This window comes from Bidens hawaiensis, unplaced genomic scaffold (assembly GCF_021521415.1).
Source record: "Bidens hawaiensis isolate Kalapana, Puna unplaced genomic scaffold, B.hawaiensis_p1.1 tig00009618_1, whole genome shotgun sequence".
In the NCBI taxonomy this organism is placed as follows: domain Eukaryota; kingdom Viridiplantae; phylum Streptophyta; class Magnoliopsida; order Asterales; family Asteraceae; genus Bidens; species Bidens hawaiensis.
In genome coordinates, this window is record NW_027491719.1 from 236,452 (window position 1) to 380,630 (window position 144,179).

Below are 144,179 nucleotides of genomic sequence, written 5' to 3' on the forward strand. Positions count from 1 at the left end.
AGGCAAAATATGTGTGTCTTTGTCTTCTCGCGAGTCACTAATAGGTCTGTTAAATGAAAACAAAAGCCTATCAATCTATGTTAGCCCCACATATGGAAAACAAAATCGACTAAAACTAATGAAATAGAAGCCCATAGTAGAACATAAATGCCTAGTCCTTATATTCCAAAACAAAAAACATGGGCCCTGAAAGCCCACAATTTCAATAGAACAACTAGGCCGGGCTTGGCTAGCTTTAGTGGTTTTTTTTTTAAATTATGTTTTTATAGGGTAAATTAAGGTATTAATCACTGTGGTTTCACTTTTTTGACTATTGGGATTTATTCCAACTTTGTAAAACTGTAAAAGGAGCTCATATTAGGCTTATACCATTTACACAAATATAGATATATTAGGCTCATATTCCAACTTTGTAAAATAAAATATATTGCTTGACCCTTGGTTGTTTCAGGACGTTGATTGTTTGTATAACCAAACCTTTTAACCACTACATTGGACAAGTCAGTAGCCTTGAATTAAATTTCATATTATATATCTAAATTATGATATTATTCACTATTAGTAAGCAAACCTAAAAACTATATGAAACACGATTCAATAAAAATAAGATTTGAAACGGTAAAACAATACAACTTGAATCTTTTCAAAAAAAGAAAAGAAAAGTTTATGTAATAGTAACCAAGTTTTTTTTTTAGTTTTATATGAAGTACTTTTTTTTGTTGTCCCTTTAAAGTCGATTAATTTTCATCTGATATAATTTATTTATAGATGTCTAGTAATTTTTTTAAGATCAAGTAAGGAAAATGAAACATATACGAATCTTTGTTAATAATATTGAAATTTATTTCTATTGAAACACTTAATACTACTTACTATTGTTTGTCAAACCGTAATAAACCGATAAACAAGTTTTAATCAACAATTACGTTCATCATTATACAACAAGCTTTAACTTTATATCCAAATAACCATATGTAGTAAAAACCCCAATAGAGATCAATTAGTTTGTAACAAAATACATGAAATACATAATCATTAAGGTAATGATTAATTGGTTATAAACAAACTTCAAATTCAAGTGATATAAACCAACTAAAAACGTGTAAAACTTGCAAACACAATATTCGAACGAAACCAAGTCACCGCGTATTGTTAAGATCATTATAAGGTATGATTCATGCAAAATACATGTTAATTATGGGTGGTGGTTAGAGCAAAACCGTGACAAACGTTTCAGATTATTATCACCCAAAGTGTGACAAGCATTGTGTGAGCCACAAACTAATATAGTATGCACATTCATATGACTAATAACCCTGAGTTTTTCTTTTAACCTCATATTTGTATAAAGTTTATTAAAAACATTAATATACATTTTTTTCAAATGACATGTAGTAACATAAATATACAATTTTACATCCTTAGAGATAGACGCGGACTTTTAAATTTAATGGGAAAGAAACGGTTTAACATAGGATTGTTAAAGGTTCAGATCAATCGTTTTAAAAACTTTTGAGCTGAACCGCTAAATAAGGTTAAGGAAAATTGCTTAGCCGAACACACAAATTTTGACTGTTTAGCATTTTGATTTTGATGCTCCAGAGGTTTTAGACAAAAACATGCTTTCTTTTTTAACAAAAAAGCATAACTTTATGTTAAAGTTTTTTTTTTAAAAAACAACATAAGGATCGCTTATTAATAATAAAAAATACGTTATACTTCTAATGATGATGATGATAAATGTTAAACAAGCCGTTCGGTTTATACGGCCCGTGTCAAATTCCAAATTGTAGCTTGTCATATTTAGGATGACAATAACTTGTTTTTCAGTTTAATTTGATAACAAGTTAACAATAGAAGTAATGCATTCCACTTACTAAATTCATCACATGCAAAATTCATGTTATTTTGGTATATTTTGATTTTGATGTCTTTCTATAATTATAAGTTGCCGTCTCTTAGATCTTAAAAATCAGTCCTTTTCTAAACAATAACGTGTGTACAATCTAAGATCTATCTTCTATTCAAATACACTTTTTTTAAATGGGAAATTTCTTTTAATTTTTGTCGTTTGTGGGATTGAACCCAACACATCTCAAACTCAAGGTGTTAAAGGAATTTGCTTTGTCAATAGAACACAAATCCTAATGGATTCATAATACACTTGATGTATCTTTATGACACTTTAATAAAAATACATCAATTACATGACATTTTCTTGAAACTTTTGTGAGAGAGATGATTTATATTAATTTTTAACATATATAATTATATCATATGCATTATAATAAATATAATTGCTAGTTTTTGTTCTACATGATTTAAGGAATGAGTAAGTGAACAAGGTAAAGTAACTAGCTAATCTTCACTAGTCGCCACAAACGTAAATATAGCGCATAAATCTATTTTAATTTTTAACACATTTTATTTTTTAAAATGACTAATCTTAATATTTTATGGTGAAACCATTTTGGTTATAACTTATTTTCCCTAAACTAAAATTTTACATTATTAAAACAGCTTATTTTGACCTAAAACTTTTTTCGTAATTAGTTCGACTCAAACACGGTTTGATCTGAAATTGTTTTTTACCCAAGCTTAGGCTGACGGAACCTATTTTGACCCATTACCCGACAACACATGTTTAGTCAAGTGCATATGTATAATTTACCAGAACATGCATCTTAGTGTCTTACGATTGAATAATTTTTATTATTATTTTTATTTTGTTGTTTTGATTTGATATTTTGAATACTTATAGTTTCACATTTTTTCCCCTTTGTTTATGTTCAACCTCTTATGTTTTTCATTTTCTACACCTTTAAATAAAAAAAAAGTTTTTTTTTTTACTTATAATGGTGGATATCTTGTTTTACTAAAGTCTTGATTTTGTCTTCAAACAACCATTTTAAGCAGAATTTAAAACCAAAATATGAAAAAGTGTTTAGCTCAATGGAATAAACAATCATCAAGATAATGATTATAGAAAACGTTTTCAACCTCAATTGTATAAACCAAAGGTACTTAAAGATCAATGCTATACGTTTCATCTTTTGATAGCAAAAGTGAGTTAGAACTTAGAAGTTGTGACACAATGTCACGTGATAAGATAAGAAAATCGAAAAACGAGTAACCTAAAAAAAGAATAAATGATTTAATCATACGTTACCTACTATTATCCCTTTCACTTGTCACGCAACAAGGATGCTTTTATGTGCACACACCCTCTCTCACATCAGATTTCACGTATAAATACATTCATTTTTCATCGTCTTTCATGAGATCCAACTTCAAGCTTCACATTCCATAAAACGACCAGGAGGCGGCTTTAGGGTTTCTCAAGAAACCCGTTTATATAAAGCCATCTCCGCCTCCACCACCTATACCCCTATCTATTCATATACATATTTATATCCATATTTTAAAAATGGTGCTTATTGATACACATCACCCATTGGCTTTGGTTTTTGGTATCATAGGTAACACCCTACTACATATTCTTGCTCTTCTTATTTATTTTTTTTACTTCAATAATAAAAATTAGTTTTAAATGCATGACCAACCTTCCTAAGGGAAACAATATGTGTGAGAGCACATTATCAAATAGTTTATTAAAACCATGAAATGAATGATTAAGTTATATAAAATTTTAGTGTTTTGTTTAATTCTCACAAGCTAATGGTGTTTTATACTTTTATACTTTTATTAATTATTGTGGAATGTTATGTTATGATGGTGTAGGTAATTTGGTGTCAATTGGTGTTTACTTAGCTCCAATGTAAGTCAACTACATAAAGTTTGTTAGATTTTATTACTAGTTTTAGAAATTTATTAATCTTTTGTTAAATTTAGTATTGTAGACCGACGTTTATTGCGATACGCAATAATAAATCGACGATGGGATTCCAGTCATTGCCATATGTGGTGGCTCTATTTAGCGCGTCGTTGTGGTTTTACTATTCGTTAATCAAAGGAGGCGATACGTTCTTTCTCACCACTATTAATGCGTTTGGGTCTGTCACTGAAATGGTATATATAATCATTCTCATCAAGTATGCTACACCAAAGGCCAAGGCATGTTGCGTACACATGAATTCATATCGCGTACAAATTTCTAAATTTTATAAATAAATAACGCGCTAAGTGTTGTTATATATATATATAGAAGCATGTGTTCATAACTCTGAGTGCGACAATTGCATTGTGCCTAGCGATCTCTCTTGGGTCGTTTTTCATGTTGCATGATTCGACACGAGCTACAGTTGTTGGGTGGATTTGTGTTGGTGTTTCCGTTTGTGTTTTTGCGGCTCCGCTTACAGTTGTGGTAAGTACACACTATATTTGCTACCTTGTTTCTTCATATCATACCATAAAAATAATTAAATGTAAGTATAAGATTAATTTATTAAATTTTCTTTTTACGGTTTAATATTACAGTATCGAGTTGTGAAAACTAAAAGTGTCGAGTTCATGCCATTCCCGTTGTCATGTCTACTCACGCTATGCGCAATGACATGGTTCGCGTATGGAGTGTTCACCAAGGACAAATGTGTTACGGTATAGTCACATTTTATTTTTTGTACTTACTTTAAAAGTTGTCACTAGTCATATTTATTTTTATTAATAGTCATAAAGGATTAACTTTTGTGACAAATATACTTATTGTAGGTGCCAAATGTGGTTGGGTTTGTATTGGGACTAATTCAAATTGCATTATATCAATATTACAAACAAAAAAGCAAGGTGTTAACTGTTTGTGAAATAAAACTCCCGGAACATATTATAAACATAAAGGGATCGAACTCGGAAGTATATCCAGTGGACTCCAGCCGAAGCAGTGGTAGTGAGGTGGAAGAGGAGGAAGAAATAAAGAATAAGACGACGGAGGATGGTGGTGGAGAGGTTGTGGGACAATATAAAGGGGCGGTGATGGCAGCGGCGATGGTGAATGATGACCCTTGTGGGGTGGAAGTGGTTAATGTGAAGCCTATCCTTATTATGTGTGCAGCTTAAGTTGATTATTAAGTTAATATATGGTGGTTATTAATATTTCATATGTGTTATCTATTATGTATCCATGTTGTTCATTGGGTCCAAATTTTATATCTTGTTATAAATTGCTATTTTATATCTAGCATTAATTTTCTACTTTCTTTATACAATTAAACACAAAACCATGAACTTCAAAAACTAGAAAGTGATTAGCCTACAACTTTATTATGAAGGATTAATTTTTACTGGTTTCGTTATGATTTAGACTGATACTAACTACAACTAGTATATGGTGTCAAAACAAGTATATACTCATGTCAAGTAGTATGACGCGTTAGAAGTTAGAAATCCGATATCACTAAAAACTTGAAGAAGGTTACTTAAGTTTTAAGTAAGTATTGTCACACTAATTGTAACAAGTTAAATTTAAAAGACTACCAAAAGAAAAGTAATGTAAAGGAGGTTACACTATGATCACTAACCATTCCACATGTTATGTATGATTAATGTTAACTGGTCCGTCCTGAATCATGATACGACCAATATGGTGTCAAAATAAGTATATACTCGTGACGTTGTTGTACCTCATTAGAACTATAATATTACAATAAAAAGTAAAAAAAAAATACTTTTTAAAAGTATGATCACACTATTTGTAACTACAAAGCTACCAAAAGGAAAGTAATGTGCAGTAGATTACACTATGATTAGTAATCATTCCACATTAATATGATCTTCTATCTAATGATTAACATCTAATCATAATAATGTATATAATCACTTTTAACAATAGTAAGCTCATCACCTAGACTTTTAACCATAAGTTAGGAATACCCATGTAAATTGTGTGAATGGTTTTTAGAGCTTACAAAAATTAAACTTTTGAATTTCTGATTTTTTTCTATTTTAAATTTCTTCGTTATTATAATAAAACTCTTAAAACACCACACACATAGTACATATGTTAATATAATGTAGGCCAAGTACAGACAACATATGTTTTTCAGCACAAAACCGAGAGCTGAGCTCTAGGTGGGCCATTTATGGTAGCAGATTTGATGATACGGGATGAACCGGAAGCCGGTTCAAGAATATTTTTGAAAAATTTGGTGATGATGTGTTTATTAATTACCGAGTCAACTGATATACTCATGTACCTAAAGATGAACGAATGATTGTCGTTCTAAAATATGCCAATAAATACGTAGTTGTTGAAAAGCAGTTTATTAGTCTTCTTATGGGTTGTCTCTTTACTCTACGATTAATAATCTATTTACTCGATGCGAATTAAATTTGATGAGGCTTAGTAATCAAAGTTATGATGTTAAAAAGGTCGTGTTCGTGGGTTGGTGGATATAACATGACCCGAACCTGAACTGAACCCGAAAATTTGACACGAACCCCAACCCAAAAGTCGTGTAAGACATGTGAACTGAACACGATCCGCATATTCATGGGTTGACCCGAACCCAAAATGGTCTAACCAAAAAAATTTTAGTTTTTTTTATTGCTTTCAGATATTTATACTTTAAGTTAACATTTTGTACCAGACTCAAACCCGTAAATTTTGTGTCGGGTTTTCGTGCCGCGTTAAAATTTTACACCCCTACAACTCTACAAGGAATATGGCTAGTGAGTTATACGGTTTGAAAGTTTTTAAAGAAGTATGTCTAGTGAGTTATATACTTATATGATTTGAAAGTTTTAAATAATATATGTTGTAAATTTTGGTTGGTTCTCTTCTAGTATCCTTAAATAATCCAGGGACATAGTTTGTTCCACCTATGCTCGACCAAACACACACAACCTCCTCCTTAATCGGACCAAAAAACATAGTCCATTAACCTCGTACGTACAAAACATAGTCCCTCTTTCCCATTTTGATTCATTCATTCATATTCCTAAATCCATAACATTCATTCCCACAACATCAAATTGTTTCATGGAGAAAACTAGTAGCATCAAAGCCGAAGACTGCGACGATGATGTTCCCGACAAACTCGAAGATCTTGATCTTAATCCTGACCAAATATCGGCCGCCATCGACACTTTCATCGAAGATATATCCACCATCGACGACAAATCAACCTCACCGCAACTTCCAGAAACCGTGGCCACATTCGTTAAATTCATCGAGTCGAAAATAAAAACGTACAATAACATTCAATCCGGTACAAGGTTCGCTAGTATAACCGAAGATGATGAATTTTTTATTAATTCTATTAAGCGTTTATCTAAGCTCAAAAACGGCGTTGTTTAACACGATTAATCAAATACTCCAACTAGCCATTGTGTTGATTGAAGACGAATTTCGTGCTATTTTAGAAGATTCAAATACTCCTTCCGACACAATAACGAAAGGGGCCGAACCTGAAACGTATAACCAGGATGAGTTTCCTGGTTATTCAAAAGAAAATGTGATCTTAATGAATAAAATCGTTGCGGTTATGATACCAACGGGGTATGAACACGAATGTTGTCAAGCGTATAGTGAGGCACGGAGAGATGAATTGAATGATCAAATTAAGAGGTTTGAGTTTGATAAAGTGAGTATGGAAGATGTTAGGAAGTCGAAATGGGTGTCGTTAGAGCCCATATAACACGATGGGTCAAGTTAGCGAACCATTGTTCGCACGTGCTTTTCGTAGCTGAAAGAGAGCTAGGGGAAACTATATTTTCCGAACATCTCTCGGTTTTCACGGGCGTATTCATTAACCTAATTCGCACGATCACCACTTCGCTTCTTGAATTCCCTACCACAGTTGCGGTAGAGAATCCGAAGGCAAAAAGGTTATTTAAATTCCTTGATATCTACGAATCGATACGTGATCTTAACGTTGCGGTCGGGTACGAAAAGCTAGAAGAATATTCTAATCTAAAATCCGAGATTTCGATTGTTAGAGACACTATCGGGGAGGTGGCGGTATACATGTTCAATGATTTAAAGCGGACTATTAACAACGACACTAACAAGTCACAGGTCCAAGGGGGTGCAGTGCACCCCCTAACGCGCTATGTTATGAATTACATAAAATGCGCGTTTGATGATTACATAAACACATTGGAATATATTTTTCGACAACATGATAAACTCGAAAGCGAGCCTCCATCGAGCACGGAAAACTCATCTTTGTCAAAACAATTGTTGGATATGATTGATCTACTAGATGCTAACCTACAAACAAGATCAACATACTACCAAGACACCTCATTACGCTACATATTTCTGATGAATAACAATCGGTAATGTAATTTGGGTAAAGCTTTAGATTACAAAAGGAGATAAGTTAGATTTTAATAATCCAAACTATGAACTTTGAGCGATACTAATTCTTCCTGAAATGTGACAATTGATAGTTCTGACTTTCACTTTCACTGTTAAAGGAACTTTGGTTATCCCTAATGAACGCTTGATTGATTTCTATGTCAACTAGAACGTTTTAAATTGATTTGAAATGACATAAACGAAAGTTAGAGATAAACAAAGTTACTTTTACACTGCATTCTTGAGTTTTTTATTAAGGATTTAGAAAAAAAAAAGATAAGAAATTTGTTCAAGGACTGCCCTTGGACACGAAAATGAAATTAATAAGTGTCATTGGTCATATTGTCTTATGGATTAACATTGGCCAATTAATCATATTTTGAATTATTAAAATTCAATTTGCCTAAAAAGAATGTAACTATATTAATTCAACAGATAATTTTGCTAACTATATAGATTGTTTATCTAACAGGTTTATATTACAACTAGTGAAAGAAACAAACGAGATGAAACAACTGATCGGAGAACTCTGGTGTCGTCGAAAGTCATCCGACGTTAGAAACTACCACAAGAGTTATCAACGGGAAACGTGGACGAAGCTATTACAATGGCTAGCACAAGAAGGCATTCAAGTGAACGGGAAACCAAATAGACGAGTACTGAAAGAAAGATTTAAGAATTTCAACGCAATGTTTGATGACATACACAAGACGCAAAGCACATGGATCGTGAGCGACCAACAATTGTTGTCCGAGATGAGGGTGTCGATAAATGCAGTGGTTAGTCCCGCGTATAGATCATTCATTGGCCGATATAAATCGGTGTTCGAAGGGAGTAAGAGCATTGATAAGTACATAAAGCATCAACCTGAGGATATTGAGTCAATGATCGAGTCTTTGTTTGAAGGTAATTTACAAATTTATTTTATTGTTTTAGAAGTTTTTCAAATAAGGTAAAATCTAAAACAACTATTTTTATCTATTTGGCCAACAAAGTTGTTTTTGTGATTTTTCCTTAAAATAATCTGATTGGATTATTTCATCAACTATTATCCAATATTTTTTTACTTTAAAAAATTTATAAACTTAAAAAGTTAGAAACAATTAGATAAATATTTTATGTGAGATTTTGAAATTTAACTATAATACAACAAACATGGCACATTGCTTTACAAAACTGATTTAAGTGTCAAAAATTGAGGCAAAATATTCAAATTTTTATGTGACTTTTGAGATCTCTATTTAAAACTAGTTATGTTTTGAACATCACTCTATACACATAATCTAGTATTTTTATTTAATTGATCGTTTATTTTAAACGACATACTGTCTACTCCTAAATGCACTTGTAGGTTTGAACCGTCCATTTATAGGATAGAGTGAAGACCTATAAACTATCTATATACACGCATTTTGTAGGGTTTGAACTCTCCATTTATAGGATAGAGTGACTTTATCACCACACCACGCTAATCCCTTTGAACTATGACTTGTCTTTCTTTGTTATATCGTTTAACTTACGCACCATAAAACACAACTTAAACCGACATTGAATGCTTGAATATTAATAGTTTTAAGTGTTTTATTTACAAGGTACGGAGAAGGTTGAGACTCAAATGAAAGCCATACAAGCTCTATCAACTGTGAAGCAAACAACAGGAGCCTTCAAGAATCTATTGAAAACATATAAAAATGTTGGACTTATGTAAATATGGTGATAGTTTTAGTGTTGTAATTTCATTGTTTAGTTAGAAGTGAAATTTTGTTTGTTACATGTTTTTTGCCCGTTTAAAGTTGTATATGTACGATGTAGCAAGATGTGAACACACGAAATCCATTCAAATTCTGATTTTCACTCCTTTATTAATTCCATTAATACAGAAAATATTAATCGAACCAGAAAATTGAACAAAAGTTCGACACTTTTATTAAACTCGCAAAAAAACACACACACGAAAAGGAACCATCAATTAAACACCCTAATTGTTTTGAAGTGTAGAATCTGTTTGTTGGTTTTCCTATATTGTTTTTGTTTTTGGTTTGGTGGTTGTTTTGGTGTTCGTGTTTGTATTTCTTTTAGCATCTTGCTAGTTTTAATATAGCTCTTGTTTGTTGATCGTGAAAAAAAATTAAACACCCTAATTAACCTAAACAAAAACATAAACATACTATAATACTAATTCCTATTTTCTAGACAAAAAAATTAAACACCCTAATTAACCTAGACAAAAACATAAACATACTATAATACTAATTCCTATTTTCTAGACAAAAACTTAACCAACTTAAACACAAACTTAGTTGAAATTACATTTTTAATCCCTCAACTTCTTTTTAACTTTATTTTAGGACTAAAATTTCAATATAACTTTGGGTGGGTGATAATTTAAATTACTTTAAACTAAAACTTTTGAATCATTTTTTTTACTACAACGGGAGTTAGGGGTGTTCATAGTTAGATTTGAAATCGTGGCTAATAAATCGATTCACCGGTCAGTTTTCTTTATACAGTTTTGGATGGTTGGTTTAGAAATTTTCAAACCGTATGACCAGGTTGGGTTGGTTTCGACCAAAAGCCAGTCGTATACCACCGGACCGGACCGTAAGTTTATCTCTAAAATGAAAGCTAGTAACAGTCTTCCACCCTACACCTAGTTTATATATTGTAAAATTAAGACAAAGAGAAAACTATTTTAGAAAGAAAAAAAGTTGTTATCAAAAGTTAATGATAAAATGTATAATTTCGTATTTTTCTATAATTTAAAATACCTAGATTTTGAATTTGCTTTGTTTTCTAAATCTATTGAGATGGCCCTCATACCAAATTTATGTTTGGTCACTCAGGGTTTTAGTACAAGTGCGGCACCAGTCTACCAATAATTGTGACTGCTATGTACAAGACAAGCTTTATATTCCTAAATCCAATTTTCCACATCTCATTACATATTCTATAAAATATTTTATGTTGTTACCATGATTTTGTTGTGAGGTTTCAGGATCAATTCTAAGCATCACTCACTTGGTGTGGGACATACAATGATCTACCTCTCTCTCGTATGTAAGACCGGTAGGGCACTTAATAAAGTAACTGTATAGATTAAGACCACAAGAGTTTACCGGTCTCACAAGTCACTAGGTTACGACTTTAAGTTTGTTTGATTTTCTCTTATGCCCACTAATCGAAAATGATCACTAATGTTTAGATGATCGTTTTAACAATCCTAATCTTAATTCAAATTCATGTATTTGTGTATATATAAAGGGGTGTCATTTGTATATCAGTATATGTAAGGTTAGAGAAAGCAGATACATGAAACATCTATTGCGAGATGGTTGTATGATGAAACCTATTGTGAGTTCTATATGTAAGGAAACTAGGCTCTGAAATTGCTCAAGTCGAATGTGTTCAACACTACTACATGCTTAGCTATGATATGGATTACTGGAGAACAAATGAACTATCCACCGTTTTCCTTGACTCGTTGTTGCCTTTGAGAAGGTGGATCTTGTATCTAAAACTCAATCTAGGTACACAAGGTTGGATAAGATGGATTATTGTTTGAGCATAGGCCTAATGGTTTGGTTTGAGGTGACCAATGTTTGGTAGATTCCTAATTAGTTTGAGGTGACCAATGTTTGGTAGATTACTAATTCAAAAAGAAGAGAAAATTGCTACATATTAATGTGTCATACACATATGGAATTAACAATTTGTAATCCAGTTTAAGAAGGATTAGGTCTTCAATTACAAAGATAAAAACCTAATTGTGATATACATAAACTTCTACAAGCTAAACAAAGACTGAAAAACCTAATATTAATATAAATGATAAACAAATGTTAATCTAAGAATTATCCTGGTCAATTAGGTTTAAGTAGAAACTTGAATAACCGGGTTCATATCACATGGGCTTTCGTTTTAATTTATTTTAGATTGAAAACTTATTTGGACTTATGTATTGAATAAGTATGCTAAGTAATTGGTCCTCATACATCGTATTTCTTATTATATCAATAAAAGTAAAGTAACTGAAGTAACGTTGTATTAAGAGCTCAACTTAGGCCTTGTATGGGAAGCTCGTTTTGGACGAGCCGAGCTTAAGCTCTCCTAACTCAAAATGAGCTGAGCTCAAGCTTAGTCGAGCTCAAGCTCGACTCGTTTACACCACTAAAACAAAATATGGACATGTCCAAAGCATGTGTTCTCACCTTCCAATTGTTTTAATTCAGAAAATAAAAGAACTAATGAAAGAGAGAAACAAATATTTACACTTTTTCTATTACCAAACCGCAACTTAATTAACTTATATATTTTGCACATGAAAAAAAATATTTATAAAATTGTTTGTTAACTTTTTATTTATTTATTTATTATTTTATCTCTCACTCAATAACTTGAAAAACATTTTTAATATTATAACACAAAAAGATTTAGGTATGAGAATAATTCATGAACATGATCCCGTGCATAGCTTAGTTGGAGATTTAGGTATGAGAATAATGTTATGATATTTTTGTCCAATATATATTAAAGTTCAATACAATAAGGTTGGTTTTCATTAAAATCAATTAACAATACATAGAGTATCTTGTTTTTAAAATTAATAATATTGAGATGTATATATTCTTGATGCAGATGACAAGTAATTAAATACTTTCGATAGATATAGATACGTATTGAAACATGTATATATTGAACGCATCAATGTTATGTTCGTACAATAAATGATGAACCGATGATTTGATATCGAACTTATTGAAGAATAGAGTATGCAACCTGACTTAAGAGGGTTTTCATACAGTTGTAAGTTTTCACCTTGATAGTGTTTGTAGGTGAGTCAGAGATTGAACGTCAAAATCAATATGAAAGGTTGGCATCTCATCTAAAAGATGTTCACTCAGGTATTGGGGATAGTTCCAGACGTTGTTAAAAAAAAAAAAAACCATTTAAGATTGTCATCATCATACACTCTATGTTTTTCTTCGAAGCTTATCTATACAGCTAGGTTTTCATCATCATACACTATTTTTTTCTTCGAAGCTCATCTCCGCAACTAGGTTTTTGTATTTTTAATACAGTATTAAGGGTTTTTCAAAAGCTAAAAAAAGCATAACCTAAATTATATAATATATTGTTCCCCCTAATGGTAACCAACTTTTAGAGAGATCAAGGCCCTTCAAAGTCTTCAAGTTTTAATCACAGCCGTCTGAAGTCGTAAAATTTCTTCTAGAAATAGCAGTTGAGGGCAGTTCCACACTCTCTCTCCTTAAATCATTCAGTTCGTGAACGGTTTCTTACTCTCCCGTAACTTCGAACTCAGCAACAACAATCCTAGCTATATTTCTCATGATAGTTTCATCATAATAAAGCCATAATGTGCTACTTTGTTGGTGGAAGAGCTCTAATATGTCTTCTTATTTATGTCATGCAGAATTTTTGGATGCTGAGAACAACTCACTTGCGTTGTGTAAGTGCATAATTATAATAGGAACATTATTAGACATATTAAAAAAATTTACTTTATAGGTCATGTTTATAGAATTTACTTTATGGGTGTAAAGATTTTCAGTGATACTTGTCATCTTCTTCATATAACTCCTGAGCAAGTGAAAAATAATTGTTTAAATTCCTTTCTGTCCGTTATATTTATGGTGGCGATGATTTTAAAATTAATAAATTGAATTTGAACGTGCAGATATGAAGGTGCGGTTAATAGATTTGTAAGTGAGATTAATGCAGTAGCCATTTATCAATGATCAACCCACATTACACATCAAGTAACATAAGTTGTAAGTCATTTCTTTATTGATGAGATTACTTTATAATTTAGTCTACTAATTTTACTTTTAATGTCTTTGTTGCAGTTGACTAAATATTTACTTTTTCATTAAGTTCACTAAAAATATCAATTAAACCAATTTAGAGGTCAATTAGGTACCACTTCGGTTTTGCTTATGCCGACTCTGAAATGTTCTCTTTTTATTTTAAAGCGTTGTCACATACGAAGCTTATACAATGATAAAATTGCATTCGATCTATTCAATATATTTTTCAAAGTTAATTTAATTAAATGTGAAATAACTCGCATTAAACCCCCAATTTTAAAAGTTCTTTCGATAGAAAAAAAAGTAAAAAAAAGAAAGAAAAAAAAAAGTATGACACTGTTGTTTTATGAGCTTTGTAGCTTTACATGTAAATCTACACAGCCATATAACATATTCATGGACATGATGAAGGCAGAGAACCTGTTTAGTAGACAAGAAGATGTGTGAATCCTCAATTATTCTAACACAGGTTTGTAAGTTTATTATTTTCTAGATGTTAATTCATCCATTTACTTACAAATATGTTTGTTATATAAAGGCTCAAAACAAGTTAAATTAAAGTATTAATGAAAAGAAAACAATTGAAAAATATCATCTTTACTGTATGATATATGATACAGATAGACAATGAGTGCTAAAACATCAAAGGAGCAAGAAGGCATCTTTACTGGATGGATCTCGATGTGTGAATTGGATCTGTACAAATGGTGGTCGGTCAAAACAAGCTAGGGTGAACCATGGATGATGTGCAAACAAGAAGGCGTCTGAATCCCAGCCGCTTCCGTGCTGCGACGTGTGGGTTGATTGTTATATATCATGTTTGTATATAATATGTCTGATCTGATGTTATTTTCTGTTCACTTATTGTTTAAAATCAGTTCATGTAAATGTGACTGCATATAAATGTGTAATGTTTTTTTTCTATGCAATTATTGTTTAAAATTTGTTCGTGTTCAACATAGTTTTTTTTTTGTTTTTTTGTATTGTTACATCGGAAAGACTTTTGTTCATACAATCATAACTGTATCATTATAACAATAAATGCCCGTCCACCGGACGGGTATAAAACTAGTTATCTAAGACATGTATTCACTTGTCATCATACTCAGAGCTAAACCAAGAAACATCATCAACATCACAAATGTGCTTATTAATTTGATTGCTTATTAATACTTGTAGAAAAATTTAGAAAATTTTATGTAACTATTGTTAATAAAATTATTATTAAGTAGGCTTGTGATTACGTTGAAGCGTGCTTCACAACATAGTCGAAGTGGTGTGATTGAAACGAAAGCGCATTGGTAAGCATATAACCCAAGATGCTTGGTAAGCATATATAGTTGCGCTTTAGTTTCAACTTCGTCACACATGTAGTAGATGGGTTGCTTATGTTTTGGAGCTTCATTTAAGGGATGAAAGGAAAGAAAAGGAGAGATGGAAAAAAAAATTGTTGTGTTTCTGAGTTTTATTTAAATGAGAAAAAAAAAGAAAAAAATTAAATGGGTGTTCCCGATTCCCGAGTTTCATTAAAGGAAAAAAATGAGAGAAAATCAAGATTAAAATAAGAGAATTTGTTTACTTTCAAACTGAAAAGCTTTGAAAGGAAATAAAAGTAGACAGAAAGAGGAGATGACAAAATAAAGGGGAAAACCTTCTTTCTTTCTATTTTTTTATCATAAATAAACACGAGAACACAACTTCAATTGTTCTAAAAGAAACTTCAAGTTTGTGCTAACATGCAAACACAAAAGCAAAACCAAAGTTACGGGGCTCGCATAATCAATTTTTGTTATGAATTGTAATTTTTCCAAAAGCAGTTTCTCATCTTTAAACTAAACTGAGTTTAGAATCGCTCGTCTTCGAAGATGGTTTTAGAAGCTTTGAATGCTATTCACATTTTCACCATAATTCAACATTTGTGCATTGTGGAAAAAAGTCGTTAGGTTTATATGGAAGTTTGTATTGCGAACTTCTACCAGTAAAGGTACAACAAAACGACAAGTTTAATCAATTGTAACTGTAAATCAAATATGATATATTTAATTCGTACAATTAGTGCAATTGATTGATTGAATAATTTTGTTTTGATGTAATTATAAAACTAAGGTACCAATCTTAGTTGAGTAGCACTCGAAGAACCACCCACATACCGGGATAACCTATGAATTTGTTACAAACAAACCAAATCATTTCAAGAATTTTAACACTTATTTCATCTTTAATTTTTTATTCATTTGGTATCTAGGATGGTACAACGAGTTGTTCTATTGTTAACCCTTGGAACAGTTTCTTGAGCATATCAAAATTGGTTTAGATTATCTGTTTAAAGCCATTAACATTTAAGACTCAACAAAACACCTTCATTTGGGTTCGTTCAATCTTAGCAACTAAAGATACAGTTGCTAATACTGGTTTTAAACCTCTTATCAGTTAAATATGTGTTTCATGTATTAATTACTATAATTTGTTCAGTAAAAGACATTGTACTATTTATTTCTTCACAAATGGAATATATATTTTACATAATAATAAAAAAGATGCTCATTTTCCATAAATACATTGGTCTAGCCCTCTACCAAACCCCAAACATCATAATTCTACATAGGTATATTACTAAAACTAACTAGACACTAGAAAAGCACTAACATGTCAAAATTACATACCCTTTACATAATTCAAGTTTACAACACCTAAAAATTAATAACCATAGATGATCTATACCCTATAACACAATATACAACAATTATAACAAATACAAAGTCTTATAACATGAGACATCAATTATAACAAATACAAAGTCTGATAGGGTAGAGAATTAATGTTTGTGAAATTAAAACATTTGTATTCATACAAATGCGTTGTTTTCATCACCCGACCAATCATCAAACCAGTTTGGTGGCCGGACTTGCCCATGCTTTAAAAATGCGCGACGTCATAAACCGTTTAAAAACTAAACAATTTAACAACCGGTCTAATTGTTAGCCTGCCCTAGGAGTGAGCATGAACCAGGTCTTACCCGTTGGACCCACCAAACCCAAATCAATCATACCTGCTTGGAGTATAATAGGGACGCTTGACTCAATTCCAGAGTCCTACAATGACCAAGAAGTTAGGCCTGAGTCTAAAAGAATGGGTTAGAAACTGCATAAATCAGTTCCAATATTAACAAACAGTTATAAGCACCCCTAGATCCGCCTAGGACCCGAACCAGGTATTTATAATATTGTCGTTTCCCACCTTCCCGTGTATAACCGGATTCGTGTCCGTTTTGACGGTCAAGGCGCGCTTGATCACCCCTATCGTACCCGAACTGGAACCGAACCGAAATCGATTCCACCTCTACCCTGTCTAAAACCCAACCCGATTATTAACTTTGTTGATCAAAACTGGTTGGTGCACTTCCAAACCGGTTCGAAAAACCCATCTCTATGTCCAATCTAGTTCCGAAAACATACCGAACTCACCACACAACTTAACCAATACCAGCTCCTCAAATAAACCTTAACCGAACCTAGAACTAACCAAAACCGGTTCCACCTCTACCCAATCAAAAACCCGTCCCCACCCAGATCTTAAAAAAACTCCGGTTCTACGCCCCTAAATTGGTTCGTAAACATACCGAACTAACCACACAACTTAATCGAGACCAGCTCCTCAAATAAACCTTACCCGAACCTAGAACTAACCGAAACTGGTTCCACCTCTACCCGGTTCTTAAAAAAACTCGGGTTCTGCACCTTTAAATTGGTTCGAAAACATACCGAACTCCCCACACAACTTAACCGAGAGCCCGAGACCACTTCGGTTGACCACCCAGGTCCGATCACGTAACCCCAACCCAAATAAAATCCCCCAAATTTGTTGATTGGGTCTTCTTCTCACTACCACCCAACCCCAATACTCTCTCGCTCTGTGCTTACTACACACACATAATACTCTCTCGATATCGATTCAATTCAATTCAATTCAATTCAATTCAATTACAAGCCCTAATATTCACATCAAATCAAATCTCTCGATTTCGATTCAATTCACCTTTCATTTCACTCTCCGATGGCTGACGGCAGCAAGCTTCATCTCTCCTCCTCTGGCGATCTCGATTCATGGACTCCGAAAGGTTTAATTTCATTTCATTTTATTCCTTTTTTAATTTCATATTAATTAGTTAATTAGTTAGTTAATCGATTGATTAATTAATCGATTGAGTGATTGATTGATTGATTACGATTTGGTTCGTGTTACGGCTACGGCTAGGGTTTACGGAGTTTGAATCTGTTAGCTGTTAGGTTAGTGTTTACTGATTCGTGTTTTGTTGTTGAATTGATGATCTGTGGTGAACTGATGATTATGAGTTTGATTGTTTGACGTTTTTAGTGAATCTGATGTCATTGCTGATGCTATTGTACGTGTATGTGTATGTGTGTGTTTTGGATGTGTAATATTGTTTTTTGAATTTGTTTTTTATCGATTGCTCACTCTTCGGTTTGTGTTAGGTTAGGTTTTACTTTTGTTTAGATGTAGGCAATTTTCGCATTGATTTGTGTTTATTACGGATTTAATTATTTGACGTTTTTGTGTTGAACTGCTAATTACGAGTTTAATTATTTTAGGTTTTTGCGTGAATCTGTAATATCGTTTTTTTTGAATTTGATTTTCATTGATTGCTCACTCTTCGGTTCGTGTTCGGTTGTGTTAGGTTAGGGTTTATGGTATGTACGTGTTAAACTGTGTGTATTAACTTTTTTTTATGACTGTAGGCTACTGTGGCATTGATTTGTGCTAATTATGGATTTAATTATTTGACGTTTTAGTGTGAATCTGATGTTACTATTGTAGATGCGATTGTACGTGTAACATTCTTTTTTTATTTGTTTTCATTGATTACTCTTTGGTTCGTGTTAAGTTTGTGTATGTTAGACCGTGTTTGTTTGTTTTTATATGACTGCAGGCTATTGTGGCATTGATTTGTGCTTTATTGTGAATTCATTTCTTTGTCGTTTTCTGTGAGTTTGATGTTATTGTAGATGCGATTGTACATGTAACTAACAACACGACACATACGCGTTGTAAATCTTTAATGGATCTTTTTCATAATTTATCTCACTTATATTATCTGATAAGGTACATATCACCGGTATATCAGTAGCCGGAGGTATTTGCTTTAACAACTGTAGGCTATTGTTGCATTGATCTGTGCTATTTATGAATTTAATTATTTGACGTTTTGTGCGAATCTGACGTTATTGTAGATGTGATTGTACATGTAATTAATAAACCGATGCTCATGTATGTGTGTTGTAAATCTGTAACGGATCTCATTTATTATCTTAATAGAAAAACCTTGACTGTGTATTTTTACTCTTTTATTTACTCATATCTCACTTATATTATCTGATAAGGTACTTATCACCGGTATACTAGTAGTTGGAGGTATGCTTTGGCAACTGCAGGCTATTGTCGCATTGATTTGTGCTAGTTATGAATTCGTTCATTTGCCTTTTTTATAATTAGAAGGATAATGCATTTTGTGAATCTGTATGGAATTTTAGTTCATTTTTGTATCGTTGCGTGGCTATTTGTTAGGGAATTGATGTCACAAGGCACAGTTTTTGTTATTGAAGTTTAGCTACATTGATACGAAACTGTTTTATTCAACTTAAACATCTTGCTGCTGTGAATAATGCTTGTTAACTTATAATTGCTTGTTTAGAGCCTGAGACTCGTGTAAAGAGAGATGATAAAAAGGATTTTTTTATGGATTGAATGGGTTTGTAATCATGTTTTGTTTTCTCTAACCTCTGTTTTAATGTTATTTAGCTGAAGTTTTAATGAGATTTTCATATAAGTTGTTCTTCTAAATTATTTACTTGATAGTTGATACACATTGACCACTTATATGCTCATATTGTTTTTTTAATCTTGTAATGATTTGATCATTTTTGATAGTGGAAACTGCAGGTGGGAATGACCGGGATAAGATGCTGGGTTTACTAGATGATTCCAAAGGTGGGGTTTGTACGTGGTTTGTAGTGTTACAGTTTTTGCTTATCTAAGTAATGGTTTGGAAGTGGCTTTTTTCTTTATGTAGCGCCATCTTCTTTGTATAGATTTTTTGAGCTTTTATGACTTTTGTGCTTTATGCCTGATTTTTTAAAGATCATGCAGGTCTGGATAGCAGCATCCCCCTGTCTCCTCAGTGGCTGTATGCTAAACCAAATGAGAGTAAGATGGTAAGTTAGTGGATAATAGTTAATAATATCTTCTTCAAAAGATTTTGATTTTCTTATAGATATATATATTTTTTAATATTATCACAGGAAATGCGTGCACCAAGTTCTCTCTCTCTTGGAATTTCTGCTGATTCGAATGTGAAGGACCGGCGTCCAGATGTCACTGATGACAAAAAAGATTGGAGGAAAGTTGCAAATGAAACTGAAAATTCGCGCCGTTGGCGGGAAGAAGAAAGAGAAACAGGCTTACTTGGCAGAAGAGACCGCCGGAAAACTGACAACCGCCGTGTTGATGGCGGTAGAGACACCACTGATACTAGGGCTCCACCTACCAATGAGAGGTGGCATGATGCTGGTACCCGTAATCCTAACCATGAAGCCAGGCGTGATAGCAAATGGTCATCTAGGTGGGGCCCAGATGAAAAAGACAAAGAAGCTCGGGTTGAAAAGAAGACAGATGTTGAAAAAAAAGATAATCATGGTGAAATACAAACACATTCAAGTACTGTAAGATTGACATCTGAGAGAGATCCTGACTCTCGTGATAAATGGAGGCCGCGCCACAGGCTGGAGGCGGCGAATTCTACTGCACCGGGTTCTTTCCGGGCTGCATCAGGGTTTGGGCTGGAGAAAGGACGGTCTGATGGTCCAACCACGGGTTTCACGGTTGGTCGTGGCAGGTCTAGTGGACCACTTGCAAGGCCTTCATCTGCAGGGTCTACAGAAACCAATGATAGCGTTCCTGGAAAGGCGGTTACTTCATCTGGTCTGTTTTTCTATCCAAGGGGAAAGCTTCTTGACATATATCGTACGCAGAAACTTGACCCGTGTTTTATTAACACGCCTGACAACATTGAGCAAGTATCTCCTATAACAGAAGTAACTGTTGTTGAACCACTTGCTTTTGTTGCACCGGATAAGGATGAGGAGGTATGCTAAGCAGCTAAAGTATCCTCACAGTTTTGTTACAGCCTTAATTATTATTGTTATTATATTTATTTATCTCATGTATTTTGTCACAGGCTATTCTTGGTGACATATGGAAGGGGATTATTACCAACAGCGAGGTGTCCTACAATTCAGTTTCTAAGGCCAGTGAACCTGAGAATATTGCAGGTAAATAAAGATTAATCTTAATGACAAGTGAGAAAACATTTGTATTTAAAGATTAGTTTTTGTATATTGAAGTTCAAGTTTTTTTTGTTGTTGTATTAAGATGCTGATATTTTCTCATCGGTGGAAGAATTGGATGATTTAAAGAAAATGATTAATCAAGCAGAAGCTGAGAGTACTCTGCATTTTAATGTTCCTAAAACTAACTTAACAGATGGTGAGTTTCAGAGCTTTTTATTTTCAGGTATTCACTAATTATCACTTGTTAGCAGATTATTAAAAAATGACTTTGCACCTTGTTTCAGTGGAGCAAAGAATTCCAGAAATGGAATCATATGAAGGGAATATAACAAGGTCAAAGAGTGGATTTGTACTCAGCAATCACAAAGATACTTTTGATTCTAAAGTTGCCGATTCAGCCTTTGTGAAGCATCAGCTGTTTGATGATGTCATCGGTAACGAGCTGTCTGACAATTCAAACTCGCTCTTTGCCATGCCAGCATCTTCCGAGCAATACTGGGCTGGAAATATGCAGCAGCCTGTAAGGGGTAGCATAAACAAACATTTGGCTAGTGGTGTACCAACCGAGGAGTTAAGTTTAATTTATTGTGACCCACAAGGTGAGATTCAGGGTCCGTTTCTTGGGGTCGACATCATTTCTTGGTTTGAACAAGGGTTCTTTGGGGCAGAATTACCCGTTCGTGTGGTAGATGCACCTGAAGGAACTCCGTTTGAAGAATTAGGAGACGTTATGCCACATCTAAAAGCTACACACAGCTACACCACTGATGCTGACATGGCGGTGCCTGCTGTTTCTGAAATGGGTGCTTTAAACGAAGATCCTCGTTGGCAGTTAAATGGTAATAATGGGTTATCTGCAAAATCATATTCCGAAGGCCAACGCTTCCATGATGAAGGTTAGATTAAATGCCTCACTTTGGTTATAAGTTAATTATGTATTATTAGTTACTCATTATATTCTTTCATTTCAGAAATTGTGTTTCCAGGAAAGCCGGAAAGCTATGTGAAAAACACTGTTCCTACTGACCTAACAGAACCTGGTGTACCAAGCCAGAATGATAATAAGATGCACCCGTTCGGGTTATTGTGGTCTGAGCTTGAAGGGTCAAGTTTAAGAAAAGAACCGCCATCTAAAATACCATTTAGTGGCGGCATTCAGCAGCAGCAGCAACATATGAACCCTGTCGGTGATGTAGCTGATTACAGAAGGAATACACTTTCTGAAAGTAACTTATATCAAGATGCCATGTCAGCATCCAACATGAATCAAGAAGCTAATCACTTTGGTTTAGCAGAGAAACTTAGGTCTCAACACATCCAGCAGCAGTTACTTCAACAGCATAATCTTTTATCTTCTTCTCATTTGAAAGAACAACGGTTTTCCGGTCAAGATATTGACCACTTTTTGGCACTTCAGTTGCAGCAACAACAGCAACAGCAACAACAGCAGCAACTACAGCAACAACAACTGCAACAGCAACTGCAACAACAAAGGCAGATTCAGCTTCAACAACAAATGTTACTGAAAGAGCAACAGTCTAGACAGCAAATGCTGCTTGAACAACTGGTTCAAAACCAGAGGTCACGAACCGATGTTCCGAGGTCTCACAACGTCCTCGATCAAATGCTTCTGAAGCAGCAAATATTAAGTGAAATGCAACAACGTGAGCATTTGATGCAAGCGAATTACGGTCATCAAGGTCAAACAAATGATCTCATGGAGATGATGATGCGTGCTAAACATGGACACGTCTCATCTTTAGAACAGCAGCTGCTTCAACGCGAGCAGTTGAGACAGCTGGCGTTGAGGCAGAGGGCTGAATTGGAAGAAGAAAGACAACTTGGCTCTGACTGGTTTCACCGAGTCAACTCACCTGGACTTGGTTCTTCAGATTTGAGTCAGCTTGAACGAAACCTCTCGATGCAGGAACGAATTCAGCACGGGCTTTACGAACCGAACCCATTACCATTTGAACGGTCGTTGTCAATGCCAGGTGGCGGTCCGGGAATCAATCTTGATGTAGCGGGCCGGTTCTCTTCGACTCCTCACTCCCATCAATCCAACAATTCATTAAATCCTAATAATTTCCGGTCCTCACATTTGGATGCGATGGAAGGACAAATGTCAAACGAGTGGATGGAATCAAGGATTCAACAGTTACATATTAATGAAAAACAGAAACGAGAAATGGAAGTAAGAAGCTCAGAGGAACAAAGCCAATGGATGTCAAGTGGGACCAGTGACGACTCTTCAAAAAGACTGCTTATGGAACTGCTACACCAGAAGCCATCCAATCAACCCATTGACTCTTTAGATATTAACAGTGGACCGAACCATCACCCGTTTGGTGTTGGATCTTACGGCTCGAGTCTTGGTTCAACCATTGATGACACAATAGCTGGCTTTAAAGCCCATGAAGAGATCCCGGGCCAGTTAGCGGAGACTCAAGAAGGTATGATGACTCAGCAGGGTGGCGGACCTTCTGATTCGTTTTCAGTAGACGTTAAAGATCGGTAAGGAAAATTAACTCCATATAGTAGCTGCATTTAATCTTAAAACCTTTTTTTTTAATTCAGAATGTGTATTTTTTTACTTCGTTTTGCAGGGTGACAGGCGGTCCATCTAGAAGGCCCGAAAATATTTTGTTGAAACGCCCTCCGGTCCCGCGTGCAGCCTCTTCACATGAAGGGTTATCTGAGCTGGCATCGAATTCAGACATTAGAGGGAGGAGTATTCCTATTAATATCCCTCCTGAAGGTATGCATATGTTATATATATTCCGCTAAATTTTATAACATTATCTGTTTGTTAAAATATCGAATTTGAATGTTAGGTGGGAGACGGGAAGTGGTCGGGAATGTGGTAACTCAAGCGAATGAGCATACTACAGGTGGCAAGAAGGATGTTCGGTTTAGGAGAACGTCATCTTTAAGCGATGCTGACGTGTCGGAGACGGCGTCGTTTAGTGACATGCTTAAAAGCAATGCTAAGAAGGTAGATAGTAACGCTGCTGCTGCTGCTGCGGCTGCGGCTTTAGAAAGTGCAGATGGACAAGGGGGTAAAGCGGGAAAGAAAAAAGGTAAAAAAGGGAGGCAAATCGATCCAGCGCTCTTAGGGTTTAAAGTTACGAGCAATCGGATAATGATGGGTGAGATCCAACGTATAGAAGATTGACCGGTGAATTCGTGTTGAGTTTCTTGATTTGTTCTTTTATTTGAAGAGTTTTTGTAGCCTCATATTTCATCCAAAGTTTTTGATGCTGGTATGGTATGGTATGGTATGGTATGGTATGGTAAGGGTTAGGATTATTGCATAGAGTTTGCCTGTAAAGCATTGTACAGACCTCTTTTATTTTAAGATTTTATATGTAGCTAAGTTGAAAATATGTCACCCTGTCTTTTTTTTATCTTTTAATAAATCACATACGTGATCGTATATTTAAGCGGCGTTTGGGTGAGCTTTTAAATATCGCTTATTTGATGTTTGAAAAGCAAACACACTTTTGAAAAGCTACATTTTGAAGCTTTTGGAGGTGGTTTGCGAAACGCCAATTGCTTTTCAAATATTAAATAAGCAAATAGACAAGTTTGAAAAGCTCACCCATACACGAAACACCCAGTTAAAAAACAATGGCCTTGGAAGTTAGAACCATACATGGTAGATAAAAAATGGCTACATATATTGGTTTGGTTTTTCAAGTAATTATTTTGACAATCTATTTGATAACAGGTCTGGTTATAAAGACATTGATTAAAGCTATTTTACATACATGTATAGGTATCTATTTCATTTCAAATATAAAAGAAAATGCTTATTTCAAACTCCTTTTGGATCTGTTATTATTTTTCACCAAAAGTTCAGATTCATAAGAGTGGCTTTTAATGATTTTAAGGATGCCATGTGCCACTAGGGCTATCCAAATGACTTCTTGGAATCAGTATGTTTACAAAATGAGCTAACTCGGTTCGAATTGTTTACAAAGACGAGTTTGGTTCGGCTTGTTTATAAACCATTAAAGGGTAGAACCTTCATTCTATCATAAGAGAGACACACTACTGTTTTTTTTGATCGGCCAACAAACTTTTATCAAAAAGGAACCAACTAGCGAGAGGCTAGCCACTCCAATACAACCGCCAAGTCACCAAGTGGAGCAAAGAACAATAAAACAAATCAAATCCCCCAACCCCCAAAACACCCCCCCCCCCCCAATTACAACCGAAATCTTCAACAATCATTACAATCGAAATCTACATCAATCCTCTCATGAAATTCACTTTGACTTGCCCCATTTTTGATCCAAAGTAAGCTTAGCACTTTTATCTCTTCAATGAAATTCGACACTAGGATCGAGTCCCCGAGTGAACTAACGCATTCCTCTTCTTACATCAAGTTGCATTAGGCAAATTGCGTAAAAAACTTTTGCTCTATCCTTTGGGGGGCAAGGCACTATTTTGCCACGACTAGGGGGAACTAATCTCACGACTAGGCGTAACTAATCTCATAGCTAGTGACTCGGACCGGCTTGGATGCCCGTTCACTAGAAGATCAAGAACATGCCTCAATCTCTTGGAAAACAAAAAAACAAACTGTTGTATCTCGTTCTTCCGCGGAAGCGGAATATTGGTCCATGGCTTCCACGGTTAGTGAGATTTTGTGGATGAGATGGCTTCTTAAGGAGCTTGACGTTCCCTTAAATGGGTCGGCCCCATTGTTTTGTGACAACCAAGCGACTAGACATATCAATAACAATCATGTTTTCCATGAATCAACTAAGCATGTTGAAATGGATTGTTACTTCATTCAAGAAAGAGTCGAGTCTCACGAAATTCAGCCTTTACGTATTGAAACCAGAATGCAGATCGCGGACCTGCTAACTAAAAGCTTGAGCACACCACAACTAAAATTTTTGCTTAACAAGTTGGGCGTTAGGAACCTTCATAAATAAATTAAATCATAAATAATTATATGGCGAGTAATAAACTTGTGAAGTGTGAATAAATATTCTGGAGTAAATGAGTTTTGGAAAATCATGAATGATTAAAATAGGGACTTATGTGCCAATTCTGAAACTTAAGCAAAATATACAAGGGTCAAATTCTATCAAAGTTTGAATCCTATATGTAATACGAGTGTATGTAGGATTCCACCATGAGGTGTGCCTCAACGAAGCAAAGGGTACATAAGCGGAACCGGTCTGCAGTCTAGGAAATTTTTTTCTATGGACTCGAGATTTTTCGGTGCTTGGTTTTTTCCTTGTGTGAAAGTTTTCGGACCTGAATGGGTTGGGTCGGTCATTCGGCCAAATTAAAATAATGAATATCACTATCATAACAAAACTGCATCGTTAACATTCAATAAAATACAAAGTCATATTAATAAAAAAGAAAAAAGTCAGTCGACCGTTGATGTATGGCTAAAGTCCAGCAGGTGAGGGCTGAGGGGGTGAGGCAATGGTTGAAGCCTTAAGGCGAACCGGCGAAGGCGATGAGATGAGGCGAAGGTCATACTCGTTTGGTCGATAGAAACATAAATTGGTAGAAACAGAAATTGATCGGTCGTTGTATTTGTTTTTTTATTTAATTTTTATTTAGGTATTATGTTTAAGAATGTTAATCGGGTTAGGCTTATTGGCACATTTTATGAATATTTTGGGCTTTTTTTAGTAATCAATATATGAGTTATATTATTGGCCTATTTATAATGTTTGTTACTAAAGATATTTAGAATTTGTTGTTAGGATTAAACGCACACACGAAACTGAACACACACACGAAAGCAGTAAACGAACACGAGGATTTAACGTAGTTCGGTCTAAACTGACCTACGTCCACGGGTGGCAACTAGGTATATCTTTATTGAGTGACCGAATATTACAAGTACATAATGTTGTTTATATAGAGACTGAACTAGGGTTAGTAAATTATTATGCAAGAAATCTAAACCGGGCCGGGCTTGGGCCCAACCGCCCACACCCGTCTCCTCTTTTGACTTCATATAATAAACCGGGCCAACAAGGCCTACGAACCCAACAATCTCCCACTCGGAGGCCTTGAGTACTCTCGTCTGCACTCCTGATTGTACTTCTGTAATCTGAACATTAAACTTCTTCTAGTTGCCACCGCCTTCTAATCAATTAACCTGAAGGCCCGTTGAAGCTCCCCGGAGCTCCAACACGTCAGTCATAGCTGAAACTGCCCCTGAACCGTTCTCTGTCCCTACCGGCTCCCACTGTAACGAACTACCGGATCCTGAGATAACCTGAGAACAAACACTCTCCATATTCAGCAAGTAATTCATTGGAGAGACTTTTACAGCTGGAATACTGGTTTTCTTAATCCACTGTCGACCTGGAACTGTAACTGAAACACGACCTGTGCTCCCACTGTCACGATGTCCCCCAACTGATTTAACCTTCCTAGCTCGTTCATCCTGAATCTTCACTTTGGCTCTGGGTTTGTTACTTGCAAAACGAACCTTCTTCTGCCCACGAGATTCTGTGAACCGGATTTTGTCTTTCACCAAAACTGGATCCACTCCTTTCGATGACATATCGACCATATACAACGAACCCATTTTCTTGCCACGAGCAACAACGAGATTCCCTTTGACTACTTTCCACTACCCATTCCCGAACTTAACATCATGCCCTTGGTCATCCAACTGCCCAACTGATATCAAACGTTTCTTCAAACTTGGAATAACCCTCACGTCTTTCAAAGTCCAAGAAGTACCGGCTGAAGTTATCAAATCAACGTCTCCCATACCCGTAACCTCTAAAATATCATCATTCGCTAGTCGAACCTTTCCAAAATCCCCAAATTTAAGATTCTTCATCGTTTCACTACAGTGAGTGGCATGAAACGATGCACCAGAATCCATCACCCAAGCATCAACGCTACTCTCAACACTACAAACCAAAGCCTCATCACTACTGACCCCGTCATCTGTGTCGTCTTCTGTAACGTTCACCTCTTTCTTACCATTCGGACACTGATTCCTGAAGTGTCCTTTCTCTTTACAACCCCAACATTCAATATCCTTACGAGTCTTAGACTGGCTCCTCTTCCTGCTCCCACTGCCTCGCTGTTTTCCCCTACCTCTACCTTCTGTGACTAGCATATTGCCTGATGATTCACCTGAACTTCTGCGTCTTGAATCTTCTCCCAGAATCAGATCTCGAATCCCATCGAAAGTAATATTTGTAGACGAACTACAAACTGCAGTCACTGTTTGCGACCAACTGTCGGGCAAAGAGGATAATAACAAGAGGCCTTGAACTTCATCATCAAACTTAATGTCAACTGACACTAAGCGAGACAAGATCGAATTAAGATTATTGATATGAGTTGTAACTGACCCACCCTCTTTCATTCTTGTTGTCACTAGCTCTCGGATAAGATAGACTTTATTCGCTGCCGAAGGCTTTTCATACATGTTGGATAGCGCCTCCATCATACCACGTGCTGTGGTTTCTTTCATGATGTTAAACGCCACATCTTCCGACAACGACAAAGTAATACAAGCCATAGCTTTCTTGTCTAACTTCTTCCAATCTGCTTCTGACATCTTTTCTGGTTTTTCATCCTCAAGCACTACATCCAAGTCTTTCTGACAAAGTAGTGCCTCAATCTGCATCTTCCACCAACCGAACTTCTGTCCGTCAAGCTTCTGTATCGAAAACTTTCCGTCTTCTGCCATAACAATGACTAAAACGAAAAACTGGATAAAAAACAGAGACAGACACAGCAACACGAACCTGAACTTAACGACTGTTCTACTGAACTCTGTTAAAAAATCAACCTATTTTAAACGTGCAGCGGAATAACGAACTAAAAATCAGAAAACTGAAACTTTAAACTGAAATGATAAAACCTGACAAACTCGGTTGGTACTGGTTCTAAGTTTCTTTAACGCTTCTTCTGACTTAACAACTGTTCTTCAAAAATAGGATCTTGATTCGCTCGTTCTTGACTCGACCTTTGCTTAAATGGATCTCGGGCCCAACAAAATAAACAAGCTAGATCTACTAGCCCAAAATTGATGGTCCAAAGCTTAAAAAAATGAATTCTTGGTTTGGGATTTTGATCACGTGCTTCTCTACAAAAGAAAAAAATAATTCCCAAAGCCTTTACCCACAAAATTCACTCTCTTCTTCTGCTCAAATAATTACCGAAATCAAATCGGAACTCCTCAACCTTCTTCTTCTAAACTAACACCCTGACCATACTATCACAACAAGTTCTAATCTTCTTTGGTCAGTGATTGAACTGCCGAAAACGAACTGATCGACGGCGTGAATAACTACGGTGGTTACTGGTGGTGTATGGCGGTGGACTGAACCCTAGTCGCGATCGTCGGGCTGGGTTTAGTGGCGGCGAAACAGCGGCGACGTATACCCTAACGACAATCGAAAAAACCGTAGGCGGCGGCGGAACCCTAGCGCAGTAGGGTGGCGGCGGCTGGATGGTTTGGCGGCGACTCGGCTGGTTCAACGTGTTCTTCGCGTGATCTGAACCTAAGCTCTAGATACCGCTTGTTAGGATTAAACGCACACACGAAACTGAACACACACACGAAAGCAGTAAACGAACACGAGGATTTAACGTGGTTCGGTCTAAACTGACCTACGTCCACGGGTGGCAACTAGGTATATCTTTATTGAGTGACCGAATATTACAAGTACATAATGTTGTTTATATAGAGACTGAACTAGGGTTAGTAAATTATTATGCAAGAAATCTAAACCGGGCCGGGCTTGGGCCCGACCGCCCACACCCGTCTCCTCTTTTGACTTCATATAATAAACCGGGCCAACAAGGCCTACGAACCCAACATTTGTTAGATAAGTTTAATATTGATACCTTACTCAGATGCTCTACTCATCAATCTTGCCTCCTACTCCATATAACACAAATTCTTAACTATTCACATGCATGGTTACATTTAATCATGATATGAAAGACCAGAACGTTAGCTAGGTCTATTATAAGGTACACAATGCTAAGTCAAGAGTTGTTTTCAATGTTTAATCAGTGCTAATAAATCAATAAATTTGAGGTGACCATACAATTAAAATTTCTTTGGACACTGAGTGATCTTTAATCACAAATGTCTTACATAATTTGCTGTCTTCCCAAGACTCTGAGCAATATTTTGGTGTTTCCATTGAATCAACTGATTTACTTTTCCTAGGAACAAGTCCTACTTTTGGATTGGAGAAGCTATGAAACCGAAATGTAAGAAGCGTGTATGTAGGATTCCACCATGAGGTGTGCCTCAATGAACTAAAGGGTACATAACCAACCACTGGACATTCCTTATAAAATTCTGGATTTTCATCAAACTCTTGCCGGTGATCAAGTTGAGAATCCATGGACATCACCTCCTGCTTAATAATTATGTGACAGTACCCAAACTTCCAGAAATCATCAGCACATAATAAAAATCCACCAAAGTCATTATACCAATTGTGTGGAAGTTGCAATGTGATCGTTTTCAATTCTTTATAAGGATCTGATAGAAGTGAACGTGGAAGCACAACACTCATAAAGCGATCTTCTACTGCATTTCTCTGCCACATATACATTTACATTATGATCTAGGAACTCTAAAATTGTTACATATTCTAATTTATAGAAGGCTTAAAATAAAAAAAAAAACAAGATAAGAGTTACACCCGAATCATAGAATGTAGTACTCCCTCAACACCAATCAACTTATTCATTCTTCGAAGAGAAACTTTCCATAACCAATTACAATTTGATAAATCTCTTACACTTTGAAGCGACTCACAACGTTCTGCTATGAGAATAGCTATGCTTGATGGGAGATCTGGAAGTTCAACAAGATTTGGGCAGCATGACAAGTTGAGGAACTTGAGACATGAAAGTTGGGAGAAGCTGAAATGTAATCGTGAAAATTTGTTACAACTTAGGTCTAGTACTTGTAGGTTCAACAACCTACTCATATCAGATGGCATGTCTCCATCTCCCACATTGCAGAAACTAAGTTCCAACTTTCTTGAAAAACATGGAAATTGAGGAAGCTTTGGGCTCTCAAACAAAGAAAGCTCTTCTAAACAGCATTCTTCATTGAAAAAATCCCATGCCAATTTCTCAAGTTGATTACAACCAGAGTGCTTAAGATATTTCAAACTCTTCAAGAGACGGAAGTTGCCCTCTATCCTTTTTAGTTTGTTACAACTTCTTAAATCAAAAGAAACAAGGTTGGTACAAAATTGTCCAACTGAAGCTGGGATTAATTCTAAACCTGTTTCATCCAAATGAAGGTTTACCAAGCTATCCATATTCGTTTGTATATCCGGAAAATTTTGAAGTCGACAACACCCGGAAAGGTTGAGAGTCTCAAGTTTTTTCATCCATATGATGGGCGGAAACATTTTAAGTTTGGTACACGCAGTCATGTCCACCAAAACAAGCCTTTCATGATATCCAACTGAGGGATGAATCCCTTCTAACCTTGTACAACTATTTAAAATCAATCTTTCCAGATGTGGAAGGCCCTTAAAATCTGGTGTCCTCATTAGGCCCCTTGACTGCCCGAGATCAAGAATTTTTAAGTTTGGTAGAAGCTGTTGTAAGAGAAATACGTAAAATTAAGTCAAACAAATCAGTATATTTATTAATTTGATATTTATTCAACCATCTGGCGTAACAGTCGAGTGATTTAGATTTCGGCCTTAACAGATCATGAGATTATTTACAATTCACGAATGTTTCTCAATGGAAGTGAAAGTTAATCGTTTTCATAACTGAAAAGTAACTCAGAATTGGAAAAATTAGATTTGTGGTGGATATACACATTAGAAATATTTCAATTGAAAAGTTGCAGAAAACAAGTATATTTTCATAGAACTGTTTCATGCCCAATTCGCAAACTTAATTTGTTGCACATGGATCATTAGGCGCCATGAACTTTATATACATGTTAAGAAATATATCTTATTTTTTTTAGCTGAAAACAATGTTAACATAATTAATGACAAGCTGCCTTTGTTGCAAAAAGAGATTTAATAAATGAAAAGTTGAAAAGAAGTTTACTGGTGGTCATGAATCGTTTGAATCAAGAGTCTCTCTATCTCCTAAAATAGAGAAAAGGTTTGTTATTATCTCACCTTACCCAAACCATGGATACATTTGTTTGTATTGAAAATTAGTATTCCCGGTTTTATTACAATGACTTTGGGAAACATGAAAAATTGTACCTTATACCCTTCCCAGAGTTGTTTCAGATTACTAGATCTCAAGATTAGACAACCAAGCTTTATTGGCTGAAAATTTGATGGGAATATTGAAGATGCAGGATACCCCCACCATTTAATCCATCGAAGTTTCTTCAAGTTTCCAATGACATCAAGAAGAGGTTGATGGTTATCATAATTTGACACATAAGGCCGAAAAATTATCGGCTCATAAAAAACATAATCCGGCAAAGCTAATACTTCAGTTTCCTGTGTTAATTTAACCAACGAGGGGAACAAACCAAAATTTGTGTCAATATTACTAAAGACAAGCGCCATTTGATACACGTATATAAAATACATTTTTGTAAAATAAATTGACCATTACCGGTGTAGCTGCTCCCATAGCACATAAGGTTATGACATCTTCTCTCTTCCAAATTCTACTATGTTTTTCAAAATCATCAAGGTGTTCACCTTTAACAATATAGGGAGCCATTTCTTATATCAAGTCATGCATTTCAAATATTCCATTTGAAACTTTTATGAGAGACTTCTGTGCCAACACCTTTAACCCTATACAAGTGTGAAAATTGCAAGCATTAAGCACCAACATTGCCTTATCTAACTCCACTCTCCTATAGAAACATGCAATATCTAAGAATAACTCTTTCTCATCATGTTTGAGCCCATCATAACTTATTTTGAGTCTTTCCATCACTTGAACACCTGGGATGCATTTTAGCTTGGCTAAGGTACTCTTCCACTCTTCATTATCTTTGTCGTATAGGAAACAACCTAGAATTTCAAGTGCTAATGGGAGACCACCAGCATAAGAAACTATATCATGTGAAAGAATCTCATAATCTTCTACAGGTTTATCTTTTCGATATGCATGTCTACTAAAGAGCATGATAGCTTCATCATCTGATAACAAACTCACTTCTAATATCGTGTCAGCCCGTCGGGTTAGTAAATGCTCATCCCTGGTTGTGATTATTATCCGACTCCCTTCACCAAACCAATCATTTGAGCCCGCTAACGCATCTATTTGTTTAGGATTATCAACATCATCAAGAACAACTAAAACCCTTTTGTTACATAAACTTCGTCTTATCATGTTCTTTCCTTCTATCTCACCCCCTAAAGGCACATCTTTTTTCAAAACAATTGATAACATATTTGCTTGCAACTTTTTCAACCCATGCTTGCTTGATTCCTCACGAATATTTTCAAGAAGACAACAAGCTTCAAATTGGTGAGAGAATTCCATATACGCAGCAGATGCGAGAGTAGTCTTACCCCCACCCCCAACCCCCCATATTCCAACCATGCGCACACCACTTGACCCAATATCCAACTTTGATTTTAAATCGTGCAAGCGTATCTCTATTCCAATGAGGTCTTCATTCATGTTTGGAACTAGTTGAGGTAGCCAAGCAGAAATTTTTTCAACAATGTCCTTAATGCATTTTGCTTCATGGCTGCACAACGGGTACAAACGGATATATATATATATATACATATATAGGGGTGAGATCTAGAGAGATCTCTTTTTAAAGAGAGAACTAGAGAACTAGTAAAGAATTATTTTTAACTATTTTTAAAAAAATATTTTCTGATTTCTTTTTCTTTCCTCCTTAAGATGATATGGTTCCTAAAAAAAAAACAACTTGTCGGTGTAGTACTGTAGTGCATATGTGCACTAATGCCTATTACATATATACAATAGTGTTTTATTGCATATAATACAAAACAATTGCATTATCCAATACATACTATTGAATATATGCAAATACAACACTAATAATTGTATGCAAAACACATTATCGCATATATGTAATACAACACTGATGCACATATGCACTATATCGATTTTTTTTAATTTTTGTAAATAATATAACACTATTGCAAATATACAATACAAACAACTATATATATGCTATTCAACACTATTTAAAATATCAAAATGCACACTATTGCACATATGTATTATAAAAAAAGTCGGTGTATTGCATATATGCATTACTCGTTAATTTTTTTTATTTTTAATTTTTTTTAATTTTTATATTTTTTTGTGGTGAAGAATAACAACATATAAGAAGGATGAAAGAAAAAAATTTTAAAAATATTTCTTTTAATTAAATTAAAAATATTTCATTATTAGTTATTTAGTTCTCTCCATAAATGAAGTTCTCTCATGATCCTCTCCCTATATATATATATATATTATATAAAGAATATTAATCATATGAAACTAAAAGCCAGTACCATGTAACAAAACATATGCCAGTAAGAATCATGTGAATAACGATTCAAAGCAAGGGTTAAGGAACTCATTGTTGAGATTTGACTATGGGTCGACTTAGCATAAGAATTTGTTTCGACTTTTGACATGTTCAAATTTTAAAGATTTGAGAAAAAGACTGGTAGGCGCTAGTGGTATAGTTGTATTTTAATTAACAATGTGTCTTGTAATGTCGCTCAAGCTGACCAGACCCTACTTGAAACCTGTATAACCAAATATAATCCGGTTCGGGTATCGATTACTTTTGCAAATTTAAAATACCCTATTAACCCAAAACCTGAAAAGATACTCGAACAACACCCCTTGCATCTGTGTAGGAATGATCATTTGTAGCTGATTTGTGTATGGATTCAGTGGCGGCTCAACCATTTTGGTGGCCCAAAGCGAATAAAAAATTTGAGGCCTTTTACAAAAATAAAAAAAATTGGTATTGTAATTTTCATTTGTTTTATTCATTCTACTTCACATTTAATAAAATAAATAAGTTAAATATAAAAACGATTCATTTTCATTTTTCTAGATTTGTTTCTTAAAAGAAACTAACCAAAATATAAATTTATTGAAACACGACATTAAGGTAACCTTATTGGACGGTATTTAAAAACATCTTGTACACAACATCATACTTAGGCATTTTCAACATAGGCATTTACAATTATAATGTTCATATATCATCTTAGTTTTGAGAGAAATAGACATTGCATTTTAGCTTCTAGAGTCGAAACATTTTTTTATTACAATTGAAAACTATTATGTATGCTTTAGTTATTACAATAATTGTTATCAAAAATTGACTTGAAATTCTATATAATCCTTTAGTTTGAAAGAAAAACAACAATTGCAATTGAAACACAAGAAAATATTGAATCTCTTTAATTTTGGATTACATGAACTACTATTTCTACCCCTCATGGTAAGATAAAAAAATAAAAGAAAATGAAAATTTTTATAGTGGAGATGGGATTCGATAGTAGGTCCTCCACAACACAAGTATGGAATTTTACCACTGAACTAGAGAAGCGAAATTTAGTATCATATTTAAATTATATTTTTATATTAACGATAAAGATAGATATTTTAAAAATTGAGGCCTCAAAAACTTGGAGGCCCAAAGCCCCTTGGCCTTCTTCTACATACGGGCCGGCCCTAATGGATTTATAGCTGATAATTGTGTATAAATTTATAGCAGATTTGTGTATGAATGACCAGTTATTCTAAAACGGCGTATATGTATCGTATAAAATTTTAGTAAGGAAAGAAATACATGTAATTTTGATTTAAATTGGGTATATTCGAAAATTAATCAAGTTTGTAGGATATATACAAAACTCCTTTTGGAAAATCAAGTTTGTAGGGATATATACAAAACTCCTTTTGGAAAATCAAGTTTGTAGGGATATATACAAAACTCCTTTTGGAATATAAATTAAAAGAAATTAAACAAAATAAAACTGTTTTTCTTCGAAATGTTAAAAAATTATTTAACATGCTTTATTTTTTCACGAACCTCTTGAATTTAATATTTGCTTAGCACAAAAAACTTAACTCAAACCGATCCACTTAGATGCACACTAACACCTCTAATTACAAGTATAATCGAGCTATAGAAAGCAAACACATTAAATATGAAACACGTTGAAAATAAAAGAAGAAATTACCCGTTTGCAAAGTTCTTAGTAACCCATCCAGAAAGGTTGCTTGCCTCTACAAGAGCTTTTCTCCATGATTCAATTTTGTGCTTATTGTCACATTCATGTTTGGTAAATGCTTTTCCATATTTCCCATTTTGTTTTCTCACATCTGATGGATCGACGCCATAAAATACAGGCATAACAACTTGCCCTCTCTGGTCCATGCACTCAACTATATGTGCAAGCTCATCCAAGCACCAAGATGAATCCGCATAGTTTTCAGAGAATACGATAACCGCAATCCGTGATTCTTGGATAGCCTTCAGGAGGGCTGGGCCAATTGACTCACCCCGAGCAAGTGTTTCGTCATCCTTGTATGTGTGAATTCCTTGTTGTACAAGAGCTGTGTAGAGATGATCTACAAAGCCCTTACGGGTGTCTTCTCCTCTGAAACTTATAAACACCTCATGATTCCATGACTGAGAATTAGAGGTAGGAAGAAGTGCGAAGAGGATGATGAAGATGCCATTGATCTGTGTATTAATTTTCTTTGTATGAAAGCGCGCAATCAGTGGAAATCAGGTCCAAAAAGAAAGATGTTGTATTGAGAAGATGAGATGTGTTTAAATAATGCTAGAGTTGTTAGTGCTGTTTTGTTGCATCTTCTTTTTGTTTATTATAAAAAGAAGGATTAAGAGTGGCATGAAGATTAAACTATTACTAATTATGAATTTAATCATTTAGCTGAAATAATTGAGGCTCAAAAGAGACTGCAGCCTTTCACATTGCATTCCTTTATCTTTCTTTGTGTTTCGTGAGCCAGCTATCACAAAAAAATATACGAAGCTCGGTTTATTTATATATATATATTGTTGTTTCTGTATTCTTATTTTATATTTTTAAAGTTCATTCATTAAAGAGTAGTGTTTACATCGAAATAGAAGACAAAGGAGCATAAAAAAACTTAAAGAGAATGAAAAAGGAAAATAAGTATAATTTTCGAAGTAAATGCGAAGGAAATTGCCTAACTTTATTCCTCCACAATCAAGAGAAAACTATATAAAGTTCACTTTAAAACTTTTATTTTCTATTAAGAATGATATCATCGATGTGGCATTCCAAAGTATGATCAACTTCAAAATTAATTTAGATCATTCACACTGGGAACTAGAATCATAAAGTATCAAATATGATTATCAACAGGCTGGGGACAAATTTGTGGACCGGTGATCAAATGACTGTCAACGAATGATAATAAAAAAAGAATTTCAAGAAACATGATGTAATATATATCTGGGGAAAGGTGAAATTATAGGTAGTCAAATGATGATTCAGACCTTGTTATTATATATGAATGATCAAACTTGTGATTCACCGGCTGCATGATTAGTTTAGTTTAGTTTAATCATTAGTAGCTTATAAATGTTATAAATGATATTTAGAATTTGATAGATACGTTTAATTATTAGTAGCTTATAAATATTAAATTCTAACAAGATTCATTCAAATAGGCAGTATGCAAGTATGAGAAATTGGTAGGTCATGTAAGGTACCGAATTGTTGCTTAAACATTTTAATCAAACTTATGATGCCACGCTCTACATAATATCGCAAAAAAAAAAGTGATTGTTTTCCATTGAGGCATTTAATGGAACACTTTGATGTGCATGAAACTATAAACAGATCAAAACCAAGTGTCGGACCAGAAATACATACGTTTAATATTCGAGAATCTAATCAATAGATAAAATCTGCAGTATGTAAGCATATTAAAAAGTGAATATCAATCGATCAGCGAACAATGTGAAATTGCTAACGTTAAAATCGTAGAAGCCTTGCATAATGAAGTTCAGATCTTCATCGCAAGCTAATCAATTTAGATGCAGAGATTCACGAGAGACATTGATTCGCAGTTTCAGGCTAACTCTAATAAACAACACAAATCTGAATGCTTTCTATTAATCTATAGTTGCAGATGGTGAAATTAAATTTAGGGGTGATCAGCATTTGGTTCACCAAAACCGAAAACCTGCATTCTGTTTTTGCAAAATCATTCACCGAAACCGATAACCGAACGTTCAGTTAATTTGATTACTTTGTCAGTTTTGGGTTCAGTTCAGTTATTTTCAGTTAATAATCAAAACAAAACTTCGGCTAAAATTTTTTCGCTTTGAAGTACATAAAATGGAGTAATAAAACATGAAATAAATGACAAGGAGGTATAATTTCGCTTAACTAAGGGAATTAAAAAAAAAAAGAAAACGATTTTCGGTTCGGTTAACAGTTTGGTTTGGTTTTGTCGGTTTTCATTTTGGTTTCGGTTGTTATTCACCCCTATAACTAATTATCAATTTTTAAAGTATAAGTTATATGAATAGGAAGCTGAGAGTACTCTACATGTTAGTGGTTCTAAATGAACTAATAGCTTGAGCACACTGCAACTAAAATTTTGCTCAACAAGTTGGGCGTTAGGAACCTTCATAAATAATTATATGCTGAGTAATAAACTCGTGAAGTATGAATAAATGATTTGAAGTAAATGAGTTTTGGATAATCAGAAATGATTAATTTGAGGGCCAATTCTGAAAGATATCCATAATATCTATCTGAAAGTTACACAAAATATACAACGGTCAAATTCTATCAAGATTCATTCAAACAAGCATATGCAAGTATGATAAATTTGGTAGGTAAAGGTACCAAATTATTGCTTAAACATTTTAATTACAACAAACCATACCTTTAAATGAACCAGAAATACATACTTTTGATTTGAGAATGCATAATCGAATATCAATCAATTAGCAAATCAGAAATTAAAGTGTTAACTTGAAACTTATTCAGAGAACAACGTGAATACCATGAATACCAAGTCAAAAGACAAGAACATTATTAGGTCTGTTATGAGCTACACATGAATACCAAGTCAAAAGTTGTTTTCGCTGCAATTAAAAAAAATACACAATTTCAGGTGACCATTCAATCTTAATTTTAAAGGGCTTTGAAGCGTCTTCGATATTAAATGTCTTTTTAATCCCAGTCTCGTCCCAACACTCTGAGTAGTCTATTGCTCTTTCCTTTGATTTACTTTTCCTAGGAACAAGTCCTACTTTTAGATTATCCAAGCCATGAAACTGAAATGTGATATGAGTGTATGTAGTGTTCCACCATGAGGTGTGCCTCAATGAACCAAAGGGTACATATCCCACCACCTGTGGCCAATCCATATAAGATTCTGGATACTTTTTATACTCTTCCCAGTGATCGTGATCAGGTTGAGAATCCATGGACAACATCTCCTGCTTAATAACCATGCTACACCCATACATGTTGCAATCATCAGCAGATAATAAAAATCCACTAAAGTCATTATACCAATTTTGTGGAAGTTGCAATGTGATCATCGTGATTATTTCTCTACAAGAATCTGGCGGATACACACATGGATGTACTATACTCAGAAAGCGATCTTCAAGTGCATGATTCTGCATTTGAATTATGAGGAACACTATTATTATTACATTTTATAATGCGTATAAGGCTTCAATTCAAGAACAAGATAGGAGTTATACCTGAAGCATAGAATGTAGTATCTCAACACCAATTAACTTATTCTTATTGTCTCTCTCTAGGGAGACTTTCCATAACCATTTAAAAATTGATAAATCTCCTACACTTTGAAGTGAGTTACAATATTCTGCTATAAGAATAGCTATGCTTGACGGGAGATCCGGCAGTTCTACAAGGCTCTCACAGAATTACAACTTGAGGAACTTGAGACACGGGATTTTGGAGAGGCTGGAATGTAATCGTGAAAACCGGTTATGACTTAAGTCTAATATTTGTAGGTTTATTAATCCACTCATATCAGATGGCATGTCTCCATCTCCCAATTTGCAGTAACTAATATCCAACTTTCTTAAATAACGTGGAAATTGAGGAAGTTTCCGGGTCATTGTTAAAGAAAGCTCTTCTAAACGACATTCCTCGTCAAAAAGATCCCCTGCCGATTTCTCAAGTCGCAATCCATAGAACTTTAGATATTTCAAACGTTTTAAGAGATGGAAGTTGCCCTCTATCCATTTTAGTTTGGAACATTTTCTTAAATCAAAATGTACAAGGTTGGTACAAAATTGCCCAACCGAAGGTGGGACTACTTTTATACTAGTTCCATCAAAATGAAGGTTTTCCAAGCTATCCATTATCGTTTGTATATACGGAAACTTTTTAAGTTGACGACACTCAGAGAGCACAAGAGTCTCCAATTTTTTCATGTGTATGATGGGTGGAAACGATTTAAGTTTCAGACAACCTTTCGTATTCACCCAAACAAGCCTTTCGTGATATCCAATCGATGGATGAATCTCTTTTAACTGAACACATTTCTCTAAGTTCAATCTTTCAAGACATGGAAGGCCTTTAAAATCTGGTGTCCTCCTTAGGTGGCTTGAATCATAGAGATCAAGAATTTTTAAACTTGGTAGACTCTGTTGTAAGACAAATACGTAAAAGTCAAATAGGGATATTTATTCATAGGCCTGTATGCGCATAATTCGGCAACAGTACACGTGTAACGCGCCATCGAACCCGTAATCAGTGCTGGTACGCACATAACCCGATGCTGGTACACACACAACCCAATGCGTATAACCCAACGTCGGTACATGTGTAACTCAACATCGAATGCTTAATTAGCGGCACTACGTGCTCAATATGACACCAAATGCGTAACCGACCACCGATACACACGTAACCCGAAATCAGATGTGTTATTGATAGAGGTTAATTTCGAGATAACCAATCTCCTAATTAAAATTGCAAAGAACACAAGATTTGGAACAATTTTCTTCTCTAATTTTTCAATGCAAAATTACAACTTAAATAGAAAATGATGCATGATAATGTAAACATGGGATCCTAAACTTATGCAAGAAATATGGAAGGTGGAGTAGTGGTGGGACCACTCTCTAACTACATGCATGCAAATAGAACGTGGGAAAGCAAATAACAACTTTGAATACTTCCAACTTCTTATTCAATTGTTTTGTTGATTGGGTCATTAACTGGATGAACTTCTGAGTTATTAATGGGCTGGATCGGCGTATTCGGGTTAACAGATAACTGGGTCGTATCAGTTACCCGTGCCGGTATGCACATAACCTGGAATCGGACGTGTAACCAATACTAGAAAACATGTAATCGATGATTGAGTATTGAACACGCATAACCGACACATGTTATGACTTTTGTTAAATTTCTAATCTTCCACATCTTTTCACAAACACTAAATTCTTGACACGCTTAATCGACGATTGAACACACGCTAGCAAGATAAACATTTTTGTTGCCCGTATCAAAACTGAGGCTCGAACCAGACATCTATAAACTTATACACTTCTTAATGATCTAAACCTACTGCAAATGAAATTAGAAGTAAGTGATTCACCCTTTGAAAAGAAAAAATAAACCGACCCAAACCAAAACAACATTTATTTTAATTGACCAGTTCTGACTCGTGACCCAAACCCGCCTGACTTGACCCGTTTAATGGTCCTATTTAAAACTTAAAAATGAGATTAGATTTACAAATGCAAGAGAAAGAAACAAATAGGAAAAAGTTAACTACAAAATATATAACGTATTGGAATATAAATAAAAAATAGAATTACGAACCTCGCACCCTTTCCATAGTTGTTTTAGTTGGCTTGTTTCTGGCAGGAGTGAAGATGCTGGATAGTGTTTCCAATCAATTCATCGAAGTTTCTTCATGTTTGCAATAACATCAGGAAGATGTTGATGGTTGGGAAGCCAAATGGCCAACTGAAAAGAACGATCTCGCAAAGCTAATACTTCTGTTTCCTGTGTTAATTTATAAAGGGAACCACATTTTGTTAAAAACACTATAGACAAATGTCAATAGAAACACATATACAAAATAATTTTTTTGTAAAGTTAATCTAACCATTGACGGTGCAGCTGCCTTCATAGCACATAACTTATCAATATCATCCATCTTCCAGATTCTACTATGTTTTTCAGGATTATCATGGTGTTCCCCTCTAACAATGTAGTGAGCCATTTCTTCTACCAAGTCATGCATATCAAATACTTCATTTGAAACTTTTATAAGAGACTTTTGTGCCAACACTTTTATCCCTATATGGGGCTGAAAATTGCAAGTATGAAGCACCGACATTGCCTCATCTATCTTCACTCTCCTAAAGAAACATGCGATATCTAAGAATAACAGTTTCTCGTCAGGTTCAAGTCCATCATAACTAATTTCGAGTCTCTTTGTAACCTTAGGATATGGGATGTGTTTTAACTTGGCCAAGACACTTCTCCACTCATCCTTGTCTTTGTCGTATAGAAAAGAACATAAAATTTCCAGTGCTAATGGGAGCCCACCAGCATAAGAAACTACATCTTGTGAAAGCTTCTCATAATCTTCTACAAGTTTATCTTTTCCATATGCATGTTTACTGAAGAGCTTGATGGCCTCTTCATGTGATAACAAACTCACTTCATATATCATGTCGGCTTTGCGGGTTAGCAAATGCTCATCCCTGGTTGTGATTATTATCCGACTACCCTCACCGAACCAATCATGTGAACCTGCTAACGCCTCTAGTTGCTTGCGTTCATTAACATCATCGAGAACAACTAAAACACGTTTGCAACCTAACTTTCTTTTTATCATGCTTATTCCTTCCGTCTCACTCCCTATCACCTCAGTTGTTTTCGTAACTAGAGATAGTAACTTTTCTTGCAACTTAGTCATACCAATTTTGCTTGATTCCTCACGAATATTTTCAATAAGACAGCAAGCTTCGAATTGGTGAGAGATTTCCATATACGCAGCAGATGCAAGAGTAGTCTTACCCCCGCCCCCAACCCCCCATATTCCAACGATACACACACCACCGGACCCAATTTTTAACTTTGATTTTAAATCTTGCAAGCGAGTCTCTAGTCCAATGAAGTCTTTACTAACATTTGTAATTAGGGGAGACAATCTATTGGAAATTGTAGCAACAATGTCCTTAATGCATGATGCTTCATGCCTGCATAATCGATACATAAGGAAATACATATTATATAACGAATAATCATATGTTTGCTTGATAACTATTTATGTCTATTTCATAATATGAAAGCTAAAAGCCAGCACGAACGGGTTTCTCATGATTAAGTTATTGGAAGCAGGCATGCTTGGTAATTTTTTCAAAGTTACACCAAAGTAACAATATATAAGTCGTTATAAAATGTGTGAATCAAGATTTAAAGCAGGGGTTAAGGTAACTAATGGCTGAGACTTGAGTGTGTTTACTTTACATTGTGTGCAAACATAAAATAACGAATTAACACGAACCTCATTCACAGTCACAGACTCACATCTACGTAGGAATGATCAGTGGGTGATAATAAGCACAAACCCGAAAGATATGCCCAAACAACCCTCATGGTTGTACATGACTAGGATGAGCCTCACTAACAATCACATCTGGTGAACATTTTTTTCATTTACTCCAAATCTCATATATATAATTAATGCGTTACGTAACTAGTTAAATTTGATTACGAGACTTACAAACTAAATATTCATTTAACGCTTTTTATTTTTACCTCAGCCTTTTGAATTTGAAATTTGACTAACCGGAGAAAAGTAACTCAAAGTCTCAAACTGATCTATTTATACACAAATAAGTTGATATTGAATTACAAGTATAATCGAGTTATAGAAAGCAACATATCTATCAAGTACACAAGGTTTTTTCTTTGAGAAAAAGTAAAAGAAAATTACCCGTTTGCAAAATCCTTAGAGACCCATCCAGAAAGGTTTCCGGCCTTTACCAAAGCATTTCTCCACGAGTCAACTTTGTGCTTATTGTCACGCTCATGTTTGGTAAATGCTTCTCCATATTTCTCATTTTGTTTTCTCACATCCGATGGGTCGACGTCGTAAAATACAGGCATAACGATTTGCTCTTTGTTTTCCATGCACTCTACAATATGTGCAAGCTCATCCAAGCACCAAGATGAGTCTGCATAGTTTTTAGAGAACACAATAACTGCAATCCGTGATTCTTGGATTGCCTTGAAGAGTGTTGGACCGATTGTCGCACCTCGAGGAAATGTTTGGTCATCCTTGTACGTCTGGATTCCTTGTTGCACAAGAGCTGTGTAGAGATGATCCACAAAGCCCTTACGGGTGTCTTCTCCTCTAAAACTTATAAACACCTCATAATTCCATGAATGAGAATTAGAGGCGGAATTGAAGTTAGAAGTTGACGATGAAGACGCCATTGATCCGTGGATCGAATTCGTTTGGATTTAGTATAAAAGCAAGCAATGGAAATCAGATCTAAAAAGAGAGAGATTGTTTTGAGTATAACTGAGATCTGTCATTGATCTGTGTAAGTGTGTATTATATATTTGTTACATTTTATTTTCTTATATTAAAAAATAATGATTAACAGGGCATGATGATTAAAGTATTACTAATTATTTATATATTATTGTTGACCTTGAGGAAGAGTCCCCATAATACCCATTGTCTACCAACTAATTTATCAAGTATAGCTCAAACAATTGAGGGTCAGACAAGAGACTGCAACCTTCCACGTTTTATCAGGCGAAGCTCGTTTAATATTATATTTTTTTTGTTTGTATTTCTTGAATCATCTTTTTTGTTTGTATGAAATTCCCACCTTACTTTCAATGAACAAGCACTCTTCATCATCACGTATGTTTAACCTTATAATTTATATAAATTTACAGTTATTATTTTCAGTTTGTGAGCTTAAATCTAATTTTGTATTAGGTTCGTAGTTTGTTTTGATGTTTCATAGATTTTATAAAATTGATTGCCTATACTCAATTTGACCCACTTAGTTAATGTTACTCTTGTATGTATTTTTGTTGTCATTCTTTTCTTTATGGTCAATAGGCAACATTTCACTTTAAAATATTTTTATACTTGTTCAAATGGTGCCATGTATTATTCTTTGCGTGACATGAATTTAAAGATAGAATTTGTGATCTAGTTTCTTGAATCTTCAATTTTAGGGCTAAGATATATAAAAGTAATGTTATAAAATTGAATGTTAGGACTAATTTATAATTTGTGACCTGGCTATTTAAACTTGCATGAATAATGATTATATATTTTGTTATGATATTGTATTTTATTAAGTTTTCATCGTTCAGGCCCGACCCGAACTGTTCCAACCGGAAAATTTTAACGTTTGGCCGTGAAAACTTGTACATCGAAAAAAATGGGACCCTATTGGATAAAATCTTGGATCCGCCGCCACTGGATCAGCCACCAAGTGATTACCAACCTCAATTCTACACGTAACTGCCACCAGACACAAAACAGTCATCATGTCCATAGCACCATAGCGGTAGAAGCTCGACAGAAAAGGATGTTGTGTTGACGGCAGATGATTCCACCTTCTTTCTTAAAATGTAAGAATCTTAATTGTCACTTTTAGATATTGCATGCTTAAGGCGGACCGTAACTAGAATTTTCGGGGTGTAGTTGCTTAGGGCGGACCATAACTATATGATTTCTATTTTCTCCAAACATTATTATAAACGGTAAAATCTTCTAAGAACTAGTGGTATACTCTAACACCCAATATAAACTAGGATGATATAACATGTTAAATATGTATTAAACAATTCCCTACTTGTGTTAAATTTGTTAAAAAGGGCCATGGAGGTTAAAAGGCAGGGAGCAATATGTATTAGTTAGAAATTAATAGGAGTGAGATAGAGTTAAATGAATTAAACCATTTTCTATGGGTGAGATGGAGTGATAGAGAGAAAGATGAGTGATGTAGTGTTTATGTGGAGTCAAGAGAGATTAGAGTACACCCATGACCTACATTTTATATATCATTGTGACCCGTTTCTTGTGTTCGACAACATTCCGTGGTTTCAACAATAAGCAACAATCTAGACAACAACAGGTTCAAAAATAGAGGTGACGTACAGATGTTGTGAGGTCACATGGCGTCCTCGATCAAATGCTTTTGAAGCAACAATATTAAGTGAAATGCAACAACATGAGCATTTGATGCAAGCGAATTACGGACACAAATGATCTCATGGAGATGATGATGTGTGCTAAACACGGACACGTCTCATCTTTAGAACACCAATTTCTTAACGCAAGCAGTTGTGACAACTGGTGTCGAGGCATAGAGGGCTAAAATGGAAGAAGAAAGACGAATTGGTTCCGACTCCTCACACTCATCAATCCAACAAAAAAACATAAAATTTATGTACAATGACCCATTTATATAAATACATATTTTTAAATTTCTACAAATACATAAACATATATATTTACCTGACAATTTTAATAATTACGCTCGTGTGGTACACGAATCGGTAACCTAGTTATACTTAATAGGCTATACCTATTTGAATCAATGTGAACCAGATATACCTCCCTGTATATTCAATAATTAAAATTTAAAAATCTCATCAAATAGATCAGTTACTTCATCAACTACATCATCAACTACAACTTCAGCTCTATCAATTGCAACTTCAACTCTATGACAAACTTATCCAGCGCTAGGGTACATAACGTATCGGAAATTGTATCAACGATGTCCTTGATGCATTTTCCTTCATGCCTGCACAATCGATACACAAGGACATACTATGTAAACCATAACCATATGTTTGCCTAATGACTATTTATGTCTAATACATTCAATATGAAAAGCTAAAAGCCACCACCCCCGGGTTTCATTTGATCAAGTTATTAGGGGAAGCCAGGTTTAATTTACAATGTGTATTGTAATGGAACTCGGTCTGACCGAACCACAACTGAAACCCGAATAACCAAAATGTATTTTGATTCTGAAGGTATCATAATACATTTTGGTATCAGCTACTTTTGCTAGCATAAAATACCTGATTAATTACCCACTCACACTCATTTAAACAATTATATGTAAATAAGTTTGATATTGACACCTTTAGTTACAACTTACAAGTATAATCGAGATATTGAAAGCAAACATATTGAATATAAAACAAATATCTGGAAATCAAGAGAAGAAAATTACCCGCTCGCAAAGTTATTAGAGACCCATCCAGAAAGGTTGCCGGCCTTTGCCAGAGCTTTTCTCCATGATTCAACTTTGTGCTTATTCCCACGCTCATGTTTGGCAAGTGCCTCTCCATATATCCCATTTTGTTTTCTAACATCTGATGGATCAACGTCATAAAATATGGGCATAACGATTTGCCTTTTGTATTCCCTGCACTCTAGAATATGTGCAAGCTCGCCCAAACACCAAGATGAATCAGCATAGTTTTTAGAGAATACAATAACTGCAATCCGTGATTTTTGGATAGCCTTAAGAAGAGCTGGACCGATTGTCTCACCCGAGCAAGTTTTACATCATCCTTGTACGTGTCGATTCCTTCTCGTACAAGTGCCTCATAGAGATGATCCACAAAGCCTTTACGGGTGTCTTCACCTCTAAAACTTATAAACACATCATGTTCCCATGATTGAGAGGACAATGAAGATGCCATTAATTTGTGTATTGTATTTGCTTTAGTTGGTATAAAAGCAAGCAATGGAAATGAGATCCAAAAAGAGAGAATGGAGGTTTTGAGTGGTTGAGACGTGAATTGGTCTGTATTATATATTCCATCAAGTCAAGAAAAAGTCAATACAACGTAAACTTCATAATACCTTCAAATAATTTAAAGTCGTCGGTTTTTTTTTTTATTATTATTTATTTAATTTTTTTCCTAGAAAAACGAGGTCAAAAGAGGCTGAAAAATTCCGACCTGGACTCCCCGCCAGGAATATGATCCGGATGTCCCGGGTTCGATTCCTGATTCCGACCGGATTTTCCCGAGCAAAAAAACCTGTCGTGCCTTCGGCGCGGGGTGAACCAACTGGGTTTTACCGGCCAAGCCAAACTCGGATGCCAGCGTGGATCTCGATTATGTCAACATAGTCTGGCCCGAGTGGGGGTGGCGAGACTCCTCCTCCTGTTAGACCGAGGAGTGTGATATATCTTAACTGCGAAAGTCACCGTTCGAAAAAAAAGGCTGCAAAATTCACATTAAATTTCATTGTCATTTGTCTTTGTTTAGGGTCGGACTTATAGTTACAATAGGTAGTATACCCCCTAACCCCCCCCCACCCCCCAAACCAACACACACCCCAAATATAAGGGCCACTATTTATAAACAAAGTTTGTTTGTTTGTTTTCTTTTCTTTTTTTGAGATTATGCATATATTAATTGTATTTGTTGTGTTTAACCAAAATGTAATTGATTTTTAGAGAGGTAACTAGTAAGAAGCCCATTTTGTTTTATTATGGATGCAAGTTCGAATCTTGTAGGTGTTTTAGTTCTTTAGCTTTTTTTTATTCCACTTAATTATATTTTCTTAAGTCATTTGTAGCCTAATAATTTAGTTATAATCAACTTTTTGTGAAATTGAATAATATATAACTTTGAATATATAGTTTATATTAGATATAGGCAAATAAACCGGTTAACCGACCCGACCCAAAAACCGAACCGGTTTGAAACCGATTATGTAAAAACCGGTTTGGAACTGATTGAAACCGTCGGTTTGAAACCGGTTTGTATTTTTCTCCATCAAAACCGGTTAAATGAACCCAAACCGGGCAAAACCGATCAAAACACGAACCGAAGGCGATCAAAACCCGAACAAAAACCGATCGTAACATGGTAAGAAACCAGTTTCAACCCCAACCGAAACCGATCATAAACCGATTTTGACTTTTGTTGACCAACCGAATCGGTTTTAACCCAAACTGATTGAGTTTTAAACCAGTTTATGCACCTCTGGTTGATATACATGATGAAGATTGTATTAATTAACTTATTATACCTATAAACATTAAATGAGCTTGTTTAGCAATTAAACTACATTAAAGTAGTATTAAAAGGCCAATCAAGTACCAACACCTACAAAAAAAATTAGATAGGGGCCTCATATTTCACTTTATATTAGGTCTTCAAAATAGTTAAAATACTTAGGCCGGCCTGTCTTTATATATATATATATAATATATATATATATAAACGAAAACATAAAAATCCTACGTGTCGCGATGTGATCGCTCCTCCTTTTTTGGAGTCACTAGATTTGCTTGATTTTTAAATGGAGGCTTCTCATGCATTTGACCCGAATTCACGGGTATGAGTCTTATCAAACCCAGATATTTATTAAACGGGTTATAACATTTCATTAAATTAAAAACTAATTTCGCCAAATATTTGATATGAAAATCCAATAAAGTAGGGATATACTAAAAATTAATATATGATTTATTTAAATATATATATATATATTATTTATAATTAAAATATAAATTTAGAGTAAAAAATAAACGGGTCTTGGGTCTCATCAAACCCATATAGCTTTTAAACCGGGTTATAACATCTCATTTATTTGTGAAACAATTTATCATCAAACCATAAGTATATTATTAACTTTCATACAATAAAAAATAATAAAAATTCAAAAAATAAATAAATATTAGAAACAAATATTATAAAACAACCCCGTAATATGGGGGATAAAAACTAGTATATATATATATATATATATATATATATATATATTGATAATAAGAATAATTCTAGAAGAAACGCGTCGAAGAAATTATTCAATTAGGGACGTGTGTGTGAGTGTGTGTTGACTTTGGGTGACCCAGTCCACCTCTTACATTTCTAATTAAATTTCTGTATTATCAGTAGGGGTGTTCAAGACATCCGAAATCCGAATCGAAACTGAAACCCAAATAATCCGATCCGAATTCTTATTCGGATATTCGGATCGGATCAATCCGAATATCCGAATAACTAATTCGGATTCGGAACGGATTCGGATATGAAATTTAAAAAATTCGGATTATTCGGATATCCGTTTAATCCGAATACAAAAACATGTTTTTAGTGATAATTTCCGCTTTGGTATATTTATTAGACTATTATTTGAAATTTAAACTTTAAATTTGTGTTAAGAGTAATTTGTATTTTTTTCGATTTTTATGTTTATTGTGATTCTAAACTATTAAATGTTATGAACAGAAAAAAAGAAAATTTTTTTTAGGTTTATTTCGGATTATTCGGATAATTTCGGGTTATTCGGATATTCTCCGAATCCGATCCGAATTGAATTTGGGTAGATTTTGGATCGGATAGGAATATTTCTAATTCGGATCGGATCGGATCGGATTTCGGATAGAGTCCAAAAATTTTCAAATCCGAATAACCCGAACCGAATAACCCGAATAATCCGTTATCCGATCCGACGAACACCCCTAATTATCAGTTTCCTTTTATTCAAACTTAACTTTTTTTAAATGACGACTTTCTCGTATTTAGGCTATCGTACACTCCAAATTTGGAGGACCCTGATGCCCCACTCTGGTCAGACTATGCTGTCTTAACAGGACCCACGTTGGCTTCAAAGTTTGGCTTGAGCGTTCCCAGGAAACCATACATCCGACTGTCACTTGACAGTCGTTATGCCACCACAAGAGCATAATTCTATTCTCTGGTGTAACACACGGTGGGATGAAAATCCGAGTGGGCTCAAGGTTCAAACTGACAACCATTGCACAAGGCTTAGATCAAATCTTTTATTGCCAATATCCAACCAAATATGATACAAGTGGGATTCAAACGTGAGTCTCCACTTGAGAACCCAAGCCTCCCACCTTTAAACCACAAGTGGGGGATTTTATTCAAACTTAATTAGTTTTTTTTCCTTTTCAAGTAACCTTCTTAAAACAATTTCTATAGAATTTTCAATTTGAAACAACAAAAAATTGTAAGGCAACTAACCCGCCTAACACACCGCTTTTGGGCAGAAGCGACGAGGGCATCAACATATGTAATCGACAGAGTACCGCAGTAAGGTCTCAAGCATGTATCTTCACATATATGAGAAGCTGCTCACGACCACAACGAATGTAATTCAAATTTCGAGTGCCTGGATGTGTTAGCTGGTAATGTGTCCACTGAAAAGCTGCATATGCACATAGCAACCCTCCTTATTATCTATCAAAGATAATAATCAATATAGTTACACGATTCATGGCTAGTCAAAGATGAAGATATTATATTCATAAGTTATGCCTTGCATATAGTTGTAATTTAATGCATTCCTAGAATAATTTCAGCGGATGGTGAAAGTCATAGAAAAGCGGTTCAACCGGTCCGATTTTTAAGTCGGACTGGTGAACCGGTTTGGACCGGTCCGGTCAGGTCTCAACAACATTTCCATCACCCCTAAACTATTCGGTGTTGTTTTGTTAAAATAAACAGAGGATTAAGACTTTATATATGAAGATTAAAATATTACTAATTATTGACCACTTTCTAAAAACATTAAAAAATTATAAATAATGAACAATTTTCCTTCAAATTAACTCATGAACAGTAACTTTTTTTCTCTACTCCTGTCACAACCACTAAAAAATGAAGAATCACATTCACATAATTTATAGAGAATAAATTATGTTTCTCCAAATTTACAACCACCTCTAAAAGATGAAGAATCACATTCACATAATTTAGAGGACGGATTGTGAATGCTCTTATGACTGTTAAACGGTCATGGGGTAGTAGTTGGTTTTGTATTAGAGAGTATATATGTAATTATTCTTTAAACTAACAAAAAGTAATTGAAGTTGAGGGACTAATCATCATTATCATCATCATCATCGTACTCAGTAAATCAATGTTTTGAAACCCGGACCGACCTGCTGTTCAACTGGTCGGACCGGGACCCAGTAGTAAAGCTAGTCTGGCATAATATAACCGTTTACCAACAACCCTGTCGGGTTTATCAGTTTACGGTCTGACTAGAACCGGCGGACTGCTGGCTGAACCGATCAAACCTTTTTCAATAAATTAAAAAACAAGTGACGCAGACAAGATTCGAACCTAAGCATGCAACGAGATGAAAGTCTTAAGACATAGCACACAAACCATCCAACTTGGCTGTCTTCATGTCTATAAGAAAAATTTGAGGGCATAGATCACTCAATTCAAGAAAAGTTTGAGGGCACAGATCACTCAATTTAAGAATCAGACCTGCATTGTGCTCCGCCCATATAGAACAAAACAGAGGCACAAATCATATTTTTTTAACAAAAAGGAAATAAAGTCGCATGGATTGAAAGGTGTTAAAAAAAAGTCAATCAAGCCCCGGATCACCTGGACCACTACACCCTCTGGGGCTTGGTTGAGGGGCTTGATCCAGGGCCATGTCATCACTTACGTGTCGGGTTTTAATTGGATCACTTGGGGCTCACTGAGCCCCATACCTTTAGCCTTATGCTGAATGCGACTTTTGAATCGTCCTGATAAAGAATTTTGGAGTGTTACTTGAAAGGGTTGACTAAACATACCATCTTTCCTATTTCGTAATTTTTCATTGTAAGGTGGTACCACCATACAAAACATAAACTTCAAGAAACTTTTTTGTCTTTTTTTTTTTGTGTGAGAACTCAACTTGTTTATGCTTATGATAATATATGTCGATTCCTAATTTCACAAATAGATTTCGAGCCAATCTCCCCCTTGTGAAGCGGATCATGAGTCCCCTTGTCCAGAGGGACCTCGTGGCATACAACCGAAACGACTTCCACTAGATAGCCGCCTCTTTCTCTGTCGGGTCCCCGATTTCAGCTGGATCTTACTCAAATCATGTCATAACTCACACAAATAGATGTGTCGACAAGGGAGTTAATGACGGGTTGCTATATTTAGAAAGATCACCGTTTGTTAAAGGCGGAATCAATAACAAACATACGGGTTGCTAAATCAATATTCAAATGTAACCAACACGAACAAGATTCACTCAAAAGATTTCCATTTATATAATATTCATCATACAAATTGGATAATCGATTTAGGGTTTCTTGAAGGAAGGTTTTTTCCGTACTCAGACAGCCGTCACACACAATATTCTTTCTTAATTAATGTGTCTGGCTTACTCGCTGTGTCTCTCTTACTCGCTGTCCTCAGGTGTGCCCTAATTTTTCCTTTTATAGGCCTGACACCCTTGGACAACTGTCATTCCTTCTAGAAAGCCTAAATACAATGTACATATTCAAATTACATATTCAAAATAATCTAAGTGTAAAACAAGTCTTCCGGGTAGGCTTTGCAATAATATTTAGTTTCCGAGTAGACTCTGTACTCTGCCTTCCTTCAGCACTTGGTAACATAGAAGTGTGCTCGGAATCAGTTTCCGGGTAGACTTTACTTTCGGGTAGACTTCAGTCTTCTTGGTTTTGCTAAACTTTGCCCGACAAATCCTTATGAGCAACCTTGTTCTTCAATGGTCCATTTCAACTCTTTGCTATAAAATAACTTATTAGCAAAGTGTACTCGGGAGTACTGTTCCTTGCTTGAGTTGAACCTTGCCCGATGATACTTAGAGATATATCATTAAAACATCAAGCTTGTTTGGACCACTATTATTAATGAATACCTTGCCCGGTCTTCCAATCACTTGGCTTCATGGACTTGGTTAGCCAAAAGCTTACTCGGGAGAGAACTTTACTTGGCTATGAAGAACAGACTTGCTTGATAAAGTGAACCTTGCCCGGATTTACATAAACTAGTGAACCTTTCCCGGTAATGCACTAATTTGCAAACCCTGCTCGGATATCCACTAAAGAAGACTACTTGAAGATAACCTTGCTCGATAGACAAAATATCGTACTCGGCCAAGTAAAAGCTTGCTCGAAGGTCTAAGGTGTGCCCGGTTCCATACTTAGCGAATTCTGAGGAGGTTGAGAAGATTCCAATCTTCCATATATCTCATTTTGGTCAAATATTTGACTCAACAATCTCCCCCTAGATTGGAACACCTCAGCTGACCAAAAACATTTCTAAGGTTACATACACTTAGTCAAAATACATATCAAATTAAAGTCAAATTACATAATCAAAACAAAGACAATTACATATTCAAAAGCTGTCCGAAGACATTACAAGACAAAGCCTAATCTAGGAATCTTGTCTCTTCCTTGCATTGCAGGCGGCTTGTCTTCTGTTCACTATTTCTGATGCAGCTTTCATCTTAAAGATATTAAGAATTCGGTAGTGAGTATGACTTTCTGGTGTAACCAAATCCCTTATATCCATTAGATCTTCATTATGCAGATAAGTCAAATCTTCATCCTTCTTGATTATCCCCAGTATTTTTCCATCAGAGTTTCTCAGCAAGTAATGGTCATTATTTTCTTTGTATTCAACTTCTGTAATAACGCCATTTCGTTGTACTGTGTAGTTGGGGCGTGTCATTCTTCTTTCCAGACTTATGCATGTGTTCAAATTTGACAATGGATTCTCATCTCTGACATTCATCATATAGTCTCTTTCAGCAATGTCCATTCTCTTCAGCTTTCCAGTCCTCTTTGACTTGTGAAGTTGGATTGTTCTCCAGCTTCTCTTTTCTTTTATAAACTTGAATCCTTTGTCAGCTTCTTCTTTCAAAATCTTTGACAGATCATTCATCTGCCTTCCAGCCATCCTGTTTCTGTTTCTGTAATCATACAAATTCAGAGTGGCCATCCTTTCCAGTTGCTCTTGAGTGTACTCATAGAAATCACTCCTCACAACTATCTCTCTTAATTTCCTGCTTTCCATAATCACTTTAAGCATTCACAAACATAATCATAGTAAAGTTCTCTTGGAAGATCCACATTTGACTGTGGTCTTGTTGTTCTTTGTTGTGCAGAACTACTTGATTCACCTCTTCCTCCTCTTGGATATCTTCTTGAGATTGGAGGCCTAAAGGGAATAGACTTCTTTGGTTTTCCATGCCTTAAGTTGAAAACTTTAATGTAGATTGCCTCTACCATTTCTGTTGGAAGGTTGGCAAGTTCAACAATGTTTTCTCCTTGTTCTTTAAGAGAGAGCAACATTTTTGCCATGCCAGGAGTGTTTGCCAATCCAGCAGGTATAAACCTTCCATCTGCATAGTATATGGGGTTTTCACCTTCCCTTAGAGCTTTCTCCCATTCAGCCTTTTGGAGATAGAAAAGGTTTTTCAAATCCTCCTTTTCCAAGTCATCAAAAGAGGGTTCATCCATTCCCCTTTGATTAATCATTATGTTCCTCAGAATGTTGATCATCTCTTCATTCTCCCAGGGAACAAATGGTTCATTTTCAGGTTCAGGCTTCACTTCTTGAGGGATTGGGATTTCATCTGTTCTTACTTGTTCTTTCGTCTTCTCCCTCAAAGTCTGAATTCTTCTTTTCTTAGCCTGAGGTTCATCAGATGGTTCAGATTGTTTGGTAGAGCTCTCAGTTTGGACCCTCTTCAGTTTTTCTTTTCTTTTCAGTTTATTGTACTGGTCCAACACTGATTCTCTAGATAGGTTCTCAACAATTTCTGGCTTCAAACCTTTTTCCAACAAATATCCACACATGCCTCCATACTTTTTCTTCAAAGCTTCAATCTTCTCCAGTTTCTCATTTTCCCTTACACACTTTTCAATCACTTTTTTTCTTTCACTGTTATACAGATCTTGAAGCTGGTCAAAGTTGAAATGAGACAAATCTTTCTCCGAATAATTGTGCCTTCTGAGATATTCTCTGAATTTTTGGCTGTCTCTGTTCTTTTGTTCCATCTTTTTCTTGAAACCATCCCTCTCCTTGTCAAGTCTCTTTTGCAACTGATCATCATCAAGATCAGCCAAAGTTTCAAAACTTATGCCATACCTCTTCAACTTTACAACCAATGGATGATTTCTCTTAGCTTCTCTCATACTTAACTCAATATTGGCTCTTTTCTCATTAGTCATTTCAACTTGTGGAGATTCAATATTGACCGCTTTACTTCCTTTCCCTTGATCATCATTGTTTTCATCAGAATTATCAGTTTCATCATCCTCTTCAGTTGATACATTAACTGCATCTATCTTTGGTTCATCTGAGGGTGGATGATCTGGATTCTGTTCAGTTCTAACAGGGACATCAGGAACACCTTGAACCCTTTCACCTGGTTGCAAGGTTTGTAGTAGGACTGCTCTGATAGGACTAGCATCTTCATCTGGAGTTTCAACAAAGTACTTATTCTTGTCATCCCACTTACCACTCTTAGCATATCTTTCATGCTCAGTCTGCTCAGATGCCCTCTTTCTTCTCATGTAGGTCTTAGCAAACCTATTGACTTTCTCAGCAAATTCTTCATGTAGTTTTGAAAGTCTTTCTCTTTTCTGTTGAAGTGTTTCATGAGGTTCAGTTACATTCACTCTTTCTGACCAGCTGTCAGTTGGGTTCTTCTTCAAGTCTTCTCTCAACTGCTCAGCCCATTTCTTGGCAGCCATTGAAGCAATGGACTCACCAATTTCTTCTTCAATCATTACATCAGTAATCAAATTGGCAGGTTCAGCAGTTTCTGAGGACTTTCTTTCTTGTTGATTCTGGGATTGAAACATGCTGACCACCATAGCTAAGGCATTGTCAGCTTCCTTAGCTCTTTTCATCATAATCAGTGTTTCAATTGCTTCTTGATCAGCCACATCATCAATGATTTCTTTTGCAATATTGGCTTGTTTGATCAAGGCTTCCTGCTCTGCCATTTCTTCTGGAGTCATGGTTTGGGCCAGTATCTCCCTATCCCTTGTCTCTCTTAAAATGTTCTCATGTTCTTTTAAGGCAGCAGCAGCAATCTCATCATCTTTAAACAATACATCTTTTTTCTGGATATGCCTTAACAGGCTCTTCTTCACTGACTTTTGTTTTACCCTTCTCAATTCTCCTCCTCACATCCTCTTCATCTTCAGACTGTACATAGTCATATATTTCTTTTTCAAGTGCTTCTATCTCAGGGTCATACTCTACCCTCTTGGAGCTTTCTGGTTGTTCAATTTGAGAGATAGGCTCCTCAGTAGCAGTATTCCCTTCATTCATCACTTCAGTCTCTACTCCAGTTTGAGTGTTAATTAAGACATCAGTAGCTATATCAGTAGCAGCTACATTCTCCTCAACATTTGTCTTTTCAATCCTATCCTCTGTCTCAACATTTTCTTCATGCCTTTCCACATATGCAATTTCATCATTATAATCATAGTCTTGTTCTTCCACATCTGATCTATCACCTTCATACTCCTCATCCTCAATCCTCCTCTCCTCACTACTCTCCTCTCCATCATCATAATCAATCATAATCAATTTCAAACTGTCTGCAGTCTCTACAACTGTTACAGTTTCAGTTTCAACATCTACACCAGAGACAATTGGCATACTATCATTCTCCCCATGTTTTGGGGCAGCTGAGGTCTTTTCAACCTCCTGCTCCAGGGCTTGAATTTTCAAATTTGCTTGTACCAACTTCTCTATCAACATCACATTCTCCTCTTTCACCTCCTCATTCCTTCTCTTCAGTTCAGCATTTTCTTTTAACAGGGTCAACAGGTTAGTGTCAGTGGGTGGTGTTGTAGGTGGTGATGTAGAAAAGTGTTCATATTTAGGCTGTTCTGGATTTGTGGTGTGGGTTTGAAATATGGATAGTGGTGATGATTGTGTATGAGGTGGACTTGGGATGAATGGATCTGAGTGAATTGGGCTAGATGTTGGTGGTGTTTGTGGTGTTGGTGATACATGTGTTGATGTTTCAGGTTGGCTTATGGTTAGGGTTTAGGGTAGGGATTGAGTGGTTTGATGTGGTGGAGTTTGTGGTGGTGATGGTATAATGGGTTGGTTAATGTGTGGTGGTGATTGTGGTGGTGTTGGAATAGGTTGTTCTGGTTGCTCAAGTTGCTCCCCCTGATTAGGTGCATCAACATCCATAGCTACTCCAGCTCCTCCTTCATCTCCATCAATATTATCTTCTTCAACATCAGAACCATCATCATCACTCTCAACATCATCTCCTCCTTCCTCCTCTGAGCTTAACTCAGGCACTGGCATTACATTCAAGTCATGGTTCAACAACCATGGCAAGATCTCAAATGGAACTTCAGAATTGAATCTATTGGCAACACCCGGATTCTTAATTCTCTTGTATGTGTCAGGTTTCTGCAGTAGGTGTGTAATTCCCATAGTGGGTAGATCTTGTAATTCACTGTTAAAGATTATCTGCAGGAACCTTGGATATTGTAAGAACCTGTCCTTCTCTTCCTTCTTCAAGTTTGCTACTAGTCCTTTAAATATCATCTTTGAAAAATTGAAGGGTAGATCATACATAATCCCAACAGTAGCATTTGCTAAATCATGACTCATCAAAGTCCATGATCCTTTTCTTGGAGCAAACCCCTGTATCACATGGTGAATGAGGAATCTATACAGCATCGGAAACATCCCCTTTTGAAACTGCCCATCATGTACAGTTCCCTGATAACCCATCGTCTCTTCAAATATTCTCATCAGGTGAGTTGTATTGAAGTTTATTGGGTTATGATCATCATCATTCAACCGCAAACATCTTCTGATCATTCTTTCAGTCACATGTATCTCATGGCCAGCAACAGAGGCTTCAATTCTTCGGCCATTTATGTCATCCACAAGTGTTGCAGATCTCAAGAAATCAAGTGAATGATTTCTATAGATGACAGGACTTTCAGTGAAAGCAAAACTGACATTTGATCGAACCATCCATGTAATCATTCTTGCCACCGGCTCATTGTCAGGTGTGACTTGTAAAAGTGCACACACATTGTGTTTCTTTTCAAAGAAGTACTTGGGTTGTTCTTCTTTTGCCATATCTGAACATCACAGTCAAACATATTCAAAGTGAAATTAGTCATAAAGTTCAGTACTTTAAGTAATTTCAAGGTATAAAATGAAGAAGAAAGAGAGAAAATCATCAAGGACCTGTTCTTCGACAAGTTTATAACCTAAACACATAAACAAGATATTAGTAATCAAATACATAATCAAAGCCCATTATAGTCTAATCGTGATCGGAAAACACATTATTAATGCTTACCGAGTCGGAATTAGAGGGCTGATTCAAGTTAGGGTTTGGATTAATAATGAATGCGATAGGTCGGTTTGGGTTTCTTTGTGAGTAAGCAATTGCAGTGGAAGGAGATAGAGGGAAATGTAATGTTGAAAATTTTTCCTAACTCCCTCTTATATGCCTTTTGAAAGTGGGTTTTAAATGTTTTTTGTCGTTTAGTCAGTTATTAGCTGTCAAACAATAACATTATCCACTTGATATTTTAAATCATTTTTAAAAACATATAACTTTTTATCATTTTAGGCTTATCAAACCTTACTCGGAAAAGTGAACCTTTGTAAAGTCTACTCGGTATACTTCCACTTACACAAAGCTTACCCGATAAATATTAAACCTTGCTTGATAACCTTTTATCATTTTAGTTTTATAAGGTTTACCCGATCCCTTGTTACTCACAAACATTGCTCGGTCAGGCTAGGTAATTTAAAGTCAAGACACTATGAAGAAAGCTTACCCGAAATACCAGATTTCTTGAGAACTTAATCACAAGACAATTAATCAAGTATAAAAGATCAAATAAACATCCTTTCTAGGAATCAATTAAGATACCCATTTAAATTTCTCAACTTTAAATTAAAAGCTTAATCTAGCATAAACCCTATCAGAATAAGAATCATATTCAATCAAACATAATAAAAGCATATTCAATCAAGCATACTTGAAAACATAGTGTGCCCGAGCAACCTTCACAATGTTAGTGTGCCCGAACAACCTTCTTATACAAAGTATACCCGAATAATCTTCCTAGAGTACAAAGTGTGCCTGGAAAGAACTTCTAGCAGACAGTGTACTCGAAAAGTCAAATTTTGAAAATTACCAAGTATATAAGGGGAACAAAAGTGTACCTGAAATATAAAGTGTGCTCGGAAAACAAAGTTTGCCCGAAAACACTTGTAATTTCAAAGAAAACATATTCACACATAAAGCTTACTCGGTGTACTCAAGGAGTTCACAAAGTTTGCTTGGAATAATAATCAGCATATAAAAATGCAAAGCTTGCTCGAAACAATAATTTCTTGTTAAAAGCTAGCTAAAACACATAATCATCTCAAGACTTCAAGCTTGCTCGGGAAAACTCGTACAATGGTGTACCTTACCCGAAAAGTGTAAACACTTCAAAGCATGCCCGAACATCATAAACTTAGCCCAAACATGACTAAGCTTACCCGGAAAGGTTAAAAACATTAAACCTTACCCGAAAATACATATTCAACATATTCAACTGTTTTATGCCCGGAAAGGTAATAAAACATCAAACCTTACCCGAACATACATATTCAACCTATTTAAGGCAAAATGCAACACTTTTTGCTTTAAAACACTTGTCAGAACAAAATTTTTCTTTAGAGATCATAGTTTAAGAGCAAATGGTGCATTTAGAGATCAAATTTCAGTTGTATTTCACTTCAAAACAGTTTGTACTATTTTCTAAAAAGATCTCAAGAATGGGATCATATTGACTAAGTAACTTTCTCAATACTTCATGGTCAGCTTTATTATGACAGTATAGACAGGTTAACAGTATGTATGAACTTAATATGACTATCATTTCTTTGGTGATATGATTAAGGTTCAATTAGAGCATAATTCAATAATGGTCAACACTGTTCTATGATGCCTCATATCTCTTCTCAAATCTTATTTGGCTTTCCCCAGATCACCCCAATTTGACTCCAACCTCCTGTATTTGGTCAAAAATTGTTTTTATATGACATAACTTATTGGATCTTTTTGTATTTTTGATTTTCAAACATATGTAGAGGTTGAACGTTGGACTTACTGTTAAATAACATGCCTTTCATTCAAGATGAGACAGATTTGTCACCATCTTTGTAGTTCTTAGTTGTAACCCTCTTGTTTGATAAAATATTTAAAACACTTATCAACTTTTGGTTGATTTATTCATTCTTCCCCTTGTTTTTGACATTTTCTCAAATTTTCTTGAAGCATGTTCTTTGTCATATTTAAAGATGTTTCATTTTTTTGGGTTGACCAAATAACAACAGGCTTGTGTATGACTGGGTAATCACTTTTCTGCCTATCATTTGGAGAGATTTATCTTGAGACATGCAACGACACTATGTATCTCCATATATAGATTAGCATATTCATTATGTTTATATCACCTTAGAGTTTACACATCATTAGAAGGCAACCATACTTGTTAATTACTGTACTAAGTTCCCTTTTAGCCTATAAATCCATATGATTGGCTAAGTAGTCAATGTACTATCATTTCCCAATATAAGTTCAGTTTAGTATTCAATCACCCCAATGTCTCTTAATTGGCAGGTAAATGGCTATCCTGTTTGACCACAAGTGGCCAACAGGACCAAACATACATGTGAATATATGTCCTTTCAAAGTCAGAGCTATTGACATAGTTTTAAGTGAAAGAATAAGAAACAAGTTATTATTGCCCCAAATGCATTAAGTTTTCAGGTCAATGGCTATCCTTTGAATCTGTAGAGATTTAAGGACCAAACATGCACAAGTGCATGTCCTTCCAACTGGGCAAATGACATAATTTTCAGCAAAAACAACTACTTGAGACTTTTCTTTAAAAATCCTTCTTTTAAGCTTCTCAAAAGCTTGAACTGAATAATCTTATCATATCTCAGCACCATTAACAACATGCTCATGTTTTGATTCAAAATAAAGTATTTATGCAAAATTTAAAAAAAATTCATTTTATCACTTAATTTTGACATAAAACACATTTTGACATAAACAGTTGTAGCACATATTCAAATCTTAATCAAACATAATATCATCAAGACATGTAGACAGCACTAACATTCAATGTCTATCATATCTTAATAACATCAGAAGATCAGATAAAACACATATTCAACCAATTAAGCAGTGATGTCAGATAAGCATTTTAACAGGTAATTCATAACAGGACTACTCATCTTAACATCACAAACACACATTTAACTGATAAACATGCAAACATATTAATCAAATCAATCATGTCATTCTTTGCACACATAATCAGTCAAATCACATAACAGTCAACATATTCAGTAACATACTCAGAATCATACTCAAGCATATTCACATAACATTTAATTTGTGAAACCTCTAAATTAAGTAATCAGTTAGCACAAAATAATCAGATCTGAAAATAGATTGTTCAGATGACATTTTGAGAAATCAAAAATCAGTTTCTTTGTAAAAACAGAGTTTCAAAATAATCAGATCTGAAAACAGATTTTTCAGATCTGATGTGATTAGAACAAGTTTTAAATATAAAGATTAAAGCTTTAATTGAAATAAGGAAGAGAAAACACCGGTAGATTGTAGATCTGGAAGAAAAATGAAAAACAGAGCTGCTGACGTCACAAATCAATGGAACAGTGGTATGCTTACGTCATCTTTCTTTAAATCTTCAATCAGCAACAAGAATCTTTCCAAAATAGCGGTAACAAGCTCTGATACCACTTGTCAGGTCCCCGATTTCAGCTGGATCTTACTCAAATCATGTCATAACTCACACAAATAGATGTGTCGACAAGGGAGTTAATGACGGGTTGCTATATTTAGAAAGATCACCGTTTGTTAAAGGCGGAATCAATAACAAACATACGGTTGCTAAATCAATATTCAAATTTAACCAACACGAACAAGATTCACTCAAAATATTTTCATTTATATAATATTCATCATACAAATTGGATAATCGATTTAGGGTTTCTTGAAGGAAGGTTTTTTCCGTACTCAGACAGCCGTCACACACAATATTCTTTCTTAATTAATGTGTCTGGCTTACTCGCTGTGTCTCTCTTACTCGCTGTCCTCAGGTGTGCCCTAATTATTCCTTTTATAGGCCTGACACCCTTGGACAACTGTCATTCCTTCTAGAAAGCCTAAATACAATGTACATATTCAAATTACATATTCAAAATAATCTAAGTGTAAAACAAGTCTTCCGGGTAGGCTTTGCAATAATATTTAGTTTCCGAGTAGACCCTGTACTCTGCCTTCCTTCAGCACTTGGTAACATAGAAGTGTGCTCAGAATTAGTTTCCGGGTAGACTTTACTTGAAGAGTATTTTACCAAGTAAAATACTCACCGGGTAGACTTCAGTCTTCTTGGTTTTGCCAAACTTTGCCCGACAAATCCTTACGAGCAACCTTGTTCTTCAATGGTCCATTTCAACTCTTTGCTATAAAATAACTTATTAGCAAAGTGTACTCGGGAGTACTGTTCCTTGCTTGAGTTGAACCTTGCCCGATGATACTTAGAGATATATCATCAAAACATCAAGCTTGTTCGGACCACTATTATTAATGAATACTTTGCCCGGTCTTCCAATCACTTGGCTTCATGGACTTGGTTAGACAAAAGCTTACTCGAGAGAGAACTTTACTTGGCTATGAAGAACAGACTTGCTTGATAAAGTGAACCTTGCCCGGATTTACATAAACTAGTGAACCTTGCCCGGTAATGCACTAAATTGCAAACCCTGCTCGGATATCCACTAAAGAAGACTACTTGAAGATAACCTTGACCGATAGACAAAATATCGTACTCGGCCAAGTAAAAGCTTGCTCGAAGGTCTAAGGTGTGCCCGGTTCCATACTTAGCGAATTCTGAAGAGGTTGAGAAGATTCCAATCTTCCATATATCTCATTTTGTTCAAATCTTTGACTCAACAATCTCCCCCTAGGTTAGGTACGGTACCGATATTTCCCGAAGTTTGGACAAAATACCGGTACAAAACTGATACCGGTACCGAACCAAACATTTTGGTACTGACACTGGTACCATCTATTTGGGATTTTCGGGACCGGTACTGTTCGGTACCGGTACCATCCCTAGCTCATCCCTACTCAAATGATAGGTGTAACAAGTAAAGAAAGAGGGAGATGGACTTGAATAATTAACACAAATATTTACAAATAATTTTAAAATAGAAAAAAACTATTTGACAAAACTTAATAAAATGTTAGCTAACAAGAATAGGCCATTGAGTTAAAGTCTCATACGATATATTTAGATAACACATTATCTATTAAACCTTTATATTATTTTTTCTTTTTTTGGACTAATAATCCAAGGAGAAAAACTAGAAAAAATGGACAAAGAAATGTTATTTGTACCATATTAAAAATGAAAAGTTTCAGCTTAAATTCACATAAATGATTGACATGTTATTCAGTTACTCTACTCATCAATCTTGCATCCTCTAGTAGTCTAATTAACGAACCTTTACAGCATATACATAATATAGTATTGATGGACGACAACCAACGGAGAAAATGAACAAAAAATCGGCTTTATAATATTGTTTCAAATTGTACTACAAGTGGCTAGCATTGGTGATCTATTCTACCTTTTGTGGGCATATATAGAACTGAAACAATATACAATAATAGTAATTGGTTATGTACCAAGTCAAAAGATGTTTTCAATGCTTAATCAAAGCATAAAAACCTTATTTAAATGAATGCCGCCATACAATCTTAATTTCTGAGGACTTTGAAGCATCTATGATCTGAAATGTCTTTCCAAATCCACCCTCTTCTTCCCAACACTTTGAGTAGTCTATAGATCTTTCCTTTGATTTACTTTTCCTAGGAACAAGTCCCACTTTAGGTCTTTTCATCCATCCTAAATGTAATATGGGTGGATGTAAGATTCCACCACGAGGTGTTCCTCAATGAACCAAACGGTACATAACCCACCACCTCTGAGCAATTTATATAAGATTCTGGATTTTTATCAATCTTCTCCTGGTGAGCAGGTAGAGAATCCGCAGACAACATCTCCTGCTTAATAACTATGCTACACCCACCACTGAATTTGTCAGCGCATAATAAAAAATCCATTAAGGTCACTAAACCAATTGTGTGGAAGTTGCAATGTGATCGTCATGAATTCTCCACAAGATTCAAAAAGACGTACACATGGAAGTATTGTACTCATAAAACGATCTTCAACTGCATTTCTCTGCAACATATACATTTTAATTATGAGGATAACTATTATTACATTATAATTCACATAAGGCTTAGATAAGAGTTGTACCTGAAGCATAGAATGTAGTACTCTCACAACACCAATCAAGTCATTCTGATGCTTTCTTAAAAGAGAGACTTTCCATAACCATTTACAATTTGATAAATCTCCTACACTTTTCAGTGACTCACACCATTTCGCTCTAAGAATTTCTATGCTTGATGGGAGATCTGACAGTTCTACAAGGTTCTCACAGCATGACAAGTCGAGGAACTTGAGACTTTGGATTTGGGAGAGGCTGTAATGTAATTGTGAAAATTTATTATGACTTAGGTCTAGTACTTGTAGGTTTGATAACCCACTCATATCAGATGGGATGTCTCCATCTCTCAAACTACAGTTCCTTAGTTTCAGTTGTCTTAGAAAACGTGGAAATTGAAGAAGCTTCGGGATCATAGATAAAGAAAGCTCTTCCATACAACATTCTTCGTCAAAAAAATCCCTTGCTAATTTCTCAAGCTGATAACAACAAGAGTGCTTAAGCTTTTTCAAACGTTTTAAGAGACGGAAGTAGCCCTCTATCCTTTTTAGCTTCTCACAGTTACATAAATCAAAAGTAACAAGGTTGGTACAAAATTGTCCAACTGAAGATGGGATAATTTCTATATTACTACGTTGCAAATCAAGGTTTACCAAGCTATCCATGATCGTTTGGATATCTGGAAACATATGAAGTTCAAAGCACGAAGATATGTCAAGCGTCTCCAATTTTTTCATCCGTATGATGGGAGGAAACGTTTTAAGTTTTACACATCTGTACATGTTCACGAAAACTAGCCTTTCATGATATCCAATTGATGGATGAATCTCTTCTAAGCTATCACAATACTTTAAAATCAATCTTTCAAGACGTGGAAGGCCCTTAAAATCTGGTGTCCTCATTAGGTCAGCTGAATACCCGAGATCAAGTATTTTTAAGTTTGGTAGAAGCTGTTGTAAGACAAATACATAAAATTAAGTTAAACTAATCAATATATATATTTATTAGTTTAATAAAAATGATTTTGTGAAACAATAAAATTTGCATACCTTATACCCTTCCCAAAGTTGTTTTAGATTGCTATTTCCCAACATCACACAACCAAGCTTTGTTGGCTAAAAATTTGATGGAAATGAAGATGCCGGATACTTGTACCATTCAATCCTTCGAAGTTTCTTCATATTTCCAATGACGTCAAGAAGACGTTGATGGTTGTCATAATTTGACTCAGAAGCCAAAAATTTGTCTTCTCATGAGGAACATAATTTAGGAGAGCTAATACTTCAGTTTCCTATGTTAATTTTATCAATGAAGGGAACAAACCAAATTGTGTTAGTATTACTAAAGAAAAATGTGGTGAGAGACACATATATATAAAATTTGTTTTTGCACACTCAATTTAACAATTACCGGTGCAGCTGCCCCCATAGCACATAAGTTGACTATAGCTTCCTCCTCCCAAATTCTACTATGCTTTTCAGGATCATCAGGGTGTTCCCCTCTAACAATGTAGTAGGCCATTTCTACTACCAAGTCATGCATGTCAAATCTTCCTTCATAAACTTTAATAAGAGACTTTTCTGCCAACACCTTTACCCCTATACCAGGGTAAAAGCTAAACGCGTCAAACACCATCATTGCCTTATCTATTGGAGACCTCCTAAAAAACACGCAATGTCTAAGAATAACTCCCTCTCGTCGTGTTTAAGCCCATCAAAACTTATTTTGAGTCTTTCCATCACTTCTGCATCTGGGATGCATTTTAACTTGGCCAAGGCATACTGCCACTCATCTTTGTCTTTGTCAAATAGAGAAGAACCTAGAATTTCAAGTGCTAATGGGAGCTTACTGGCATAAGACACTACTTCTTGTGAGAGTGTCTTAAAATCTTCTACAGGTTCATCTTTCTGAAATGCATGTCTACTGAAGAGCTTGAGAGCCTCATCATCTGATAACAAACTAACTTCATATATCGTGGCTTTTTTAGGGGTTAGCAGATGCTCATCCCTGGTAGTGATTATTATCCGGCTGCCCTCACCGAACCAATCATGTGATCCTGCTAACGCTTCTAGTTGCTTACGATCATTAACATCATCTTATACAACTAAAACGCTTTTGTGACATAAACTTATTTTTATCATGCTCTTTCCTTCTATCTCACTGCCTACAGACACATGTTTTTTCAAAAGATATGATAACATATTTGCTTGAAACTTTTTCAACCCATGCTTGCTTGATTCCTCACGAATATTTTCAAGAAGACATGATGCTTCAAATTGGTGAGAGATTTCCATATATGCAGCAGATGCTAGAGTAGTCTTACCGCCACCCCCATCACCCCATATTCCAATCATGCGCACACCACCTGACCCAATTTCTAACTTTGGTTTCAGTTCTTGCAAGCGCGACTCAATTCCAACGAGGTCCTTATTTAAATTTGTAATTAGGGGAGACAACCTCTTGAAAATTGTAGCAACAATGTCCTCAATGCATTTTGCTTTGTTCCTGCAAAATCAATACATAAGGAAATATATATTATATAAAAATAATAATCATATGTTTTGCTAATGACTATGTATGTCTTATTCATTTAACATATCAATACATTCCTTGGAGCCTGAAAATATACCAGAACAATTGTTATAGTTGCATCGATGTAGGAATGAATGAATGATCTGTTATTTAAAAAAAGGTATATCGAGATAATAACCCTGAATTTACTTTCTGTTTTCGCTCTTTTCAAATAACATTTCAATATGTGGGGTTAGAAATTACAAAAATAGACCTTTTATAACATATAAAAATCAATAATTAGTTTACATAAATTGTTTAACATTTGTTATTCTTCAATATAAGTGTGGTTTAGTATGAGATTTATTTAATTTCAAGAAAATAATTAATTAGAAAAAGGAGCTAGAAGTCAAATTAAAATACTGAAATAATATAATATGACATAATTTGGCGTGTCCGTACAGTGAGATAACTTAACTATGAAAGTCATCGATAAAAAGAAACTGCAATCTTGAATTTGGAAATGTATTATGTTAAGATTTTAGTTGCAACAACAAAAGAATAGAAAGCCAGGAGAGAGAGCAAACTTCTTAATTTATTCATAACATGGAAATGAATAGTACAAAGCAATAAAAGGACATACAATTAGCATTACACGGAAACTACAGAGTAGCTAGCATGCTAGATATAAATATCATAAGATAATATCACACAAGAGTAGCTTTCTTAGTATGCTAGATTGAAAAACAATTTTTTTATTCAATAACCCCGGATCTTATAAAATGTGTTACATAAATAGTTAAACCTGATTATGAGAGTTTAAAGCTAAAGTTTTATTTATTTTAAATAGAACAGTTTTATGAGTTCTTACATCAGCGTTTTGAATTTGATTATTTGATATTATGAAATAACATAACTCAAACCGACCTAATTACACAAAAATATACCAAGTATGCAAGGTTTCTTTTGAAAAAAAAAGAGAGAGAAAGAGAAATAAATTACCCATTTGCGAAATCCTTAGGGACCCATCCAGAAAGGTTGCTCGCCTCTACAAGAGCTTTTCTCCATGATTCAGTTTTGTGCTTATTGTCACATTCATGTTTGGTAAATGCTTCTCCGTATTTCCTCTTTTGTTTTCTCAGATCCGAGGGATCGGCGTCATAAAATACGGGCATAACAATTTGCCCTCTCTTGTCCATGCATTCTATAATATATCCAAGCTCATCCAAGCACCAAGATGAGTCTGCATAATTTTCAGAGAATACTATAACTGCAATCCGTGATTCTTGGATAGTCTTGAAGAGAGCTGGACCAATTGACTCGCCCTGAGGAAGTGCTTCATCATCCTTGTACGTTTGGATTCCTCGTTGTTCAAGAGCCGCGTAGAGATGACCCACAAAGCCCTTACGGGTGTCTTCACCTCTAAAACTTAGAAAGACCTCATGATTCCATGATTGAGAAACAGAGGCAGAATTGAAGTGAGAAGAGGATGATGACGATGCCATTGATCTTTACTGAATTGGTTTGGAGTTAGTGTAAAATCAAGCCCTGAATAGAGGTGGTTTTGAGTAGCTGAGATGTGTCATTGATCTTCGAATAATGTTAAAGTCGTCGGCGATATTTTATTTCAAGTTGTTTTCTTTTATTAAGACGGCATGAAGATTAAAATAAAGCTAATTATTGTTGATCCAGAGGGATGGAGTCTCTATCATACCTGCTGTCTTAACAACTATTTTATCATGTAGTAGATTAAAAGATTACTAGTGGAAAATAATTAGTATAACAAATTAACAAAAGAATGCAAGAGAAAAGTATATGAAGCTCACTTTTAAAGTTTTATATTCTATTAACAATCATATTATCATTGTGACATTCCAAAGTATAAAATCATGATCGCCTTCATAATTAACAAAAAAAATCAGTAACTAGTATAAAAGCAAGCGGCGGCAATCAGATACAAAAAAGCGTATATAACAAATTAACAAAAGAATCCAGGGTTTGTTAACTGTTACCTGGACGGACGGTGGCACAATGGCGAAGATGTCAAACGTTATAGTGTTTTGGGACAAATCTGGGGGTGGTCAACTGACAGCTGGTTGATGGATGATTAAAGCATGAACAAAAGAAGTGGCGTGTCGCTTAAGGAGTGGAACGCGAGTCATCTTGGGGAATCGAAGGTCAGGCGACCTGACTCAAGCAGGGTGACCCAGTCAACGTACTTTAATTGTATCAGAGAACAACGTGAACACAACTGATTAAAATCCATCCTAATCAATTCAAGAGAAAGTTGCAGAATTGTTTTAGCTGATTGAGTTAAAATTAGTTTAGAAACACATGAAATATATGAAGGAAGATATACATAAAGTGAAGGTATAAAACATGAAATAAATCAAATACTATATCACTACTAGAAAACAGTTCGTGTTCCTACAAATTTCCTATAACAAGTAGTTTCAACCAATTTCAAAACAAAAAAACTAGCCCTAGTTTTGCTACAATATTGCAATAAAATAGTGACATTACTATTTACAAGCATGTGTTTTTCCAACACAACTTTTATTTGTTGGAAAATTGTTAGAAAGTGAAATTTCCAACAAAATCAGTCGTAGCAAAATGTTTCTTTTCTAGTAGTGCTAGTATAGTCTAGTATACATACGTGAAATGTACGTAGGTATAATATCGGCTAACCAAGGGCACACAAAAAAAATCGATAACTGATTTTTGGTTAATTTTGTTGTCATTTCTATGCTTTACGGTTAACTGAAGGTACACGAAAAATCCGATTTTCAGTTAATTCGGTTTTCGATTAATTTTGTTTCGGTTTTGTCAGTTTTCAGTTGACGGTTAGGATATTGAATACAAAATGCATTGTTAAGGTCGAAGAGTGGATTTATACTTCGCAATCACGAAGACACTTTTGATTATAAAGTTACTGATTCAGCCTAGTGAAGCATTAGCTGTTTAATGATAATCGTTTACGAGCTAAATATAAAATATTTGAGAGGTTTCCCCGATCCAAGATAAGTCACATGCATGAAACTTCATAATACTTTCATTAATTCAAGTTTCTTTTATTTAAACTTAGAGGATTAAGACGATAGGAAGATTAAATTACTATCAGTTCTTATTTATATATAATTTATTGTTGATGTCCCATCACACTTACAGTCTACCAAGGATGTTATCATGTGGATGGAGTAAATGAGCGTCAAACGAGGGACTCCTTCATCTCTCTTTGTATTTTATATCATATATTTTAGTTCTTATTTTTCGATTATACTTTAACGAGCAGGGGCAAAAAGTTTACATGATGCTGATACTAAAAAGTGAAAACATGGCATGTCAAGTGATCTATAAGCAATTACACCAAAAAAGAACATAATTTAACAACGAAAACGACACGATCTTATTATTAATCAAGAAACGAATGATCTAGAAATAGATAAAGCTCGGTAAACAATCTTTAAGCAGTTACTGATGCTGATGCTGGAAAGTGAAAACATGACATGTCAAGTGATCCTTGTAGAACTAAATTAACTTGACTTGGTCTAGAACTATATATGCAAATAAATCTGAATATAGTATTCGAAGAATAATGTTTAACTTAAACCATTTGCACAAGAATTAGTTTCCTCCAAGATGAATGACCCATTTAGATAGATTTTTAATGAGGCCAGTTATTTGAATTTGAACGAAGCCTTGATTTCTACGTTTCCTGGGTACAGCTGTGACCACCCATGTGGCTGCAGGTTATCAACAGACTGGGGACAAATGTAGGGCTGGTCACTGCCACCGAGGCATTTCATCAAACACCTAGTGTGCATGAAACTACAAAACTTTGTTAAAAACAATCACAAAAAACAAAAAAGTAATTACAGTTACAGCGTTAGCGAATTAATTCCGGACCCGCTACAAATTGGTAATCGGGGTTGTGTAATTAATCAAGTTTTTGAGTTTAGTTTTTCTTAATATATATTTGGGAGTTATCCAATTCATGTGCTTGTTAATCAATTCGGGACACGATATAGCCTGTAAATAGATGATTGTGTGAAAAATAGTGACATTTGCAGAAAGTCTGATAAGATAATTCAAACAACTGACTCGCGCAAAAAAAAGACTAAATGTTTTTGGTCGTTACAAATGAGTCGTTTATGGTGGTTACAATAATACATGAAACAAAGGAACATTTTATCTAGCAAAAAAAAGTAGTCACAATATGAAGCCAAAGGCAAATTTGATATGCCAAACTTACTGCTTCATCTATACATTAGGACATTTCAGTGCTTAATAACATTTTAAAACCACCTCAGTGTTGACACCATTTGATCGTAATTTTTGAGGACTTCCAATCGTTTGTGATCTTAAATTCCCAACTAGATGTGTATTCTTCCCAACTCTCTAAGCAATCCTTTGGATCACCTAATTTACTTTTCCTAGGTACAAGTCCTACTTTAGGATTACACATGCCATCAATCTCAAGTGAAATGTTAATAGTGCAAGTAGGATTCAACCATGGGATGTGCCTCAATAAGCTAAAGGGTACATAACACACGCATGTGTCTTCATTGGATTCAGGATTTCTATCAAACTCCTCCCAGTGATCATGATGAGGTTGGGATTCCATGGATATCTCCTGCTTAATAACTATTCTACACACCCACGAGTGCCACTCAACACCACGTAATAAAATTCCACTGAAGTCGCTATACCGGTTGTGTGGAAGTTGCAATGCGATTAATGTAGTTGTATCACTATCACCAATTGTAGGTGATCGTAGCTCTGGGCTTGGAAGTGTGACAGCCAAAAAGCGATCTTCGACATCCTTTCTCTGCCAAAATTTCTTATATATTATAATGAACTCTTATTAATTACTATTTTTATTTTATTATTATATATATTTTATATGCCAAAAAAATATTGAAATTGAAGAGCAAAAAAAATGTTAAACCTGAAGCATGGAATGTGGTACCCTTTGGCTACCAGCCAAGTTATTCCTACAGCCCCGTAGTAAGACCATCCACAACCATTTATAATTTGATAAATCTCCTAATCTTTGAAGCGAATGACAATGATTTGCTTTGAGAATAGTTATGCTTGATGGGAGATCCGGCAATTCTAGAAGGTTATTACAGTTTGACAAGGCGAGGAACTTGAGACAAGGGATTTGCGAGAGGCTAGAATGTAATCGTGTAAAATTGTTAAAACTCAGGTCCAGTATTTGTAGGTTTAATAACCCGCTCATATCAGATGGGATGTCTCCATCTCCCAAACTGCAACAACGAAGACTCAGCTTTCTTATAAAACGTGGAAATTGAGGAAGCTTTGGACTCGCCAAGGTGTTTTGATAAAAACATTGTAAGTAGATACGATTAATAAGATTCTTGGATGATGTTGATTTTTGACGCGTGATAGCTAAAGAAAGCTCCTCTAAACAGCATTCCCCGTCAAAAAAATCCCCTGCAAATTTCTCAAGTTGATCACAACCTTCGAGCTTAAGAAATTTCAAACGTTTTAAGAGACGGAAGTTGCCCTCTATCCTTCTTAGCATCTCACAGTTCCTTAAATCAAAAGTGATAAGGTTGGTACAAAATTGTCCAACTGAAGGTGGGATTATTTCTATATCAGTACGCTCCAAATGAAGGTTTACCAAGCTATCCATGTTCGTTTGGATATCAGGAAACTTATGAAGCCTATGGCAGTAGGAGAGCTCAAGAGTCTCCAGTTTTTTCATGTATATAATGGGCGGAAAAGTTTTAAGTACTTTGCATCCCCTCATGTTCACAGAAACAAGTCTTTTATGATATCCAATTGATGGATGAATCTCTTTTAATTGTATACAGTCCTCTAAAATCAGTGTTTCAAGACACGAAAGACCATGGAAATTCGGTGTTGTCGTTAGGAGGAAGGAGCAACGGAGATCAAGAATTTTCAAGTTCGGTAAATTCTGTTTTGAGACAAGAATAGAAAAGTCAAATACTTTGTTCCCCATTACGGCCAGATTAGATGGGAGCTGAATTTTAAAGGGTGCTGCTAAACGTACCCCCTCACATCCATTTTTACTAAACATACCCCTACCTCAAGTTTTACATTAATACAATTTAGACATTTTTGTGGTTTCTTTTGTCATTTTGTTATCTTTTATTATTATTATTATTATTATTATTATAAAAGCATTTTTTTTTCTATTTATCTTTTTATGTATATTTAAAAGCCTTTAATAAAAACATATTTTTTCTTACTTAGAAAAATGTTTTTTTTTTCTTATCTAAAAAACTTGTTTAAAAAAACGTTTTTTTTCTATACTTGTTTTAATCTTTTTGGAGAGCTTTTTTTTTCATTAAGAGATAGTTTACATTCTTTTATAAAAAGTCATATTATTTTTTATAAATAAAAAAGATTAAATACAATTCAACTTGATAAAAAAATTTAGCTATTTTCTCATGTAACATTTATCTCATGTATCCAAACATAATAAAAAAAATCAAATTGTTTTTAATACATTTTATAAAAAAAATAAAAAAACTAGCTAGAGAAAACATACAAAACTTTTTAATACATGTAAAAAAAATAAAAAAACTTTTAATAAGATCTTAATTAAAGAAATCAGATAATAATATCAATAACAAAAATATATAAAAACTGTAAAACAAAAATAAAAACTTAATAGTTTTTTATTTGATATTTTGAGAGAATTATAAAATAAAATGAGAGGGACTAACATGTCAATTACAAATGTTAAGGAGAAATGAAAGTTCAGAGGGTGTATGGATAGCAATAGAGAGGGGTACGTTTAGTCCGACCAATTTTAAACTATTGAATAAATTGTACTATTTATGTAGCATATGTTACAACCCTTTATAACAAGCTACAAATTGCACATTGTAACTTTGAAGGTGTAACATCCTTAATTTGATAGGGAAAACGACTAAAATAGCCTATTTTATCAAGCAAATTCCTTGACTAATATCTATTTATACGTGGCCTTCATATCTTTATGCTTGAATTTATTAAATTAGTAATAATAAAAAATAAAAAATCCAAATAATCGAAACAATATTTTATTTTTAGTGAAAAAATTTAAGGGCTAATGGTAGTAACCCATACATTCGGTATATCGTAAAATTAAATAAGATACATTATCAGCTTTTGTCATAATATCATATTATAAAAGAACTTAATTTCATACTATATGATATATTAAATATATTTACTTCTCAAAATATTATCAAATTAAAATTCATTGCTTGTAATCCCGGTTATCATATAATGTTCATTTTTATAATTTGTGAAACAACAAGAACCATGTACCTTACGCCCTTTCCAGAGTTGTGTTTGCTGACCCCTAATCAATATTAGACACCCAAGCTTGGTTGGATGAAAATTTGTTGGAAATGAAGATGCTGGAAACCCTTCCCAATAAATCCACCGAAGTTTCTTCATGCTTGCAACAACGTAAGGAAGGTGTGGATGACTTACATAACTTGGCAATGGATAATTCCTCAATTTTTGCAAACGGAAATAATTATCCTTAATTGAACCAAAATGTGGAAGACTTGGATGGCTGACATAACTTGGTAAAGCTAATACTTCAATATGGTTATTTTCCTGTGTTAATTAATCAAGGGAACCATGGTTATGTCACTATTCAAACACCACAATTAGATCGATGAACATATAAACTATATTGTGCAAAGCTAGATAGCTTACTTAACGTACCAGTAATGTTTCAGTGTTCACATAACAAAACTCAACAATATCTCTCTCTTGCCAAATTCTGCTGTGTTTTTCAGGACTATTAGGGTGTTCTCCTTTAACAATGTAGTGGGCCATTTCTTCTACCAGGTCATGCATGTCAAATCTTCCATTAGAAACTTTAATTAGAGACTTTTGTTTCAACACCTTTACCCCTATGACCGGGTGAAAACTACAAACTTCGAGCACCCTCATTGCTCGGTCTATCTCCCATCTCCTAAAGAAACATGCAATATCTAAGAACAACTCTTTCTCATCATTTTCAAGTCCATCATAGCTTATTTTCAGTCTCTCCATTACCTTAACATTTGGGATGTGTTTTAACTTGGCCAAGGCACTAACCCACTCATCCTTGTCTTTGTCATATAGGAAAGAACCAATAATTTCAAGTGCTAATGGGAGCCCACCAGCGTAAGAAACTGCTTCTTGTGAAAGCCTCTCATAATCTTCTACGGGTTTATCATTCCGATATGCATGCCTATTGAAGAGTGTGATAGCCTCGTCATGTGACAACAAACTCACTGCATATATCTTGTCTGTGTGGCGGGTAAGCAAATGCTTATCTCTGGTTGTGATTATTATCCGGCTGCCCTCACCAAACCAATCGTGGGATCCAGCTAACGCTTCTAGTTGCTTAAGGTCATCAACATCATCAAGAACAACTAAAACCCTTTTATGACATAACCTTCTTTTTATCATTGTTTTTCCTTCTATCACACTCTCTACCCTCTCCTCATATATCGAAACACGTGAAAGAACTTTTTCTTGCAACCTTTTTAAACCATGCTTGCTTGATTCCTCACGAATATTTTCAAGAAGATAGGAAGCTTCGAATTGGTGTGAGATATCCATATACGCAGCTGATGCGAGAGTAGTCTTACCGCCGCCCCCAACCCCCCATATCCCAATCATGAGCACACCATGTGACCCAATTTCCAGCATTGATTTCAATTCCTGCAAGCGAGTCTCTATTCCAATGAGGTCGTTATTACCATTTTTAATCAGGGGATACAACCTACTGGAAATTGTAGCAACAATGTCCTTAATACATTTTGCTTCGTGCCTGCACAATCGATGCATAAAGAAATATATATTAGACAAATTAAGAATAATCGTATGTTTGCCTAGTGACTATTTTTGTAATTTATTCAACCACGTGCACGATTTTCAACTCATTTAACCCTTTTTTATTTTTATCTCCTCATTTCGAATTTGATTGTTTGATTAACAGGAAAATATAACTCAAACTAACTCCTATATGCGAAAATTAGTTGAAATTTACACTTCTAATATTTACAGCACAAGCAAGTTATAGTAAGCAAATAAATTAACTAATAAAATTTATGGTTTTTTTTAAGAATAAAGATTAAAATTACCCGTTTGCAAAGTCCTTAAGAACCCATCCAGAAAGGTTGCTTGCATCTACAAGAGCTTTTTTCCATGATTCAATTTTGTGCTTGTGGTCACTTTCATGTTTGATGAATGCTTCCTCATATTTCCTATTTTGTTTTCTCACATCCGAGGGATCGACGTCATAAAATATGGGCATAACGATTTGCCCTCTCTTTTCCTTGCACTCTATAATACATGAAAGCTCATCCAAACACCAAGATGAGTCTGCATAGTTTTTAGAGAATACAATAACTGCAATACGTGATTCTTGGATAGCCTTCCGAAGGGCTAGACCTATTGACTCACCCCGAACAAGTGTTTCATCATCCTTATACGTTTGGATTCCTTGTTGCACAAGTGCTTCATAGAGATTATCCACAAAGCCCTTGCGGGTGTCTTCACCTCTAAAACTTAGAAACACCTCATGATTCCATGATTGAGAAACAAAGGCAGGAATTATTTGAGAAGAGGACGATGAAGATGCCATTGATCCGTCAATTAAATTTGTTTGACTAGATCGAATTAGTATAGTGGAAATCACCAAAAGAGAGATAGTTTTAAGTAGTTGATATGTGTCTGTGGGTAGGTGTGTGTATATATATATATATATATATATATATATATAAGACTCGGTCTAATGCGGAGGTTGGACTTTGGAGGGGTGGCATGTCCATCACACTTAACAATTTTATCACAAAAAATTAAGGATGAAATTAACTTAGGCTCATTGATCTTTCTTTGATTTTGTTGACCGGCTATTTTATCATCAAATTCTTATTTTACGAACTTAATACGAATATCGATAAGTATAAAAATCGTGTTCTGATTGTACAATTCAATCTTCTAATTCAATACAATTAACGTCTCTTATTATTATTGAAGTTTCGTGACTTCGTCGTAATCACACTTATTGCCTTCCTACCACTATCTTATCACGTACCAATTATTTGCTTTGAAAAGTAAATGCGAAGAACATTGCGTAACTAGTAAGCTAAACATTAAGAAGAAGATTTCAACATTTTACACCGGATTCCTTGATCATTCTTTCTTTCTCATTTTTCTTGGTCCACAAGGATATTTATGGTTCTGTGTAGCTGAATAGATGTGTCATAGACTCATTCTACATCAAATGCATATTAAATCATTGAAAAATACTTGCAACTAATCAAAATACAATATCATTAACTTTCTTTGTGAAGGCTTATGACGCGTCTTAATTTTGGGTTGAAATCTGCAAATGTCTAATCAAAATACAAATTTATTAACTTTCACACACACAGGGATACCGGATAAGATCATGAACACTAAATATTTTGCGACAAAATTGCTTTTTCTTTTCTAAATCTATTTTCAAGTTATTCTAAAAATAGGGACAAAAATAAAAATAAAAATAAAAAGAAGGATTTCTATTTTCTAGCAAAAAAAACTCTAAAAAATATAATAAAGAATTAATAAAAAAATCACAACACAAAATTTAATAAAAAAATGAAAAATGTAAAAACGCAAAAATGTTTCCACCGTCTTACTTGTTCTTAAAAAATGAAAAAAAACTCGAAAAAGACACAATGTTGAGGGAAAAAAATATAATTGTGTCTTTCTATTTATCACTATATTTTGTGTTTATATTTTTGTCATTGATTGTGTCGTTTTTCTTTGATATTGTTTTTTTTGATATTGTGTTATATTATTTGACATTGTGTTATATTTTGTTCGGCATTGTGTTATATTTTGCGACCTATTATGTCTCTTTGGATTTATCATTGTGTTATTTGTTCATTTTCGGCATTGTATCTTTTTTTCTCGACACTGTGTCTTTTCATCATTTTTTTTTGAACGAGAATGACAGGGGAAACATTTTGGTTTTTAAATTATTTTCGTTTATTATTTATATTTTGAGTTATATTTTTTTAATTATTTTTTTTGATTTTTTTTGTTAAGGGGTTTCTATGTGGCCGCAAATCTTTCTCACACTTCTCATTTTTGTCTCCCTTTGTATTTTAACTTTACCCTTCCGCTTCTATTAATAATTTATTTTATATTTTTAAATTTTATAAAGACTTGCAGATCATGTGTATACGAAAAGCTATCAAACTAAGTTGTCAATATTTTATATTTGTATATTGGTTATCTACACATATGTATAAGTTAGGGAAAATTACCTAAATAGCCCTTTTGAAGAGAGAGAAAAGTATAACTAGCCCGTGAGATTTCATTTTCCAAAAATAGCCCACCAAATCCAACTTTCACGTGACATTTTGACATTCCCCGTGAGTTTTCGTGGACCAATCAAGATCTGCCATGTGTCATGCATTCCCACATACCACGCAAGTTTTCATCCCAAATCCGACTGAAACTTTACTTTTCACATCAAATCTAACATGATGAAAACCAACTTTAACGTGATGTTTCAGGCTGTTTCCGTCTCCAACGTGAGTTTTCAAAAAAGATGGTTTTTAAAGTTTTTGAAATTCATCTCCAAAGATGAATTTCATTTGAATTTTGTCTTTTAAAAAAAATCATATTCATCATCTTCTTCATCCAACCCCAAGCATTTCATCCGCCCCCTAATGCTACCGGACACCACCACCACCCACCACCATGAAACTTGAACTGAACCATGTTCCACCGCCGCTACCACCGCCACCACCACCGCCATTAACAACAATAACATGGATGTCTGTGGTGGCGGTGGCGGTGACGGTGACCGGAATAATCACCTTCATCATTAGTTAATGGCGGTCACCTTCATCATTCTTCCGGTCACCTTTATCATTATTCCGGTCACCGTTGCCGCCACCGTCCGATTCTATTTATTCAATTTCGACTTGAATTAAATGTTATATATCTAAAAATAACTCATGGATGGATTCATACGGGAGTGGGAGAAGAAGAACATGGTTGTTGCTGAATTGTTCATTATCTCTTGGATGGATTTCATAGGAATATTTATTATCTCATGAATGGATTCATATGAATGTTCATAGAAAAAACATAAGGACATTCCTATGAAATTTATCTTATCAGTTGAATTGTAATCAAAATTTGTCTCTGAAGTTGAAATTCATTTGAAATTTGTCTTTGAAGATGAATTTCAAAAAAACTTTAAAAACCATAAATTTGAAAACTCAAGTTGCCAATAAAAACAGTTTGAAACATCACGTTAAAGTTGATTTTTTTCAAGTTTTATTTGATGTGAAAAGTAACGTTTTAGATGGATTTGAGATGAAAACTTGCGTGGTAGGTGGGAATGCATGACACATGGCAGATCTTGATTAGTCCACGAAAACTCACGAAAAATATATCAAAATGTCACGTGAAAGTTGAATTTGGTGGGCTATTTTTGGAAAATGAAATCTCACGGGCTAGTTATGCTTTTCTCTCTCTTTAAAAGGGCTATTTAGGTAATTCTCCAAGTTATATATAATTGTCTCTCTATGTATTAATAAATTAATGAGGCCAGTTATTTGAATTTGAACGAAGCCTTGATTTCTACGTTTCCTGGGTACAGCTGTGACCACCCATGTGGCTGCAGGTTATCAACAGACTGGGGACAAATGTAGGGCTGGTCACTGCCACCGAGGCATTTCATCAAACACCTAGTGTGCATGAAACTACAAAACTTTGTTAAAAACAATCACAAAAAACAAAAAAGTAATTACAGTTACAGCGTTAGCGAATTAATTCCGGACCCGCTACAAATTGGTAATCGGGGTTGTGTAATTAATCAAGTTTTTGAGTTTAGTTTTTCTTAATATATATTTGGGAGTTATCCAATTCATGTGCTTGTTAATCAATTCGGGACACGATATAGCCTGTAAATAGATGATTGTGTGAAAAATAGTGACATTTGCAGAAAGTCTGATAAGATAATTCAAACAACTGACTCGCGCAAAAAAAAGACTAAATGTTTTTGGTCGTTACAAATGAGTCGTTTATGGTGGTTACAATAATACATGAAACAAAGGAACATTTTATCTAGCAAAAAAAAGTAGTCACAATATGAAGCCAAAGGCAAATTTGATATGCCAAACTTACTGCTTCATCTATACATTAGGACATTTCAGTGCTTAATAACATTTTAAAACCACCTCAGTGTTGACACCATTTGATCGTAATTTTTGAGGACTTCCAATCGTTTGTGATCTTAAATTCCCAACTAGATGTGTATTCTTCCCAACTCTCTAAGCAATCCTTTGGATCACCTAATTTACTTTTCCTAGGTACAAGTCCTACTTTAGGATTACACATGCCATCAATCTCAAGTGAAATGTTAATAGTGCAAGTAGGATTCAACCATGGGATGTGCCTCAATAAGCTAAAGGGTACATAACACACGCATGTGTCTTCATTGGATTCAGGATTTCTATCAAACTCCTCCCAGTGATCATGATGAGGTTGGGATTCCATGGATATCTCCTGCTTAATAACTATTCTACACACCCACGAGTGCCACTCAACACCACGTAATAAAATTCCACTGAAGTCGCTATACCGGTTGTGCGGAAGTTGCAATGCGATTAATGTAGTTGTATCACTATCACCAATTGTAGGTGATCGTAGCTCTGGGCTTGGAAGTGTGACAGCCAAAAAGCGATCTTCGACATCCTTTCTCTGCCAAAATTTCTTATATATTATAATGAACTCTTATTAATTACTATTTTTATTTTATTATTATATATATTTTATATGCCAAAAAAATATTGAAATTGAAGAGCAAAAAAAATGTTAAACCTGAAGCATGGAATGTGGTACCCTTTGGCTACCAGCCAAGTTATTCCTACAGCCCCGTAGTAAGACCATCCACAACCATTTATAATTTGATAAATCTCCTAATCTTTGAAGCGAATGACAATGATTTGCTTTGAGAATAGTTATGCTTGATGGGAGATCCGGCAATTCTAGAAGGTTATTACAGTTTGACAAGGCGAGGAACTTGAGACAAGGGATTTGCGAGAGGCTAGAATGTAATCGTGTAAAATTGTTAAAACTCAGGTCCAGTATTTGTAGGTTTAATAACCCGCTCATATCAGATGGGATGTCTCCATCTCCCAAACTGCAACAACGAAGACTCAGCTTTCTTATAAAACGTGGAAATTGAGGAAGCTTTGGACTCGCCAAGGTGTTTTGATAAAAACATTGTAAGTAGATACGATTAATAAGATTCTTGGATGATGTTGATTTTTGACGCGTGATAGCTAAAGAAAGCTCCTCTAAACAGCATTCCCCGTCAAAAAAATCCCCTGCAAATTTCTCAAGTTGATCACAACCTTCGAGCTTAAGAAATTTCAAACGTTTTAAGAGACGGAAGTTGCCCTCTATCCTTCTTAGCATCTCACAGTTCCTTAAATCAAAAGTGATAAGGTTGGTACAAAATTGTCCAACTGAAGGTGGGATTATTTCTATATCAGTACGCTCCAAATGAAGGTTTACCAAGCTATCCATGTTCGTTTGGATATCAGGAAACTTATGAAGCCTATGGCAGTAGGAGAGCTCAAGAGTCTCCAGTTTTTTCATGTATATAATGGGCGGAAAAGTTTTAAGTACTTTGCATCCCCTCATGTTCACAGAAACAAGTCTTTTATGATATCCAATTGATGGATGAATCTCTTTTAATTGTATACAGTCCTCTAAAATCAGTGTTTCAAGACACGAAAGACCATGGAAATTCGGTGTTGTCGTTAGGAGGAAGGAGCAACGGAGATCAAGAATTTTCAAGTTCGGTAAATTCTGTTTTGAGACAAGAATAGAAAAGTCAAATACTTTGTTCCCCATTACGGCCAGATTAGATGGGAGCTGAATTTTAAAGGGTGCTGCTAAACGTACCCCCTCACATCCATTTTTACTAAACATACCCCTACCTCAAGTTTTACATTAATACAATTTAGACATTTTTGTGGTTTCTTTTGTCATTTTGTTATCTTTTATTATTATTATTATTATTATTATTATAAAAGCATTTTTTTTTCTATTTATCTTTTTATGTATATTTAAAAGCCTTTAATAAAAACATATTTTTTCTTACTTAGAAAAATGTTTTTTTTTTCTTATCTAAAAAACTTGTTTAAAAAAACGTTTTTTTTCTATACTTGTTTTAATCTTTTTGGAGAGCTTTTTTTTTCATTAAGAGATAGTTTACATTCTTTTATAAAAAGTCATATTATTTTTTATAAATAAAAAAGATTAAATACAATTCAACTTGATAAAAAAATTTAGCTATTTTCTCATGTAACATTTATCTCATGTATCCAAACATAATAAAAAAAATCAAATTGTTTTTAATACATTTTATAAAAAAAATAAAAAAACTAGCTAGAGAAAACATACAAAACTTTTTAATACATGTAAAAAAAATAAAAAAACTTTTAATAAGATCTTAATTAAAGAAATCAGATAATAATATCAATAACAAAAATATATAAAAACTGTAAAACAAAAATAAAAACTTAATAGTTTTTTATTTGATATTTTGAGAGAATTATAAAATAAAATGAGAGGGACTAACATGTCAATTACAAATGTTAAGGAGAAATGAAAGTTCAGAGGGTGTATGGATAGCAATAGAGAGGGGTACGTTTAGTCCGACCAATTTTAAACTATTGAATAAATTGTACTATTTATGTAGCATATGTTACAACCCTTTATAACAAGCTACAAATTGCACATTGTAACTTTGAAGGTGTAACATCCTTAATTTGATAGGGAAAACGACTAAAATAGCCTATTTTATCAAGCAAATTCCTTGACTAATATCTATTTATACGTGGCCTTCATATCTTTATGCTTGAATTTATTAAATTAGTAATAATAAAAAATAAAAAATCCAAATAATCGAAACAATATTTTATTTTTAGTGAAAAAATTTAAGGGCTAATGGTAGTAACCCATACATTCGGTATATCGTAAAATTAAATAAGATACATTATCAGCTTTTGTCATAATATCATATTATAAAAGAACTTAATTTCATACTATATGATATATTAAATATATTTACTTCTCAAAATATTATCAAATTAAAATTCATTGCTTGTAATCCCGGTTATCATATAATGTTCATTTTTATAATTTGTGAAACAACAAGAACCATGTACCTTACGCCCTTTCCAGAGTTGTGTTTGCTGACCCCTAATCAATATTAGACACCCAAGCTTGGTTGGATGAAAATTTGTTGGAAATGAAGATGCTGGAAACCCTTCCCAATAAATCCACCGAAGTTTCTTCATGCTTGCAACAACGTAAGGAAGGTGTGGATGACTTACATAACTTGGCAATGGATAATTCCTCAATTTTTGCAAACGGAAATAATTATCCTTAATTGAACCAAAATGTGGAAGACTTGGATGGCTGACATAACTTGGTAAAGCTAATACTTCAATATGGTTATTTTCCTGTGTTAATTAATCAAGGGAACCATGGTTATGTCACTATTCAAACACCACAATTAGATCGATGAACATATAAACTATATTGTGCAAAGCTAGATAGCTTACTTAACGTACCAGTAATGTTTCAGTGTTCACATAACAAAACTCAACAATATCTCTCTCTTGCCAAATTCTGCTGTGTTTTTCAGGACTATTAGGGTGTTCTCCTTTAACAATGTAGTGGGCCATTTCTTCTACCAGGTCATGCATGTCAAATCTTCCATTAGAAACTTTAATTAGAGACTTTTGTTTCAACACCTTTACCCCTATGACCGGGTGAAAACTACAAACTTCGAGCACCCTCATTGCTCGGTCTATCTCCCATCTCCTAAAGAAACATGCAATATCTAAGAACAACTCTTTCTCATCATTTTCAAGTCCATCATAGCTTATTTTCAGTCTCTCCATTACCTTAACATTTGGGATGTGTTTTAACTTGGCCAAGGCACTAACCCACTCATCCTTGTCTTTGTCATATAGGAAAGAACCAATAATTTCAAGTGCTAATGGGAGCCCACCAGCGTAAGAAACTGCTTCTTGTGAAAGCCTCTCATAATCTTCTACGGGTTTATCATTCCGATATGCATGCCTATTGAAGAGTGTGATAGCCTCGTCATGTGACAACAAACTCACTGCATATATCTTGTCTGTGTGGCGGGTAAGCAAATGCTTATCTCTGGTTGTGATTATTATCCGGCTGCCCTCACCAAACCAATCGTGGGATCCAGCTAACGCTTCTAGTTGCTTAAGGTCATCAACATCATCAAGAACAACTAAAACCCTTTTATGACATAACCTTCTTTTTATCATTGTTTTTCCTTCTATCACACTCTCTACCCGTGAAACCCTTTTATGAGGATATATCGAAACACGTGAAAGAACTTTTTCTTGCAACCTTTTTAAACCATGCTTGCTTGATTCCTCACGAATATTTTCAAGAAGATAGGAAGCTTCGAATTGGTGTGAGATATCCATATACGCAGCTGATGCGAGAGTAGTCTTACCGCCGCCCCCAACCCCCCATATCCCAATCATGAGCACACCATGTGACCCAATTTCCAGCATTGATTTCAATTCCTGCAAGCGAGTCTCTATTCCAATGAGGTCGTTATTACCATTTTTAATCAGGGGATACAACCTACTGGAAATTGTAGCAACAATGTCCTTAATACATTTTGCTTCGTGCCTGCACAATCGATGCATAAAGAAATATATATTAGACAAATTAAGAATAATCGTATGTTTGCCTAGTGACTATTTTTGTAATTTATTCAACCACGTGCACGATTTTCAACTCATTTAACCCTTTTTTATTTTTATCTCCTCGTTTCGAATTTGATTGTTTGATTAACAGGAAAATATAACTCAAACTAACTCCTATATGCGAAAATTAGTTGAAATTTACACTTCTAATATTTACAGCACAAGCAAGTTATAGTAAGCAAATAAATTAACTAATAAAATTTATGGTTTTTTTTAAGAATAAAGATTAAAATTACCCGTTTGCAAAGTCCTTAAGAACCCATCCAGAAAGGTTGCTTGCATCTACAAGAGCTTTTTTCCATGATTCAATTTTGTGCTTGTGGTCACTTTCATGTTTGATGAATGCTTCCTCATATTTCCTATTTTGTTTTCTCACATCCGAGGGATCGACGTCATAAAATATGGGCATAACGATTTGCCCTCTCTTTTCCTTGCACTCTATAATACATGAAAGCTCATCCAAACACCAAGATGAGTCTGCATAGTTTTTAGAGAATACAATAACTGCAATACGTGATTCTTGGATAGCCTTCCGAAGGGCTAGACCTATTGACTCACCCCGAACAAGTGTTTCATCATCCTTATACGTTTGGATTCCTTGTTGCACAAGTGCTTCATAGAGATTATCCACAAAGCCCTTGCGGGTGTCTTCACCTCTAAAACTTAGAAACACCTCATGATTCCATGATTGAGAAACAAAGGCAGGAATTATTTGAGAAGAGGACGATGAAGATGCCATTGATCCGTCAATTAAATTTGTTTGACTAGATCGAATTAGTATAGTGGAAATCACCAAAAGAGAGATAGTTTTAAGTAGTTGATATGTGTCTGTGGGTAGGTGTGTGTATATATATATATATATATATATATATATATATAAGACTCGGTCTAATGCGGAGGTTGGACTTTGGAGGGGTGGCATGTCCATCACACTTAACAATTTTATCACAAAAAATTAAGGATGAAATTAACTTAGGCTCATTGATCTTTCTTTGATTTTGTTGACCGGCTATTTTATCATCAAATTCTTATTTTACGAACTTAATACGAATATCGATAAGTATAAAAATCGTGTTCTGATTGTACAATTCAATCTTCTAATTCAATACAATTAACGTCTCTTATTATTATTGAAGTTTCGTGACTTCGTCGTAATCACACTTATTGCCTTCCTACCACTATCTTATCACGTACCAATTATTTGCTTTGAAAAGTAAATGCGAAGAACATTGCGTAACTAGTAAGCTAAACATTAAGAAGAAGATTTCAACATTTTACACCGGATTCCTTGATCATTCTTTCTTTCTCATTTTTCTTGGTCCACAAGGATATTTATGGTTCTGTGTAGCTGAATAGATGTGTCATAGACTCATTCTACATCAAATGCATATTAAATCATTGAAAAATACTTGCAACTAATCAAAATACAATATCATTAACTTTCTTTGTGAAGGCTTATGACGCGTCTTAATTTTGGGTTGAAATCTGCAAATGTCTAATCAAAATACAAATTTATTAACTTTCACACACACAGGGATACCGGATAAGATCATGAACACTAAATATTTTGCGACAAAATTGCTTTTTCTTTTCTAAATCTATTTTCAAGTTATTCTAAAAATAGGGACAAAAATAAAAATAAAAATAAAAAGAAGGATTTCTATTTTCTAGCAAAAAAAACTCTAAAAAATATAATAAAGAATTAATAAAAAAATCACAACACAAAATTTAATAAAAAAATGAAAAATGTAAAAACGCAAAAATGTTTCCACCGTCTTACTTGTTCTTAAAAAATGAAAAAAAACTCGAAAAAGACACAATGTTGAGGGAAAAAAATATAATTGTGTCTTTCTATTTATCACTATATTTTGTGTTTATATTTTTGTCATTGATTGTGTCGTTTTTCTTTGATATTGTTTTTTTTGATATTGTGTTATATTATTTGACATTGTGTTATATTTTGTTCGGCATTGTGTTATATTTTGCGACCTATTATGTCTCTTTGGATTTATCATTGTGTTATTTGTTCATTTTCGGCATTGTATCTTTTTTTCTCGACACTGTGTCTTTTCATCATTTTTTTTTGAACGAGAATGACAGGGGAAACATTTTGGTTTTTAAATTATTTTCGTTTATTATTTATATTTTGAGTTATATTTTTTTAATTATTTTTTTTGATTTTTTTTGTTAAGGGGTTTCTATGTGGCCGCAAATCTTTCTCACACTTCTCATTTTTGTCTCCCTTTGTATTTTAACTTTACCCTTCCGCTTCTATTAATAATTTATTTTATATTTTTAAATTTTATAAAGACTTGCAGATCATGTGTATACGAAAAGCTATCAAACTAAGTTGTCAATATTTTATATTTGTATATTGGTTATCTACACATATGTATAAGTTAGGGAAAATTACCTAAATAGCCCTTTTGAAGAGAGAGAAAAGTATAACTAGCCCGTGAGATTTCATTTTCCAAAAATAGCCCACCAAATCCAACTTTCACGTGACATTTTGACATTCCCCGTGAGTTTTCGTGGACCAATCAAGATCTGCCATGTGTCATGCATTCCCACATACCACGCAAGTTTTCATCCCAAATCCGACTGAAACTTTACTTTTCACATCAAATCTAACATGATGAAAACCAACTTTAACGTGATGTTTCAGGCTGTTTCCGTCTCCAACGTGAGTTTTCAAAAAAGATGGTTTTTAAAGTTTTTGAAATTCATCTCCAAAGATGAATTTCATTTGAATTTTGTCTTTTAAAAAAAATCATATTCATCATCTTCTTCATCCAACCCCAAGCATTTCATCCGCCCCCTAATGCTACCGGACACCACCACCACCCACCACCATGAAACTTGAACTGAACCATGTTCCACCGCCGCTACCACCGCCACCACCACCGCCATTAACAACAATAACATGGATGTCTGTGGTGGCGGTGGCGGTGACGGTGACCGGAATAATCACCTTCATCATTAGTTAATGGCGGTCACCTTCATCATTCTTCCGGTCACCTTTATCATTATTCCGGTCACCGTTGCCGCCACCGTCCGATTCTATTTATTCAATTTCGACTTGAATTAAATGTTATATATCTAAAAATAACTCATGGATGGATTCATACGGGAGTGGGAGAAGAAGAACATGGTTGTTGCTGAATTGTTCATTATCTCTTGGATGGATTTCATAGGAATATTTATTATCTCATGAATGGATTCATATGAATGTTCATAGAAAAAACATAAGGACATTCCTATGAAATTTATCTTATCAGTTGAATTGTAATCAAAATTTGTCTCTGAAGTTGAAATTCATTTGAAATTTGTCTTTGAAGATGAATTTCAAAAAAACTTTAAAAACCATAAATTTGAAAACTCAAGTTGCCAATAAAAACAGTTTGAAACATCACGTTAAAGTTGATTTTTTTCAAGTTTTATTTGATGTGAAAAGTAACGTTTTAGATGGATTTGAGATGAAAACTTGCGTGGTAGGTGGGAATGCATGACACATGGCAGATCTTGATTAGTCCACGAAAACTCACGAAAAATATATCAAAATGTCACGTGAAAGTTGAATTTGGTGGGCTATTTTTGGAAAATGAAATCTCACGGGCTAGTTATGCTTTTCTCTCTCTTTAAAAGGGCTATTTAGGTAATTCTCCAAGTTATATATAATTGTCTCTCTATGTATTAATAAATTATATGCAATACATTGTGGCTTACATCTCAATTTATTATAAGGAAAAGGTCAATTATTTATGCATGCTCCGAGCGCGTTCATGGGGCAAAGCGTGACGTGGTTGCATTTGGATCTTTTAATTTTAAACAATGACAATCATGACTCGTTATTTCAAAGTATATTAATTTTAAATACATATTTTCATTTGGATCAATTAAAATTTTACGAGTTAATTTAGATCTAATCAAATAATACAACAAGTCAAACTAAGTCAGGTTTAAAAAACTTAAGACGGTCTAAACTCTAAACGGGCAAGCAACATCCACCACCATTGTGTGTCGTCACCAAAACCGCCACCTTGCCCTCCCGAACAAAAAATGTAATACAAAAAAAAAGAAACAACACAAAACCTAAAAAGGGTAACACACCTTACACCTACAATTATTACTTTTCGTAGGCTGAATTAAAGCTATCAATCCTTTTCAGGTTACATAAATTAATAATTAACCTCTTATTATTATGTTATGTTTGTAGGTCAGAGGGTTTTATATTAAACTTTAACAATTTTTTTTAATTATAGGTGTAACTGATATTTTACATATGGATTTAACAGATTTTTTTTGCCCTCCAGTGACAATGAACAAATAGCTTTTGGTTATTTTCAAATCTGGATTATCGATGAAAATAACCAATTCCATAATTTATGTAAACGCACCAATTAAGTTCATAAAGGGTCAATTGCATACATATTTCCTTAAATTAACCAACACATCTCCTTCTAAGCGTACAAGGGACATATTTCCTTAACTTATGCTCGAAGAGTATTGTACATCATTCATTGAAAACATGCATTTTAATTTGAGAAAAATGTGCAATTTTGCCATGTATTGTAAATTGCAATCTGGTTCCCAACAGTCATGTGATGTATGCGATTTTCGATTTTTGATTTTCGATTTGGTGATAATAATAATAATAATAATAATAATAATAATAATAATTCTTTTTCCTGACTTTAATAGTAACAAAAATATATTGAAAAGAAACTTTTCACCTATATAGTAAATTAATATTGTCTATATGATTCCATACAAGCCAGGAGCTTTTAAACTAAATGGCTACTACTTAACTCTTATTCTAGCCCAAAAAAGCCCTCACCGTTAAAGAACCCAAATCTGTTGGCATCGGTGAGACGGTGAAGCTGAAACAAAAAGGAACAATAATAGTAATGGGCTAAAAGACTCCTACCTTTGGAAGTATTTGATGTGGTTCTCATGGTAATTCAAATGGCCTAAGAATATTAAAGATTGAGATAGAAGAGATACTAACTTGACTCAGTTAATCTGCATGTCATTCATTAAAGAAAGAGCCCTTTAAGTAAGGAAACAACCTAACCTAAACTCAACTGACCCCACTAAAATCATGGAAACAATAACTACCTAAACGTGGGATAGGAAGGTTGATACAAAATCGTCCAACTGAAGGTGGGATTTATTCTATACCAGTTTCACTCAAACGAAGGTTTACCAAGCTATCCATGTTTGTAAGTATGTCTGGGAACATTTGAAGTTCCTCGCACCAAGAGAGGTCAAAAGTATCCAATTTTTTCATCCGAATGATGGGCAAAAACGTTTTAAGTTTTGAACAATAGCTCGCATTCACGAAAACAAGCCTTTCATGATATCCAATTGATTGATGAATCTCTTCTAAGCTTTCACAACCACATAAAATCAATCTTTCAAGACATGGAAGACCCTTAAAATCTGGTGTCCTCAGTAGGTCGCGTGAATAGCGGAGATCAAGGATTTTTAAGTTTGGTAGAAGCTGTTGTAAGACAAATACATAAAATTAAGTAAAAACAAATCGGTATATTTATTAATTATTAATTTTACAATCTGGATGCTAATTCAACCATATGACGTAATTCACGAATGTCTCAGTCGAGGTGAAAGTTAATCTTTTGTGACAATTGAAAAGCAATAGGAAAATTAGATACACATCAGAATTTTGCGGATATGGATTCCAAGGGATTAAATTGAACGGTTGCAGTAATATAGACATATATATTGCACCAAGGAAAAATTAGGGAAATAAATTGGAAAGTAGTAGAAAACATGTTAAATAGGTCAAGAAATAATGGTTATGAATTGTATAATTCAAAATGATTGACGTAAAGTTTGACAACAAAAAAAAAACTAAAAAAAAAGTACAATAATAGTAACAGGCTAAACTACGGTTCCTAACTTTGCTAGTATTTAACACAAGTTATTAACTCCTCACTTGATTACAAGGACATGAAAGACCGGAACATTACGTCTATTATACAGTACATAACACTAAGTCAAAGGTTGTTTTAAATCCTTAAACAATGCAAATAAATCAATAAAAGATTTAAAGGCACCATAGAATCTCAGTTTCTAAGGGCTTTGGATAATATTTGATCTTAAATGTCTTTATAACAAAGTTGTTGTCATCCCAATACCCCGAGCAATCTATTGTTGCATCCCTAGCTTGAAGCATCGGATTTAGTTTCACTACGTGAATATTGACCTTCAGCCACACGAAAAAAGTGTGGCCGTAGGCCTTTAGCCACACACATTTGGTTCAGGTCATATGTGGCCAAAGGTCGCGACACCGTGGGTATGATATGGTCACACACAGTTTTTAGTGGCCTTATGTGGTAATAAGTGTGGCTAAAGGGTACATGCATTAGTTGCTGGCCATCAAGAAGCCTCTCCAATAAGTGTGGCTAAACAATAGAAAATGGCCACATGACTATTTACTATGAGTGACCATTACACATATAGAGCCACATGAATTAATGTTTCAGCCACATGAATTTCATAGTAATGTGGCCAATAGAGTTGTGTTAAGCGTGAATTGTGACCTATACCGTCTGGATATAGCAAAGCAATGGCCACTTAAATTTAATAATAGTGTGGCTAATTATATTATATAGACACTTGATATTACATTAAAAGTGGCTAAATATGTTTACTTGCTACTCAAAAACTCCTTTGTAGATTATAGTGTGGCCATTGTCTTACCGTTTGTCACACAAAATGTTTTTCCTAATATAAAGTGTGGTTATTGTAAAACTTTTCGTCACACATAGTGAAGTACTATGTGGCTAATAATAACTTATAGACACTGGAGGTTATTGTAAATGTGGCTAAAAATGTGAACTTGCTAGTCAAAAACTCTTTTGTAGTTTGTGGTGTGGCATTGTCTTACCGTTTGTCACACATAATGTTTTTCCTAATTTAAAGTGCGGCTATTGTCAAACTTTTCGTCACACGTAGTGAGGTACTGTGTGGCTAATAATATCATATAGACACTGAAGGTTGTTGTCAATGTGGCTAAAAATGTGAAGTTGCCACTCAAACACTCTTTAATAGTTTGTGGTGTGGCCATTGTCTTACCGTTTGCCACACATAATGTTTTTCCTAATTTAAAGTGTGGCTATTGTCAAACTTTTCGTCACACATAGTGAGGTACTGTGTGGCTAATAATATCATATAGACACTGAAGGTTGTTGTCAATGTGGCTAAAAACGTGAAGTTGCCACTCAAACACTCTTTTGTGGTGTGGCCATTGTCTTACCGTTTGTCACATATAATGCTTTTCCTAATTTAAAGTATGACTATTATCAAACTTTTCGTCACACATAGTGAGGTACTGTGTGGCTAATAATATCATATAGACACTGGAGGTTGTTGTAAATGTGGCTAAAAATGTGAAGTTGCCACTCAAACACTCTTTTGTGGTGTGGCCATTGTCTTTACCGTTTGTCACACATAATGCTTTTCCTAATTTAAAGTGTGGCTATTGTCAAACTTTTCGTCACACATAGTGAGGTACTGTGTGGCTAATAATATCATATAGACACTGAAGGTTGTTGTCAATGTGGCTAAAAACGTGATGTTGCCACTTAAACACTCTTTTGTGGTGTGGCCATTGTCTTACCGTTTGTCACATATAATGCTTTTCCTAATTTAAAGTATGGCTATTATCAAACTTTTCGTCACACATAGTGAGGTACTGTGTGGCTAATAATATCATATAGACACTGGAGGTTGTTGTAAATGTGGCTAAAAACGTGAAGTTGCCACTCAAACACTCTTTTGTGGTGTGGCCATTGTCTTTACCGTTTGTCACACATAATGCTTTTCCTAATTTAAAGTGTGGCTATTGTCAAACTTTTCGTCACACATAGTGAGGTACTGTGTGGCTAATAATATCATATAGACACCGGATGTTGTTGTCAATGTGGCTAAAAATGTGAAGTTGCCACTCAAACACTCTTTTGTTGTTTGTGGTGTGGCCATTGTCTTTACCGTTTGTCACACATAATGCTTTTGTAATATAAAGTGTGGCTATTATCATACTTTTCGTCACACAAAAATGTTTATGTTGTGGCTAATGGTCATTTATAGACTCTAATTTTTGTAATTTCAGGTGTAGCTATTGTCTTACTTTTGGCCACACCTATTTAATGTGTTCTATGTGGCCAAATTGTGTGTAATTAGGCAATATATAATTTTACTTTTATTTTTTGTGCAGTAATATAAAACAGCTATAAGCAAGCATGACAAAACAAAATTAGAAACAAATTATATTAACAATAATATTCACTTAAGCAAATGTATATGTAAAATATCTTACAAAATACAAAAATAACGACTACCTATATACTAGCTAAGGCGTCGGTTTTCTTGGCACTGCTCCTTTTCTTCTGTTTGGTCACCCGGTCTATCGTTGTGTACTTTGCCTTTGCCTTCTTGCCAGCTCTGTCTGGTTCTTTTGAGGACGGGAGTGGTGGTAGCTGGAACAACAGAATATGAAAAACAAATATGTATAATTAATGTCGCATTTTGTAATTGAATAGAACAAAATAATATGCACACATACATACCGAACGTTCGTTTAACTGTTTGTGATCCTTTCGGCGGAAAGTTCGTTTTTGTTCATTTATCTTTGTTCAATTACGTTAGTTTAGATTATAAACAAACGAACATAAAAGAACACAAGTGTTCATTTTTAAACTAAATGAAAAAGAACATAGATATTTGTTCGGTTATGTTAAAAGGGAACAAACCTCCTGGTCACATAAGATTAGGTCTTATGGCCAGGCAACAAAAGTACCAATTGCGTTGCCAACAGTCGTAATTTCACCTGCCTCGCATGGAATAATTGTTTGTTCCTTTATGGCTCCATCAATACTAACTGTATAGCAACCCTCCGGGATTGCTTTTCCATGCAACTATTGTGGAACCGGTGACCAATAAACTTTACCATTTTCCACCTTGTTACGCTTGTCATGCACACACAAACAACACTCATACACCTATAAACCAGCATGTGAAATTAAGATGGCTTAGTTGAAGTCAATATATAAGTACATACCCATGTTGGTGGGAAATTAACAATGTTTCGCGCAGTACATACCTTTTCAGCAGGTGGGGAAGCTTCATCCGTAGATACATCAACTTTTCTTTTACGGCTTCTCCGTTTTACCTTAAAACCATTCAATGAATCAATCCAACAATTAAAGGAAAAACTGAAATTGTCAAATACTTACTGATGGTTTTTTCGAGCCGTTACTATCCGGAGTGTGGTGTAGTTGTGTTGATGCTTGGTCAACATTGTTCTCTACAGGCTTCATTGGTAATATAACATAAATTGGAATTGTTAGGACTTATTAGGTTATAAAATATAAAAACTGAAACTGCCAAATACTTACTGATGTCGCGCTATGGGGATCGACTACCGTTTGGTCAACACTATTTTCCACAGACTTGGCCTGCAATTCGGTAAATAGAAAATGAGCACACTCACATTGGAAAAGAATTATAAAAAGTACTGAAATTGTCAAATACTTACTGATGTCGCGATATGGGGAGCGGGTACCGTTTGGTCAACACTTTTTTCCACAGACTTTGCCTGCAATTCGGTAATAGAAAATGAGCACACTCACATTGGAAACGAATTATAAAAAGTACTGAAATTATCAAATACTTACTGATGTCGCGATATGGGGAGCGGCTACCGTTTGGTCAACACTTTTTTCCACAGACTTGGCCTGCAATTCGGTAATAGAAAATGAGCACACTCACATTGGAAACGAATTATAAAAAGTACTGAAATTGTCAAATACTTACTGATGTCGCGATATGGGGAGCGGCTACCGTTTCGACAACTATTTTATCCGCAGACTTGGGCTACAATTAACTTATGCAAAATCAACACACTCTCATGGAAAGTTAATTATTAAAACGAATCAATCAAACTGTCAAATGGTTACTTGAGAAGCGGATTCTTGTTGCACAGCCTCACCTGAGGTTAAGATGTTTCCCACAGAACTGGCCTACAAATCAATTTATTAGGTTATGGAAAATGAAAAGTCACATGGAAAGTTGTAAAAAACAAAGAAACTGTCAGATACTTACTGGTCCTGGCATTTTATTTTGCGCCACAGCACTAGTACTTTGGTTAGAACCAACCTGGTTGGGAACAGGATTTACCTACGAATTGTGACAAAAACAGTGCCAATTATGTATGTCGAATGCATTAATTAATATGCAGCATACGTCACTTACTTGACTTGCCGACATTTCCGGCAACAATCCTTCGAGATGTCTGAACCTGGCCTCAAATGCTAACCGTTCCTTCTCACGGCTTGCTAGCATAGCAGTCGTGGATTCAAGTAAAGATGTCAACCTGTTCCCCACTACATCTATCTGCACCGCCTCATACTCAAGTTGGGCAATCCGTTGCTTAAATGAGCCTTTTACCCGACTCACACCCCAATATTTACCTGTTGTCAATCCGTACCCAATCCCTTTTAAAAACCCACCTTTCTCTTTGCCAAGCACTAAGGTGACGGCATCTGTGCACGGTTCAAGTGCCAGGGATCCGGAGGCGATCTGCTCCTCATGCTGAACCTACAAGAAAACAAATATTCTAATACACTTTTAACACGCTTATGTATCCACATTAAGTGTTGAGACAAGTTATACAGACTCAAGTTTTTTTGACACCAATATAAGGCAATGAATTGACTTTAACATGATTTAAAAAGTTTAATACTAAAACATACTAATTTGGTTGCCACGCCTTCGAAAACAGCATTCTTGTATGAACCATCTTTGTCCTCCCTTCCTTTCATCCACATTAATGCACGGCCGGGGATCTCATCCGGTTCAATTTCCTTCTTTTTGACCTTGTAAAATATTCAAGAGAAAGCAGCTGACGGTCATGCGCTAGACAAATCATTGAACTAGAGAGAAAGCAGCTGATGGTGATTACCAGTTCTCTCGAAGGTAGGTATAACCCCCTCGTCCCATGTGATGATCAAAACCATTCTTTGCTCGAGCTCCCTTTGATGAAGCCGATTTTTTCTTCAACCACACATTATAATCATTTCATTATATTTAAACAAAAAACATAAACCATATATAGTCGATCAATCTACGTTTGCAGAGTAGAGGATTTATACCTGAAACTGCTCTGATTGCGTGTACTCAACGAAGCGATCCCAGTCTTCTTCCCTGATCATCGTCCTGTGTCCCTTGGGTATCGCCTTCAGCTTCAGAGGTTTACCGATGTTTGGCATAATGTATTTGGCATACATTTTTCTTCTGAAATCCCGAAGAAGGTGTCCGAGCCGATTCATCACAGAAGGCCTGCGACAAGCCTAAATTTCAAAATATTTCTGCATAATATAATACAGTAAAGGTAAATTACATCTCAAAATATAAAATGCACAAATAGAAATAAAGAATAACCAGTATTTGTTCCCACAGTTTATCTCTAAGCTCCTTTGTGACCTCCCTCCAACTTAAATGTCTCAAGCCAACTATTTCCCTTACAACATCCCCTAAAAAACTTGCAAACTTTGATCTGTTTTGGCCAGTGAACCTACCCAGATTATCAAACTCCACTGCCAGTTTGACACCACCAGAGTTTGCATATTGGGTACGCAGCTTAGGTAACCTCGTCAACCCCCTTGTAGGTTTTTTCGTTGTAGAAAAACTGTTGAGGGGTTCGATAACCTCCAAAATGTTGAGGGGTTCGATAACCATCGTCCCTATAATCTCGTCTGCTTGACCGTCGTCGTCGTTGGCTTCCTCGCTGGAGTAGCCTTCAGTGTCGTCTGATTGAGCGTCGTCGTCGTAGTTGGCTTCCTCGTCGGAGTAGCGTTCTTCTTCGATTCTTTCATCTATAAGCTTCATCTTCGATTGTTTTTTTAATAATTTAGCTGATTTGTGGAGTGGAAAATTTTAATAATTTGGAGTGTAACTTGATTTTTGGAGTGTTAAATGTAATTTGGAGTTTTTTAATATTTGGAGCCAATATTTTGGAGCTTTTTGAGTTTTTCCTCCCTTTTAATTAAGAACCAATAGATTAATTATTAGCATAGTTTTTACGGCAGAGAACCTGTGGCTGAAAATAGGCACTTTGCCAGAAAATGGTTGGATAAGCGTGTATTGCGTATTAGGATATTTATATATGTTTATGTACATTAACGCGTGACAAGCGTAATAGTGTTTTTAAACAAAGTGTTTTTTGTTTTATTTTTAGATTTAACCATAATTACCATTCATTAAAAGTTTTCATACAAAAGGCACCATTACAATACATTCCATGAAACAAAAATAAGAGTGAATAACAAAATAGATGATACAGGAAACTATAAATTTAAAGCATTTAAAAGCTATTAACCAACCAACATTCAACACAATAAACTAAAAAGTGTATCAATACAACCATACATATAAAAATAACCAACCAAATCACAAATGTTCCAAATATCACCAAATCACTAATCAACTTTTGAAACTAACATAGTAGCTTCATTGAAGTCATATTCAAATATGCACTTATCACCAATCTGTATTTCATTTTCCACCTTGAAAAGTTTCCATTTTGGTAACCAATATCTGAATTTCAGGTCCGACAGTTCACCATGAAGTCTCATTTTTTTACGACCTTCGGGATTGACCAAAGTGATTGGCATTCCATCATAGGCATCAATCTTGGTAGCAATGTGACCCGGAAGACGCTGTGAAAAGCAAATTTCAAATATACTTGTAAATAAAAAAGAAATTTAAAAATTCAATTTACCAATTTCTTGGTGACGTTCATGTGGAAGACAATTTTAGAGTCATCATCTTGCTCATCAAGATGAATTGGGTTTTGGGAGGAACTACCTTGATTGCTTAATTGATAGTTGAGAAACAGCTGATTTGTACCAGGAAGGATAAATTCTATGTCATCTTCATGAAAGACAATAATATGAAATGTCTTATCTGATATGATTTCAAACACAACAAACGAGCCACCTTTCAAGTTGGTTTGTTTAAAAACATCATTCCATCCATCCTCTATCCTACAACCCATTCCATCCATAAGACATGAAACTTTAAACATATATCTATCTGGAGCAATAAGCTCGAAAAGCGAATTCATGTAATTGTCACCAAACTCTTGAATCACGTACCACTCAGGGAAATCCTATTAAACATGTTAATTAAAGGACATTTGAATTTGGAAACAATCATTAAAAACAGAAATTAAAACTTACCAAGTAATGGACGTGTCGGTTTCTGACTGGAATACATATCATAGTACCCGATTGATCATTTACGTTTCTTTTGAAAGTAAACATATTCAACATACATCTTGGTTTAATCTCAAAAACAACATATGTTCCAGCTTCTATACAACATTCTCTGATTAATTCAGTCCAACCGGTTCCAAAATAAAAGTCATCAAGTACTTTGATTATAACAACAGAAAACGTTCTACCACTTTGATCGTAAACCAAACAACAGCCGGTATTCGATTTCATGTCAGCAAACATTGGTTGAACAGCTTTAGGAATGAGCTATAAGTAACACAAAAAATGTTCTTAGAATGTATATGTTGCAAAACTGTAAAATGTTTCATAAAAAAATTAACCAGATAACAATATTAACATACCATCCTACTCATGGAGTCGCTGTCGATATCTACCAGGAACTTAACTCCATTATTGAAACGTGGCATTTTTATGTTCTTACCAGGATAAGCGATGTCTACGAATTACAGTAAAGAGAAGTATAAGTCGATTTAGGGTTTTGAAGTTAAAAGGGTTTTGAATTTTGGTTTTATTTATTTCTACACATTTAATTATTTATATATTTTGGTTTTTTGTTTTATAACTTTTTAAAAATAGTATAAAAACATTTACTTTTAGTTTTTTTTACTAACATTCCGGTATTAAATTTCGTTAAAAGAGGAGTTCGTTTAATAAATCGTATTTTTTAAATAAATTTAAAATTTTATCCATTATTGAAGTTTTATCTTAACCGTTAGTAAGATTTTCTGGATAATATTTACAACTTAGTAATAGAGAGGCTCATAACATTCTAGTGTTATAATTTCAAATATGTAGTTTTGTATCATTATCATCTTCTAGGTTATCATCATCACCATATGTGTTATGATGATGATCATCATCATAAAGTTATCATCGTTATCATGTATTATAGTGGTTATCATCATCATAATCATCGATCACCATTACCATGAAACGGCATCATCATCAGGCGTACGGGTAATCAACGTGGTCATTGTATAGGCTATCGTAGTCGGCGTTGATCATACGGGCTCAAACATATATCTCGCTATCAGTGTCGTCATCATCGTCACACATCTCCATCATCATCATCAGCATCATCATCCGATTTCCATGTACGGGATGTAGTCAGCATCGTATGGGTTATCATAAACAAAACCCCCAATATTAGCGATCACTGTCTGCACAATCTTATGAATTGTCGTCGTCATCAAACGACATCATCAGTCGTACATGCTACCATCAGTATGACCATCGTATACGTTATCATGGTCGTCGTCGATCATACGGGTTACATGTCATTAAACATTGGTGTCACCATTATCATCAACATATATGTGTGTGTGCGCGCGCGCGCCTGTGTGGTGTATTGTCATATAGGTACATATAATTGGTCATCATCATATATATGTGTGATCATCATCATAGACGTCATGCTCGTCGTACGAGCTACAGTCGCCATCGTATGGGTTGGCATAAGTAAACCGTATATATAGGTTAGCAGCATCAATATGATAACCACCACCAACCCAGGTAGTTATATTAACATCGTCTCGTCATAATTGGGCCAATCATCATGGTCATCATACGGAATAGCACCGTCATTGTCTCATGTATTACATATCCGCAATCATACTACACACCACCGCCCACATTCGCCACAACGACCCCAGCACCAACCACTAACCACACTCCACCACCACAACCACCCACCACACCACCACCACCCACTAATATTATATATAAATATATATACATTTATTTATACCCATCAACCACCACCACCACCACCACCACCGACCTCCGCCACCACCACCCACTGCCCACCACCACCACCCACTGCCCACCACCACCACCCACCACCACACATCCGCTACCACGAACCACCGCACCTCCGCCACCGTCCACCACCATCATGACCACCTGAACCCACCACTACCCACTAATATTTTATATATATATTTTTTGCACACGCCTTCTTTTAAAAGGGTCAAATAACTACCCTCGTAAGTCACTCATCTACTTCTGGAACCGTCGACGATTCGTTTCTACAGTGAAGCACAAGCACAAGTACAAGCACGATAGGTCTCAGAACCCTAACTCATATACTTCTGGAACGGAACCGAAATGAAGAACCCTAACTCATCTACTTCTGGAACGGAACCAAGGACAAAGAAAAAGCACGATAGGTCTCAGAATGAAGATGGAACAGGTGTTACTTTATGATTTTTTTAGCGTTTTAGGTTTACTTAATTTTAAAATGTAAGCATTTGTTTGAATCTTCTTATGTATTAATACTTTTGATAAGCGTGTTGTTGTTGTTGTAATACATATCCTTGTTTTTTTAAATCTATGTATAATATTAAAGCATGCTATATGCGTATGATTAGCGTGTTATGGCTTTGGTATGAGAACTTATCACTGTGATGGTTTATAAGAGTTTTCTGTTTCCTTGTGATTCGTGTTGTTATCCCCTACCCCCGTGTTTTGTTGTATGAATGTTCAGTTATTGAAAAAACCAAGACTGATAAAAGGAAGACTAAAAAAGTTGCTCCGGTGAGGAAAACAAAACATGATGTGGAAGCAGACTCTGATTCAGACCTTGACACAAAAATCGACAGGTTGTTGTCAAAGCGGAAACAGGTGGAACACAGCACCTCTGGCCCGGACTTTCAGCGTCCGAAAAAGAGAGTCGTTAAAGAAAAAAACAAGACTGATAAAATGAAGACTAAAAAAGTTGCTCCTGTGGGGAATACAAAACATGTTGTGGTTCAGACCTTGACACAAAAATCGACAGGTTGTTGTCAAAGCGGAAACAGGTGGAACCCAGCACCTCTGGCCCGGACTTTCAGTGTCCGAAAAAGAGAGCCGTTAAAGAAAAGAAGCCAGCCGAGAGGGGACAACCTTTTGTTGAATTTGTAGACAAAAAATTGATGAATAGGTGTGCACTTATTAATATTGTTGATGCAGTGAAGGCAATGACCATTGCCCAAAAAACTTGTGTAGAAGAAATGAGTTTCGGGTCAATGTTAAGACTTCAAGTAACCCCAACTCCAACAACTTTGGGATATTGGTTGCTCATGAACTATAATAACCGTTTAAATGAAATGAACATTGGGAGCGGTGTTATTAAGATAACACCACAAAAAGTACATGAAGTGTTGGGGATACCAATGGGTAAGATTCTTGTTTTAGGAAAGAATAGACCAAGATTGGGGGAAGATGTTACTACAGATTTGTTCAAATCTCAATTCCCGAAAAGTGCAAGAATAAGTATAAAGCATGTGAAGGACAAACTGGCCGCGGATCAAGGAGTTGGTGAACTGTTTAAGATTAATTTCCTTGTGTTGGTCAACACCTGTATAGGATTTGTGACAAAATCAACAACAGTCAATCAACGATTCATCGCCGCAAATTATAAAACCTCCGATATTCCAAATATGGACTGGTGCAGCTATGTTATTGAAAACTTGAAAACGACAAAGTAAGAATGGAGAGGTATCAACGTTCAATACAATGGTCCGATCACCTTCCTTGTGATGCTTTACACGCATGAATACCAGAAAAAATATGGTCCATTTGGGACTCCCGTCACAACGCCTGCAGTCAACTACATAACAACTACTCTTAATAAGATGGAAAAATACTTGGAGAATAATGGTCCTCCCTTAGAAGAAGATGCTGCTGCTGCTGTGACGTTTAGTGTTGACGGGAAAGGGATTGATGCGGCTGCTGCTGCTCCTGCTGCTGTGATCGTTAGTGCTGCCGGGAAGGGACTTGATGAGACTGCTGATGCTGCTGTTGCTGATACTGCTGCTGTGACAGTTAGTGCTGCCGGGAAGAGATTTGATGAGACTGCTGCTGCGGCTGCTGCTGCTACTGCTGCTGTGACGGTCAGTGCTGCCGGTAAGCCTGGAGTTGAAGAAAACACTGCAGCTGAGGAGAAACAAGAACATGGTATTAAACTTGTTATTTTCTTGTAAAAAACTCTCATATCTCTTATCTCTACATGCATTTTATGTAATACAACATTATATGTAATTAAAAAACATATGGTCAAAGTGCATCTGAAACATATAATGCCGATCAAACAGCTAAACAAGATTTGGATGATTATGTAAGCGATTATTCACCTTTAAGTTTGCAAATGCCTATCGTGCTTTTTGACTATTATTTAACTCTATTAAAACTGGCTGGGATAAATTGAAAATGTTTTTGAATTAACCCAAACTATATTTTCTTTTTACAGTCTAGGAATAAAGCAATGGATAACAAGTTGAAGAAATTTGATAAAATTTGCTCCAAGATCAACGAGTTGGTCCGTCAAGGAAAGGATAGACATCCATCAAATGAGAATATCTTTGCTAGATGTTGTGAATGGGAAAACAGATTCACTAATAATGTGGTCCCTTAAACACAAGATTCAGATGTTGGTGTTGGTGTTGGTGGTCCAGTGGCTGCTCTAAAAGGTATTTGGGTCAAATTAATTATTAGTATAATTAAAACGCTCTTAAAACACTTATGTTGTTCTTTTAAACTTATTACATCTGTGTGATGCAGTTGATTCAGATGTTGGTGTTGGTGGTCCAGTGGCTGCTCAGAAAGGTATATCATATATGTACCAGCTTAATTATATACCAGCTTAATTATAATCACAGTTGAACATATTACATCTTTGGTTGTCGTAAAAAATGATGCAGGTGATGCAAGTCAAGAAAACAATGTCTCGTGCGTAGATATTGATGAAGTTGTTAATGCAGTGGTTGCGTGGGCAAAAGAGTATGTAATTATAAATAAAAACCAAAAGGGCAAATAAGGTATTTACTTATAGTTACAATTATTTTCAGTCAAATTTAATGTGAGTTGTTTTATGTTTAACAGTTGACACCGGATTGTCAACAAGTGATAGCCTTATTACACTAAACTCTACATATTTTCTGAGAGAGGTTAACGTATCCGCTAGTGTCACAGAAGATGAAGAAATACTTTCAGAGTATATATTTTTTTGTCTTGGAGACATTTGGGAGGAGGTCTACAAGTCCACTCACATAGAATCGTTCAAGGTGGTATGTGAAAGCTTCTGTCCTGGCATTTATATAGCCGCCAATGCAATGGATGCATTCAGCTATGTAATGAACTATGAAGAAAAGAAAAAATCTGCAGCATCACCGTTCAGATTCTTTGCTTCAAGCAATGTGCTGGTACAAATTAATCTATTTTGTTTGTACTATTAGAAAACACAATATAAACGCTTTAATCATCTGCATTTTAATTATTATACAGACAAGTGACCATTATTCTGAGTCAAGGGGTTTCACAGACAAAGAAAGACTGGATGTGTTTTCAGACAACATCGAAAGAGAAATGGCAAGGAGTGGAATTCTATCACTCAAGGAGGTTACTATAGTGCTCGTGCCAATAGTACAACACGATCATTTCTTTGTGGTTACCTTCAATCTTCAAACAGGAGTGATAGAATTACTTGACAACAGTGCAAATCAAGAAATACCAGCTGATGCAAAGTTTAAAAGCTTAGAAGACAAATCAAAAGCAATTAGAGAGAATTTTGAAGAAAGATACGGAAAGACTCCTGATATACTGGTAAACATATATACCTTTAACCCAAAAAACATACATACCTGTTAATAAAATTGTCAAAATACTTAAATTGCTTTCTATTTTGTGTAGAGAAACGTCTTTTGCATGTATCTTAAAACAATCAAACACCCCATTACTCAGCAAATCCAAGTAGCAACAATCAATAGATTGAAGATGAGATGGAGAACAAAAAGTAATGGAATAGATTGTGGTATTTTTGCTATGAGACACATGGAGAAATATGATGGGAAGAGACCATGGCGGTGTAATCTCCAAACGGAAGGCCCTGAACAACAAAGACAGCTAAAAGGGTTGAGGTTAAAGTATTTGTGCAAAATCCTCCTCTCGGATACAAACCAACACAGAAATACTCTTATCAAGAATGCACTGCTATTCCATGAAAATGACGACACTCGTTTAACCGGAGAAGAGTTGATTGCTGAACTTAAGAAAAGGCAACAACAAATTTGAATGATTTCAAAACTGACTGCTATGTACTTTAAGATACTTGTTATGTTATGCTATGTACATTACCACTTTAAGATAATAGTTACATGTTGAATCAATGTTTTAACACATAACTAACAAATTTTATTATTACCAAAACACACATACAAACACACCATCACAAACATACAAATTTTATTACTACTAAGCTCTTAGTGACACACATAAAAACACACCATGAAACACCATCACATACTAATCTCTGAGTGACATATGAAACTTCAATTTCAATTCCATTGAGCAATTCAGTTCAAGAATTGCCTTGCCCAAAAGTTTTAACTCGTCAAGCTCTCTCTGCCCTACATCAACCATAAACAAAACAGCAAGATCTCGGATACAACTAGTGGGCATCCGAGTAAGAGCTTTTGTAATGAGATCCCTGGCATCCAAGTTGTTGCTAGTGTTTACAAATTCTTCAGTAAGAGTTTCCCGACAAGCTTTATCTACCTCGATTTGAGCCTCAATTCGCCTTCTGAGGGCAACCTTGTAGGATCTGGATGATGATGATGATGATGATGATGATGATGAGGACGAGCAACAAATTATTAACTAAAAAAATAATTTAAAATTATGTAGGTATATGAGTTTCACAAATGTGGTGTAGGTATATATAACCAAAAGGCTCACAGACAAAACAAAAGGGTGTCTCACGCATGCTAAACGCACACGGACGAATAGTAACTCTGTAATAAAAAAACAAAAGGGTGTCCCAAGCTCGGGAAACGCACCGGACGAATAGTAACTGTATTAATCTAGAGATTACTTGCATTTATATCACCTGTCAGAATTAATTGATCACAATTATACGTCACCTGTTAAAAAGGCCAGGAAAAATATTATGGTAATGATAGCCTACATTAAAGTTAAGCTATATCTTACTAGATCTTACTATATCTTACTACAAATCAAACTTAACTACATTAAGTTTGGTTATTCAATCACACTAACAGTTTCAGAAAGATAATAAAAATGAATTCTTCTGAGAAAACCGTGAAGGCCATCGTGAAAAAAACGATGGATTTTCAGAAAGACAAAGACGACTCTCTGTTGAAGAAAGTCGAAGCGATTAGGGCTACACTCGCTTGGGAAAAAAACAAAGACCTTCCACTCCTATAACCTCATGTTGTGGGAAGACGACATTGAGTTTCGAGCAATGGTTGCTGATTATCAGCAACAATAGTCTGAAGGCTACGACTCAGTGTGTGAGACCCTGGTTGACACCATAACTACGGTGTCAACCAACATGAGTTTTAAGGAGATGGGGGCAGAGTCTGTGGACAAGGCGGAGTGATGGTGATGTTAGCTTTGGTGGTCTTGGTTTTTTGGTGATGTATTGTAATTAATGGTACTTTTCGTATGACATCTTTTGATGAATGGTAAATATATATTATCTTAAAATGCTTTCTTAACATGTTTTATGTATTGTAATTAAGGGTACAATACTTTTTGTGATGCATCTTTTAATGAATGGTAAATATGGATTAATGGTTCTCATCTTTCTTTGTTAAAAATGCATGTAATCAATTAGGTTAAAATATGTAATATAATTGTTCAAAAGAGTCTGTTACGCTTGCAACCCGCTACTGTACAAAGACATATATAAATATCCTATAATGGTAATAAAAAACATGTGTACAAAAACTCCTTTCTAAACCCTCCTATATATATATATATACTTATATATCTAGTTTTGTTTTCAATAAAAACTCCTTTTTCACCATGGAAGAAATCTCATCGAGGACCACCACATGCAGTAATAGAAGCAATCAATCTCAGGTTTATTGTTTTTGTGGAGTTGAAGCCATTCAAAGAACATCAAGCACCACCAAAAATCCAGGTCGGAGGTTCCACAATTGTGCATCTCAGGTTAGTGAAATTGCAAATAAAGTTGTAATTCATCTACAATTGTTGACCATAAACCCTATATTTTTTTCAACTTAGGGCAAAAAATGTGATTTCTTTATATGGTCTGATTGTGCTTCGTCCACAAGATCTGATGTGTGCACAAGATGTACAGACATAATTCCTATCTTGATAAGGGCAAATAAGTCATTAGAGGATCAACTTGCAAGGAGTGTAGCTTCAAGGATTGAATTAGAAAAAAGTGAATATATTGTATTTTATTTGCTTCTTGTTGTTTTTAGGGCTTTAATTAGTTTTGTAATTAAAAGCTAAGAAACTTTGTTATGATTTTAGACCAGCTATTATGATGTATTTTTATGTTTCTGAACGCATTTAAAGGCTTAATGAGTAGTTTAGTTTGAGTGTTTCCGTAATCACAGTGTATTTACTTCATTAAAAAGAGGTTATTATAATATTTCATTAAAAAGAGGTTATTATTAAAAATCAATAAAAATATGTTCCTTCCTGAGTTTCGAACCCGCGATATTTGCATTCTATGTTTAATCACAAGCGCCTCAACCGTTTGAGCTACACCCTGAGAACGTAATAGAACCTCTTCTAATATTTATATAACGAAATTTAGAAGTTTAAAATTTTCATTTTTACCCACCAATTAATCGAGTTATCTTCTGGAAGACTCCCAAATCAATTAGTATTTACCAAATAATATCTCACAATCTCACCAAACCCTAATAAATGATCTGCTAGTGTATTTATTGAACTCTCATCAATCTCAATCCTACCAAACAGCTTCATTAATTTCAGGTGAGTACCAAATATTTTTGCTTTTAGTCAGTTACATTTATTGGCGTTAATTAGTATATATATATATATATATCGTTGATGGCACAGTTAATAAAAAAATTCTTGGAAGATGGAAAAGTTTTGGATGTCAGTAGGCGACAGGTGCAGTAAAGCATATAGAGATGGTGTTAAGGCATTTCTACATTTTGAAGTTCGTAATTGCAAGGAGACGTCACCACCAATTTCTGTTTCATGTCCATGTGTTCGGGGTTTGAACCACGTATCTCTTAGTGTAGACGAGGTAGAACATCACTTGTACAGGTTTGGAATTGATAAGAATTATACTACTTGGATAAAACATGGAGAATCCGACACCAACATTCCAACTAATTATGTTGATAATACTGGGTTTGTCTGCACCTGCATTCCAACTAATTATGATAATAATATTGGGTTTGTTGACACCAACATTCCAACAGATGCCTGTGAAACTGTAGAAATGGTAAATGCTACAAAAGACAATTTCAAAGGCGACAAGAAGTATCAACAGTTTCTACAACTACTTGTTGACGCTGAGAAGCCCCTATATAAAGGATGTCTTGACTTCACCAAGTTGTCTGCATTAGTACAACTACTCAACTTGAAGAGCAAGCACGGGGTATCTCATAAGTTCGTTGATGAACTTCTGAAATTGTTGAAAAATATGCTACCTGCAGATAACGAAATGGTAAATAATATGTATGAGGGCAAAAGGATGATGAAGGCAATGGGCTCAGGATACGAAAAGATACATGTGTGTATCAATGACTGCAAGGATTTGGAAGGATTACAAGGATTTGGAAGCATGTCCAGTTTGTAACAAGTCAAGGTGGAAGGTAAATGAGAAGACTAACAAAACCTACATAAACACGCCCGCTAAGGTACTGTGGTACTTTCCCATTATTCCACGATTCAAGCGCGTCTTTCAATCAAAGACCACAGCAGAGAATTTAACATGGCACGCCACGAGTACCAATAAACCCGGTGTTTTACGCCACCCATCAGATTCACCAGCATGGAAAGCCATAGATGACAGGTACTCTGATACCATCGGAAGCGATCCAAGAAATCTTCGTCTAGGGATTTGCACTGATGGGGTCGACGTACATAGAGGCAATATTGGAAGAGGTTCAACATATGGTACCAACGGCTCAGCTATTGGAAGTATTTACCTGTCCAACATTGTACTGATTTGATGCATGTTGAAAAGAATGTGGCAGAAAGTATTGTCGGGACGTTGCTGAACATTCCTGGTAGGACAAAAGATAGATTGACAGCTAGAAAGGATTTGGAGTTTTTAGGGATTAAAAATGAGTTGCAACCGAAAGCAAAAGGCAACAATACATAACTGCCTGCAGCATGCTTCACATTATCAGCGCAAGAAAAAGACATGTTTCTTAAAACACTGTATAAACTGAAGGCTCCACTAGGATATTGTTCTAACTTCTCTAGTTTGGTGAATCTTAAAGAAAGGAAGCTACAAGGCCTTAAATCACATGATTATCACATGCTTATGCAACAGTTTCTGCCCCTTGCAATACGGTCCATCATGCCAGAACCAATGAGAAATGCTATAATCAGACTTTGTTTTTTTTTCAAGTCAACTTGTAGCAAAGAAATCATTGTAGAAGAGCTTGATAAGATGCAGGAAGAGCAAATAGTTACACTGTGCCTGCTGGAGAAGTACTTTCCGCCATCATTTATTGATGTCATGGTTCACTTAACCGTGCACCTTGTTAAAGAGATAAAATTATGTGGGCCACCATGCTTTCGTTGGATGTATCCCTTTGAAAGGTGTATGAAGGTTATCAAAGGGCATGTGCGAAACAAAACTTATCCAGAAGGGTGCATTGCTGAGGAGAACATTGCGGAAGAAACAATCGAGTTTCTGAGCGAATACCAAAAAAACATCAAGAGTACTGTTGGTATTCCACATGATAAGCATGATGATAATGGGGAGATAATTTCTGTCACAGGCGTTAAATCAGTTGAAGTTTCTCCTGATCTTTTCAAGAGAGCACATTTCTATGTGCTGCAGAATACGCCTGAAATAGCGCCGTATATCGAGTAAGTATTACTAACATATATACTCTAAATTATATATATATAAATATATATAGGGTGCAGTTACTGTACGCTAATGCCTTAACGTACGGTAGTTACGCGAGACGTTCAAAGGCAAAAAAAAAGCTAAAAACCTAAAACGCTAAGCAAACGCACCGAAAATTAATATATACACACACACACATATATATATAAATATGTACGTATGTATGTATGTATATATATATATATATTAATTCGCAATATATTATACTCTTACTTGCAGACAACACAAGACCTCTTTGAAAAACCAAATGCCTGGTAAACAACAAGCATTGCTGGAGAAGGAGCATACTTTTTAAGTTTGGTGACTGGTTACGCGACAAGGTAGATCAATTTATTAAGTCTTCTATAATTTTTAAAATTCTTTTATAGTTTCTGCAATGTAGGTGAAAAATCTAATCCTTGTAATGAAATTCAGGTTGAAAGAGAGCTAGCGGGCTCCCCAGGTTCTGTATCGGAAACCGTAAAGTGGATTGCACACGGAGCACACCGCAACGTTTACAAATACGACTCGTACGACATCAACGGTTTTGAATTTCGTTTTTTAATATCATGATGGTAGAGTTTACCAGAACAGCGGGGTTGGTGTAGAGGCAGATGACATGCACATCAAAAAAGACGTGGTGACGTATGGACAAAACTTTTATTTTGGGGTTTTGCAAGAGATATGGGTCCTAGATTATCATACTAAAAGAATTCCGGTCTTCATGTGCCAATGGGTTGACCGTAAACATGTCAAACATGATATTCTTGGTTACACGTCGGTCGACCTATCAAATTTGGCCACAAGGATGATCCGTTTATATTGGCCTCGCAAGCACGCCAGGTGTTTTATGTTCAAGATCAGCTGGATAGAAAAAAGCATGTTGTCCTCATGACTCCACCCAAGAATTATAGGCATTCGTATGACGAGGTCAATGAGGAATTTAGTACGGTAACTTTCCCTCATGAGGGTAATACATTGCCACTTGTACAACCAAATCAACTGCTTCGTAATGAGTCCCCAGATGATTACTGGCGGCCCGGGAAAAAGCCTACAACTATTCGTAATGGAGATTGACACCGATGTCGGGGTTGTCGACCCAACAGTTGTGTTCGTTCGGCTAATTAGATGTAAATAATGTTTAAATATAGTTGTGATACATGATATCTTTCTTCTTTACTTTGTACTTATTAATTCAAACTAAAGAAATATTGGTTGTTTTTAATACTATTATTACTTATACGTACAGGCCGGTTTGTTGAATTCATTTCATCTTCTGGCTATTTTGGTCAATTGGTGTCAAGTTCAAACATACATCATGTTACATCGATAAAAGTCACAATTGACTTGTAGTGTACCATAGTAAGATCAATAAAGTCATTACACTCATAACTGACTCGTGCTATATCAAAGTTACATTAATACAAAGAAAGCCCAAAAATGCATCATTTCTCGTATGATGGTTTTGTTTCTTGTACAACCTCTATTTGGTTATGTTTCAACATACTTTTCAACAGCTGGTTTCCTGCAAAACATTATCAACTCATTTTATAAAAAAAGACCATTATGCCCTTATTTTCACTAACCTGCATACCAAAATTGTACCCTCCAGACTTTGAAGAAGCCTTTGAACAAATAAAATTCAGTTTTGAAAAACCGCTTCCAAACTCAATGCCATCACCAGTAACCTCAGATTTAAGATTTGGTGATGGCATTGAGTTTTGGAAAGGATTTTATCAAAATCTAACATCTTTGGGAAGTTTAAGATCTATGGAAACCTTAGATATTTTCTGCTTGGCCAAGTTTGGAATTCACATAACATATATAGAAGTGTAATAAATTTCAGTCACCAGTTTTATTGCAATCATTAAAGTCTCTGTTGTTATATAGTTGGTTGTTGAGTGTACAACTGCATACTACCTGTCTAAAATCTTGAAAATATATTTATGTAATGATAGCCTACATTCAAGTTAATTAAAATAATAAAAACTAGTATATCACACGCTTTGTACGCTTTTAATACCTGTCAGAAAATCTTTGAAATATATTTATGTAATAATAGCCTACATTCAAGTTAATTAAAATAAAAAAAAAACTAGTTTATCTTACTAGATACGCTACAAATCAACTGAACTACAACAAATTACTGTCTCAACTACCAAAAATTAAATTTTATGTCTATTTTGTTATTCACTCACACTAACATCTATTTTATAGTTATTTATAAAAAATCAACATCAACTACTCTTAAAAAACGCAACCAAAATATAATAATAACATTTACAGTTAATAATAACATTTACAATAATAACATTCACATAACATATTAATACCAAAATATAATAACATTTACAATAATAACATTTACATTAATATAGAAAACCAAATTACATAAAACTAACTCCTAGCATCCGATTCCAAATCGGAATCTACATCCGATTCTAGAGTCCTGCCATCAGATTCCGTATCCGAATCCGAATCTACATCCGGATTCTCCTCTGGAGTATGAGAGGGCATGATCCTCTCGTACATGCCATCGGAGGTGTAGGTGGAGTCCCTAAGCCTATGGAGGCGAAGGTTCACCTGAGAATGGAATGCCCCATACACGGACACCGCATTGAAGTGCTCCAAGTCGTTCAACTCGATGTACACCACCTCGATTCCCGGCACTACCATTTCAGTGCTGAAAAAATCAAGAGTCGTGTACCCAAGCCACTTAACCATTCGGTTAAGTTGTTGGTACGTGAAGGTTTGAGGGTTGATATAGTCAATATACCTCACCCTTTGATTCCTCCGAACGGCGCCGGAAAAAAGTGGAATCGTATCGTGAAAAATGTGGGGTCGTAGTAGATGGGGGCTTGAGCACCCGGTGCACGTTCGAGCCAAGCTGCAGCCATTATCGGAAATTATAATCGGAAGAAAGGTGGATTGTGATTGTGATAGTGGATTTCTGATTATGGATTGTGATTGTGATTGTGATTGGTATTTAAATACCATCGGAAACCGCCGGTACATCTCCCTGACAATTTGAATTTGGCGGGACAAGAAACTGTAAAGGCAATGATGACGTCGCCACTCGTCAAATCAACGTGTGGCCATTAATGACGATTGGACACGCTTAAAAATATTATAGTGTGACCATTTATCACTTATAGCCACACATAATAAGTGTATACGTGACAATAAAAAACTTACAAAAAATAAAACTAAGATATTCTTTGGTCACACAACCTCATATAAGTGGCCATTAGTTATATTTGGACACACTAAAACATCCTTTAAGTGTGACAATTTATAACTTATAGAAACACAAAATAACTGTATCCGTGACAATAAAAAACTTATAAAAAACAAAACTAAGATACTCTTTAGTCACACAACCTCGAATACGTGACCATTAATTACATTTGGACACACTAAAACATCCTTTAAGTGTGACAATTTATAACTTATAGCCACACATAATAAGTGTATCCGTGACAATAAAAAACTTATAAAAAGCAAAACTAAGATACTCTTTGGTCACACAACCTCGTATAAGTGGGCCATTAATTACATTTGGACACACTAAAACATCCTTTAAGTGTGACAATTTATAACTTATAGCCACACATAATAAGTGTATCCGTGACAATAAAAAACTTATAAAAAGCAAAACTAAGATACTCTTTGGTCACACAACCTCGTATAAGTGGCCATTAATTACATTTGGACACACTTAAGAATATTTTAGTGTGACCATTTATTACTTATAGCCACACATAATATGTGTTTCCGTGACAATAAAAAACTTATGAAAAATAAAAGTAAACTACTATTTGGTCACACAACGTCGTGTAAGTGGCCATATATTTTAAGCGTTTTAGCCACATAACTAATAAATACAATGGTTGTTCGTCATATTTCGCCACTTTATTAAAAATGTGGCTAGAAAATGTGACATTAGGTCACACAACGTAATATAAGTGGCTATATCTATTACCTTTTAGACACATCTCTTATCAATACAATAGCCGTTTGTCAAATTTGGCCACACTATTAAAACATGTGGCTAGTTAAATGTCACAGTTTGTGGCTAATGCATGTGTTTTTGGTCACATGTATCAAAGATCAAACAAACTATGACTGTAGGTCACATTTCGCCACACGTTTTTATAATGTGGCTAGTTTTTGTCACAGTTTTTTTCAAAGTGTGGCAAAAAGTCCCTGACTAGGTATAGAATGGTCACGTGAAGAATAATATGTGTGGCCAAAATATTCTGGAAGGTTTTCAAACATGGTCAAATACCTTTTAGCCACATATTTAAGCCGAAGTGTGGCAAATCGCCCATACCACATGTGTGGCCGAAGGTCGACATTCACGTAGTGTTTTCGTAGGAACAAGTCCTACTTTAAGATTGGACAAGCCTCTAATTAAAAATGTAATATGAGTGTATGTAGGATTCCACCAAGAGGTGTGCCTCAGTAAACCAAAGGGCACATAACCCACCAGTCCACAGTCCTTAAAAGATTCTGGATTTTTTTTATCAAACTCCTCCCAATGATTAGATTGGCAATCCATGGACATCTCCTGCTTAATATATATGCTATAATACCCAAATTTTGTGCAATCATCAGCACATAATAAAAATCCAAAAAAGTCATTATACCAATTGAGCGGAAGTTGCAATGTCATGATTAATTCTCCATAAGGATCTGACAGATGTAAACATGGAAGTAATACGTTCACAAAGTGATCTTCAGCTGCATTTCTCTGAGATGTATTCATTTGAATCATTAGGAGCACTTATTAAATTTTATAATTCATAGAAGGATTGAAATTCAAAAACAAGACAAGAGTTATACCTGAAGAATGGAATGTACTACTCTCTCAATGCCAATCAACTTATTCCCATTCCCTCTATAAAGGGAGACTTTCCATAACCATTTACAATTTGATAAATTTCCTACACTTTGAAGCGACTCACACCATTCCGCTCTGAGAATAGCTATGCTTGATGGGAGATCCGGCAATTCAACAAGGTTCGCACAATATGACAAGTCAAGGAACTTTAGACACGGGATTAGGGAGAGGCTGGAATGTAATCGTCAAAACTTGTTCCAGCTTAGGTCTAGCACTTGTAGGTTTAATAACCCACTCATATCAGATGGGATGTCTCCATCTCCCAATTGGCACCATCTTAGATCCAACTTTCTTAAAAAATGTGGAAATTTAGGAAGCTTAATTTGGGCTTACAGATAAAGAAAGCTCTTCTAAACAACATTCCTCCCAAAAAAATCTCCTGCTAATTTCTCAAGTTGATCACAACTAGAGAGATTAAGATATTTCAAACGTTTTAAGAGATGGAAGTTGCCCTCTATCCTTTCAAGTTCGTAACAATTTCTTAAATCAAAAGAAACAAGGTTGGTACAAAATTGTCCAACTGAAGGTGGGATTATTTCTATACTGGTATCACACAAAGAAAGGGTTACCAAGCTATCCATGTGCGTTTGGATATCTGGAAACATATGAAGTTTACTGCAAAAAGAGAGTTCAAGAGTCTCCAATTTTTTCATCCGTATGATGGGTGGAAACATTTTAAGTTTTTTACATCCTGCCATGTTCACAAAAACAAGCCTTTCATGATATCCAATTAATGGATGAATCTCTTCTAAGCTTTCACACTCTTTTAAAATCATTCTTTCAAGACGTGGAAGGCCCTTAAAATCTGGTGTCCTCATTAGTTCCTTTGAACCCTCGAGATCAAGAAGTTTTAAATTTGGTAGAAGCTGTTGTAAGAAAAAAACGTATTAATTAAGTCAAACAAATCAATATATTTATTAATTTTACGATCTATCAATTCAACCATCATGTATAACAATCGAGTGATTAAGATATTGGCTTTACAGATTGTAAGATTATTATATTTGCGGTTCACAAATTGTTTCTGAATTGAATTGAAGCTTCAGAATCAAATCCAACAATCGAAGTGATAGTTAACCGTTTAATTGAACAGTTGCTTAATTCCAAATTGGAAAATTTGATTTGAGGTTGATACACATGGAAATTTTGCAAATACAGATTCTAAGGGTTCAAATTGAACACGCTTATTTAATTGAAAGCTGATATCAAGTTATGTATAAAAGTCAACAAATATTATCGGGTCGCTTATTATACAAAACGAAACAAACATAAGAAGAGAAGTATTTCTAGCTACATAAAAAAACCTAAAAACAAATAATAAAAAAATAATAACTCAAAATTTAATAACAAAAAAAAGAAAAAAGTAAAAACATAAAAATGTTTTCACCGTCTTCCTCGTTCTTAAAAAAAACCCACACACACAAAATGTTGAGGGAAAAAGATCATTGTGTCTTTGTATATTTATCATTGTGATTAGTGTTTATTTTTGCCATTAAATGTTTCTTTTTTCTTGACATTGTGTTTTTTCTTGATATTATGTTATATTACTCAATATTGTGTTATATTTTGTTCGGCATTGTACGTGTTATATTTTGCGATCTATTGTGTCTTTTTTATTTATAAATGTGTATTTTGTTATTTTTTGTCATTGTGTCTTTTTTTTTTCAGCATTGTATCTTTTGTCATTATTATTATTATTTTTTTTGAACAGGAATATTGAAGGGAAACATTTTAGTTTTTTTAAAAAAAATTTTCGTTTTCTATTTCTATTTTGAGTTATGATTTTTTTATGTGAAAATTCCCAAAATGTCCTATTTTTAGAGAGAGATTCCAAATATATCCCTTCAAAATTCAAATTCTCATTTGTCCATTTACTAACTCGTTTTCAACTGTACGTTAGAAAATCGAGACGACATGTTTCTTAATTCGTCGTCTCCCCTCCATATTAGCTCATAACTCGTTGCCTCTCCGTCATGCTAGCTCAAAAACAATCGTCTCACTTCATGCTAGCTCAAAACTCATCGTCTCCCCTCCATGTTAGCTCAAAACTCGCAACCTCCTCACTTTGTTAGCTAACAAATCAAATCTAATAAATCTTGTTATTTAAAAAAATATATCTAAGCAAGGTACACATAAATTAATTTGATGGTATGCATGAGTTTTCTAAATCATATTATTATTCAAAATCCAATATACAAGAACTTAAAAACCAATAAAATTTAAAACATTAACATATTTTTTTAATTAAGTTTTGGATTCATGTTTTTAGTAAGATAAAGTAGAATTTTTTTAGCTAACACAATGGGGACCCGACGAGTTTTGAGCTAACATTAAGGGGAGACGATGGGTTTCGAGCTAACATGGCGGGGAGGCGACGCGCTATGACCTAATATTGACGGGAGGCGGCGAGTTAAAAACACGTCGTCTCGATTTTCTAACGTAGAGCTTAAGCGAGTTAGTAAAGGGACAAATGGGGGATTTGAATTTTGGATGAACATATTTGGAATCGTTCTCTAAAAATGAGACATTCTGAGAATTTTTCCTTTTTTATTACTTTCTTTTTAATATTTTTAAGGGTTTTTTACGTTGTCACAAATCCTTCTCACATTTATCAGTTTTGTCTCCCTTTGTATCTAAATTTTTCTCTTATTATCATGGTTTTTTTTGTGTGTGTGTGTGTGAGTGACACATGGAGAGAATTAACAAAAAAGAAAAGGAATTTTAGATACCTGCTATAAAAACAAGTAATTTTCCATACTTGGAACCCTATCCATGATATATTGATATGTACATATCACACGGACGTTTTGTGTGATTTCCTCTTATTAATAATATCATAGAACTTATTATGTCCCATTTGCATACTTCGTTGGACATGGAGGAGCCTTTTATACATAGTAAGAACCATATCATCTTATTTCTTTAGCTGAAAAACAATGGCTACATAATCGACGCTATAAAAAGAGTTTTGATAAAAGAAAAGTTGAAATTTTAATTATTATTACTTTTAAAACTCAATACCAAACATGCTCTTAGTCATGAATCATTTGATTCCGAGCCTCTTTATCTTCTAAGATAGAGAAAGTGTTGTATATTATTTTACCATGCCCAAACTATGCTATGAGTTGGATTTACGGATACATTTATTTGTTTTGGTCATGAATTATGGTTGGTGACAAATTTTGAATGACCAAAAGTGAAAATGAATAAAGATTTACAATGCTAGAGAAAGAAAAAAAAAAGAAAAAAACTGATTTGAATATAAATAAAAATAGGATGACAAAATATGTTTATCGCTACTTGGGAACCTAAGTACCTAACCCATTTTTTGTCAAACTGGATTCCTAGTTTTATGACTATATTAATTACTTCATTTCACAATTTCATAATTCATATTGAAGTTTTATAAATATGATTTTGTGAAACATGAATATTTGCATACCTTATTCCCTTCCCAGAGTTGTTTTAGTTTGCTAGATTTCATCATTAGACAACCAAGCTTTGTTGGCTGAAAACTTGATGGAAATGAAGATGCCGGAGATCTACTCCAATTAATCCACCGAAGTTTCTTCATGTTTCCAATGACATCAAGAAGACGTAGATGGTTATCATACACTGATCCGCAAAAATCATAATCTCGCAAAGCTAATACTTCAGTTTCCTGTAACAAACCAGAATTGTGTCAATATTACTAAAGACAAGAGTCATTAGATACACATATATAGTATAACTTTTTTTTCAAAGTTAATCGAACCATTAAAGTTTTTATTAAAATGATTTTGTGAAGCGTGAAAATTTGCGTACCCTATTCCATTTCCAGAGTTGTGTTAGTTCGCTAAATATGATCAACAATAACCAACCAAGCTTTGCTGGTTGGAAACTTGATAGAAATGAAGATGCCAGAGATCCTCTCCGATTAACCCGCGGAAATTTCTTGTTTCCATCAATAAGAAGTGGATGGCCCCAAAAATAATAATCTCGCATCACTAATACTTCAGTGTTCTGTGTTAATTTAATCAATGAATGAAACAAACCCAATTGTGTCAGTATTACTAAAGACAAATGTTGTTAGACACACATATAAAATAACTTTTTGCGGCGTTAGATGAACCATTACCGGTGCAGTTGACCCCATAGCACATAAGTTATCAATATCTTCCTTCTTCCAGATTCTGCTATACTTTTCAGGATCACTAAGGTGTTCCCCTCTAACAATGTAATGGGCCATTTCTTGTACCAAGTCATGCATGTCAAATTTTCCATCAGAAACTTTAATAAGAGACTTTTGTACCAACACCTTTACCCCTAAACCAGGGTAAAAGCTACAAGAGTCAAGCACCATCATTGCCTTATCTATCGGGGACCTCCTAAAAAAACATGCAATGTCTAAGAATAACTCTTTCTCTTCTTGTTTAAGGCCATCAAAACTTATTTTGAGTGTTTCCATCACTTTTGCATCTGGAATGCATTTTAACTTGGCCAAGGTACACTTCCACTCATCCTTTCCTTTGTTGTATAGAAAAGAACCTAAAATTTTAAGTGCTAATGGGAGCTTACTAGAATAAGACACTACTTCTTGTGAGAGTATCTTGTAATCTTCTACAGGTTCGTCTTGTTTAAATGCATGTCTACTGAAGAGTTTGATGGCCTCGTCATGTGATAACAAACTCACTTCATATATTGTGGCTTCATTGGTGTTTAGCAATTGCTTATCTCTGGTAGTGATTATAATCCGGCTGCCCTCACCGAACCAATCATGTGAACCTGCTAACGCCTCTAGTTGTGTGTGTTCATTAACATCATCGAGAACAATTAAAACACTTTTGTGACATAAACTTCTTTTTATCATGCTCTTTCCTTCTATCTCACTCCCTACCGGCACATCTTTTTTCAAAACAAGTGATAACATATTTGCTTGCAACTTTTTCAACCCATGCTTGCTTGATTCCTCGCGAATATTTTCAATCAGACAAGAAGCTTGGAAATGGTGAGAGAATTCCATATATGCAGCAGATGCGAGAGTAGTCTTACCCCCACCCCCAACCCCCCATATTCCAATCATGCGCACACCACCTGACCCAATATCCAACTCTAGTTTCAAATCTAGCAAGCGTGTCTCTATTCCAATGAGGTCTTTGTTAACATTTACAAATAGAGGAGACAACCTATTGTAAATTGTAGCAACAATGTCCTCTATGCATTTTGCTTCATGCCTGCAAAACCGATGCATAAGGAAATATATTACCACTATATATAATTAACAAGTTTGGTGTCGCAAGTGGCCTTGGGCCACTTGGCGGCACCGTATTGGCCGGTAAATTGTTTTTTTCTTTTTCGTTTTTAGCTTAGTTACCATAATAAACGTAAAGGAAACTGATTAAATGTCATTTTTTGTTTTTGATTTAGTTCTGGTACCATAACAAATATGAAATAAACCAATCATGTTCACACAAACTCGCGGATTTATTTAAAGCCCATGACCGACAACGCTACCGAAACACCCCCCCCCCCTAATTGATCGTTGGTCTACCTCAAGTTTTATATTTTTTCCTTTTCTTTAACTCCGATACCGTAAGATACATAATCATAACCGACCGAATTCGTGTCAAGTTATCGCCTCAATGCCCAGGACCGAAAAAGCTTGGATTTTACGACCGATCGGGTTTGCCAACCAAATAAACATCGTTTTAAATATTTTGTTTTCTTATATGTTTATGTTTTTATATGTTAATTGACGAATTAATTTTTAGAGTTTTAACCCTCAGATTCTATCAATGGTGTCTATATCGTAACGAACACAGTCGGTACTGATCACCGAATTCGTGTCGACTAATCGTCGTAACGCTTGGTTTTTACCAACACAAGGGTTTTGCCAGCTGGCTCGGCACGTTAGAAAAACTTGTTATATATAAAGAATAATCACATGTTTGCTAATGACTATTTATGTGTTATTCAATATTTAACAAATTAATACACGGTTTGCATATAAAGGTTGGCTTGTAGAGTTGTAGGGAAGATATGTGACGAAAAAGTATACTTGATTATTTTTAAAATATGAGGGGGGGGGGAGTTGTTTCAAATATCCTCTACAAATTTGATCAATTTTAAATGGGTATTGCTAAACGTACCCCTCCATTTTAATTATACTAAATATACCAGCTCTCTCAAATTTTATATGATATCAGGCAAAGGAACTATAAGTCAAACAAAATAGTGGTCTTTTAAGCAACACCCTTGTGGCCTTGTGTTTTCCAATGTAATATATTATGGTATGATGCAACAAGAAAGAATAGTAAGGCAGGAGAGAGTAGACTTCTTAATTCATTGCATTACATGGAAATGAAGAGTACAAAACAATAAAGGGACGTATCGAACATTACACATAAAGTAGCCATGATCATCGGATCATGTTAAAAAATGAATGCCCGCGCGATGCGATAGGTGTTTGAATGCAAACGTTTAAAACCTTGAAATCGTTTCGGTCGGTGTGGTTTCACAATTGGTTTTTTTACTTTTGGTCGGTTGGTCCATTTCAAAATTTTCAAATTGTAGCAAACAAGTTGGTTGACGATTTATACGGGAAACCTGTGACATCTGTCCGATCCGACCCGACCCAGGTACCCGTTTCTTTAATCCGATCTCTTTCTTTTATGATTTAATATTTATTTATACTTATATTTTACTTTTAATAATAATAATATATTTCCTTCCCGCCTCTTTCTCTCTTTTCTTTCCGCCGTCCCGCCCCTCTTCTTCTCTCTTTCCGCCTTCTTTTCCCTCTTGTCGCCGTCCCGCCCTTAAGCCTTGAACCCTCTTTTTGTCCTTTTGTTCCTTCCCGCCTAAGGTTGTCTGCGCAGCTCCACGCGCCAGACTCCATACAGGGAAGCCTGCGTGAAGACCACCTGTTACTGCGATACGCGAGACGAACTGTTCCCGCGGCGCGCTATGGATACTGTTCTTCCCGCGACGCGCTAAGGAATATAGTTCTTCTCGCGACGCGCTTAGAATTGAAGTTCTTCCCGCGGCGCGCTTAGAAATGTAATTCTTCCCGCGACGCGTTAAGGTTGGTTCTGTCTGCCTTCGCGCTCGCGCACTTTTGCCTTCGCGCTCGATGCCTTCTCGCGCTTAACCCTTGAGTCTTTTCTCCTGTTTAATCTAGCCGTTTGCTTTTGTGATGTCTTATCTTCTGAGCTGTTGACCTAACCTGTCTTATGTCTGAAAAGTTACTTTCGGCGCAGCATGCGTACCAACCCCATTGGTTGACAGAAAAAGTGACTGACATTATCTTTTGAGATCTGCTTTTCCATGCTTTGACCAGTACCTTTATCTGACCCTCCCATGCCTTTTTACTGTTCCCTGTCAGCTTTTCCTTTGCCCCCTGCAGCTGCCATATCTTTTGATATCTTTTGCTTTTGGAATCTTTTACTTTTTGGAGATCTTTTCCCCTTTTCTAGGGATTGTGTTCCCTAGGGTTTCCCTATAAATAATAATGTTAATTTCCTAACACTACACACACAAAGCACTTAAACTCTCCTGTTCTCTCTTGCTCCTTGCCGTTGTTCTTCCTCTACCGTCTCCTCTCTCTTTGCCTCCGCCTTCTTCCTGTTCTGCCCTGCTTTTCCGGTAATATATTTATTATATATAATAATTTACTTATTAATTATGCTAACTTATAATCAAGACATTAAAACAAATCGTTAAAACAATAATCTTATTTATAGGTTAACTTGTGCTTGTTTAAGTTGGTTCTTGCTTTATCTTACACCGCATCGTTTATCAAGTGAGTAATCTCGTACCTAATCCCTTTTTGCTTTTAATGTTTTGGGATGTTCATGTGTTCATACAAACTTAGAGTCTTAAACTTGTTTATAAACTTTAGTCGCGCAGTATCCCATGTGTTGAGGACGTTTACTTGGCTGTTTATTTGTATGTGTGTATCATTAACCGCTTTGTTCGGCCTATTCCGAAGTTTTCATGGATCCATTGGATGAACACGGGAGACCTATCGTTTACGGTTTTCTTTGTTTACACTTGCACAGATGTTTTCTTGTTTTTGTGCTCATTTGGGAGCACGGATTGATCTATGAACTATGATCTATTTAGGCTTGGTCACAATCTGATTACACCCTTGTTAAACACCAGACATACACGTGTTGCGCGCAGTGATTGTTATTATCTATGATTATCTATTAAACTTGATTTTCTCACCAACACGCAAGTGTTTGACGTTTATTTTAACACATGTTCAGGTTTGCTGTAGCTGTTTTGGAGCTTGAGGACACGTAGGAAGTTTTCTTTATTTTGGACCTAGATTAAAATGTATCAAGACAAGTTATTGCTGTTCGAATATTATGATTTATAATATATTGATTTATGTGATTTATGTTATCGTGTGTCTACGTTGCGCGTGCGCGAATGAATGTATTTATTAAATATTGACACCCAATAGTGTCACGAGTAATGAAACGATATGTGGCGCCCCGATGTATAATCCGCCTTTGGTCGGGGTGTTACAGATTGGTATCAGAGCTCGTTGACTTTAGGATAGGTGGTTAGACGTAACGGCCTAGAAAACCTAAGAGTCCCTTCTCGCGCATGAGAGAAATCTCATGTTTGCGCGCTTATTGTTAATTACTCGTTATTTATGAATATGCTCGCGCCTGCGCAGTATATGATTTTATGTTTTATTCCGCGATATTTCGATTTTTATTGATTTTACTTACATATTCGTTTGTTGGGATTGAAAATCCGAAAAGTCATGGTGATACATGAATAGTTGATTTTCAATTTTCAATTACGAATATGTTCTGAGGTTGGAGACTTGAAAAGTCATGGTGATACATGAATTGTCAACCTCCAATACTCATTTTCTTGTATATTTTATATTGAGGATTGAAAAGTCATGGTGATACATGAATCGTCAATCTCCAATACCCATTTGCTCGTACATTTTAAATTGAGAATTTGGAAGGTCATGGTGATACATGAATTGTCGATTCTCGATTCGAATTTGTTACCTTTATTAAGTCTGCATTTAAAGTCATTCATTTTACTTTAACTTTTGATAGTATCTAACTCTGCGAAACCAAGCTTTATAAGGTTATACTTTGCGATAAAACCAAGATATTAACTAAAATTAAAACTTTTATAGAATGCCTCCACTATCAGCTCGCCATCTTAGGAGGAAAGAAGCCGCGCGCAGACGATCGCTGCAACGTTCCCAGGAAATGGCCACCTCAATAGCCCAAGCTTTGAGCCAAAACAATACCAACACCTCCGGTTACAACATTAAATCCTTCAATGCGGGTAAACCTCCAAAGTTCACAGGTCTTGAAGGAGCCACCGTGATGCTCCAGTGGCTTGAGAAAATAGAAAACACTTTTCTCCATACCCAATGCCCCTCAGACAGACGAACCCTATATGCTTCCAGTGTCCTGGAATCTAGAGCGCTTACATGGTGGAATGGAGTAGCTCATGCGCGTGGCGCAGAAGCTGCTTCCAGCATGCGCTGGGAGGAATTTAAGGATCTCTTGACGCGAGAATTCTGCCCTCCCAATGAAGTAAAGCGCCTGGAGGAAGAATTTTGGAACCTGAAGTAATACAGTGGCGAAGCGCGCGAGTACGCGACGCGCTTCCATGAACTAAGCCTGCTTGTCCCTCACCTTGTTACCCCTTCCCGCTGAGCAATCGAGAAATTCCTTGGGGGTCTCCCCATGGAAATTCAAGATTTCGTATGGGCCAGAAACCCACTAACCCTCCCTGACGCCATTGAGTTGGCCGCTGTGCTCAGCGACAACCATGTCAGAGCAGGAACCTTGTTCCTGCGGGGAGCTGAGAAGACCAAACCCACCAAAACTGCCCCTGAACCAACAGAAACCAAACCAGAATCCTCAAACCATAACCAGAAACGTAGGCGCAGACAAGCTTACGCGCTTACCAACCCGCCCGTAGTCCAGCAACCCGCCTACCAACCTCCAGTTTATGCGCCTACCCCACTGTCAGCCTACCCAACTCCCCCTATAGTCCACAACTATGCCTTAACTAATCCAGCACTCCCTGCCCCGCCAATCAAGAAACCTTACACAGGAACTCAACCCTTTTGCCCAACCTGTAGACTTCACCACCCACCTCAAGTTCCGTGTCGACAATGTAACCGATGTGGCCGCGTTGGTCACTCTGCCGAGTTCTGTAGAGTCCCTCCCGTCAACCCAATCGCACAAACACCACCAACCTACCAAAACCCACGACCCAGATCGTGCTTTAACTGCGGTGATCCCAGTCATTTCCGGAACGCGTGCCCGAGGCTACAAGTGCAAATCACACAAGCAAATCCGGTGAACCAGATTTCAAACCAAGTGACGCGTGGACGAGCTTTTAATATAACCGCGCACCAAGCGCAAGCGAATAATGACGTAGTTAATGGTACATTTTTGCTTAACGGACATTATGCATCTATACTTTTTGATACTGGCGCCGATCGAAGTTTTATCTCTCGCGCCTTTGAGCAGAAGCTTGCGCGACCGCGCGATAACTTAAAAGAAGATTTTTCAGTTGAATTGGCTAATGGTGAAACTATTTTAATTAACTCTGTAATTAAAGATTGCACGCTTAACCTTAATGAAAACGATTTTCTGATCGACCTCATCCCCATGCCTCTTGGAAGCTTTGATGTTATCATTGGTATGGACTGGCTCTCGCATAATCGCGCCGAAGTTATTTGCGCCAAGAAGATGATTCGCATACCTCGAGAAAATGGTGATCTTCATATCTACGGCGAGAAACCCTCCCGCGGTCTTAAGCTTATGTCTTGCGCCGAAGCCCAAAGGCTTATGCGGAAGAAGTGTGTTGCATTCTTAACCCATGTGGTCAAACCTGCTGAAGAAAAGAAGAAGCTTCGCGATATCCCTGTTGTGCGTGATTTCCCTGAAGTTTTTCCTGATGATCTTCCTGGTATTCCTCCCGCTCGTGAAGTCGAGTTTCGTGTTGATCTTGTCCCTAGTGCTTCCCCCGTAGCTAAATCTCCTTACCGTCTTGCGCCCGCTGAGATGCAAGAATTGGCCAGCCAACTCCAAGAGTTGACTGCTAAAGGATTCATTCGCCCTAGCTCTTCGCCCTGGGGTGCTCCGGTGTTGTTCGTTAAAAAGAAAGATGGATCGTTTCGCATGTGTATTGATTACCGCGAGTTGAACAAACTCACCATTAAGAACCGGTATCCCTTACCGCGTATTGACGACCTCTTTGATCAACTCCAAGGTGCCTCTTGTTTTTCCAAGATCGATCTCCGTTCGGGTTATCATCAGTTGCGTATCCGCGATGAAGATGTTCCGAAGACTGCTTTTCGAACTCGTTATGGCCATTTTGAATTCTTGGTCATGTCCTTCGGTTTAACCAACGCACCCGCCGTTTTCATGGATCTAATGAATCGGGTGTGTAGGCCTTTATTGGATAAATTCGTGATTATGTTTATCGATGACGTTCTAATTTATTCTAAGACCAAGGCCGAGCATGAGCAACATCTTCGATTGGTGTTGCAAAAGCTTAGAGCCGAGCAGCTCTTTGCCAAGCTTTCCAAGTGTGAATTTCCAAGTGTGGAGGCCCAAGACAATGGCCTGACTTAGCTGGCCCATGGGCCGGGCCTGGTAGCGCACTAGCGTGGGTTGGCATGGGTGGAGATGGCCCTAAGTAATTGTTTTTTTCATTTCTTTCGTAACCAGCCAGTAAATAAATGATGTGTTGAATCTGATCATATGTGTTTTTATTAACTAAATACGTATACAGTTTATGGGTTCTATGCATTTAGATACATTGCGGATGATTTTCAACACATTTAACCCATTATACTTTACCTATCCCCTCAAGTCCCGGATCGATAATCAACACACGAATTAAACGACTAACTCTCGTTTCTATTAATAATAAAATATAACTCAAAAAACTGATTACAACTCTATCAAACCCTAACTCGGTTTGACTCTTGATGAACCCTAACTCGGATACATCTCGTGTGTGTCACTTTGATGAACCTTAATTCGGTTACACCTCACACCACACCTCCTAATGTCTAACCATGCATTGGTTTATATAGACTAACCTAACTTGCTATCCAAGATATTACCTATTATAATTACAATACAATTAGGAAACATAACCACTATGACCTACTTGTCAATATTGGTCCCTCAAGTTCACCGACTTGTGAATTGAGTCTGAAATTACTTCCAACAATCACCCCCTAATTTCTGACTCAAAATAGGTATTTCTTCAACCCCGAGTATGTCTCTTCTGCCCTATTTGATTTGACCCATGATCTTGACCTTCTCGGCTTTCACAACCATCCTGGCCTTGATCTCCCCAGAACTTTTCTTGATCCATAGATGTGTTCTTCGGCTCCCCCGAACTCGACTAATTATGTGACCCTGTCCCCGACCATTCACTTGGTCGTATGAACTCACATAACCACTCCTTTGGTTGCAATCCCGGTCATCTAATCGAGCGAACAACAATCTTCCTTGATCTTCTTTTGTTCCCGAATCAAAACACGAGTACATCTTTCAAATCAAAATCCTTGGCTAAAACATAACTCGTTTAACCCCGAATAAAAACAAACTCCGATTGAACCGACTTGTCCAACCCCTTTCATCTAGTCCCTTGGAACAATATGAACGAATCAGCCCCGAACAACTTTTCAGAACCAAACACGTTTACTTGCAACAAATAAATCAACCCTTGGTTTAAACCTAACTCGTTTAACCAGTATAAAAACCAACTCTGAATTGAACCGACTTGTTCAACTCAAATAAAATACCCAACAAGAGTGGTTAAACCAACTTGTCTAACTAAACCGAATTCAACCAAGAAAGAAAGAAAAAAAATAACAAACTAGTGACTTTTTTTTTAATCTTCTACGAATTCCTCCTGTATGATTTCTTATATGGCAAGTCAACACCAAAGACAATAATTGTAAAGCTTCTCTTGTAGGGGCCACAAACTTTAGCACTTTGACTTTGTGATTATTAATTTTCCTAATTACTAAGAAACAACGATGATTTAATCTTACTGTCAAGTGATCGAAACTCGAAAGAAACCCACTTGTTCTCCCGATTGATCAACCAAAACCAAATCCCAAAAGTTTCTCCGGTCACCAAATATTAGCCCGTCACCGATCCTTGTCTCGATCGCCGACCGATTATCGATTTCTTGAACTTGGCTCTAATACCAATTCAAGTCCCGGATCGATAATCAACACACGAAATAAACGACTAACTCTCGTTTATATTAATCATAAAATATAACTCAAAAAACTGATTACAACTCTATCAAACCCTAACTCGGTTTGACTCTTGATGAACCCTAACTCGGTACATCTAGATGAACCCTAACTTGGTTACATCTCGTGTGTGTCACTTTGATGAACCTTAATTCGGTTACACCTCACACCACACCTCCTAATGTCTAACCATGCATTGGTTTATATAGACTAACCTAACTTGCTATCCAAGATATTACCTATTATAATTACAATACAATTAAGAAACATAACCACTATGACCTACTTGTCAATATTGGTCCCTCAAGTTCACCGACTTGTGAATTGAGTCTGAAATTACTTCCAACATCCCCTTCAATTTTATTATTTGACTCGATAGTGAAAACAATACTCAACCCGACACATTAACATGTAAATGAGTTGAAAATTTGAAAGTAACATCTCTAGTTACATGTATAATTGTAAGTTACATAATACAAAAATCATAAACATAATAGATTTTTTGGAGAGAGAAGAAAGTTACCCATTTGCAAAGTCCTTTGGCACCCATCCGGAGAGGTTTCCTGCCTTTGTTAGAGCTTCCATGACTCAACTTTGTCCTTATTCTCTTCCTCGTGCTTGTCAAACGCTTCTCTATATTTCCCTTTTTGTTTTCTCACATCTGACGGATCTACATCATAAAATACGGGCATGACAACCTGGCCTGTCTTGTCCATGCACTGTATAATATACGCAAGCTCATCCAAGCACCAGGATGAATCAGCATAGTTTCTAGAGAATACAATTATGGCAATCTGTGATTCTTGGATAGCCTTTTGGAGGGAAGGACCGATTGACTCGCCCCGAGCAAGTGTTTCGTCATCCTTATACGTCTGGATTCCTTGTTGTACAAGAGCAGTGTAGAGATGATCGACAAAGTTCTTGCGAGTATCTTCTCCTCTAAAACTCAAAAATACTTCATGATTCCAGGATTGAGAAATAGAGGCAGGTATGAAGTGCGAAGAGGACGATGAAGATGTCATTGTTATGCCTTGGAATAAGTAACCGAAAAGAGAGCCACGATTTTGAATAGGTAATCAATAGATATGTCAATGTGCATCATGATATATATGCATATATACATATGCATACACTTAAGAAATGTCCCCCTCTTCCATTAACTAATGCTAAAGTACTCAGTTTCTTTCCTAGAGCATTCTGTTTATATATATATATATCTTTGTGTCACCTTCACACTTTTGTCTAAGAACTATTAATTTATCATAAAAGTAAACGTGTATGAAGTTATTTGAGGGTCAAAAGAACCTCAACCATTCATAGTGGACTCCTTTAACTTTCTTTTAAATAAGAACACAAAGAACTTGCCTGATGCTGAGACGATGGCATGTCAAGTGATCCTTCTAGGAACTAGAGTGGCATTCGCAGCTGAATTGCATTGAAGATCCTTATGATCAGATGACACCAATGAGTTGATCCGGAACTAAACCTGCAAATTTGATGTGATTATGTAATTTGGGATAAAATAATTGAGTCCTTAAGCTAATGGCGTTATTGTAACTTATTTTGTTTAAGGAGGTAACAATTTGATGATATTAACTGAGTGTTTAATCAAATTTAAAAAGCTAACGGATAAATTAACTCTCAACATATATTGTTACATACATGGGTGACATGTTTGAAATTAAGACGAGCATTGTTATGTATTGGGGGCTACTCCTATGGGCATCCGTCATGATTTCACTAAGTGAAAAACGTCATATCGTGTATCACTGTCACGCAAGTTTCGTTTGAGAAAACATCCAAACTACTAAAGCGTGCAATGTTTTCACTAACAATATTAATTAAAATAATGTTTAAACTAAATAAATAAATTATTTTAACAAAGTTAATTGACTCTCGCGATGAAATGAAACATTGTGGTGAAGGGTGAGCATGTTTGGAATTGAATTTGAAAAATGCTTATTGGTTTATATGCTTAATTTGAGGCTTTGAAAAACTGTTTTTTAACCCTTTCAAAAAACTAAAATAAGAAAGTTTTTTATGATTGTCAAACACATTTAAATTTTTTGGCTTTTTGAAAACACCAATAAGCCAATAAGTATTTTTCAAACTCAATCCCAAACATGAACTATAAATAAATAAATAAAAAATTTATGTGCGTGTATCCTTTATTAAGCGTGTTTTTCATCAACTTTTTTTAACAAATTAATTTTAAAAAATCCATCATTTAGTTCCCCTAATTAAATATTTATGGACATTAATGATAATGTGAATATGGATACATGTAACAATACATACATTAATAAATCATGATAAAAACTCTTTCTTGATTAAAGTTTAAAGTAACAAATAAAATAATTTTGAGTGATGTTCCCATCACACCATGTTATCATTAAAGTAAGTGTGGACGAATTTAGATAGCTATCAAAAGAACACATTATTAAAGGCAGATTATTGGAACCCTACACGTTAATCCGATTAATATTTTGATTAACTTGTTAATATTTTGATTAACACATCGGTCGGAACCCTACATGTGTTAATATTGGAACCCTACATCGATGTCTTAATATTTTGATTAACACATCGGTCGGTAAAAAGATGTCACCGACGAGATTTCGGGGGCAAAGTTCCTTGGGTATATTGGTACATAATGTGTATATCGACGGTTCAATGACGAAAACTTTACCATCGATGACCGGCCAGTTTGACCCTTTAACCTATATTTTTTGTTAATATATGGCAATATAAATACAGATAAATCAACAAATAACATGAATTTCTTTGAATATAATTACAAATCAGATAAATCAATTAGCTATTAAAAATTGAAATTTTTGAAAGCTAAATACTAGGAATTAAGAAAGGTCCGGAAGTGGGAAGGGGACGTATGTCTAACTCGTTTGTCTTGTTTGGGTTGGCTTGTTGAATTGAACGGGTAGGGTCATGTTTGGGTTAACCAATTTAACCAGTTTAGTTAAACAAGTCGACCCACTAGCCCATTTTTAATCATTTTGTAAAACCCACCATCTTGATTAACACGTTTGCATCTTGGTTAGATGGTTATCATGTCTACCAGCCCATTTGACACGTTTAGATAAATGGGTTAAATGGTTGTGTTAGGATTCCACGATTTCAAGTGTGAGAAGGTTAAAGTGAATGTTTTTACATGAATAAAAATATGTACCGTGTTTGGGTTGAATAATTCAATTCGGCATCTGCCATCCCAAAACAATTATACAAATAAAAAAATAAAACGCTTTTAGTGTTCTCAAATAAATAAACTGAAAAAATGTAATGGACACATGTGACCAAAAAAAAATGTATTGGTAGTTAGATATGATATTTGGGCTGAGGAGTATCAAGTATGTTTGGGCCGTAGTTTGGGAGGGTGATATAAAGTTTTTGAGTTCGTATCCATTTAAATACATTGTGGATGATTTTCAGCACATTTAACCCTTTATAACTTTACCCATCCTGGCCTTTTCAATTTTATTATTTGACTCGAGAGTGACAGCAATACTCAACCCGACACATTTACATGTAAATTAGTTGAAAATTTGAAAGTGACACCACTAGTTACAAGTGAATACTAGGACGAAACTATATGATCCCATACAACCTGAATATTAGAGGACTTCGAATCATCTTTGATCACGAATGTCTTTCTATCTAAATATTCTTCATCCCAAAACTCTGACCGCTCTATCATAGCAGCGTCTTCTCTTTGCGATGAATCACCTGAATTACTTTTCACAGGAACAAGTCTTACTTTAGGATTAGACAAGCCTTCAACTTGAAATATAATATGAGTGTATGCAGGATTCCACCATGAGGTGTGCCTCAAAGAACCAAAGGGTACATAACCTACATATCCATATTCATATGATTCATTGTTATCAAACTCCTCCCGGTGATTATCAGGTTGGGAGTCCATGGACAACATCTCATGCTTAATAACTATGCTACACCCTCCATGCTTGCAATCATCAGCACGCAACAAAAATCCACTAAAATCACTATACCAATTGTGTGGAAGCTGCAATGTGATTAATATTGTCCTTCTATGAGAATATGTAGACATCAATAATGGTTCACGCGGAAGCTGGAAACTCAAACCGATCTTCAACCGCATTTACCTGTCAGTATTTATTCGAATTTTGATGAGTTATTATTTATTGTATTTTTATATTTTAAAATATGTAATCTATGAATAAACTATGAGTTTCATGAGCCATTTGAGTAAACCCGTGGAATCGGCATCACATAATATATTACTAACCTCAACTTGTATTTTAATAATTCAAAATTTTAATTATTAGCCGATAATAATTCATTATAAATAATAATATCTACCAATAAAAGAAATACGAAAAAAAAGAAACTGAAAAAGTCATCATCTATAGTAAAGTACTATTGCCTAAGCTTTTGACCCAACTGATATAACAAAACACAATTCTGGAACTTAATTCTTGTTTTTGGGTGGGTAGGGGGAAAACACGCTTGTGTCGACCTCACAGGAGTGTCCCCTTTTGTTGGGCATGCAGCATTGAAGGCGGCATCGGGCAAGGTTGCTAAATACGAGAGAGCTTGTTTGGAGAATCAGCACGTGTTTATCCCCTTTGCCTTTGACACTTTTGGTTTCTTAGCTCCGGATGCCGTGGACCTTTTGAATAGGGTTCGGAAAGTTGTGCATAATAACGTATCGGCTCATAAGAACCGAAACTTTGTTTTTAGTAGGATTGGGTTTGCTATCCAAAAGGGGGTTGCGGCGCAGCTTGTTGCCCGCTTACCTGCCACTTTATTGTAAATCGTTTGGATGTTTCTATGAGAAATATGATGAAGAGTTAGGCCATATATATACGGATGAAACCAAAAGTATGAAACTATTGTATTACTTGAATTCTTTAACTTATGAGCAAACATACATTGCATGAAACAAATTATAAACCCCGTATATATGCATTGCTGAAGGTCTAGGCAGTTAATTTTCAAGCTCCAGGTCATCTACCATAAAGTCACGCGTTAGAAGACCAGTCGTGTTAACTTTGTGAAGCGAACAACACTTGTGACTGGCTCCATGGTTGTGCTTTCAATGAGGTCGATTTTTTTTACCGGATGCAACTTTTGTAATGATTTGTTTCAATCGCTTCTATCAAAGGCACCATTTAATCCGAACTGCATCAGATGACTTTGAGTCATGTATGATCTCAAATGTCTTTGTAAATGTGGCTTCTTCTTCCCAACAATCTTGTGTAGCTTTTGGTCTTTCTCTTGAATCACCTATTCTACTTTTGTTAGGAACAAGTCCAACTTTACAATTACCCTTGCCTTCTATCTCAAATATAATATTAGTGTATGTAGAGTTCCACCATGGGGTGTGCCTCAATGAACCAAAGGGTACATAACACACCTGTGCATGTTCAAAAGATTCTGGATTTTTATCAAACTCCTCCCACCGATCATGGTCTGGTTCGGAGTCCATGAACATCTCCTGCTTAATAACTATTATGCATTCGTCATTCCATCGATAATTATCAGCACTTACTAAAAATCCCGTAAATTCCCTATGCCAATTGTGTGGAAGTTGCAATGTGATGCATGTCGTTGGATGAAAAACTATGTCATGTTGTCTACCTGGAAGTGTGACACTCATAAAGCGATCTTCAATTGCGCTTCTCTGCGATGGGTTCAATCAAATTATGAGGAACAATCCAAGTAATTAACTTCAAGTTATATTTATTATTATTCTTATAGTTAATATTATATTTTATAATCCATACAAAGATTGAAATTCATGAATAGGATAGAGTTAAACCTGAATCATGGAATGTAGCACCCTCCCACCTCCAACCAACTTATTACAATCCCAAAATGAGACTCTCCACAACCATTTATAGGTTGTTAAGTCTCCAATGCTTTCAAGTGAGTCACAGTTATATGCTTTGAGAACAGCTATGCTAGATGGGAGACCAAACAATTTTACAAGGCTTGTGCAGTCTGACAAATTGAGGAACTTGAGACTAGGGATTCGCGAGAGACTGGAATGTAATTGTGAAAAGTGGTTGCCACTTAGGTCTAGTATTTGTAGGTTTACTAACTCGCATATATCAGATGGTATATCTACGTCCCCTAAGTTGCAGTAACTAAGATTTAGCCTCCTTAAGAACTGTGGAAATTTAGCAAACTTCAAGTTCGCCTAGCTGTCTTGGTAAAAAGATTGTAATCCAATGTGATTCATGAGCTTTTTAAAGGAAGTTGGATCTTGATTCTCAAGTTTACTACAGCCCAAGAAAATAATATCTTCCAAACGTTTTAAGAGGCTGAAATTGCATGCTATGCTTTTTAGTTTGTAACACCGATGCATGTCAAGAGAAACAAGGTTGGTGCAAAACTTTCCAACTGATTGTGGGATTATTTCTATAATAGTATGATCCATTTGAAGTTTTACCAAGCTATCCATATTAGATTGGATATCTGGAAACTTTTGGAGTTGATAGCATGAAGAGAGCTTAAGAATCTCCAAATTTTTCATCTGTATAATGGGTGGAAATTTTCTAAGTTTTAAACATCTATTCATGTTTACCATAATAAGCCTTTCATGATATCCAACTGACGGATGAATCTCTTTTAAATTTTCGCAACCTCGTAAAATTTATCTTTCAAGACATGGAAGGCCGTTAAAATTTGGTGTCTTCATTAGGTATTTTGAATGACGAAGATCAAGAATTTTCAAGTTTGGTAGATACTGTTTTAAGACAAGTCCAAACTGTTGAAACGTCGTCCGACGGTTTCTTCTGACTGTGTCAGGACGTGCAGGAAGTTATGGCGACGTTACAGTACATGGTCATTCCAGACGCTTTTTCAGGCGCGTGGGCGCGATTTTTCGGGCGCGTGGCCGCGAAATTAATGGCACGCGTCCTTTCAACAGCTGTTGTCAGCCTGCTCTTTGCCACGTGTCATAGTTTCATTGCACCTGCGATTTCTCTCTCTTCCGCATTAAATTCATCGCATTAATTGCGATGAGTATATAAAGGGCGAGAGGGTGCACCTTAGTCCACACTTTCACTTCTCTCTTCATCTTTCAAACGATTTCCGGTGAATACTCACTATTCCGTCAAGCATTCTGAAATCGTTGTTCTGTACATCTAAAACATGTCTTCTACCCGTGATTTTGAGGCCACTGCCGAGGAGTCTGAGTTGTTCGTCGAGAACCCGACGTCGACGTCCGAAAAGGACGACAAGAGCACTGCTGGCGAGTGCCAGTGTGCTCTTCCGGCCGACCTCTATCAGTACGTCGTCCGGAAGTTCATGCTCGAGCCGTTCGAGCCTGAGTTTCCGGAGCCACACCAGACGGTGTACGATGCCCCCAAGGGCAAGATAGGGGTGTACGCTGCATTCTTCGTTTATGGGAATCTCAGGTTCCCATTGACGAAGTTTGTATACCGTGTCTTGGAGAGGCACGGTGTGCATCTGACGGAGGTACACCCGATGGCGATCGCCAAGATCCGCCACTTTGAGTGGGTGTGCCTCATTCTGGGCGTGGAGCCCCACGTTGATCGGTTGATGACCTTCTACTCCTGGAGGTGCATCCAGGGGTGGTACACCTTGGTCAATCGGATCAAGGGGTTGAAGATCTGTGCTACCGAGCGCAGTCTTCGGTCGTGGAAGCGGGAGTTTTTTTATATCTCCGCTCGCGTCGTCCCCCTTGCGATGACGTTCAAGAATGGGAGGGCACTCCCCGCCCTTCACGCCCTCAACTACCAGGAGGCGGAATGATTCGCCAAGATCTCCCGGGTCCAGACTCCGGTGTACCGCTTTGCGGAGTCTGGGATGGCGATGCTCGGGATGAGCCGGGTGTGGAAGGAGGCGTCACAGGTTCCCATCGTCCTCGAATACGGTTTGAACTCTGTCCCTTACGGTATGCTCTGTCTTCTTTGTTGATATAGGTTTTTCTTCTAACTGTTTCTTTTTTTTTTATTTCAGAGGGAAACGACTTGCAGTCGCTCCTGCATCCGCGGGAGGCTGATGGTCCCGCTCGGATGGGTACTCGTGCTCTCGATGAGAACGAGTTACCCATCTTGGAGCAAACGAGGGATCGGTTTGTGGAGGTCTACCCGCCAGGCCACCCCATTCTGAGCGCCACGCGGCCAGGTAAGGAGTTATTCAACCCTCGACCTCTCAATGCTGAAACCTCTGCTGGAATTCCTCTAATCTTGTCATCTTCTGATGAGGAATCCGCAGATGGTCCTCCGTTGGTGCGGAAAAAGAAGGCTGCCGGCGGGAAGGGGAAGGAGAAGGTTGCCTCCACTGCCGATCCGGGGAACCGGTCAAATTCGGAGACCGAGAGTGAGGAGGCGGCGGGGAACCCAGGTGGTGATAAGACCACTGCTCCGGAGGCTGAGACGACTGTCACCTCCGAGCAGCCCAGGACGACGACGGTGAGCGGCGTGAAGAGAAAGGCTCCATCGGGTTCGTCCCCGCCTGTTCGCACCTTTAGGCTCAAGAAAACCCGTAAGTACAAACTTCCTTTACTTTTAACTTCATATCTTTCCGCCATTATACTTATATCTTTTTTGTACAGGCGTGGATGCTACCGCATTCCAGGGTGGAGCGGGGAGGAGCACCTCCGGACCCATGACGGTAGGCTTGGTCAACCTACCTGAGGCGATGACCCAGGCGGCTGCGCCTGCTTTAGTTGGTTCAGTTGCTCACCCAGTTGAGCCAACTGTTCCAACTAAGACGACATCTTCGCCAGCTGTCAGTGCCATATTCACTGATTCTTTCACTGAGCCGGCGGTGAATGTCTCTGTGGATTCTTCCGCAGCCGCGGCCGCGGTTGTGAGTTCACCTCCGGTGAGTTCACCTCCGCTGGTTTCTACCACGGCGGCCTCCGCTATGCCTCCTCCGGCGCCGGCGACTACGGCCGGTCCTTCAGGTATGTCCGGGGTTGGGGCGTCAAGCCAATCTCTGCCTCCTTCCCATCTGCCTGACCTCTTGGATGGATATCCGTTAGGTTCGGGTGATGGGTTTGGCGGCTACAGGCCTGTCGTCGACCCTACAGGTGCGTAGGGTTATTTTGGCCTTTATTATATATATATATATATATATATATATATATATATATATATATATATATATATTTTATCATCTTTTCCTAACTGCTTTTTGCTTTTGCAGTGTCGGATTCCAATGAAGTGTATGTTCCACGATGGAACATCCGCCGAGGAACAATCCTTCGGACGCCTGTAGAATGCGTCGAATGGTCGCGCCACGCCGCCCCCGCCGGTGCACTGGGGGAAGCCATGTCCAGCTACCAAGAGGGTAGGCTGTCGAATGAATTGCGGATTCTCCTTGCCCGGATGCAGCCGCGCGTCGAGTTACTTTGTCGTGAAAATGACAAGTTAAAGACGGCGCGTAGCCTGGAAGTGACTCAGGCGCGGGCCATCCGGAGGAGAACAAGAGGCTTGCCGCAGTGGCTGCGGAAAAGGAGAAGGCCTTCCAGGCCCTTGAAGTTGAAGTTCAGGCCCGTCTCGAGGCCCGTTCCAAGGCTGCCCAAGCTGTTAATGAACAGCTTCGGCTGGCTAAGGAAACTGCCCGGAACGCAACTGAGAGGGCCACCCAGGCTGAAGCTGTTGCTGAGCCTCTACGCATTGAGAATGAGGAGCTTAAAGCCAAGCTAGAGAGGCTTCAGCAGGCTCATGATGCCTTGGCTATGGAAGACGCCAAGAAGCTCCAAGAGATCTTGGACCAGAGGGTCGTGCTTGACCACACTGAGCGGAAGCTAAAGGGCGTTGAAGAGGCTGCTGCAAAGGAAGTGTTGCTTGCCAACCTTAATAAAAGTGAAGTCGAACGCGCCCGTAACCAAGCTCAAGCCGCCCTCCAGGAGGCTCTGGTTGCCAAGGAATGGCTTCTTCGAGAAGCGTTGTCTCAGGTATGCGTAATTTCATAATATCTTTACGCTTTTTTTTGTAAATAGAAAAGGTTTTGATACTTGTATTTTTTCTTATAGGTTGTGCATCGAGTCTTTACGGACACATCATACGACGATGCCATGAGCGCAGCCCTCAACGCTTCTCATGAGGATGGGGAAAAGGCCGGCTTCCTGCTTGGTCTAGGGTTCGTTGAGAAAGGCATCCCGCCTTCCAACTTCCCTTTATATGATGTGGATACTGAAGCTGTATATGACCAAGCAGTGAACCAGTATGCCGCCTTCCCGCATCCGGTGGTGGAGAAGGTGAACGAAGTTGCTGCTGCTGATGATGGGCTAACCATTCTAAAGACCTTCCTTGAACCGCCACAGCCAACTGATGGTGCGGGTACAAGTGGGTTTGGAGGGAGTGGTCCTGAAGCTTGAACCTTAAGATCCCTTCCCACTGTTAGGATAGGTTTACATTGTATAGATTTATATTCTTGTAGGCGGGTAGTTACCTGGCCATTCTTGTAATGAATTATTATGAAATATAAATCTTTGTGCGGGTAAGACCGCTACTTTAACTGGATGACTTGCTTTATAAACGTTATATGACTTGCTCATGCATACTTTAGTTTAAATTAGCAACTTTCCAAGTGTTTAGAATAAGTTAACCTTTGAACGTGGTAGATAATAGGTTGAAGTTTTGCTTCCTCCTTCGTGATTGTGCGGGTAAGACCGTCACTTGCACTTAGAAGGATGGCTAAACTTTACCTATATGTGACCTGCGTGGAGGTTTTCCTCATCTTTTCGTTCGAAATTTTCTAAGTGTTTAGAATAAGTTAACCTTTGAACGTGGTAGATAATAGGTTGAAGTTTTGCTTCCTCCTTCATGATTGAGCGGGTAAAACCGTCACTTACACTTGGTAGGATGGCTAAACTTCACCTATATCTGACCTGCGTGGAGGTTTTCCTCATCCTTCCGTTAGAAATTTTCTAAGTATTTTGAATAGGTTAACCGTTCGACGCGTGGTTGTCAATAGGTTAGTTTGGTTTCTTCTATCATGATTTGTGAGGTTATGACCGGCACTTTCATTTAGTGGGATCACCAAACTTTACCTATGACTGACCTGCGTGAAGGTTTGCCGTTTTTTGTGTTTATGCGGGTTTTGCCGCCTTCCACAAGCAACGACTTTACACTTATTTATGCGGTGAAAACCGGCATCAGTTTTTTGAATAAATTAACCGTTCGACGCGCGGTTGTCAATAGGTTAGTTCGGTTTCCTCTATCATGATTTGTGCGGTTAGGACCGGCACTTTCATTTAGTGGGATGACCAAACTTCACCTATGACTGACCTGCGTGAAGGTTTGCCGTTTTTTTGTGTTTATGCGGGTTTTGCCGCCTTCCACAAGCAACGACTTCCCCACTTATGTATGCGGTGAAGACCGGCATATCAGTGTGGAAAGTTCATAAGTATAAATGTTAGATCATCAGCATCAATGTTTTTAAGGAGAATCATTTCCATTAGAAGTGGCTCTGGGCCTTTTCTTTACAAGTTTGGAATTGATCTACATGCAAACTGTGTAATTGAGCTCCCTTACATGTTGTTGGGATGGGAGTGCCATCGAGCCGATATGCACCTGGTTCGGGATCTCGTTGTTTACGCAGCATGTAGTCTCCAACATTGAAGCTGCAATTTTATTCGTGTTTTCCCCAACTGGGGTTCTACACGCATCAGCCTGCTCAGCGTTCGTTACGCCACGAGGTGCGCGAGCGTCCCATCTCTGACAAATGCTTCGACGATGTCCTTCACGTCTGTGCATTCTTCAGTGTTGTGGCCTTTTGTCCTGTGAAAGTCACAGTATTTGCTCCGATTAGCATTGTGGCGAGGTCGGATTATTGGAGCCTTTGGCCATGGGAGCTTCTCAGTGGCGAATATCTCGGTGACGCTTTTAGTGAGTGGCGTCCATCTGGAGTTCTGGTTCGACTGTACGTTATCCCTTCCGCCTAACCGATGTTGCAAGCCGGGTGAAGTGTCAAAGTTTACCCTTGACTGCCAAATGCCTAGCTTCCGTTTTTTGTTTAGTCGGGCGGTAAGGACATTGTCTTCTCTTATTTTCTGGGTGTAGAGGTTTGTGCTCTGGGGGAGATCTCTACCCAGTTGCTTCTCCGTTTCCGCAAAGCGTTTAGCTGTTGTCATGATGGCATCCCATGTGGATGGCATGCCATCTTTACCAGTTAAGGTGCGGATGAGCTCTGGGTCGTTCGCGCCCTGGATGAAAGCAGCGCGAACAAGATCTTCGCTAATATTACCCAGACTTACCTTCTTTGAGTTGAAGCGAGTGATGAAGTCTGGCAAAGATTCATCTTCTTCTCGAATGCAATTGAGGATTGTCCATTGCTCTTCGGTATACTTTCTTTGTTGGCTGAAGTGTTGGCTAAACTTCTGCTGGAAGTCTGCCCAATCGTAGATGTGGTGGACCGGTAGACGATCGAACCACGCTCTAGCTGCCCCAACAAGCGTCATTTGGAACATGTAACACCACGTAGGTTCCGTCCAACTACTGACGGTTGCCCCCGCTATGAACCTGTTCAAATGATCGTCTGGATCAGATATACCATCGTAAGTGCCGATGTTGGACATCTGTTTGGCACTTTTCGGGGCGATTGCTTCCGCAATGTCCCTTGCAAATTTGGACGTTCCCGCCTTTGCAGCAGTTGGTGTAAATGTTTTGGAGAAGTCACGTGGGTTTCCGCCCGCGTTTTTTGGTTTGAAGGTTTCTCCAAAATGCCTTCTCGGTTGGGAGTCCGTTTCCTTACGCTTCCCTTTCGCCCTATGACGAGGGTTTGCGTCACTGTCGGATTCCTCCGAATCATCGTCCAAGTACTCTACGAATTCATCAGCCTGTTGGAGTGAACGTAAGCGTTCATCCAACTCAGCTTGGAATTCTTTTTGACGTGCTTCCGCCCACGCTTTAACTTCATCGAGTGTTTGGCGAGGGAGCCTCGTTCGTTGTCTCTCTAACTGGGTATCGGTGAATCCCAGTGAGCGATTATTTACTGCACTTGCCCCAGCTCGGGTAACTGGGGTAGTGTTCGTAAAATTTACTGCACTTGCCCCGGCTTGGGTAACCGGGGTAGTGTTCGTAAAAACTGTGTAGTCTCCGGTATTCTCCCCAGTAGCTGGGGTTGTGGTTTCTGGGGTTTCTTTAACCATCTTTCCAGAAGTTTTGAGAAAACTGAAAAGGATTAAGTTCTAGCTTTTATGCACGGATGGCGCCAATGAAGAAACACTAATCGACCCCAGGCAGATTACGGATAATCAGGGGGTTAAATATATGTTTCCCACGAGGGGTTAGATCCGGCAAAGATGGTTCTTCTGATAACCTGCAAAACAGACACCATGAGCTCGTCACTGAGAAGGGGGGGTACCTCCTTGTGACCACCATCCGACGTGAGAATCAGACTAGATTGCTCTTGAATATAAGTATATATTAAGAGAATGACTAGAGCAGATATCAGGTAATATATCTAGATATGAGATATGAGATAAGATACAAGATACAAGATGAGATAATACCATTCCAAGGTGTTGGAGTATTTATAGCTGAAGGTAGGTTTCCAAGCAGGTACAGCCGGCTGAATAGTGTTCCTGTTCTGCCAACTGTGGGCTACGCACATGCCATGCTGGTGGTTGGTGGATAGGCAGCGGCTGATAGTGACCAGGCCGGCTGTGTACTATTCCTGTTCCACCAACTACAGGCCATGCCATGCACGTCCTCCGACAGGTTGGTGAGTAGGCAGCGGCTAATAGTGACATACAGTACAAGAGCGTGCTGCTCGTCATACTGTTGTCAGTGAGCTGTCGTATCCTTGGTCAGATCTTTTGTCCATACCTCGTCAGGTATAGTACAAAAGATCCTCCAGTGTCGTACGGACTGGCTCATTTGGGCGGGAGTTCTCCCGGCTTTGTGCGGGAGTGTTCCCGGCTTGCTCACTCCTTCTTCAGGTGACATTACTGAATTATTATTTAAGAGTTAAGTGCCTTGTGCGTGTAGCTTTGCTGCGCAGGTAGCCTTCCCTGATGGCTTGTATCCGCAGCTGCGGGAACAGGCGGAGTACACCATTGGGAGGCTTTTCCTGCGGGAACAGCTTGCGTACTGCGCGTAAGGACGTCACGTCTCTGAGCATGGTGGGTCCTGCGGATCCAGTTGGTTTATGCGCAGACGTCCCTCTTAATGGTGAGTCTTGCGGGTCCAACTGGGCTCTGCTGGGACCTACCTCTTCAGCCATAAAATATGGGCATAACGATCTGCCCTCTCTTCTCCATGCATTCTATAATATACGCTAGCTCATCCAAGCACCAATATGAATCTGCATAATTTTTGGAGAATACAATAACCGCAATACGTGATTCTTGAATAGCCTTCAAGAGCGATTGACCTATTAACACACCCCGAGCAAGAGTTTCGTCATCCTTGTATCTGTATATTCCTTGTTGTTCAAGGGCCGAGTAGAGATGATCCACAAAGTTCTTACGAGTATCTTCTCCTCTAAAACTCATGAAAACATCATATTTCCACGTTTTAGAAATATATGTGGGAATCATGTGAGAAGAGGACGACGAAGACGCCATTGACCTGTTTAATTTGATTGAAAGTAGTACAAGAGCAAGGAGTAGAAATCAGATCCAGAAAGATATATGCGGTTTTGAATAGGTGATCAATAAGTTTAGTTGCGTATATATATATCACACTTGTTGGCATTGACATCTCAACCATTTATAGCCCATGCACCTACTACTTTATCATAGAAATATATGCGGGTCAACATAAGATTTTAACATTTCACATTGGATCCCTTTATCTATTTCCTATTTGTATTTAATTAACCGACAATTAAGAGAAAACTGTGTGACTAGTAAATTATTAAACGGTTGGAAATGAGCTTAGAAATGAAATGTGTGGATTTGGCGGAATTTCAACCCATTTGGTTATAACTGGGTTGATTTGGGTTGTGTTTTATTTCAACCAGGTCAAAAGGACAAACGAGTAAGCCATTTCCAACGCATACGACCACCTATATAGTTTTGATCTAAGGTTCAAAATGTTTATACGTGTAAATTTTGTAATTTGTTAAATTTCTCGTTTAGAGCACGACATCTACATCACCTCTGAACTCAATTAATGTGTTCATCGAAGCTAATCGCTTTAGATACAGAGAATCACCATAGACTGAAAGATCAGCGCCTATTTCAAATTAACAATTGGTTTGAATTTCAAGCGAACTATTTGCAAAATTTTGATAAACAACATTGGGAAGAAAGATCTAGAAGTCGGAACACTTGTGTTGGTATATCTAACCCGTTTGTCATGTTTGGCTTAACTTGCTTAATTTTGCAGGTCGGTTTGTGTTAACGTAAACATGTTTAATCCGTTAATTAAACATGTCAACTAGCTCACTAGCCCGTTTGAATAATGTTATAGAAACACACCAACTTGGTTAACACGTTTGCATATTAGTTCTCAGCTACCAGCTCGTTTGATAAATGGTTAAATGGTTGTGTCCAAAGACGATTTTAAGTTTGTTCATGTTAAAGTTGATTTTCTTCTAACGAATTAAAAATACAGGCCTTGTTTGGGTTGAATAATTCAAAGAACAAATAAACAATGAACACCTTTGTTATTCTTAACCATCTCTACCTACCTATTAAACAATACAAATAACGATTTGATTATCTCAAGTAAGTTCTTGAACGTTATACCTAACTCTGAATAAACGCTTATTGTCACGTTATTCTAGAAAGTCTGTCCAAACACAAATCGGAATTAATAATATCGTGTTTGCACGAAATTACAAAACTTTGGTGAAACTAATAATAAAGTACCAGCAAATACAATTAACTGACAAAAAAGTCATGGAAACCTATGGCAAATAAAGGGATAAAAGAAACACATGTTCTTG

General features: G+C 36.1%; 4 protein-coding genes and 6 pseudogenes across 8 annotated transcripts; 2 read left to right on the top strand and 8 right to left on the bottom strand.

Moving 5' to 3' along the window:
• The first annotated feature begins 3,378 nt into the window (after positions 1 to 3,378).
• LOC143533106 (bidirectional sugar transporter SWEET15-like) lies at positions 3,379 to 5,256 on the top strand. The gene is made up of 6 exons (XM_077027974.1): positions 3,379 to 3,479; positions 3,742 to 3,778; positions 3,861 to 4,074; positions 4,166 to 4,324; positions 4,438 to 4,557; positions 4,669 to 5,256. Exons 1-6 carry the CDS (start codon positions 3,428 to 3,430, stop codon positions 5,011 to 5,013), a joined length of 927 nt encoding a protein of 308 aa, XP_076884089.1. The 5' UTR covers positions 3,379 to 3,427; the 3' UTR covers positions 5,014 to 5,256.
• A 12,798-nt stretch (positions 5,257 to 18,054) lies between these two features.
• Positions 18,055 to 24,833, top strand: LOC143533094 (uncharacterized). 2 transcript variants are annotated; one of them, XM_077027966.1, is made up of 10 exons: positions 18,055 to 18,199; positions 20,029 to 20,088; positions 20,248 to 20,312; positions 20,400 to 21,242; positions 21,335 to 21,428; positions 21,529 to 21,642; positions 21,731 to 22,342; positions 22,418 to 23,960; positions 24,053 to 24,204; positions 24,281 to 24,833. In XM_077027966.1, exons 1-10 carry the CDS (start codon positions 18,136 to 18,138, stop codon positions 24,619 to 24,621), a joined length of 3,888 nt encoding a protein of 1,295 aa, XP_076884081.1. In that variant the 5' UTR covers positions 18,055 to 18,135; the 3' UTR covers positions 24,622 to 24,833. The 2 variants fall into 2 exon arrangements, with proteins under 2 accessions (XP_076884081.1, XP_076884082.1); XM_077027967.1 differs by having other exon boundaries at positions 20,041 to 20,088.
• Positions 24,834 to 30,415: 5,582 nt separating this feature from the next.
• On the bottom strand, positions 30,416 to 37,386 carry LOC143533105 (TMV resistance protein N-like; annotated as a pseudogene). The gene is made up of 5 exons (XR_013135295.1): positions 36,614 to 37,386; positions 33,030 to 34,131; positions 32,672 to 32,917; positions 31,124 to 32,038; positions 30,416 to 31,018 (listed from the first exon to the last, which is right to left on the bottom strand). The product of XR_013135295.1 is annotated as a TMV resistance protein N-like (transcript).
• A 2,081-nt stretch (positions 37,387 to 39,467) lies between these two features.
• LOC143533052 (TMV resistance protein N-like) lies at positions 39,468 to 44,930 on the bottom strand (annotated as a pseudogene). Its single transcript, XR_013135285.1, has 4 exons — positions 44,391 to 44,930; positions 42,519 to 43,650; positions 40,159 to 41,073; positions 39,468 to 40,071 (listed from the first exon to the last, which is right to left on the bottom strand). The product of XR_013135285.1 is annotated as a TMV resistance protein N-like (transcript).
• Positions 44,931 to 64,874: 19,944 nt separating this feature from the next.
• On the bottom strand, positions 64,875 to 69,665 carry LOC143533104 (disease resistance protein Roq1-like; annotated as a pseudogene).
• A 2,494-nt stretch (positions 69,666 to 72,159) lies between these two features.
• LOC143533096 (TMV resistance protein N-like) lies at positions 72,160 to 77,849 on the bottom strand. Its single transcript, XM_077027969.1, has 5 exons — positions 77,248 to 77,849; positions 75,836 to 76,934; positions 75,428 to 75,724; positions 73,068 to 74,063; positions 72,160 to 72,947 (listed from the first exon to the last, which is right to left on the bottom strand). The coding sequence occupies exons 1-5, from the start codon at positions 77,748 to 77,750 to the stop codon at positions 72,426 to 72,428; spliced, it is 3,417 nt and encodes a 1,138-aa protein (XP_076884084.1). The 5' UTR covers positions 77,751 to 77,849; the 3' UTR covers positions 72,160 to 72,425.
• Positions 77,850 to 81,084: 3,235 nt separating this feature from the next.
• On the bottom strand, positions 81,085 to 86,788 carry LOC143533095 (TMV resistance protein N-like). Its single transcript, XM_077027968.1, has 5 exons — positions 86,187 to 86,788; positions 84,763 to 85,873; positions 84,355 to 84,651; positions 81,995 to 82,990; positions 81,085 to 81,874 (listed from the first exon to the last, which is right to left on the bottom strand). The coding sequence occupies exons 1-5, from the start codon at positions 86,687 to 86,689 to the stop codon at positions 81,353 to 81,355; spliced, it is 3,429 nt and encodes a 1,142-aa protein (XP_076884083.1). The 5' UTR covers positions 86,690 to 86,788; the 3' UTR covers positions 81,085 to 81,352.
• A 27,645-nt stretch (positions 86,789 to 114,433) lies between these two features.
• On the bottom strand, positions 114,434 to 120,263 carry LOC143533057 (TMV resistance protein N-like; annotated as a pseudogene). The gene is made up of 4 exons (XR_013135288.1): positions 119,151 to 120,263; positions 118,476 to 118,694; positions 114,976 to 115,899; positions 114,434 to 114,883 (listed from the first exon to the last, which is right to left on the bottom strand). The product of XR_013135288.1 is annotated as a TMV resistance protein N-like (transcript).
• An 8,609-nt stretch (positions 120,264 to 128,872) lies between these two features.
• Positions 128,873 to 129,322, bottom strand: LOC143533059 (toll/interleukin-1 receptor-like protein pseudogene; annotated as a pseudogene).
• Positions 129,323 to 142,500: 13,178 nt separating this feature from the next.
• Positions 142,501 to 142,851, bottom strand: LOC143533060 (toll/interleukin-1 receptor-like protein pseudogene; annotated as a pseudogene).
• Positions 142,852 to 144,179: the final 1,328 nt, after the last annotated feature.

Excerpts from the sequence above, each read along its gene's own strand:
- LOC143533106 (XM_077027974.1), top strand. The coding sequence starts at position 3,428 with ATGGTGCTTATTGATACACATCACCCATTGGCTTTGGTTTTTGGTATC. Across the intron at positions 3,779-3,860 it reads GGTGTTTACTTAGCTCCAAT|ACCGACGTTTATTGCGATAC; the intron begins GTAAGTCAACTA and ends TTAGTATTGTAG. Across the intron at positions 4,558-4,668 it reads CCAAGGACAAATGTGTTACG|GTGCCAAATGTGGTTGGGTT; the intron begins GTATAGTCACAT and ends TACTTATTGTAG.
- LOC143533094 (XM_077027966.1), top strand. The coding sequence starts at position 18,136 with ATGGCTGACGGCAGCAAGCTTCATCTCTCCTCCTCTGGCGATCTCGAT. Across the intron at positions 20,313-20,399 it reads AACCAAATGAGAGTAAGATG|GAAATGCGTGCACCAAGTTC; the intron begins GTAAGTTAGTGG and ends ATATTATCACAG. Across the intron at positions 21,243-21,334 it reads CACCGGATAAGGATGAGGAG|GCTATTCTTGGTGACATATG; the intron begins GTATGCTAAGCA and ends ATTTTGTCACAG.
- LOC143533096 (XM_077027969.1), bottom strand. The coding sequence starts at position 77,750 with ATGGCATCTTCATCGTCCTCTTCTCAAATAATTCCTGCCTTTGTTTCT. Across the intron at positions 76,935-77,247 it reads CTTAAGGACTTTGCAAACGG|GCACGAAGCAAAATGTATTA; the intron begins GTAATTTTAATC and ends TCGATTGTGCAG. Across the intron at positions 75,725-75,835 it reads TGAACACTGAAACATTACTG|GAAAATAACCATATTGAAGT; the intron begins GTACGTTAAGTA and ends TAATTAACACAG.
- LOC143533095 (XM_077027968.1), bottom strand. The coding sequence starts at position 86,689 with ATGGCATCTTCATCGTCCTCTTCTCAAATAATTCCTGCCTTTGTTTCT. Across the intron at positions 85,874-86,186 it reads CTTAAGGACTTTGCAAACGG|GCACGAAGCAAAATGTATTA; the intron begins GTAATTTTAATC and ends TCGATTGTGCAG. Across the intron at positions 84,652-84,762 it reads TGAACACTGAAACATTACTG|GAAAATAACCATATTGAAGT; the intron begins GTACGTTAAGTA and ends TAATTAACACAG.